Genomic DNA, 144,179 nt, shown 5'->3' with positions numbered 1-144,179 from the left:
GTTTATACATACACTATATTGCCAAAAGTATTTGCCCACTTTTACATGTACATCAATTTTGATGAGATCCAATTCTTAACCTACAAAGTCCAATTTATTGATGGATCCACTGTTGCCAGCAATAGCAACTTTAACTATTCTGTAAACATCTTCCTCAAGGTTTAGGAGAGTGTTCATAGTTAAATGAGAAAACCAGAATTGTAGCCTCTGTTCTGATTCATCCCAAAGATGTTCTAAAAGGTTGAGGTCAGGACTCTGTCCAGGCTAGTCAGGTTTCTCCACACCAAACTTTATACACCTGCAGCCATGGGAGGAATTGGAACACCAGAACTCACTGATATGGTGGTTTGACCCAATACTTTTAGCAATGTAGTGTATTTATGGACTAGAAACATTAGATATATTTAGTTTTCTTGATTTCACACCTTTCTTTCTGCTCTCGGTGGAGGAGGACGCTTTTTCTCTGTCTCCCACCCCCTCCCATATCTGCCCTGCTTCAGCTCTGTGTCTTGTCTTTGGAGCCTCTTTTTGCATATCTTCCAAATTCTTAGTTATGGATTTGGTCAGCTGGTCTCTCAATGCAATTGATCAAATTTTCTCGAGGAGAAGACAGGGTGAAGGAGAGCCCAACTTGTCCGGACTGGACGTTTTTCTCTGGATACACGATGGACTCCTGGCAGAAGTGGAGGATTGTGTGTCTGTTGATAATGTCAGTCGAGGATGTGGAAGATATGTATATAATTGGATGTTTGATATCAGGATTTCTGCTTTTTGGAGTCAGCGGTTACCTGGCATATCGAGAAATTCGGAGAATGTCAGCAGCTGTTCTGGCAATTGTAAGGCTGCCTGGCATGTGTGATGGGATCTTCAGAGCGATCAGCACTCAGACTGAAATGTTACATGAGCTGAATCGCAGACTGGATGTGATCCTTACACAGGATCGCAGGCAAGTTGCGGTTCCTGGACTCTGGGGTGAAATGGGATAAATCTTGGAGAAAGTTATTCACTCGGATCTGGCGAAAACCAGGAATTTGGCTATTTGGATTCACCTTTGAGAAGCACCAGCGAGACTCTCAAGGCTGACGGAAAATTAAAGAGTCAGTCTAACCCAAATAATTATTGTTTTTCTGAATCTGGCTCCCCTGCACGGCCTTGATGGCTGGTTATCTTTAACTTCTCCTGGAAGTTATGTAAACATGACGCTCTGCTCCCTCCCTTCCCTGAGAACATCTGTGGACCTGCTCAGAACTTTGTGGCCGGTTGATGAACATTCCAACGTACCATCAAGGACAATGGCCTCTGTGACAGTGCTTCATGGACTTACTTGCACACACTCACTTACACACACACACACATGCTCAAGATAAACATATGCACCCCCTCACACCACCTTCACCATTCTCCGGCATGATGTTGTTTTGTCAACTTGTTGCTTCTTTGTGCTGAGGTTTTTTTTGCAATCTCAAACTGTATCCTGCTAAGGATAAAGTGTGAAATATGATTTTCTTTCCTCTACTTTCCTAATGTGGCCTCTTTTCTCATCTAACAAGGGCAGCGCCTGTGAGTGGGCAGCAAAGCCTCGGTGACCCGTCCCCCCTTGTCTTGTGTCATGATGTCTGTTTGGATGGGTTGTACTGGAATTCTAATTTCCCCTCGGGGATCAATAAAGTATCTTTGAATTGAATTGTTTGAATTGAATTGAAAATCAATTATGTTGACCTGTTTAACCACAAATAAAGTTAATTTCAAAAACTAGAGTATTTTCAAAACTAATGAAAAAGCACAATTGAAACTGGTCAGAAAGGCTCCCAATATGGTGAGAGCAACACTGAAAGAGCTGTAGTAATTGTTGTTTACTACTTGTTTTCTATGTGTGATAAAAAACACACATAGAAAACGGGTTTCATAAATATGTCATTTTCTTTCAAAGGAAACAACGAAAACACAGCACATCTTCAAATGAACACCATACCCACAGCTGAACATGGTGGTGGCAGCATCATGCCCGGGAGTTACTTTTCTTTAGATGAATTTGCACTTTTGAAAGCGTGGGTGAAACAATGAACAGTTCTAAATACCATTCAGTGTTGACCTTAATCCTTCATGTGTCAGCTAGACATCTGAAGAAGAAGAGGAATGTTATTTTTCAGGAGCACTGTGAGTCCAAGCAGACATCTAAATAAACAAAATACAAAATGCACAAGAGGAACATTAAAGTGTGGGAATGACCTATTCACAGTTTTGAATTAAATGTGACACAAAATCTGTGGGGTCACATGAAGAGGGCTGTGGAGAAGAGATGCCCTCACAGTCTCACAGATTTGAAACCTTTGGCAAGACAGAGTGGGTGGGTAGAGTAGCCAGACATTGTACTCAAGTAATAGTACTACTTTTTTGTAAAAAGCTTACTTAAGCACTGAGTATTTGAGTAGTACGGTTAATCTAAAATAATTAGTGAAAGCTATGTAATCACACAGAAAAAATATTAAATGATGTGCAGGTCCTGATACTCCGAATAATTCAATTACATATCTCAGTTTCCTACAGTATAAAACCTTTCAAACCAATACTTACAGAAAGGTAAGGAAATGTATACATGTTAGAAGAGTGAAAAGTACTTGAAGGGGCAATATCTAATGTTTACTGTATAATCTCTTGACCTCCAAATGGTTCACCTGATAGAAAATAATATTAGAACAATAAAGCTATTTTACAAATTAGAAGTCTCACCAGATACAGAGACGTGTATCTGGACCTTTGTTTTACAGTGAAGAAAGAAAGGTGGACCGAACCAAAACTTTATGTTAGCGCAGGCATTTTTCTGCAGCAGTAAAGTACATCACTCTTTCTGCACCTAACCGAATTACTTACCTGAAACAATTTCAAGATGAATGTAAACATCTCTGGTACTAAAGAAAAATCAGTTGAAGTCCAATTTCAGCTGCCTGCAGCATTCAACCAGTCTAAAACACAGCATCATGTATGGGATGCACGACACAATGGTACTGTCCCAACAGTACGTCTGACCAGAGGAAATTTCCCAACAGCTGGACTTGAATTCAAGTGCATCTGGTACAGTGGACTAAATATCAACCGTGACTTTAAAACTGCAGTATGTACCAAACTTTTGTGTACCGTTACACTGCTACTATTTACTAATTAGAGGACTGCCAGCAACTGTCCACTGTCTCTACATGCTCATCTAGGAGGAGTGAATGCTGCACATCACTGACTCCATGCAATCTGCTGGGTTTCCTTAGACAGAAAAACTTCTGCCCAATTTGAATAATAAAATGAATCTGACTGCACTGTTTGATAGTTAGGATTTATTGGAATGTATGAACCCGACATGAAATCTGTATGATTAGAATGAATTGACTTTGTAAAGTGCCTTGAGACATGTGTTGTGAATTGGCGCCATATGAATAAAATTGAATTGAATTCGGAATGCATTTGGTTGTACCAGTTTTAATTTTAAATATTTTAGTAAATAGGGCTAAATACGAATGTATGCCAAACGTTTCAGGTTTTATTTATCAGATAATTAGAAAATCATTCATAGTTCTTCCACTTCACAAGAAATCCGAATAAAATACATTACAACTACAATTGTGTAGTATGTGACAAAATGTAAATAAGAGTATGAATACTTTTGCAAGGTACTGACACTTACTCCTTTCACTTTAGAGACATGTTAGAGTTGTCCTGCAACTGGGTTTATATCCACAGCTTTAGCAGCTCACAACTGGTTAACTATTATAAAGCTACAGTAAGGTAAGAAATTATTTAATGCAAATCCATTTAAATGAAAGTACAGGTAAAGCAGAAGTGCAAGTGGGTTCAGGTTGGAAAGCTTATGGTGTGCACCTTTCCAACCTAAAAGTGTATGTTATCTCATGTATTCACACCATTTCAGGTCCTCTGACATGCAGCTGTTGAAATCCTAAAAATGCTGTCCAATCCATGTTCACTGCCTCATCTGGCTGTTGACACAGCTCAGGGAATTTCCCTGCATTCTTCATGAATTACATGCTGATGATGGCTGATGTCATGGCTAACCATAATAAATACCTTGTGCCCTGTTTGATCACTTCACTATCTGTAGGAGCCTGATACCAGGAGGAACATCTATGACTTAATGGAAAATATAACCAACAGATGATGAAACACCAGGGCAACTGTGTTTACATGATAATAAACTACTTTGTCATCAGCATAAAGACAAGTGGACATATCCATCAGGAACCCTTTGACCCAAATCATTAATATGGTAATGGTAAAAAAGTGTTTGCTCTGAAACGGAGTCCTGAGGGACACGTTTTGTGACACTCAAGTAATGAGAAGAAAGACCACTGCTTATTACCAGAAATATAACAAGCTAATTAGGACTGGATAGTAAAATACAGTTAAAGTCTACATTTTTGGCTTTTTTTTTCCAGTTTGGCTTACTTTCCACTTCCTGTGAAACTTTTCTTCAAAAAGGACAGCTCATGTTAAGAAATAACCACATTGGACATTTACAACCTAATAATAGAGGAGCAGTGACAACAAAATGTGAGAAAGGTGTAAAATGTGTTGTTGTCTGTTCCTCTTGTTGCCCTCCAGCTCACACTTTATTCATCAGCTGGAAGTTGCATTCAGGGCTAAGATGAAAAATACTGTACCTGTCAGAAAGCAGAAAACATAGTATCATTTAGTTATCTTCATGTATTTAATGAGGATTGGTCTTTTTGGTATTTTTTTCTCACCTTGCACCAACACAGGAACAAGAGGTTGACATGTAGATTTGCACACTGAGCTCTGGAGGTTGCCATGGTGCCAGTATTTACAAGAAGAGGAGTGTTTTTTCTTTTTTTTTTTTTTTTTACTGTAGCGATTGCTTTGCCTCCTTTAGCAGCTTGAGTGAATCAAGCAGTTTTACTTGTGCCTGTTGAATGCATCCCTGGATGTTTACCCACTCCTGAAAATGATTATAATGACAGAGAGACAGAAGAAGAAGTTAAGTTTATTTATATTGCGCTTTTCAGCAACAAGGCACTCAAGGTACTTTACATAAGGAAAAACATTACGATGATACAGAAAATCAAACAGAGGTAATTAAAAAAAACAGAGAATAGAATGATGGATAAGAAAATGAAAATAAAATTTGACTGAAAACTTTACTAATAATATTTAGATAACACAGTCTACAGGCCACTCTAAACAAATACGTTTTTAATCTTGATTTAAAGCAACTTAGGGTTTCGGCGTTTTTACAGTTTTCTGGGAGTTTATTCCAGATTAGTGGAGCATAAGAACTAAAAGCTGCTTCTCCATGTTTAGTTACGGTTTTGTTGTATGCAGAGTAGATTTGAGCGAGATGACCTGAGAGGTCTGGCTGATTGATACACTGACAACAAGTCTGTAATGTATTTTGGTGCTAAGCCATTCAGTGATTTATAGACTAACAGAAGTATTTTAAAGTCTATTCTCTGAGCTACAGGGAGCCAGTGTAGGGACTTTAGAACCGGGGTGATGTGCTCCACTTTCTTAGTTCTAGTGAGGACGCGGGCAGCAGCGTTCTGGATCAACTGCAGCTGTCTGATCGACTTTTTAGGCAGACCTGTGAAGACACTGTTGCAGTAATCAATTCTACTAAAGATGAACGCATGAATTAGTTTTTCAAGGTCCTGCTGAGACATTAGTCCTTTAATCTTAGAGATGTTCTTTAGGTGATAGAAGGCCAACCTAGTTACTACCTTTATGTGCCTCTGAAGGTTCAGGTCTGACTCCATCACTACACCCAGGTTTCGAACCTGACTGGTGGTTTCTAGCTGTATTAACTGAAGCTGTGTGCTAACTTTTAAACACTCTTCCTTTGGTCCAAAGATTATTACTTCAGTTTTGTTTTGATAAGAAAATTTAGGCCCATCCATGCATTGATTTCTTCTAAGCATTTACCCAGCGCTTGAATGGGTTCATGGTCACCTGGTGACATCGTAACGTATAGCTGTGTGTCGTCTGCATAGTTATGATAACTTACGTTGTTGTTTATTAAAATCTGAGTAAGGGGGAGCATGTAGATATTGAATAGGAGGGGCCCTAAGATGGATACTTGGGGAACACCACATGTGATTTTTGTGCTCTCAGATGTAAAGTTACCTACTGACACGAAATAGTTCCTGTCCTTCAAGTAGGATTTAAACCAGTTGAGTGCTGTACCAGAAAGGCCGACCCAGTTTTCCAGGTGCTCTAATAAAATTATCAACAGTTTCGAATGCTGCACGAAGGTCCAATAATACCAGCACCGTGGTTCTTCCAAAGTCTGCATTTATACGGATGTTATTGAAGACCTTGACAAGAGCAGTCTCTGTACTGTTGTGAGCACGGAAGCCTGACTGAAAGACATTGAAGCAGTTGGTCGTTGTTAGGAAGTTGTTTAATTGTTGAAACACAGCTTTTTCAATAATCTTACTGATGAAGGGGAGGTTTAATATAGGCCTGTAGTTCTGTAGTAGCAGCTTGTCCAAGTTGCTCTTTTTCAATAGAGGTTTGATAATAGCTGTTTTTAGGGCCTGGGGGAAAACACCTGACAAAAGGGATGTGTTTATTATTTGAGTTAAATCAGATGTTATTACGGGCAAAGCTTTCTTAAGGAAAGCTGTGGGTAAAAGATCGAGACAGCAGGAAGAAGAGCTTAGTTGGTCTACTCAGTTTATTTGCTGAAATTGGGAAATTGTGTCAAAATCAGTTCTAGTTGGAGACAACATTGTTAGTGGAGTTGATGTGGATGTGCTGACTGCCCCTCTGATCTTTTGGGTTTTTTTCAGTAAAGAATTTAGCAAATTCATTGCAGGCCCTGGTAGAGTGGAGTTCAGATGCTACAGTTACAGGAGGGTTTGTTAGCCTGTCGACCGTTGCAAATAATGCACGAGCATTGTTAATATTTTTGCTGATGATCTCAGAAAAGAAGGATTCCCTTGCATTTTTCAGTTGTAGGTTATATCTGTATAGTCTCTCTTTATAGATAATATAGTGAACCTGGAGTCCAGTCTTTCGCCACCTGCGTTCAGCTTTTCGACACTCCTTTTTTTCACTTCTGACTGGTGGAGCGCTTCTCCATGGAGACATTTTCTTCCCAGAAACGACTTTCACTTTAATTGAATCAATGATGTCCGAGATTTTAGAACGAAAGTTATCTACCAGCTCATCTACAGTGTTACAGGGCAAAGTGGAGGTAGAAGAGTAAATCTGGTTAAAGGTTTCAGCAGCATCGTCCTTAAAGATGCGTTTTCTTATCATGTCTCTTTGGCAAACTGAGTCATTGCAGATGATGTTTCAAAAATAACAGAAAAGTGGTCAGATAGGGCAACATTAGTTACAGACACCTTGGAAATGTTTAGACCCTTAGTGATGATAAAGTCCAAAATATGTCCCTGTTTGTGCGTTTGCTGTTTAAACAATTTGAATCTATCTATCTATCTATCTATCTATCTAATATATATATATATATATATATATATATATATATATATATATATATATATATATTTACACACAGACACACATTCAATGATCAAATTTTACAATTTTGATGTGAAAAAATGATTTGCAAAAGAAATATCAATTTCATATTTTCAATTTCACGTTCCACATTAACCTATTTCCTCTATTTCCTCAGCGTTTCCAACTTAAGAAGACATCCATGTTAATGTTGTGATGGAATGATCAAGCTTCTGTCTCACTGAGTGGATAATCTCCTCATCCCTAAAGATTCTCTCAATTATGAAGTCAGTGTGTGTATGTATCTGTAATAAAATCAGTCTACTGAAGTCTGCTTACAGCCAGTTGGCCTTGAACCTGATAATAGTATTTGTGGCTCTTCTTAAGGCAGGGCTGGCCTTTAAATGTGATCAGGTGTTTAACTTGTACAACATTTTCAATGTCACAACTTTTTACCTCAGCTAACTCAAATGACGGTGTTTCGTTTGGTTTGATAACTTTAGCATCAGGGCTGGCTCCAAGGTGAGGTACATTAGGGTGAAAGTAATAAATACTATTTACTCTTATGTATGTTATGTTAGAAATACATTACAATAGTTGAATAGCTGGGGGCTGATTCATTCACACGGATATTCTTTGTACCTTTGTTCTGACCCTATTTTTTGTCCTTGCCACTGGTTTGCACACTGCCATATCATTAGTAGCCTCTGGTGCAATTCCCTATTATATAGCAATGAATCAAAAATGACTAATTTACAAACTAGTTGATACAAACTGTTAGTCCAACATGACCAAGTAAAACTAATATTAATATCTGACTTGTGTCCTTGGCAGGTGCCAGGTCTGCATTGAACTGGTGCAGGACAGAGTCAATGGCACAGTCAGTTTAAGCCCATAGTACTGTAAGGCAAGGCAAGGCAAGTTTATTAATCTAGTATATTTCAGTAGCAAGACAATTCAAAGTGCTGTACATGAAAAACAGAAAAAGACATAATCATAAAAGAACATAACAGTGGCATAAAGGTAATTAAAAAAAATAATCAGCACAAACAATTAAAGAGAAGAAAAGTTAATAATTAAAATAAGATAATAAAAAAATTAAAAATTAATGATAAAATGATTGATAAGATAGTAGCAGTGAGCAATTTGAAACAGAAGTGCCACCATATGATTGCATAGGCCTTTCCCAGCTGAGTAAGAACATGGCATGCACTTCAGCTCCACAGAAACCTCAGCAGAATCAGATGTGATCTGTTATTAGGGATATAACAAGTGTTATTGCTAACATTATTTTATTCATTTTTTTATTTTATCACACATAATCTGTCAGTCTTTTGTCCTCAAAAAACTACTTTCTGTTTTAAGGATATTTACAAAGAGTTTACCTTGCTACACAAAGTCATTTACATCAGACTGACAAACATACATAACAAGTCTGCAACCACAGCAAAACTAACAAAAAGAAAACTTAAAATTCTAATCATAACGATAGATAAATATTCATCTGGGTAACCTGAAGGTAATGAGATTCCTTGTTTTTCTTTATTGACCTATGACATCGTCCTCTCACTGACACCTCTCCCTAAACTGCAAGACTGTTCCAATACAGTGTTCAGGAAAACATATTACTAATGTTACTGACTTTTATTTTACAAAACTCAGTAAATAACAGAAAGGTGGTTGCAAAAAGATTTATAATCTGTACTATATGAACCTTCAATGAAGAATTTGTAGCCTTTGTAAAGTTTTGAACGTGTAGTCAGTGAAAACTTGTTTGCAAGTCGTTGTATGTCATCAAACCGTATTTGTGGCAGATGTATTAGCAACTGTGTAAACTCCATGTCGGAAGTAAAGATACCCTGCTTCAAGTCAGAACAGAAGTTGTATGATGTCATGTGAAAAGGGCATACAGGTCCTTCTCAAAATATTAGCATATTGTGATAAAGTTCATTATTTTCCATAATGTAATGATGAAAATTTAACATTCATATATTTTAGATTCATTGCTCACTAACTGAAATATTTCAGGTCTTTTATTGTCCTAATACGGATGATTTTGGCATACAGCTCATGAAAACCCAAAATTCCTATCTCACAAAATTAGCATATCATTAAAAGGGTCTCTAAACGAGCTATGAACCTAATCATCTGAATCAACAAGTTAACTCTAAACACCTGCAAAAGATTCCTGAGGCCTTTAAAACTCCCAGCCTGGTTCATCACTCAAAACCCCAATCATGGGTAATACTGCCGACCTGACTGCTGTCCAGAAGGCCACTATTGACACCCTCAAGCAAGAGGGTAAGATACAGAAAGAAATTTCTGAACGAATAGGCTGTTCCCAGAGTGCTGTATCAAGGCACCTCAGTGGGAAGTCTGTGGGAAGGAAAAAGTGTGGCAGAAAACGCTGCACAACGAGAAGAGGTGACCGGACCCTGAGGAAGATTGTGGAGAAGGGCCGATTCCAGACCTTGGGGGACCTGCGGAAGCAGTGGACTGAGTCTGGAGTAGAAACATCCAGAGCCACCGTGCACAGGCGTGTGCAGGAAATGGGCTACAGGTGCCGCATTCCCCAGGTCAAGCCACTTTTGAACCAGAAACAGTGGCAGAAGCGCCTGACCTGGGCTACAGAGAAGCAGCACTGGACTGTTGCTCAGTGGTCCAAAGTACTTTTTTCGGATGAAAGCAAATTCTGCATGTCATTCGGAATTCAAGGTGCCAGAGACTGGAGGAAGACTGGGGAGAAGGAAATGCCAAAATGCCAGAAGTCCAGTGTCAAGTACCCACAGTCAGTGATGGTCTGGGGTGCCGTGTCAGCTGCTGGTGTTGGTCCACTTTGTTTTATCAAGGGCAGGGTCAATGCAGCTAGCTATCAGGAGATTTTGGAGCACTTCATGCTTCCATCTGCTGAAAAGCTTTATGGAGATGAAGATTTCATTTTTCAGCACGACCTGGCACCTGCTCACAGTGCCAAAACCACTGGTAAATGGTTTACTGACCATGGTATCACTGTGCTCAATTGGCCTGCCAACTCTCCTGACCTGACCCCATAGAGAATCTGTGGGATATTGTGAAGAGAGCGTTGAGAGACTCAAGACCCAACACTCTGGATGAGCTAAAGGCCGCTATCGAAGCATCCTGGGCCTCCATAAGACCTCAGCAGTGCCACAGGCTGATTGCCTCCATGCCACGCCGCATGGAAGCAGTCATTTCTGCCAAAGGATTCCCGACCAAGTATTGAGTGCATAATTGTACATGATTATTTGAAGGTTGACGTTTTTTGTACTAAAAACACTTTTCTTTTTTTGGTCGGATTAAATATGCTAATTTTGTGAGATAGAAATGTTGGGTTTTCATGAGCTGTATGCCACAATCATCCGTATTAAGACAATAAAAGACCTGAAATATTTCAGTTAGTGTGCAATGAATCTAAAAAATATGAATGTTAAATTTTCATCATTACATTATGGAAAATAATGAACTTTATCACAATATGCTAATATTTTGAGAAGGACCTGTATTTGGTAGGCTTGCCACTCTTGGAGAGGTTCAACAGTGTTCCATGTTTTCAACATTTGTGAACAATAACTCTTACTGTGTTTCATTTGGAGTCCTGAAGCTATAAAAGAATGCTTTGTATGTCAGGATTGTGGAGTATGGAGGTGCCTCTGTGACTTTTTTCTGTTGCAGGTTTCCACTGCTGAGCTTAATAAGTCAGTCTGCAGCATTCACACTTGCGAGCAATTTCCTCTTCAGCCTGCTGATGTTTTAGACAACTGACTGAAGACCATTCGCTCCGTTTTTGTCTGAGTGATGTGATATATTTATCTCCATAGACATCAGGTGTCTTTAGTCATATCACCCTCCATGATAACCTATCCTATCTGTATACATTACCTGCTTCCATGCTTGTCGTCTGCAGCCCCTCGTTCCTTGTTTGCTATCCACATGCCTACTTTCCTGTGATCTCCTACACCCAAGTCTGGAGACCCTATGGTGCATTCCAGAATTTTCGACGTCTGAGTAGGAAATTTCATCTGGAACGCATCCGAAAGTCGGAATTACAAGTTGGAAAGTCAGGGCAACATAACCATACCTGACTTCCACATTCAAGATGGTTGCTACTTGCAATAATAGTCAGTCAGTCATTTTCTACCGCTTATTCCATAGTGGGTCACAGGGGAGCTGGTGCCTATCTCCAGCAGTCTATGGGCGTGAGGCAGGGTACACCCTGGACAGGTCGCCAGTCTATCGCAGGGCAACACACAAACAACCATGCACAAACTCATTTATACAGCGTTAGATTAACCGATTAACCTAACAGGCATGTCTTTGGACTGTGGGAGGAAGCCAGAGTACCCGGTGAGAACCCACACATGCACGGGGAGAACATGCAAACTCCATGCAGAAAGACCCCCGGCCGGGAATCAAACCCGGGACCTTCTTGCTGCAAGGCAACATTGTTACTAACTGCGCCACCGTGCAGCCCACAAAGTAGTAAAACATTTTTACTTTTTACACGTACTACTTTTTAGTTTTAATAGAACATGTTTTCAATGCTGTTTATGTGCAAGAAATACCACACAGAAAGGTGTTATTTTCATTGTTGTAGGACTGCTGTTACAGTTGCTAGCAATACAAACAAAACAAGCAGTAAACTGGAACACGACAACTCAGAGGTGACGAAACTCTGACTTCCCAGTTCCGACTTCCAAGGGTAATGGAACGCAGCATTAGAACCACCAGTGTTACACCCAATTATTCACCTCCAGAGTCAGCAGAACTCCCCTCAATGCCGTCTATACTACTAAACCAATAACAGGAATCCCATCCTACCAAAATGTAACTTTCCATTTATCAGCCTGTGCAAATTACTCTCTTCCTCAGATGTTACTTGCAATAAACTCTAACCTTATACCTTTTCCAAACATTGTTTCGTGTGTGATCTCTGCTTGTCCCTCAGAAGGTTAAGCTCAAACATGTCATTGTAATCCTTTCCAAACAGTTTTTGGATTTCTCTTGACCAGGGCACGATGTGTTGCATTTTAAGATCTTTTGGCCTACTTCATGTTGTCAGACAAGTTCTATTTAACTGATTTCCTGATTCTACAAGTTTGGCAGAAATCAGGCCAGGGTGTGGCTTGGGAAATAGAACCAGAAAAATTTGTTATCATACTTATTTCATGATGAAACAAATTTACTGTTGGTGCCAAGGCTGGTACAACCAGTTATTAGATTTAGGGGTAATTATTTATTCACACAGAACTAGGTTGGTGTAGATTGGGATATTTTTTCCTTTGGAAAATTCAACTTGTTCTTAACCAGATTACCTTTGTCTTATATTAAAATTGTATTTATCTGAAACATTTAAATGTGATGAAAAGGCAAAACCAGAAGAAATATGTAGGGGCAAATTATTTTTCCATAGAAATGTATTCTCTGACAGTAAATTTAATACTGAAAGAAATACTTTAAAAGAATTTATTTTTGTTCAAATTTAATGAAGCGTTCTCAGTGGTTAAACAAATTATGTGAGAAAATGTATCATTCATGTAGGAGTTAGATGTAATTTGATTCCACACATTTTCTGCACCAGTGTGTGTCTTAGTGTGTACAGGTCCTTCTCAAAATATTAGCATATTGTGATAAAGTTCATTATTTTCCATAATGTCATGATGAAAATTTAACATTCATATATTTTAGATTCATTGCACACTAACTGAAATATTTCAGGTCTTTTATTGTCTTAATACGGATGATTTTGGCATACAGCTCATGAAAACCCAAAATTCCTATCTCACAAAATTAGCATATCATTAAAAGGGTCTCTAAACGAGTTATGAACCTAATCATCTGAATCAACGAGTTAACTCTAAACACCTGCAAAAGATTCCTGAGGCCTTTAAAACTCCCAGCCTGGTTCATCACTCAAAACCCCAATCATGGGTAAGACTGCCGACCTGACTGCTGTCCAGAAGGCCAGTATTGACACCCTCAAGCAAGAGGGTAAGACACAGAAAGAAATTTCTGAACGAATAGGCTGTTCCCAGAGTGCTGTATCAAGGCACCTCAGTGGGAAGTCTGTGGGAAGGAAAAAGTGTGGCAGAAAACGCTGCACAACGAGAAGAGGTGACCGGACCCTGAGGAAGATTGTGGAGAAGGGCCGATTCCAGACCTTGGGGGACCAGCGGAAGCAGTGGACTGAGTCTGGAGTAGAAACATCCAGAGCCACCGTGTACAGGCGTGTGCAGGAAATGGGCTACAGGTGCCACATTCCCCAGGTCAAGCCACTTTTGAACCAGAAACAGCGGCAGAAGCACCTGACCTGGGCTACAGAGAAGCAGCACTGGACTGTTGCTCAGTGGTCCAAAGTACTTTTTTCGGATGAAAGCAAATTCAGCATGTCATTCGGAAATCAAGGTGCCAGAGTCTGGAGGAAGACTGGGGAGAAGGAAATGCCAAAATGCCAGAAGTCCAGTGTCAAGTACCCACAGTCAGTGATGGTCTGGGGTGCCGTGTCAGCTGCTGGTGTTGGTCCACTTTGTTTTATCAAGGGCAGGGTCAATGCAGCTAGCTATCAGGAGATTTTGGAGCACTTCATGCTTCCATCTGCTGAAAAGCTTTATGGAGATGAAGATTTCATTTTTCAGCACGACCTGGCACCTGCTCACAGTGCCAAAACCACTGGTAAATGGTTTACTGACCATGGTATCACTGTGCTCAATTGGCCTGCCAACTCTCCTGACCTGAACCCCATAGAGAATCTGTGGGATATTGTGAAGAGAACGTTGAGAGACTCAAGACCCAACACTCTGGATGAGCTAATGGCCGCTATCGAAGCATCCTGGGCCTCCATAAGACCTCAGCAGTGCCACAGGCTGATTGCCTCCATGCCACGCCGCATTGAAGCAGTCATTTCTGCAAAAGGATTCCCGACCAAGTATTGAGTGCATAACTGTACATGATTATTTGAAGGTTGTCGTTTTTTGTATTAAAAACACTTTTCTTTTATTGGTCGGATGAAATATGCTAATTTTGTGAGATAGGAATTTTGGGTTTTCATGAGCTGTATGCCAAAATTATCCGTATTAAGACAATAAAAGACCTGAAATATTTCAGTTAGTGTGCAATAAATCTAAAATATATGAATGTTAAATTTTCATCAAGACATTATGGAAAATAATGAACTTTATCACAATATGCTAATTTTTTGAGAAGGACCTGTACACACTAAGACACACACTGGTGCAGAAAATGTGTGGAATCAAATTACATTTTGAGAAGGACCTGTATGTGTAAATGAGCATCTTTCCATTTGCTCTGGCTCCTGTTTGTGCTTCTTATCTTCTCATGAACTGATGTGTTTAGTACAAACATAGACACACTGAGGGTTTGGATAGTGGAGAGAGGGGGTTCTGGTTAAGGAAGGGGCTGACTGGTGGCGAGAGAACAAAAAGCCTCTGCAGCTCTGCCAAGTTTCGATCTTACTCACCTTTCACAGATGTGAGCTGCCCTGAGAACAAACAGGCCTCTGTTCTGCTCACGTCAGCAGAGACACAAACTCTGGCTGCCAAGCTCTTATCTGCACTTTGGTCCGATCCGAACCAAGAACGTGATAGAAATCACCCAAAAAATATTCAGAAGGTAAAAAGAGCCTGGGTTACTTGTGCTGTCAGTCTCTTTTCGGCCCCAAATATATTTATAAATGAGAACTATGCTACCAGATCAAATAAAGAAAATTTGTCCTTTGGTTTGCTGTAGTGGCTGTTTTCTCCCATCGAACTCTTGTATTCATTTATTCAGTATGTTTTAGTTTCCACAACACTGCAGTGTTTTAAGGGTAAAGAACTATTACTTCTGTAGTATCAAAAATTGTTGTGGTTAAGGTTTGAAATCTGTCAAATTAATAATAATAGTGTTTCTATGGTTTCTGTGACTTTTTCAGGAACAAGTCAGAGAAAGAGTCTGAGTGACCCGAGTGTTTTAACTCTAGCAGTCCAACCCACCTCCACCTGGTGCTGAAAATGTTCAGTCGGCTGGCTACAGGAAAGGAATTCTCCAAAACAGCCTGAAAGTCTGTGTCTGGGAATTATTTCCCGTGACATTAACTATGAGATTTACCATGTCTGTTGGTCCTAGCAGGCTATGTACTGAAGCAAGACTGATAACCTAGCTAATTAATTATGTACACCCTCTCCACATTTATTAATCACACTGGTATGGATGTGTAAAATATCCTGAAAATAAATGTATTGTTTTACAATAAATAATCTAAGACTATAAAACAAAGTGGTACAGCTCTCTAATAGAAAGTGTCTTTTTTTTTTACCTACCACACCATCCTCCTCACTATGCGTGATGACAAGAACAAAATAGGTCCTCGTCTGGTCTTGACACAATTCAAGTTGTTTAATTCTCAAAATTATTAGTCTACTGAAATGGACACATTTAGGGGAGGAGCTATTTTATTGTAGCAATTTCCTGTATGCATATATGTATGTGTATATGTGTTATTTGAGTGTTCCCTTTATTTTTTTGAATATTGAATGATGGTGGTATATACACTATATATATATATATATATATATATATATATATATATCAGGGGTTCCAATAAATGCGGAATAAAAGTGCTGTAATATTACTTTCTCTGGCTCCCACAGTCATAGAGCCGAACATAATAAAAGCCAATATTTTAGCAAATTAACAGTGTCGCTTTAGAATTAATCTTGACCTCTGCTTTATCTTTCAAAATGAACATTCTGTTGGTTCAGATTATGCGTAACTTGAACTAAATTCGAATAATTGATGTTCAATTAGGATTTCAGTCTTAATCTTCTACAGTCATATTCACACATTTAAGATTAGAAAATTACATCAGACCAGTGAAAAACATTTTTAATACAAAAATGTGGCCCCAAAAAAAGTATGTTTAATACCTGCTTCAAGGTTATTTTCAAAATGTATTTTTAGTCTGACAAACAAGCCTCATTGGAACACATGGTTTAATGTACTGACTGTGTCTGTGTATGTAAATGTTATTTGTTGTGTGTCTATAATGACAGAGATACAGAAACAGTAATATCAGGAGTTGCATTTATGTGTTTCCAATAAAAAAATAATTAGACTATAGTAGATATTTTTTTTCTTTTACATGTTAATTTTAATACCATAACAGTTTGCCTTAAAATGGATTTAACACTGTAGCATACACTGTTTGATTTCCACCTAGGCCACGCTGCCACAGATTCTTTTGAGGTCTTAAAAATTCCGGGTTCAGAATTGAAGAAACTATGACCAAAGTAACGCAACAATGACCTAATAACATCACTTAATCTCACACTACGCAAACCAGTGCCGTCCTTTCTGAATAATTTGACTAATAATTATCTGACCACTTGGGGGCAATCATATAGCATTGAAACCTTTTTGCCATATGGTCAGTTGATTGTTTACTATATAAAAAAATTAAACAAGCAGGTGATGTCATGGAAAGCAGCAAATCCATTAATAAGGCAGCAAAACAATGTGAATTCCACAACACTGATCCCAGCATACACATCCTACTCAAAATGAAAGTGCATCAGAAGCCACACAAGGCAGGACTTGACATTCCACAATACTTCCTTCATGTTCTCACGTTTAGAACCATGCAACATGTGATTTTCAAAACGCCAAAGTACATTGTAAAAACAGAAACGGTTTGGGAGCAGCTTTAAGAAAAATATTTAAACAGCTTGAGATGAGCTGTAAAGAACAACAAATATTTTCTTTGACCTGCTAAACTGTTTCTAATTCAGAGCTCAACAGCTCAGCAACCATAATAAACACATATTAGGCCCTGCAATTGTTTTTAAACTAGATAACCTGATAAATCTTGATTAGTGACATAATGTTTATCACTAACTGAACAGTTTTATTTGTGAAGAAGTTATCCATTACGAGAGCCAAAGGAATACATGTCCTGAATTATGAACTGAAGCAGTACTAACAGGAATGGCCACTACTGCCACCCAGAGGCCAGCATAACATTTGGTTACCATGGAGACCTAAAGCAGGCTGGTGGGCTGAATGGAGGAGTTGGGCTGATTAGATATGACGAGAAAAGATGAAGACAGCCAAGTAGTTTTTGATCTCCTAACACTTGAATGTAGAAACTAAACTCACTGAGATATCCGCACAACAAAATCACAATTTTGTTTGAGTCTATATGTTGATTTTTGTGAAATGACAAATAATTCTATTGAGCTTTGCCTCAAACAATGTCCACCTCAGCTATAACATGAAATCTGAGGCAAAATAAAATGTTGCCTAAAGCTGTTAAACTGACAACGTTGGGTTTCTGAGCCAGACTACTGCTTTCACTGACACAGAAAAAAAGAATCCATCAATTGTCTTTACAGGGTCTTGAGCTAAGCGGGTTATTCAGACACTGACCTTTTCTGCCAATAGTTGCCACAGCAAAACAACAGCTCAAAGATAAAAAAAAAAAAAAAGACTTAAAATAACATAGAGCCTTCTAAGCTGACAGGAATGTCAAAGTTTTAACCTCAGCTACAATCAGTCAAAGTCACATTTGGCTGCTGCTGCCATGAATAGCCACACTGTTCACAGAAAAAATGATAAAGTCTGTTTCTGGTTTCTGAAAATCATAAAACACCTCAACTCTTGTTAAATAATGTGTCATTGTCTACTAACATACAGTTGAAACCAGATGTTTACATACGTTGTGTGAAAATAAATGTTTTATCTATGCATCCCACATTACAGGTCCTTCTCAAAATATTAAAATTGAATCTAAAATATATGAATGTTAAATTTTCATCATTACATTATGGAAAATAATTAAGTTTATCACATTATGCTAATATTTTGAGAAGGACCTGTAAATAAAACTACACCTCTGCTGTTTTAGGTAAGTTAAGACTAACAGAATTGATTATATTTGCTGACATATTTGCTATATTTGCTAATTTGAAAGATTTGCCAAGGTGATAATCTAGAGACTTTCTAATGTTCTGATTACTTAAGTCTCAACATTTGGGTTTAATGGAGGCCTGTGATGTATATTAAGGCAACACCTCAAATACATTGCTTAGTTGTGTGTCATCCCGGGAAATCAAAAGAAATCAGCCAAGATATCGGGAAGAGAATCTCATTCATCCTTAGGGATAATTTGCAGATGCCTCAAGGGGCAATGTTACCATGGTTAAAATTCAGCCATCATACCATTCAGGAAGTAGACAGGTTTCATGGTTCTGTGTTCCAGAGATGAATGTGTTTTGAGCCTAAATGTGCAAATCAACCCCAGAACAACGCAAAACCCTTGTGAAGAGGCTGGCTGGTAATTGGTAAGAAAATTCCATTATATACTTAAAACAAAGAAGAAGCCATTTCCCTAAAGGCAACATAAAAAACAGATTACGCAGAGGGAATTTGTGGACCAAAGTCTTGTAGTCTCATGAAATGAAAATTGAAGTATTTGGCCAGTATGAGCATTATTAGTTTTTATGCAAAATGACAGAAGCATGGAAGCCTGAGAACATTATCCCAAGTTTGATGGGGGAGGCAGCATCCTGTTGTGTGTTTTGCTGCAGGAGGGACTGGTGCACTTCACAGAATTGATGGCAGCACAAGGAAAAACAGTATGACCCTAACCAAACCACCAAATTAGCTGCAAAGCGGCTTTAGGACAACAAAGTCAGAGTTTTAGAGATGCCATCACAAAGTCCCAATCCCATAGAAACATTGTGAGCAAAACTAAAAAGGTGGATGTGACCAGTGCTTGATCCAGTTAAACCAGTTCTGTTTTGAGTGTTGGGCCAAGATTCAATTATTGTGAGAAGCTTATGGAAAAATACCTAATATGTTTGTCTCAAGTCATACAATTTGAAGAGCAATTCTACAAAATACTAAGAAAATGTATTGAAATATCTGAATTTGAACAAAGTTATAAAAACATTCTCAACTAATTATTCTGGCATTTATGAAACATAAATTATTTTAGTAATCCTAACTGACCCAAATCAGAGAAAGTTGAGTCTGATTGAATGTCAATGAGATGATAACAATTATGTGTCATAGTGGCAATTGTATGGCAGTCCGCTTCTGTCAGCCTGCCCCAGGTCAGCTGTGACTACAATGTAGCCTACCACTGTGAATGTGTGTACGAATAGGTGGAAGATTGTTTGTTGCTGTGTAGACTGAAGTTCTAAGCTTCAGCCGTTGGACAGATGACCGCACTTTTAACTTCAGAGTTCTTGTTTTGAGAAAGACAGTGATTTTGTTGTCTGCCTGATTGAAAATTAAAAACGGTTTCAGGACATTTGTTGGATGTAATGTGTTTGGTCAGGTTTTGTTTTTTTAGGATTTTGTGGCATTAGTCGCCCTTATTGATAGTAATCCGACAAGAAATGTGAGGAGAGATCCATGTTTAAAAGGTATGGTTTAAAACAACAGAACCTGATACACACTGACTGGACCCTCTGTGCAACATTATTTTCTAAGCAGGAAAAAAGGTGGATTATTTTCAACCTTTCTCTTTGTATATGAGTCTAATGTGAGATTTGGGGGCATTTATAAGACTTACATTCACACACTTACAAGCTGATGCTTTCACTACATCCTCCGGGAGCAAAAGCCTGAAGCCCAAAGAAGATTTAAGAAGTTAGATCCCTGGGAACGGACATGGGAGACACATTAAACTGTGCGATGACATGTCAACATGTTGTCTGAACAGCCCCCAAGTCCCCGCTCTGTGCAGATTATCGGAGGATTGTTAAAGCTGTGTATCGTTCAGTGAGCGCTGTCACCATTGGGGAGCTCATTACCAGTGCTCCAGGCTACGGTTTGAAGCCCGACAACCCACTCTCTGCTGTAATTAATTCCACTCCTTTTGGCTCCATTCTTTCTCCCCCATTAATCTGTGTGTTTAATTATGGTCTGCTTGCTTTAGCAAAGCAGACAGTGCAAGGCGGAAGGACGGAAAGACAGGAAGAAGAACCTCAAAGTTACAGTAAATTTGATTATTCCTTTGCATTCTGTTAGAAAAGAAACAGGCCACCATTCAGATGTACTTGTAACCAGTGACAATGTATCTCTAGAATGACTTCTAAAGACTGGTGAGGTTTAGCTTTGATGACCATCAATGGGTCAAACAACACAATTCCACTCGGAATAATTAGATCCTGGCCTGGCTTTGCAGCAGCGTTACAAATTTATTACCCGCCGTTCTTCCTACTTTGAACTTGCTTCTTCTTCTTCTGCATTTACAACATAGGCCATATGGGCAGTTGCCGAGGGCAGCAATAGACATGGGGGTGAATAAGCACCAGATAAAAACAACATTACTATCAGTGGCAGCCTGAACATATTTTATTATAGATTTATACATGTGCACTAGAGGGTGACACGGGAGTGGATTTTCTCTCCTGTCCCATCCCGCTCCCACAGAAAAATGTCTTGTCTCATCCCAATCCCAGGCCAGCATAACAAAAAAAATCCTGTCCCGTCCCACTCCTGGTAAATTGACTCCCACTTCCATCCCGCTCCCATTCAGAACGACTCCCACTCCTGTGCCACTCCCATTTTTGTTTTCTTCATTTAGTCTTTTGGCAATTTCTTTCTTTGAAGGACCAGTTAGGTCCCTGTTTTTAGCTGTAGTAAAGGCCAGTTAAAGTAAAAAGAATAATAATGAATAAATAATAAAATATCAAACAAGGAAACAGACCATGCCTATCTTAGTTGAATAAACAAAATGTACATAGTTGTATTTTACTCATTTATCAAGTGATTGTTTCCTTTGAACAATGACATCACTTTTATGTTTCAAGTTGCTGAAACGAAAGAAAAATGCACCTAGTAAGAGAACTGTACTTGGTGAACAAAAGGCCAAAAAGGCATTACCTTCACAATTTAGAAACTGTACCTCAATGGTTCACAGCCCTGGTCCTCAGGGACCCTTCCCTGCAAGTTTTAGATGTGTGTCTGCTCCAGAACACCTGATTCAAATTCTGACATGACCTCCTATACAGGCATCAAGAATGGAGGGTCAAACTGGACAAAATTAATACAATAAAATCATCATTAAATAAATGAATGTTGTGAATGTCCCATAAGCGAAGTAAATGTAACATGAAAGAAATGTAACATTAAATGTGCCATTAAATTAAAGGTACCATTTATTTATTTAATACATCATTAGAAACAATAAATGTACCATTATATCATGAAATGGACTATAATGCAATTAAATGTGCCACTGAATAATTAAGTATAATTTTAAAGATGACATGACGTAATTAGTGGTACACTTAATATTTAATGATGTATTAAATAAATTGTACATTTAATGGTACATTCAATTTTTTTCTGTTTCACAACATATTTATTTAATATCTTCTCCTTGATGAAGCCTTTCTATACGGAGCCCGCGAGGGGACATGGGGGGATTTTGTCTCTTTTATGTCCCCACGCAATAGTCTTTGCGTTATTTCGTAATACTTTGTGGGATAGTTTCCAAACCAGATAACTGCAAAAATGAAACAAACACTACACCCGTTTTGAGATTTATTGAGTTTTATTTTGAAATCAGCATTAAATAAAATTATCTTCAAATCAGACTAAAAGACAGTTTTTATCCACAAGCTGTCAAACAAACTACTGAACAATAATACTGCACAAAACCACATCTGTGACACTTTATTTCCTTATTACTGCTGCATGATGTGTACTTTTTTTTTGTACGCCATTAGTGTTTTTGTTTTTATCGTGATTTGAACGGTTCTTCTTATCCTAAGCATTTTATCGCATTGTTTACTGCGTGTTAACCTGCATATGACAAATAAACCATATCAATGACACATCAGTGCTATTTGTTTTATGAGCAGTTTATCATCTGTGCTGCTGTTACAAAATGCCGAACGCAAAAGTATTGCGTGGGGACGCAAAAGTAATACATTTCACCATGTCCCCTCACGGGCTTCCGTACCTTACCTCTTAAATCTTTAGAGCACATGCAGCAATTTTGTTGGTCAGATGAGACTTGACACATGTTGGTACTTTTGGTTTGATGAATGAAGAGATGCAGGGTTGATTTAATCCAGAATCTGTTTTACAAGTGTCCCTTAATCACTGGTGAACTTGATTACAACTAAACACGTTTTACAAGCAGCAGACTGCGTGTTAACACTGCTACATTCAACTCTCCTGAAGTTCGGTAATATTTACGACTTTCCTGTCAGCTCTATGAGTTTAATAGATAAGTCCTTACTTCTGACTTTACGTTGCTAATCCAATTTTACCACGTCCAGTTCTCCACCTGCGTTTGCTCCCTCCATCCTGAACGCAGGTGGAAAACACCTAGCAGAAGCACTGTTGGCTTGTGGGTCGTGTAGTTCGTTTGACTCGCATTATAGTATAGGCTTCTTGGAAAAAAACTACACAATGGCGGCGTCGATCCAAATTTTTTTTCTTAAAGTTTATAACAAAGTCTCAGTTTTACATTTCCAAAGACAATTGATCCTAGTTTATTTTCCCTCCTATTGGTTAGCTCCCGCTCCCGTCTGCTCCCGTTCATTTTTTATCCTGTACCGTCCCAATCACGTGATCTTTACTGATGTGGTCTCCGTGGGACTCCCGAAAAAATGTCAGCCTCAAATGTGCAGTCAGTGGGGTGTTGGCAACCCATCTGTTGAGTTACCTTCCACTTGCTGCTGAGAATAGGGAGACATGTTTTGTGTGGAACTGCAATGTACATATACTACGCTGGTATTTCAGTTAATTTTCTGCATTAAGTGCTGTATTTGCAGCAGAAGGAGGGGCCACACCCAGGGCACCATTAATTCAATTCAATTCAATTCAAAAATACTTTATTAATCCCAAAGGGAAATTAAATGTGGTTGTAGCTCATATTATGCAGGTTTCTTCAAAGAGTCGTTGTAGATGCTGATGGCTGTGGGCTGTGGGCAGGAAGGATCTCCTGTAGCGCTCCGTCTTACAGCAGATCTGAAGAAGCCTCTGACTGAAGACACTCTGTTGTTGTAGGACAGTCTCATGAAGAGGATGCTCAGGGTTCTCCATAATGTTCTTCATTTTATGAAGAATCCGTCTTTCCACAATGATCTCCAGAGGTTCCAGAGGAGTCCCCAGAACAGAGCCAGCCTTTTTTATCAGCTTGTTGAGCTTTTTTAAGTCCCTGGTTCTGATGCTGCTTCCCCAGCAGATGATGGTAGAAGAGATCACACTTTCCACAACAGACTTATAGAAGATATGCAGCATCTTGCTGCAAACACCAAAGGACCTAAGCTTCCTCAAGAAGTACAGTCTGCTCTGTCCCTTCTTGTAGACGGTTTCACAGTTGCATCTCCACTCTAGTCTGTTGTCCAGGTGAACACCGAGGTATTTATACTCCTCCACCACCTCCACTTCTTCTCCCATGATATAAATAGTTTTTGACTTATTCCTGTTTCTCTTAAAATCTACAATCATCTCCTTTGTTTTAGTCACGTTCAAAATGAGATGATTGTTTCCACACCATGCCACAAAGCGGTCCACCACCTTCCTGTACTCAGCTTCTTGTCCATCTCTGATCCACCGAGTATTTCTGCAGATGACAGAAGTATGTCTTGTACTGGAAGTCTGAGGTGTACAGAGTGAAAAGGAATGGTGAGAGTACCGTCCCCTGTGGTGCTCCTGTGCTGCTGACTACCTGGTTAGACTCATAACCCTTCAGTCTCACAAACTGTGGTCTGTTTGTCAGGTAGTCTTTGATCCAGGAGATTGTTGAGGCCTCCACCTGAGTCTTCTGGAGTTTCTGACAAAGCAAATCAAGTTGGATTGTATTAAATGCACTGGAGAAATCAAAGAACATGATCCTCACAGTGCTGCTGGCTTTGTCCAGATGACAGTGGGTTTGTTGAAGCAGGTGTATGATGGCATCTTCAACTCCAACTCCACAGCGATAAGCAAACTGAAGAGGATCTTGATAGTTCATTGTTTGCTTATTCAGGTGGGCCACAGGAATCTCTCTAGGACCTTCATGATGTGAGATGTCAGGGCAACAGGTCTATAGTCATTGAGGACTGATGGGTGAGTTTTCTTTGGTACCGGAACAAGACAGGAGCTCTTCCACAACACCGGAACCTTCTTCTGGGCCAGGCTAAGGTTGAAGAGGTGCTGCAGAATCCCACAGAGCTGCTCTGCACAGGCCTTCAGGACTCTAGGGCTGACATGATCTGGACCTGCAGCCTTATTCCGATTCAGTCTCTCCAGTTGCATCTTCACTTGACTTCTTGAGACACACAGGTGGAAGGGGGAAGCAAAGGAAGCATCATCATCTTCTGATATGGTTGAAGGCAAACATGTAGAAGCAGAAGGGTCTAGGGCTGAGGTGGAAGATAAAAAATGTGAGGTGTTACTGGACAGCTGTGGGTCCTGTGGGTCAAAGGAGGGTGGAATGTCTGTTTGGCTGTGAGCAGGAGAGGAGGATGTTGAGCTTGTTTCTGAACTGAACCTATTGAAGAATGTGTTCAGTTCATTGGCTCTGTCCAGAACTCCATCGGTCCGATCATCCCACTGCCTGAAGCCCGTGATCTTCTTCATCCCTGTCCACACATCTCTGATATTGTTTTGCTGGAGCTTGCTCTCCAGCTTCTTCTTGTACACCTCCTTGCTGTCTCTTATCTTGACTTTAAGTTGCTTCTGTATAATCCTCAATAATTCTCTGTCTCCCTCTCTGAAGGCTCTTTTTTTCTTGTTAAGCAGGTCCTTCAGGTAACTGGTGATCCAAGGTTTGTTATTGGGGAAGCATCTCACGGTTCTGGTGGGGATGATGTTATCCACACAGAAGTTTATATAGTCGGTTACACACTCAGTCATGGCATTGATGTCCTCTCCATGTGGCTGGCACGGTGCGTCCCAGTCTGTAGCCTCAAAGCAACCTTGCAGGGCTTCTTCAGCTTCCTGTGACCATTTTCTCACAGTCCTCTTTATTACAGGTTGCCTCTGAACAAGGGGCTTATATTTCGAGCAGAGAAAAACAAGATTGTGATCTGATTTGCCTAGAGGAGGTCTTGCTGTAGAGATGTATGAGTCCTTGACATTTGCATAAAACAAATCCAATGTTTTGTTTTCTCTGGTAGAGCAGCTGACAAACTGTTGAAACGTTGGAAGTGTAGCAGAGAGTGAAGCATGGTTAAAATCACCAGAAATTGCCACAAAAGCATTGGGATTTTGTGTCTGTAGCTTAGCAACAACTGAGCTGATGGCATCACATGCAGTGTCAGCAACAGCGGAAGGTGGAACGTAAACCTTTACCAAAATAACACTGGTGAACTTTCTGGGTAAATAATATGGACGAAAACTTACTGCCAACAGTTCAATATCTGGACTGCAGAGTTGACAATTCACAGTAACATGCCCTGGATTACACCATCTGTTGTTCACAAGTACTGCCAGTCCACCTCCTTTACATTTGCCGCTCCTCTTTAAATCTCTGTCTGCTCGTATGGTTAAAAAGCCCGGCAGAGAGACTCTGGAGTCGGGGATATGATCCTGCAGCCATGTCTCAGTAAAACACATGATACTGCATGCCCGATACTCTGGCTGGGTCCTTTGTAGGGCTTGGAGTTCATCCAACTTGTAAATGCTTCTATTTTTGAAAATTTTCTAAATTAAGTAGAAATGGATCATTTCTTTATAGACATACAACAGATATACATGTAAATAAACGCCAAAAGTTTTATTATTTTAGCTTTTGATTCATGTCAACTTGATAAGTGTGAACATTGTGAGTCTCTAGTTAGTTTTCTTTTGGCTAATTTCCATCATTTTCTGCTTTTACATAGAAATTATTCTGCCACTGGATTAAATGGGAATGCTGTATGCCTGTTTTAATGATTGGAAAGGATAAGACTGAAGATGAAGCTTTTTACCATCAATCTTATATGTTGTTCTTTTTAATGCATTTTAAAAGATAATCTGTTTATTCGTCACCTTCTTATTGGTAACATAATGGGATAACAAAGCTTTGGATGAAATAATATAGAACATTACGTTTTGTCCCCATTTAAATTTTGCAGCTGGGAAATCAAATTATTGGAGTGCACCTTTATTGCGTTTGCGTTTATTGCCGTTATCAGAGTTTCTTGGGTTAGTTAAATTAAAACGAAGTTGCCTAATGATTCTACTGTAGAAACTGTAGCTGCTGTCACGCGTGTGAGCGAGCAGGATTCGTCTCCTCGCTCGCTCGCGCTTGAAGAGAAAAACCCTTCTCACTCGCATGCACAGATCGAAATCCTGCTCGTGCTGATTTTTTTTGGCTCGCGGATTTTTGCCAGTGATATGCCACCGTGCTGCAAACTCCTTTATTTTTTAAATCCATAATAACTAAATTATTTGCTATCCAGTAGTCTCTCTGCAGCAGCTGCATGTTTGTCACATCTGTCCACACAAGGAGGCTCTAAAGGTGAGTTTTTACTGTGCCAATAAAATGGCTGAACCTCCAAACTTTTCTAAACGTCTGTAGAGACAGAACACAATGTGAACTGTAACTTCCAAATGGATTCAAAGTTTCTTTTTAATACAGTTTCACCTCGAATGTGACCTTATCCAAGGATGGCATTTTGGAAATCCAAGGCTATCTAATTTTATCTTATAACCTTATTATCATGCTAGTTGTGAAGTCAAGTATATTTGATGTTAAATATAGTTTTCACAGGGAACACAGTGCTTTTCTGCACAATTAAACCTTTAATACACAGCTGTTGCTGGGGGTGTATCATAATGGTTAGAGCCGGCTCTAGGTATGCATATGCTGCCGTGGCTGTTAGGTGGCTTTTTGTTTTTTCCAAAATGTGCTGATATATTTACTTCCTTTCTAAAACATTGTAATGCTGCTGTTGCTTCAATAAATTTGTTTTAAGTTCAACTCAGTTGTATTGCTTATGTTTGTATTTGTCTATCAGTTTTTCTCAACTAACTTTTCTAAAACTTTCACCAATGACTTTCTGGATTCTTGAGTCTATCCTATCATGGTCCCTTTTCTTCCTTTGACATCATCATATTGTGTCTCAGCTGGGGTTTCTGCAGGTCAGCCTTAATATGCTGTTCCAGAATAGGTGAAATGATTGTAAACACTCCACAAGAACAGAGAAATCTGCTCTTTCTCCCCAGAATGACATTATTCTGTTCTTGCAGCTGTGGTTTGGGAGTTCTTGACATTTATTGTTGATGCATATTCTGGGCAGAAGCTTTTTTTAATGTGTTGTGAAGTGGGTTTGCTGCAGTGGGAGACTTATGAAGACTATCTGGGAGGTCCGGTTTTAAGTTTTTGCCGTCCTTGCTGGCAAGTACTTTGTTCTTGCTTCCTCAAGAAAAGAATGACCAGACTTTAATGTTGACAAACTGTGTCAATGCAGACACACTAGGTGAAGTTATTTTAGGAGCAGATCCTGCCATTGTCTAGTTTCACAGTTAGAAGGACACACATGCTGACATTTTGTGCACACATTTAGCAGTGAAATATAGCTAGTTAAAGAAGCATGGGCTTTCTGTTTCCATAATCAGTAGAACAGTAGAATCATATACAGACAACAAGGCCCTGCTATCTAAATGGCACATTACAAACTTTGAATTGTCTGGTTTCACCTTGGTATCAAGCTATACCAAAGTGATAAAAAGTTCCACTAACATTTTCTATTATACACGTCAAATGTGTTAAAGTACTTTCACTGAGATACCCGAGAAGCTCTGGATCATCTGTTGCTGCATACAGGAAAAAAATTACACAAAATGCACTAAATTACACAAATTATTTCAGGTTGCAAAAATAACAGACAGGTATGACATGAAAATTAGAGGAGCACCCCCCACCCCTCCCCATTATTCTCATGTCAACTTTTGTGAAAATATAACACGGTAAACTACTAATGGCATGTCTGATGAGTAGTTGACTGCAGACTGACTACCAGAGCAGATAGCCTAACTACTAACATGCTAATCTTGACTTGTTATACCTACGGTATTTTATAAAGAGCAGAATGACAAAAAGGCATTGTATTTTCTGTCATACATCATTTTAAAATTGTCTAATTTCATTTTAAAATTTTGCTATTTTATTCAAGGTTGTCACCCGCTAGAATCTCTCAGCCCATCCTTAATGTTAGCAACTTTAGCAAAATCTTCAACATTGAAACACAGTCAGCCATAAGTGATACACAAGTTTAACAAAAATGTACCTGAAAATTAGTTCCACAAGTCGTATTGTACACTGAACCCGACTGGGTTCTAGGCTGTTCTGGAACAGGTGGATAGATAGGTTTGGTTTGTCCCCCTGATGATTTGTAAAGCCTGTTGCTAAGCAACAGATAACTGTTTCCAAGATTTTAGTGGGAAACTTTTTGCTTTCACCTGGAACCGTACAAAGTATTGATATACCAGTAGCAAACATTTTGCCTTCTCTTCACCTTCTACAAAGGTTAACATATTTCAACTGATTCTCTCATACTGATGCACGGGTTCTGTAGGTTCACCGAAAAATCATCGGCTGACTGGAATAAGCTGATTTGTACACTTGATCAGTTTTAAATACTAATCTGATGATTGGAACTAAAAATCACATCACAAAAAAAGTGAATGGACCATACAATTAAGGCCAAAACTATTCATACCCCTGACAGATTTGGTCTTGTCAAGACTGGAAATAATATTAATGTTTAGCAGTGGCCCAGACAGATTCCTGACCTGAATCTGAAAAAGAATCCGTGGAGGTAGCTAAACATTAGGGTGATGGGAGGTGGTCTTCCAACCGTAAAGACTTGGAGCTTATCAATAAGGATAAACTGTCAAGATACCAATGGAAACATGTAAAAGGCTGATCAGCACTTTTTTTTAGGGAAATCTGAAAAATGGTTTCAGTAGGCCAAAGTTTTACAAAACTGCTGATCAGGATTTTGGTCACAAAATCTCTAATTGGTGCATCTTGAACTGATAGCTAAATTTTCCTCCTTTAAACTAGTTCTCAGTGAAAGAACAGGCTCCAGTTGGTTCTTTCTTCAGAGGAGCAGTGCCGTTGATAACGTCTAACACAAATGTAATTAGTCATTTTAAACTTTATTTTCAGGCAGTTGAAGTTTAATCTATTAAATGTCCCACATGATCTGGTGAGGGCTGTTTGAAGATAAGCAAGCAGTTTGCTGGAGGTCATGCCTCAGAACCCAACCAACCAGCTTGTTTCTCCTGACCTCCAAGTCTCCACTGCACACGTTCTCAGGCTGTGAATCCTCCATCTGCTTTCTATAAACAAAGCCCTGATAACACATGAAACATGGTGACCCACTGCTTCTGCAGCAGATAAGCTGCCCCTGAGTGTGTGCTTCTCTCCAGTGCATGCACTTAATGCCAAATGGAGCCCACCAATATTTACAAGTTATTTACAGATGCTTCAACACAAAAGTCTGCAGTCACAAAAAAGATTTCTGGTATAGCAATGGTTATGTTACTGAAACACTAAAAAACAGCCAGAAGCTTTGACAGTGTCATTACAACAGTGGTCTCAATATTAGGCATCAGAGAGCTCTCTGGTTTGTGGAAAGCTTCACTGAAAATACATATTATGAGAGTAGAAGGAAAGTGTCATTAAATGTTCGTAGGAAGTAGGAGGAAAACATTTGTTACATTGATAACAACAATGGAAATCAGGGGGAAGATAAATCCTTCTGCTCTGAGAATATATCATATCCATAGGTTGTTGGGTCCCATGGCAGAAAGGAAGGTGGCTAATAGAGCTCAAAACGTTTTACTTTTTATAGACGCCAAGGTACAAAATATAGAGGTACAAGGTACAAATAGATTTGGTTAAAAATGTGCAGCTTGTTTTAAAGCTGAGGAAAGGAACCAACTTACAAAACACACAGATACGTTAGATCAGAAAACTAACTGGGACAGGACTGGTTTTCAAAACCTGTGGGACATTTTTTCACATTTCTATATGTCTTTTGACAATTTTATTTTATTTTATTTTAATAACCACTTGGTCAGCTGTAGTCATTTTAGTTTGTTAAATTTACTGTGCATTTATTCTAAAATTTGAATGCACAATTTTGGGAATTTGTACTTTATGAAGCAGCAATGTGTTTGCTGTCAGTTTACATTTGTTAGTAAAATGCCAATAAAGATCAAGAGAACTCTTTCTTGTGGAAGCTTATGTTATGGGAAGACGTTCTCCATCTTCTAGTAGTAAGGTATCGACAACACAACTTTATTTTTTCCTTTTGTTTGAAAAAACATTCTCTGTCTGGACATTAAAGGCTAAATTCAAGTAAATTCTGAAATTAGTATTCCTTGCCAGGAGGTGGCAATGAAGGCAACATTAACCAAAACAAAAAAACGCATGAAAGAATCTTCCCAACACATGGCAAAGTTTCTTGGCCAGCAAAGTATGATGTCATTGTTTTGTACTATACTGCCAAAAGTACTGGGTCCCACCACCAAATCAATGAGTTCTGGTGTTCCAATCACTGTCATGGCTGCCGGTTTATAAAGTTTGATGTGGAGAAACTTGACTGACCTGCGCAGAGTCCTGACCTCAACCTTCCTAAACACCTGTGGGATGAATCAGAACGGAGGCTGCAATTCTGTTTTTCTGATCCAACTATGAACACACTCCTAAATCATGTGGGAGATGTTTACAGAATAGTTAAAAGTTGCTATTGCTGGCAACGGTGGGTCCATCAACAAACTGGACGTTATAGATTAAGAAAAGGAAGTCATAAAAAATCATGTACATGTAAAATTAGACAAATACTTTTGGCAGTATATTGTATACAACGATGTCAATGATTTTGAAAGTCTAATTTTCACCAAATAAGAGGTGCAAATGCAAGAAAACAGTTTGTTTTACAAAATAACTGTTAATGTGGACAGCAGAGTGACTGCAGGCGTCTGTCAGGGCAGCAGATGCAAAGACTCGAAGAAACTAAACAAACTGATAAAGAAGGTTGGAACTGATTGTACAAAGAATGTTGCACAATTATGGATAATACTTCACACACTGTGCAGAACAGTGATAAACCAGCATCTTTAGATAAAACCTTCTTTAGCACCGCTGCGGTAGTATACTGGCACATAGTATCTTCTCCTTGTAGATGTAAAACGGACCATTTTTGTTCGTTATATTTGGTTGTAATGTTTTACACAGCCACAACAAAGTCTTTTGGAATTAGTAGTCAGAATTCAGTGTCAAGAGAAAGTCTTTGCCCACTTACAGATTTCTTCTGTTTTTGCTATAATTTAGTCACACTTTCAGATCACGAAAGACGTTTTCATATCTCACACAAGATAACCCGAGTAAATACAAAATGCAGTTTTCAGATGACAATTTCATTTCCTACAAGAACTAAACTCTCCACACTAACCTGACCATATGTGAAAAGTAATCACCTATCTTATTAAATCAGGAATTTACTATGATTAGCCACATATTTTTGTTAATTTCACTCACCACATTTAGGCATGATTACTGCCAGACCCGAACAATCAAAACAGCATATAAACAGAACCTGTCTGACAACATGTAGTAGGCTAAAAAATACTCACAAAGCAAGAATAAAAGGCCACTGACATCAGACTGTCTGAAAACATTTTGGTAACTCCTGGGAACTCCAGTGAACCACAGTGAGTGGCTAGCCAACCAAAATGACTCAGAGAGCTCATTGATCATTCATAAAGCACTGCAGACTTTACTGGCCTCAGGAAAGGTCAGAGTTCACGACAATATTTTATCCAATTGTGATTTCCAAGGCTTCTGACCAAAAAGAACACAAAGACATTTGCCAAAAAACATCCTAATGACCCCAAATATGTTTGGTAAAAAGTTCTTAATGAGTGATGATGTGCCCCCCCCAACTTCTTCAAATCAAAACTTTTAATTATATCTTATTATAAAATGAAAGTGGCACAAATACACACAAATACAATTTTGCTGCACAAAGATTTGAGACCAATTTCGTTTGATTTGGAGTAGGTGGGGGTCAATGATCTGTGATCTAATAGGATAATTATCATGTGTGCATAAGTAGAAAACAACAGTGGAACTTCTTGTAAGGTGTGCATCCTGCTACATCTGGCGCCAAGCTAACACAGAATTGCAGAAAAAGAACATCATCAGTACAGTTAAACATGGTGGTGGTAGTTTGATGGTTTGGGGCTTCTTTGTCTCTCAGAACCCGGATTACTTTGCAGGTCTGGTGACCTGGAAAGCTCAAACACATTTAGGTTATGCAAGGTTGTCCACACACCAGCAGGTTCACCTCTGAATGGCTCATAACAAGCACAATAAACATTTCTAGTGGGCTAGTCAAACTCTGGACTTGAATCTGATTGACCTATAAAACAGGCTGTTCATGCTGAAGAACCACCCAATGTAACTGAATTAAAACATTCCTAAGAAGTTCAACAGAAAACCAAAAACCTTAGAAATCTGTAAGGAGGGGAAATACTTTTAAAAGCAACATCTGTTCATTTTCATTGAGCTAAGTCAGCCATTATTTAAACTCCTCTGCATAAAGAGAAGTAATTTAACTGAGATATTTTAATGAATGGATGCTAGCAAAGGTGGTTTCAATGAAACAGAAAAAGTAGACAGAAAACTGTAGAAAGTGTCAAAAAGAATTTTGGAACATGATTTTTAACCAATTTCTCTAAAAGAACACAAAAGAATGTCATGAAAAACAAAACCTTGAGAAAAGTCCTAAACAGGGTCAAACATTTCTGCAAATGCTTAGTGAATAAATTACTTAAAGAACCTTGATCTAACATCCTTCAGTCTAGGATCCCAACAAGACAGAATGGTGCTGAAATATCTGAAAGGACCACAGCAAAAAAAATCCAACCATTGTTTCATGTACATAAAGATACAGCATGATGAGGCTACTGTAACAAGCATCTAAAAAGTATTTCTTTACTTTAAAAAAATGTTTCTACAGTTTGATCCACAGTTCTTAACCAAACCTTTTAAAGTGTTGCTTTACAAAAAGGCTGTGCCATAACTAGAGTAAAAAAATACTTAAATGTGCAAGAACCATGTGTTGTTTGGAGTAAACCTGGAAGCAGTCTCTTTGGGTTCCTTCCTGGGAACAACAAACAGAACATACATCATACAACAGCTGTAGTGGCATTCAGGAGCAGTCAGCTGATGTGCAGCATTTCAAACTAGTGGAGGAAACAAGGCTCCGGAGGAGAGTGAACTGAGGTGGGAAACCGTGGAGCGTAAGGAGGCTTAAACTAAGTTCAGATGGCGTAGTCATCTTGAGCGGCAGGGCTGAAGGCGGAGCTCCGCAGGACGTCCAGGCAGTTGACCAGGATTAGCGTGCCAGTCAGGTGCTTCCAGCGTTTGGTGATGGGGCTCTTCATCTTGTCAAGGCCCATGTGGAGCTCCTGGATCACGTCCCTGTAGCTGTCACCGATCTGAGCGGCCCACGTGACCAGGAAGTCGTACGCTGGCTTCCACATGGCCTGTGGACATGAAAGGCAAATGTTGCATGATCTGCTAACCATGACAACAGCTGACAGTGTTATGATTTGGGGTTGTTTGGTTTTTGGTTGCATGTTTTTCCTCATGTTTCTCACAGTTAAGGTTTTGAATCATGCTTCTCTTTTTTATTTTCCTGGTCATGCTTTAGTTCTTGTCTTCTAGTTCATGTTTTGTCAAGTTATGTTTTTGGATCTGATTATGCTTAAGTTTCATGTTTTTCTAGTTATGTTTCTATTAGTTTGTATCCTTGAATTTTTGTTTTGCTCCAGTCACGTTGTATTCTGTCCTGTCTGTCAATGAACTTTATTCAGTTCACCTGCACTAAGCAAATCAGTCTCCTCTTTTCACCTTGTTCTTGCTCCATATATACACCTCTGTTCTGTTCATTCCTCGAGGAAACATTTCGGATCATATCACTTGGTTTTCTGCCAGTTCTTGTTGTTCGTGCCAAGCCTTTCCATGCCTGTATTTGCCACCACCTTCCGAAGTAAGTTTCATTTATTAAATCAGTTTATTCACCTACCGCCATGCTGCCAGTCCGTCTGCATTCCGGGGACCTCCGCTACACTTCACCTGACAGACAGTTACAAGCAGCATACGTAATCATGCTGCTTGAACATTTTCCACATTTTGTCACTAAATCACAAACCTCCATTTGTTTTATTGGGATTTTAAGCCATAGAAATAAAGCAAGTAAAGTGAATACTTTGTAGAAGCACCTTTCACTACAGTTGCAGCTGCAAGTCTTTTGAGGTTTGTCTCTGCCAGTTTTACATATCAAGACACCGAAAGTTATGCGCATGCCTTTTTGGGATAAAGAGTATCTGAGAACACTGATTCTGAAATTTTGCAGCATATTCTAGATCTAATTTAGGTCTGGACCTTAACTGGGCAAATAAAACAGACAAATATGCTTTGATGTAAACCGTTACGCTGTAGCTCTGGCTGTATTTTTAGGGTCATTGCCTTGCTGGAGGGAGGGGGGATCTTCCATCACAGTGTCAACTTTTCTGCAGCCTCTAACAGCTTTACCACCAGTACCATCCCATATCAAACTCCATCCATCTTCCAATCAACTCTGATAATGGCATTATCACAATGCCATTGATGATGTCTAACCATTGTTTCAGCAGACTAAAATCTTCCCATCTACCCTGCAGCTCCTCCAGAGTTACCATTAGATTCTTGGCTTTTAATTATTAATTATCTCCTCGCCCAGACTCCAATTTAGGTGGGCGATCACATTTTAGGTAACGTGGTGAAAACACAAAACGTTTTGCCGCATTTCTACTGTTGGTTTACAACCAGTGGTGCAGGTTTTCTCTGAAAATGGCACTATTTGAGAACGGGTTCCATGGCGCAACAATTTGAAAAGGTCCTGGTCATGCGTCAACGTTCCTTGCTCATGCGAAGTATAACTGAGATCAGTAGAAATGAATGCGCATGTGCACAGCATAACGGCTGCAGACCAGTTTAAAACCCACAGACCAGTTTAAAACCCACAGAAGACGAAGATGTCAACAATAACAATGGCTGATTAAAGAGTACATATGTGTGCTGTTGACTATTTTGAATCTAATGACGGTGCTCCAACTAAGTGCCCATTTTCTACCCCGTTTTGTAAGCAGGAAATGTTTATGCATGTTGCATTTTAAACATCATACCGCCAACTAGAAGCGTGTGTGGGGAAATTACACCATTTTGATATGTTTAGTGTTGCCATGCGAACGGTGGTTGTAATTAAAATGTCATGTAGACGTGGTAACAAAAATGGAAAAAATTCCTTTTTCATTGAAATAGTTTGGAAAGCCTTGGAAAGTTTGCAGTTGTGCCATGTTCGTTCCATTTTCAGAAGATGGAACAGTGTTTTGTGAGATGGGGAGATGAAGTTTGGGATAATATTCTATGGCCTAACCCTGCATTAAATGTTTCTACCACTTCCTCCCTGACTTGTCTGCTGTGTTCCTCGGTCTTCAGGATGCTGTTTGATCTCTAATGTTCTCTAAAAACCTCTGAGGCCTTAAAAGAACAATTAAATACATTTTCTTAATTAGGAAACTTCTGAAAGCAGCTGCGAAAGCAACTGATGGCACTGGAATTTAGGGGTATCAGAGAAAAGGGGGGTCAATACAAATGCCACACACCACAAATATTTTTCTTTATAAAAATAATAGAAAACCAAGTATTCTTTTTCGCCTCAATTGTGCACTGCTGTGTGCTCGTCTATCACATAAAATCCCAACAAAATCCATAAAAATGTGTGGCTGTAACGTGACATTTTATTTCCCTTTGTGATTAAAAAAGTATTTTTGAATTGAACTGAATGTGGAAAGGTTCAAGGGCTGTGAATAACTACTGTTACAAGGCACTTTATTACAGCATATTAAGACAGATGTACCTCGCTGTCCACCACGCCATTCTTGTCGCGGTGCGGCGCTTCATAAGCATCCATCTGCTGGCGGGAAACCTTGACCAGTCTCTCGGCCAGCTCCCTCCAGCGTCCGGCCACCTCCACGGCGGTGGTCAGGAGGACAAAGTCCATAACAAGTCTGGCCACGAGACCCTGACAGTCCATCTTCAACAGAGCCTACAGAAAAAAACAGAAAGGACAGTACTTTAGAGGCAAATAAAAACTGAATGAAGGTCAAACTGGAAGTAATGGAGGTAGATCAAGTAATTCTGGACAACAACAGGGTCTGAGCTCTCACTGGCAGTCAGAAAACAAGACAGAGGAGGACAGATCTGTTACAAAGATCTGAATACATGTCCACTGACTTGATCCTGGGTTAACACCCACAGCATCACTCCTCAATCCCCCACAATCTCAGCTTTATGAATATTTCAGATAAACACTGCTGCAAATCGAAGTAAAAAAAATGACCTTTCTAGAGGGGAAGGAAACAGTTAATGAAAACTAGCTAAAAAGGTCCAGGAAATGAAAAATTACCCATAGAAAATCCCACCAGGATAATACTCTAGTCACTGCCTTTTGCTTTAATGGCATGCTGCAATGGAAAAATAACGCATTGGCATCAGCCTACAACAAATTTGTGCTGAAGCGTACATAATTTGACTTAGCTTAACCGAGCTGCCGCAAACTGTTCAGGGCATCACATAAAATTCTGCCATATGAGCACGTGGCTCTCACACACCATGTATACACAACATGTGCACAACTCAAATATCACAACAGGGACCCAATGATAACATTTCTTTATCTCAGGCTAAGCTATGCTGTCTGCACTGATGATCAACTAACCTCGGCATGATGCTCTGAAAGCGAAACTGACGGCTTGCCGTACATTCTGATAAATTCAGCTGATGATTATGTTATCTATAAGTGGGTCCTTGAATATGAAAAACATGAAATAAGAAAATGGCATCATGGCAAAAGTAATATACCCTGTCCTGGTGCAGCAGAACATTGAACGCCACACATTTGATCCCAATACACTTTCACTATTCAGAGCAGGAATGCATCAAACGCATCACACATGCCACAGGACTTCAGGTTCTAAAAAATGTCCTTAATTTCTTCATGTTCAGACCCATTTAACACACATTATTCATCTTCATTGTAAGCTAAACAGTGTGACAGTGGCTTCTTTTCCCTTAGCTGAAGTCAGTCATCTAAATAACATATCCATTCTCATGACTGCAGGATAGCTCACTAAAAAAAACGTTGAATCATTCTGATTAGCTGTTTGGATTTGAACCAGTCTGGACTGCACCACGGCCCCACCCCTCGCTGGCCCCTATGACCTAACTGTCTCTTGTCGAATCTGTCCAGATGTTTGCTGATAGTGGGAAAAGTAAAACAAAAACCTGCTTTGCAGACTTAAGCTGTTCGTCTAGCAGGTGACCTGCAAGGCATCACGGTGGATTTGCAAATACAAACGTGGCACATGCAAATGTAGGTGCATTCATGCAGCATCATTACAGACGTTTACAGGTGCTCACACAGTACTGTGCTTTGAGGATGTTTAAGGAACTACTTTCCACTGTTTGGACTGCTTTTCTACATCCACAGACAAAAATTACATAAATACTGCTTTAAGGGAGACAGCCAGAGTTGGCTGGCTGAGGAACCCTTACAGTTCTAACTCTTAAAAAAACAAATACGGTAGTAATAGTTCAACTTTATAAATACCTTGCCTTTGAAATAATCTTTCCCAGCCTGTCGCAAATCCCAACTTCCCTAAAACAATCCTCTTCTCTTAATATTTCCTCTGCCTGCAACACAAACATGTCCGAACAAGCTGGATGCAGTCAGACAGTCGGATGCAGTTTTCAACTCACAGACTCAACAGACCAAAGGTGAGTTTAATCTTCCAATTTGGACCTCGGTTGAATGTGCAGGAATGTGTGGAATGTCAACATATGAAGGAAGGGTTAGGAAGAAGGAAGTGGGGAGGATGGGGGGGCTGGTGTGGGAGCTGGGGAGGGAGTGAGGAATGTTGACACCATGCTCCGGCAGTCTCGCTCATTCTTGAGATGAGACGAAACCAGAGAATGAGATAGTGGCAGCTGTGGTCCAATTGGACAATAATTTGTGCTCAGCAGGAATGTCGAGCTGAGAAATGTCAGAAAGCGAAAATAAAGAGCAGCTCACAAACAAACTAATCAGTTGGCTTAACAGACCACTCAAACAAATCAAATGATTCGATTAATCAAGGAATTATTATTATTTAATAGAGTACTCAATTCCTAAAATGTTTGATAGATGCATCCCTCCTTGTGTTAAAGGAGATTTTTCCCCTCCAAGTGTTTCAACTAACAGTTCTATTGACATTACCATGTTTGTCTTTTGCAGACTAATTTACATATTTAGGCTTGTGCAGATATCTTAAAGCTAAAAATTCGCAGTCGATAATTAAATGTTCTATCCAATATTTAATTTAAAATCATAAAAAATATTTTATTTAGTTTTGGGGGGTGCTTAATAAAACCAAAATCTCCAGCTGTTAAATGAACATTTTCTGTCATATCAGTGCTGCTTTTTTCTTCTTCTCTGGAATAAATGGAGTGCATAAACATCCTCCAAGAGAGGTGAGTTTTAATTTATTTGCTGCGGGTTGTATAACTTCTGTAAACAGAGGGCATCATGGCAGACATCCTAAAAGCATTATAAATCCTCTCCACCACAAAGTGTGTACACAGTCAATGTAGGTAGTTGCTGCGTAAGTCAATTATGTGAGATGTTTCTGATGTGGGTTCAGCATTTTGTTTAATCCTGCAATAAATCAAACTGATTAAAGTTGTTGTACTCTATACTGGAAAATGTCTTGACTAGTTTTCTGAAACATTTGCAAAAATGTCTACATTTTATCAAAATGTCCCAAAACTGTCATCATGTACAGTCACAGGGGAAAGTACACCCTTCTTTGAGCTGTGAGGTTTTACGTGTCGCTTAACGATGACAAACTCAAGTGAAAAAAAAACAACAGATTCCATATTGTCATGATTTATGGAACAAAATCCTGAGAGTGTAATAAAAAAACAAAAACGGTTTGTGAAAATCTAAGTATTCCCTTGATGCTTTCATTGTATTTAACAGGGAAGGTATCAGCGAGTTTCTGCTATTTAAAGGCAGTTGATTGACTGGTCAACATTGAGTGTGATCACTTCTATAGGAGCAGGAGATTTGGTAGTTTACTGATCAGCACCAAACAGCAGGTGGGTCTTAACACAATGCCAAGGCGGAAATATGTCAGAAAAGACTTTAAAAGGCAAATGTGTGCCTATAAATATGGACAGGGTTATAAGTCAGTTATTGTACAGTCACAAATATTATTCACATGGGGAAAACAAACAGACCATGGTCAGTCTTCCCAGGAGTGGATGTTTCAGGATGTTCATCCCCAGGTCAGTCCCTTCAATGTTCAGAGGAATTGTAAAAAACCAAACACTTCCATCTTAGACTCTACAGGCCTCAGTTAAGTTCATAACAATAAAGTTACAAAAAGATTGCACAAGTATGGCGTGTTTGGAAGAGTTGCCAGGAGGAAGCCTCTTCTCTTGAAAATAGCAAGGCAGCATGACTTAGATTTGCAAAGTAGCATCTGAAGGAACCAAAGGACTTCTGGAACAATGTTCTTTGGAGAAAGGAGACCAAAGTAGAGAAGTTTGGCCACAAAGCACAACACCATGTATATTGAATACCAAACAAATTGTATCAACAAAAGCTCCTCATATCAACTTTCAGGCACAATGATGGAGGGGTGATGATCTGGGCTTGTTTTGCAGCCAGAGGACACTGGTGTACCAAAGTATTTCATGGTCAAATGTGGGCCCATCTGTCTGATAGCTGAAGCTTGGCTCCAACTGAGTCATTAACAATACAAGGATCCCAGACACAGCAGCAAAGAATAAAGGTGCTGCAATGGCCCAGTCTAAGCCCAGATCCCAATCTGATTAAAATGCTGTGGACATAAGAGATCTATCTATGCAGAAATGAATGCAAGCAAGCCTCAATTAACTAACACAATGCTGTAAACCAGACGCGAAGACGGGACCAAACATTAGAATTTTGTCAGAGAAAACAGATTTTAGGTTATTGTTGCTTAAGGAGCTTCTACGAGCTACTACATCTTGGACTATACTGTTTTTACACATGTTTTCTATTTAGGGTTTTATCAAGTATGACAGGGACAGTTCATTTTTTATGTCCTAATATGTAAAGCCCTTGACTTGAAAGAGGATATAATTTATTTTTCAAATGAATATATTCTAAAACCTGACAACCTTTTAATCAAATCTGACAACTCAATGGCACCAGTCCTTTTTTTCAGTTTCAACAAGATAAAACAGTGTAGCACCATCTTCCACCTCTTACCAATTTGCTACAAAGGCCATATTGGATTTTATGCAGTCAAACAGCAGCCAAAACAATCTATGCGATGGCTGTGAAACAGGCTGAGCATCTTGATGTCTGTTTTACTGTCTCAGCGTCAAGATGAAAGTGGTTTATACTGCACTCTGTTCTTGTCTAGGTCCATCTTCATGTTCAAAAAACGATCTGTGTAAATTTTTTATGTCAACTAGTAACCAATGAAAGATTCTGTTTGAGACACTAGGTGCTGCAGACAGAACAAAGCAAACATCAAACGCTTGCAAGATTTCACCGCTGTGGTGGAATTAAAACGCTGTGCTGTGATTTTCCAAAATGTCAGCTGGTTCCTGTATTACGGGACTCACTAAGCGTGTGTGAGAGCGTGTTAGTTAAATGCCACAGAGTTTGTTTTCACCAGCTAAGCATCAGTGAAGCTCTGCCAACATATAAATCATCTGCTTGTCGCAGAGTCGAAAATTCCTCCAGACATATATTCAAAAATTACACTGGGGTGGAAATAAACAGAGCTGCCGTCTCAATCACCGGCGTCGCGTGCACACACACACACACACACACACGCGCACACACACACACACAGGCTGTACATTGGTGCTGGAAGAAATCAAAGCGAGCCCTTGCTCTGACCTGCAGAGAGCCTTTTGATAAATAACTTATTTCGTCAGTCTTCTGGTTTCCGTTTCTCCCCTCAGCTACTAAAGTGACACTCAATCTTCTCACTCCAATCTCCTCTTTATTATGTCTCCATTCCATCTTCATTTTCCATCTGACCCTCCTCACCCAACTCTGCCATTTACAGCTTCTAAAGTTCCACCTCAACCCCAATGTGGCTTTGCAGTTGTATTCCTTTCCCACTTCTGCACTTAAACGTTTTTCCTGGTTTCTTTACCATTTGTGAGGAGCAACCTTGAAACCAAAGCGGTGGAAAAATTAAAGATCGAGACTACATGGGAACTCTTCTGGGTCGTCATAAATCAGCCCTGAAACGCCTCCTGTAACGAGCCTGCATCTCCTGGGAGATCGTGATCAGTTATTCAGTCAATTATTCTAAAAGCAGCAGATGGTCCCACCCAGCCGCTGAAGAAAGAGGCGCAGGAAGTGAAGTGGGCCAAAGATCGCTGAGAAGGAAAAATAACAGTTTGTGTACAGAAATAGTAGAACAGCGATCTAATCGCAGATTATGGGACTCCCCAGTCTTCATAGTACTCCTCCTGAAATATGAAGTTATTCTTATTTCTCAGCTCTATCTGATCTCACTGCAAAGTAATTCATAAGGGTCAAAGGCTCTGCTACAGAGCTGAGTGAGAGCTTTAAATGAAAGTCCCCTTTGAGCTCAGAGCGTTAACAAAGGTTGTGGTCACAAGCCTGAGATTTTGGTATTGCTGTCAGCACAACGTCTGTGCAACAACAGGAAAAAGAACAGTCACAAGAAGAGTTGGAGGACGTTTAGATGACTCGACGGTGATTTGTTCACGGCTGACTTGAAAGCTGTAAAATAATTTATTTTATTTCAGCTGAACATGCGGTTAAAGTAGATGCACAAATAAATTAGCTGGTGAGCAGAAACAGACAGTTTGACTGGTGGTCGAACAGTCGGTGAATTAAAAAATCTCTTTTTCCAGTCTGTTAATTCACCATAGAGTTATCAGGCTATGCTAATCACAGAACACTTTCAGTGTGGAAGTTGTTACTGCAGGACGAACACTCAAAGTTAGCTATTTTCAGTGTTCGTCAGGTTTGTAAAAATAAAGCCACAGGAAGAACGGAAGCCTTAAAAAGCCTTTTACCAGCCAAGATGCTACAACACAGGTGATGGTCATCTTTCAGTTTTGAGTTGTGGTTGTTTCCTACTTGACTATTTTATAAAAGAAGAATCTGCCTCAAGATTTGTATTCACCTGGGGGATGTTTCATGGAATCGAAGTAGCAGACTATTGACCTGGAGCAGACTTCAGTAGGTAACAGGAAGGCTGAACATATTACAGCAAATAAGCTCAGTTTAATTAAACATTGAACCTCTATCTGTTATAAACCATGCTGGATGTGAAACTGTAGGTAGGCTTCTGCGAATCTTAGATAATTTAAGGATATGCTTTCTCTAGGGAATACATATAAAGACTACTGTTTACAGTTACTAATGCTAGGTGTGCCAGCTCTGCTAATCGGCAATATCAGATGCAAAGGACACTTCCAAACTCCAGTTCACCATAATTTTCTTTTTTAAATGAGTAAAATCATGTCTTATAGTGACTGCTGTCTTACACACTGAATGTGTTTTCCTAGTTACGGAGGAAAGTCTAGATATAAATATTTTAGTTGTAAAAATGTAATTCCAATCGACACACTTGGTATTGGCAAGTCAAAGCTACACAAAAACAGAGATTGGAAATTGTTTATAATGCATCTCTACCGTTATGGTGTGAATCAATTTCTCAACATCAATATGTGTATGCATTGGCTCTCTTGGGATCCTGAATCATAATAATGCTGCTGTAATTTCAAATGATATGGCATGTGCTCAGGATTTATTAGCTCTCAGCTAACTTACATACTGAAACAGTAAATATGAACATCTATCCATCTGTCCAGTTTTATTTAACCCTTGTGGGCTATTGTCACAAATTCAAACTCCAATGTACCCTTGACCCAGTGCAGGTGGTGGGAGACAGAAGGACGCTGTTGGACAATGTCTCCCACCCCATGGATAAAGCTGTTGTAGAAGAGGAGAGCTCCTTCAGTGAAAGACTGCCGCTTTCACTCCAATTAGCTGTCAGTCAGCTATTTGTAATGACTTGAGCAAAGGACTGCTCTGGGGCTTCTCGCTTCCTTAGCTTTCAAATAACATTAGGGCTCCAACATGTACATTTTACACACTTTTTTTTGTTAAACTCAACATCTAAGTCATTTTAAAAGGTTAACTGTGTGGAATGTGGCCAGTTATTAAATTACTTTTAATTTTAGAATTTCCATTAGCATTTTATTGCACAGCGTATAGATTAGGAGATTTTACATTTAGGAATACACTCCTTACCCCCAGGACCAATTTAGTCCTGTTGACTCCCATTATAACATATTTTATATGCAGCAATCCTCACTGCCCAAGGCTTCTCAAATATTAAAGAACTTTTTCCACAAACACCAAATAAATATAAGACTCTGCCATTAAAATGAAAGGAAAGTAGGTTTCAGATATGATAACCCCAACCAACATGAGCAGCAGAGCTTCAATGCATGTGTTAATAGAGGTTTTGTTCTCTTACCTTGCTAAATGCATGGCATTAAAAAGGCTTAACAACACAAAAATGGTCTGTTTTTTATCAGTTAACGCTGATAAAAAAGTATGTGAATCTTGTGACAGAAATTACATTAAAAAAATTACGTAAAAACAACTTTATACCTTTGGGTAGTTATAGTTTTGTTTAAGTGCCTGACCCACATGCACAATGCTCTCAAGAGACTGGAAAGATTTTATAAGGTTTATTGAACGCAATGAATAAATGGTTGGAGAGATCCGGTCCTGACCTGATTCTTCACAGGGGAAATGGACTGCAGCAACATTGGGAAAGAAAGGAGATGTGAGCGGGGGCAAAATTATCAGAGAATTTAGGAAGGAGACTAATGCAGCCTTACTGATGGCTGCAGATGAAGATGCCAGAGAAATGAGCAGAATCCGAGGGTTAGGTCGAAATGTGTGTGAGATGGAGATGAAGGGCGAAGAAACAGGAGACTACGGAGGATCTTAACTTGAGTGTCAGATGGTGAACAGATTGCACACAGAAGAGGGAAATGAGGACCCTTGAGGTTGCCGGCCGTGAAGATAAATTGGAGTTCTTGTTAGGTGATACAGGGGTTGGACAATGAACCTGGACAATGAACCTGAAACACCTGGTTTTAGACCACAATAATTTATTAGTATGCTGTAGGGCCTCCTTTTGCGGCCAATACAGCGTCAATTCGTCTTGGGAATGACATATACAATCCTGCACAGTGGTCAGAGGGACTTTAAGCCATTCTTCTTGCAGGATAGTGGCCAGGTCACTACATGATACTGGTGGAGGAAAACGTTTCCTGACTCGCTCCTCCAAAACACCCCAAAGTGGCTCAATAATATTTAGATCTGGTGATTGTGCAGGCCATGGGAGATGTTCAACTTCACTTTCATGTTCATCAAACCAATCTTTCACCAGTCTTGCTGTGTGTATTGGTGCGTTGTCATCCTGATACACGGCACCGCCTTCAGGATACAATGTTTGAACCATTGGATGCACATGGTACTCAAGAATGGTTCGGTAGTCCTTGGCAGTGACGCGCCCATCTAGCACAAGTATTGGGCCAAGGGAATGCCATGATATGGCAGCCCAAGCCATCACTGATCCACCCCCATGCTTCACTCTGGGCATGCAACAGTCTGGGTGGTACGCTTCTTTGGGGCTTCTCCACACCGTAACTCTCCCGGATGTGGGGAAAACAGTAAAAGTGGACTCATCAGAGAACAATACATGTTTCACATTGTCCACAGCCCAAGATTTGCGCTCCTTGCACCATTGAAACCAACGTTTGGCATTGGCATGAGTGACCAAAGGTTTGGCTATAGCAGCCCGGCTGTGTATATTGACCCTGTGGAGCTCTCGACGGACAGTTCTGGTGGAAACAAGAGAGTTAAGGTGCACATTTAATTCTGCCGTGATTTGGGCAGCCGTGGTTTTATGTTTTTTGGATACAATCCGGGTTAGCACCCGAACATCCCTTTCAGACAGCTTCCTCTTGCGTCCACAGTTAATCCTGTTGGATGTGGTTCGTCCGTCTTGGTGGTATGCTGAAATTACCCTGGATACCGTGGCTCTTGATAAATCACAAAGACTTGCTGTCTTGGTCACAGATGCGCCAGCAAGACGTGCACCAACAATTTGTCCTCTTTTGAACTCTGGTATGTCACCCATAATGTTGTGTGCATTTCAATATTTTGAGCAAAACTGTGCTCTTACCCTGCTAATTAAACCTTCACACTCTGCTCTTACTGGTGCAATGTGCAATCAATGAAGACTGGCTACCAGGCTGGTCCAATATAGCCATGAAACCTCCCACACTAAAATGACAGGTGTTTCGGTTCCATTGTCCAACCCCTGTAGATAGCTTAAAGCTTGAGGTCCAGGGATACTCCAGTGTAAGCCTTATGTCAGTGGATGTGGTGATGAACAGAGGTGACGGACATGTCAATTTCTTCCGATGGGAACAAGGGGGGTTGATAACCAAGGGAGACTTTGACGGGAGAGTAGCCATTAGCAGATGAGACCTATGAATTATGAGCATACTCAACCCATGGTAGATACTGGCTACAGTCGGACGGGTTGGTGTAAGTGACACATCTGAGGGAAACTTCAAGTTCTTGTCTATGCATTCTGTTTGACAATTAGACTAGGGATAAAAATGTGAGGCTGACCTTAGTATCAAGTGCAGTGCCAAATTGTGGGCCAGGATTGGACAGGATTTCTTGGGGTAAACCATGGAGATGGAAGACATGTTTAATGAAAAGCTGGGCAGTCTGAAAAGACGTAGGCAGTTTCTTGAGAGGTTTTAAGTGACAAGCTTTTAAAAAACAGTCGAGGATGGTGAAGATGATGGCCAAGCCGAGGAATCTTTGTTTGCGTGTTTGTGGAATAGGCCAGTCCAGAACTGTTTTGGTCTTTTCGGGGTCTGTGCAAACCTGTGCACCCACAAAAATCTAGCCGAGAAATGTGACAGATATTTGGTATATTTCACATTTCTCGGCTTTGACGAATAGCCAGTTTTCCATGAGGCACTGCAGTACTTGGCGGACATCTTTCTTGTGGTCAGACAGGTCCTTGGAGTTAATAAGCATGTCATGTAGGTAGACACACACAAAGAAATTGTGATGCGCCACGGCAAAACCAGGAACAAGTCGGCACAGTACAAAGGGAGAAAATGAGGAAAAACCGTACATTTCTGAGAAAATTGTGATTTTCGTTTTATTGCAAAATGTGCAAGTTGAAATTATGAAGTATCCACTCAGTTCTTTAAATGACAGTTTCGGAGGTTTTAAAATGGTAAATTTTATGTTTAAACTCGGCTTGTTTTCAACCTATAACTCAGCCAGCTCGTATTTACATTTTGGGGAGGGGAAAAGCCTCAGCTCATTTCTGTAGCGGCTTTGCTTGGCTCCGCGCTGGCTTTTGTTCTGCTTGTCGACCAATAACCAGCGTGCTTCAAGAAACCTCATGGCTACTTAACAGCTCCTATGAAAAATAATGTGTTTTTTCACGATGGACCAAGCTCAACGTGTTGCAAATGAACTGAATCGTGGCTGTTACAGCGCTTCGCTGTGGGAGAACATGTTCAGCAGTACCTCCGCCGCCAGACTCTCTTCAGATTCTGAATCAGAAGAAGATGAAGCGGAAGATGATAGCGACTGCATTACTTTGGAGAACATTCCTAGTTTGTAGTTGTCTTCAACCCAAGACGAGGATGACGAAGAAAGCATTGGACTGGTGGCTAAGGAGCTAGAACATAAGATATCAGAAGCTAATGCTGTCACAACATTTGAGGAAAACAGAGACAGTGAAATGGAGAAAATGTGTAACTTTGACTGTAAATGCTATGGAAGGAGAAAGGAGAACTCTTCACTAGGGACACAGTCCTGTAGCCGCAAACTTTCACCAGAGATAATGTACAACATACGGATGGATTCTTTAGCAGCAGAAAGGGAGTGGCAGGACATGAGAATAATCGGACATCTTGAAGCAAACCGCCGTACAGGAGAAACTTCAGCAATGACCACATCCACAGAGAAGACACCAAGGAAAAGAAAACACGCCAGGACAACTTATTCCATCGGAGGCATCGAAGTCTGCCGGAATATCTTTCAGTTTCTCATGGGGTGAGTTTATAACTTTTTTAAAAACTATTATGATGCATCATACTGTAAATAAATCATGTACTGAAGCGGACAAATCACATAAACCTGACCAGTCAAATATTAAGCTCGACTTGAGTGGGGGTTTGTGTTTGTATTTTTAATTTAAGCTTGAGCTAGCGTAGCTACACAAGGTTAGCATCTACTGTATCCCATTCACAATGTGAAAATCGACTTGAGTGGGAGGGGGGGGGGGGTTTAATCAAAGTTTGAGGTGTAAAAAAAAACCAAAAACAAGTTGTCATACCAATTTTGTCAACACTCGTCGATGTAAACCATAAACTGAATATTTCCTTTGTTTCCCCTGCTCAGAATCTGTAAAGCCATGTTGACTGACATCATCAGACACTTTGATGAGAACGTTGCAAGACCCCGCTTGAGGAAAAAGAGCCAACGGCCACAGGATCTCCATTTTAAGAAGTGCAAACCTTCCAGAGGAGAAGAAGACTGCAGCATTCAAGAAGCAACAGGATCATCTTCAGCTTGTTCAAAAAGCGAGGGCCGTCTACGAGATGACTGCTGCCTGCAAAAAGACCTGCGACGACTATCAGTTGTCCATCGGCCCCTCCCCACCTTCAAGTAAGAAGATCGGGGTGCACTACAGCTTTGACTTTGCACAGTAGGTATTTGTTCCACATTGCATTTTTTTTTCTTATAAAGAATAAACATAAGACTGCTTTAACGATACACAGCTTTTGTTTAATCTAATCCCTATTTTTAATTGTCTTTTGTGTGCTTTTATTAACAGCTTTGATGCAAAAGGACCTGGTGTGATCCTAGCTAGGACTCACAGCAACACAGAGCCTGTTAGCTTTCAGGTGCTGTGTGACCCGGACGTTCTACCCCCTGTCGTCTATGTTCCTGCCCTGCCTGCACCTGGACTGGCCACGGACAGGCAGACTTATCTTTATTCAAAGATCAGGTCCTTCTGTTCCGATGAAGCGAAGGACATTACGTGCCCAGCACCACAAAGCACAACGCAGAATAGCACACAGAAGAGGATGATGGTGTGACACTGACATTGACGTTATGGCAATTTGTAATGTGTAAAGTTGTAGATAAAAATCACATGACCATAACAATCCCTGACCATCAGCACCGGTTCCCCCCAAGGCTGTGTTCTCTCTCCTCTGCTCTTCTCCCTGTACACCAACAGCTGCACCTCCAGTCACCAGTCTGTCAAGCTTCTGAAGTTTGCGGACGACACCACCCTGATCAGACTCATCTCTGATGGTGACGAGTCTGCGTACAGATGGGAGGTGGACCATCTGTTGGACTGGTGCAGCCAGAACAACCTTGAGCTCAACGCTCTAAAGACAGTGGAGATGGTTGTGGACTTCAGGCAGAACCCAGCCCCACCTGCCCCCATCACCCTCTGTGACTCCACAATTGACACTGTGGAATATTTCCGCTTCCTGGGAACCATCATCTCCCAGGATCTCAAGTGGGAGCCAAACATCAGCTCCCTCATCAAGAAAGCCCAGCAGAGGATATTCTTCCTGCGGCAGCTGAAGAAATTCAACCTGCCAAAGACTATGATGGTGCACTTCTACACAGCCATCATTGAGTCCATCCTCACCTCCTCCATCACCATCTGGTACGCCGCTGCTACAGCCAAGGATAAGGGCAGGCTGCAGCGTGTCATTCGGTCTGCTGAGAAGGTGATTGGCTGCAGTCTACTGTCGCTCCAGGAACTGTACACCTCCAGGACCCTGAAGCGGGCCGGGAAGATTCTGGCTGATCCCTCCCACCCCGGTCACAGACTCTTTGAAACTCTCCCCTCTGGCAGGAGGCTGCGGTCCATCCGGACCAAAACCTCACGCCACAAGAACAGTTTTTTCCCATCTGCCACCAGCCTGGTTAACAAAGCCCGGAAACCACCTTGACATCCCCCCCCCCCCCCCCCCCTTTTTTTTTTTGCTGACAGGACACCTGTAACTTGTAACTCTATGTGTTACATTAACGCTCAGCTTGGACTCCTGCTTTACTTGCACAATGATCACCTGCACTGTTGTATTGCTCTTGCATCTTATACTGCTCTATACTTACTCTCACTCACTTAAAACTGTGCACATATATTTATATTATATTGTAGATATGTTTATACTGTTTAATTTGTACTGTATTGCACCAACTACGCCAAAACAAATTCCTTGTATGTCCAAAAACGTACTTGGCAATAAAGCTTTTCTGATTCTGATTTGTGACATGATCAAAGTCAAGTTATTGCCCATTTCTCTTCTTGGGTCCATTAAAGTCTAGAGGTTTGCAGACATAAAATTTTATGGGTGCAGATTAAGTAGCTGCAGCACCAGCCTCTTCTAGATTAACACATATTCAAAAGGTGTAAGCTATTACCCCATAGCTCTATTCATACCTGCACACATAAAATGAAGACTGATAAACAATATTTCTGCATGCTACAATAATCTTTGGACATTTCATATTACATATTAAGAAGAACATATCCATATTACTCTGATATTTTGCCAATTGTCGTGAGATAGGATTTCAAACTCTGCCTGAGGCAGAACATTTAATAGACTAGAACTTTAAGTGAGACTTATCTAAAAACAAGAGGAAACCAAACCAATCACCAGAATGCAGAGATTAGGATGCAGTCATGATGCAATTTGCAGACATAAATAATTTAATAATAAATGTATTGCAGTGCTGTAAATTATCTTTACATAGAAAAATACTATGAGTTAAGTGACAGAAGTCTGTTGCAGTCAATTGGAGCTTCTGTTGACAAACAGTTGGGGGAGGTGGGCTATTCAAAGTTATTCAAATTAGCAGCTTTTGTCACCGCCCTTCTTTCAGGCAGAGAAAACAATGAATCTTTCAGTGCTGATTTCTCAGAAAAGTAGTCTGGCGAGTGCAGACATTCAGATGGTCATATCTTCTTCAATTCTTTTTCAATTTCCACAAGTTTGACATCATTGGAAAGCTTGACTCCACTCTTTCAGGATCTGTAAATAACTCAAAACGACTCCGGTAGACTTGTTCCTGGTTTTGCCACGGCCAGTCACAATTAATAAAGTCACTGAAAACATCATTCACGAGGACCTGGAATATAGCAGGGGCGTTAGTGAGTCCAACGGGCATGACAAGGTATTTAAAGTCTCCCAGCTGTCTTCCACTCATCCCTCTGGCATATGTGAATCAAATTGTAGGTATTGCACAGATCCAATTTGGTAAAGACAGTGGCTCCTTGGAGAGGTTCAAGGGCATATGCTATGAGAAGAAGAGGGTATTTATTTTTTATTGTGATCTGGTTTAGGCCTTGATAGTCAATGCAGGGTCTAAGGGATCCATCATTTTTGGAGACGTACAAGAACCCTGCTTCTAGGGGAGAAGAAGAGTGTCGGATTATGCCTGCAGCAAGGGATTCGTTGATGTATTGCTCCACGGAGTTGCGTTCTGGTCCGGAGATATTGTATAAATGGCTAGATGGTAGAGGAGCTCCAGGAAGGAGATCAATGGCGGAGTCATATGGTCTGTTTGGTGATAGTGAGAGGGCCTTGTGTTTACTGAATACCTGGCTGAGATGTAAATATTCCTCTTGGACCTTATGGTGCGTTCAGACCAAACGCGATTTGAGCATCAAAAAGGTGTCCAACGCCTCAAGTTGGACACTTGTGCACTTTGAAATCATACGCTCTAGACGCACCTCAAAAATGTTCTAGACGCGTCTGAGCAATGTGTGGACAGACGCGTGTTGGGAGGAGCTACCCTTGGTTATTCTACTTTGCCGGTCTCTTGGGTACAATGGCAGATGCAATCGAGAGAATGACTTGGCTTTATTTTCTCAATAATGACAGGATGGGCATAAACCGCGACAATAATACCCCTTTTCCACTAACTTCTTTAAGGCGCTGCGGCTCTGCTCCACTTGGTTGGGTGTTGCAGGAGAAGCAGCAAGGAGAGACACTACGGTTTGGACTGGTAAAGCTATAGAGTTTACCTGCAGAAGTTCCAATTGTATGAGGGAGTTTTTGTCTCAGCCATGGCAATAATAAGGACATGGACTTTAAAGTGCATAACTGCGGACTTTTGACTGCGGTAAAGTTAGTTTTAGATTGGATATTCATGCTCTGTGGATACAGCAGCACTTCCTCCCGTTTGATCCGATGTAGACAGTCTGATTGCCCTCTGCCTGCTCCCTTCTCCTGCAGACGCTGGTTTGCGCTTAAGGACCGTCAATAAATGTCAGAACCAAACATGGTCATGGTGGTATTGTTTTGTGTGTTTTGAGGGAAATGTTTGTGCGTCTGAACTAGGGATGCTCCGATCAGGCTTTTTGCTGCCGATTCCGATACCGATCACCCATGAGTTCCGATCATTGCCGATCACCGATCACATGTATTGGCAGTAAATTTTTCAATTTAGCTATAAGGGCTACTGGCTACATGATGTGGAAAAAAGGAACCATAGAATCACCTTAATTTAGATGAAAAATGTGTTTTTACTTACTTTTTCAAAATAAAAAATGCAAAAAACTTGTAGGCACAATGCAGCAAATATTTAGCGAAAAGGACAACTGAAAACCTGCTATCAGTAATGCAATCTTTAACAGAGTTAAGTCATTAAGCCTCTTGGCGAATAATGCAGTAAAAATAAATCTCACATTGCCTTAATCAAATTATGTCAAATAAAAAAGGAATTGTTCAAAGGCAAGTGCAGGTTGCATTCAAATAACTGTCATAAGTGCATGAGCAAACTGTTGTGGATTGTCAGAAAAAAAACTACATGTTTACCTTTCTTATAATTTACTAAACAAATCAATACTATGGGTCTGTTGCTTCATATATAAAATAAAATAGCCCATTTGCTACTCAAACAACATTCACATGGTCTTAAAGATCTTGAAACAGAAAAACAGCACAAGTGAAATTAAAGTGCATTTGCTTTGAACAGGCAAAATGTTGAACAGCATTTTCACATGCTAAATGCCTATTACTTATTGGTAAGCATTGTGGGAAGGTTCTTTTTAATAAAGAGAAGCATCTCAGCTTTTTCAGTCATGAGTCTATTCCTGTGTTCGTCCACAATGTTGGATGCAGCACTGAATAAGCGCTCACTCTCCACACTTGTGCATGGTGCAGACAGGTAAGCTCTTGCTACTTTAGCAAGGTCTGGAAAACGTTCCTTATTAGTTTTCCAGTATTCCAATGATGATGCACTCCGAGAGATGGGTGGCTCTGAGAGGTAGATTATCATCTCTGATGGCGTTGGACTGTCGGTGTGAGCCTGCTGCGGGGTTTCTTCTGCCAGGATCTCACCGAATATTGAAGACAAAGATCCTGGTCGTGGCACTTTCTCTGCTGGCTCCCCTGTGCTGTTAGCTTCATGTTCTTGGTTTGGATCCCTCTGAGCGGCTTCTGTCATCAGACCAAGAAGCAGTCTGTGTGTTTTGGTCTTAAGTCCTTCAGAATAAAATCTGTCTTTGTACCTTTAGGGGAGGGGGTCACATTAATTTTCAGGCCAGTTGAGAATACAAAATGTAACTATGTTGCTTTTATAATTTCTATAATGCTTTTTTTAATCCATCATTATTTTGATGATGATTAGCTCACCTTGGGTCTATGACTGTTGCCAAACTGTAGAGGGGCTCTTCTTCAATGTCAGCAAATCGTTTGGTGACAGCTTCCAGCAACGTGTCCTTAGTTGTCTTCACACCATGATCTGCTGCAGTCTCTTTGGTCAGAATACGCTTTAAAACCATCACAGAGGGTATGACATCAGCAGCAGATGCAGTTGATGAGCATATTTCCTTAGTCAGCTCTTCAAAAGGTTCCAGCAGTGTTGTCATGTTTTCAATCAATTCCCACTGAGAAGATGTAAAGGTTGCAGGTAGCTCAAAGTCAGCAGCGTAAACGCCCAATACTCGTTTTTGCTCAAGGAGACTGTGGAGCATATAATAAGTGCTATTCCACCTAGTGCTGACATCTTGTTGCAGTCTTTTGGAGGGCTGGCCAAGTTGTTTCTGTACACTCTGAAGTCTTGCATACGCTAATGGGGAGTGCCTGAAGTGCCCCACAATGCGTCTCCCTTTGGCAATAATGTAACTTACACTGCGCTGTGACAGCACTGCCTCATGGATGGCCAGCTGCAGGGTGTGTGCCATACACCCCAAACTTGGTAAACCAGCATCTGTCATAGCTTTCACCATGTTTCTGGCATTATCTCTCAGTATCACGTGTATCTTGTCTTTTGGAATATGCCATGTTTGAAACATTTTCTCAAATGTGGCAGCTAAAGCTACGGCAGTATGGGAACCAGAAAACTCCTGGGCATGCAGAACAGCTTTATGAAGTTGAAAATCCGAATCAATCCAGTGAGCTGTTAAACTTAGCATCGACACAGGACTGACGTCCGAGCTCCATATATCACTCGTGAAACTTAAAGAGGATGAGACGCCTTCTTTAAGGAGATGTTGGATGTGAGAGTACACTGTCTGGTGGAGCTCGGGCAGGGCTACATCTGTGAAGTACTTACGTCCCGGTAGCACGTAGTGGGGCTCCAAGTGTGAGAGCAGTCGGCGGAACCCAGCGTCTTCCACCACGGAGAAAGGCTGGTCATCTAGCCCGATGAATTCAATTATTTTTCGAGTTATTTCCTTAGCCTTCTGACTGCCACGCTCATACGAGCGAGTGTTGGCAATGGTGGGCTGCGTTAACTGCCGTCTGACTGCTCCGGTTGTCTTCTTTTCATTCTCTGCAGTGAGCCTCAAAAACTCAACATACTCCGCCAAGTGCTTGTTCTTTAAATGTCGTATTAAATTTGTTGTGTTGAAGCATTTTGACGTGCTTCCCCCTCGAGGTATTTTACCATTGCATGTGTTGCAGGACGCAAACTTTACATCACTCTCACAGACCGTATAAAAGCTCCAAACAGCAGACATGTTTGTTCAGGATTTGCCGCCGCGCGCTTGCGCAGTTTGTAGGACATTGGGAGCTACACTACACTGCAAAGTATGAGGTACATGTGATCGGGTTCTGTAATCGGCAATGAAAGGCACTGATCGGCACACGTCGATTACATACTTTTTAACGGAAATCGGCAGATAATGATCGGTGGCCGATCGATCGGAACACCACTGGTCTGAACAGCTGATTTTGTGTGTGATGAACTGGTTTAGGATGTTAATAGATACAGTGCTCCACCTGCGTGTAATTCAGAAAGCTGATGTGTCCTTTTTCTTTTTCAGCCCTCAGGCATGGTTTATGATTAGTGAATAGTAAAATGGTCCTTCCATCCCAGGATAAAATATGTCACTATGTTACAAAGCTGAGCTTCTCTGATTGGTTGACGTGGCACGTCAACCTCTCGACACCCCGAGACCCGTGTCCACCATAGACTTTGCATGAAAACCAGATGCCCCTGATACTCAAATCGTAATTGGTCTGAACGCACCATTAGAGAAGTTGGGAGGTTCCCCCTCCTCTATGCTCACTGAAGGTGATTGGTGTGGGACAGCAGACTGCAAGCAGGAGGATAGACTGGGGACCAGGACTCCCCATGGGTTTGAGTCCAGTTTAAATGAAGGTTGTGTTTGGCAAACCAGTTGAAACCCAGCACTATAGTGGAAAGAGAGCTGGGAAAAACAAAGAATGAGGACTAACTTTAAGGGCTTGTTATGATGAGTGATCTGAGGAAGAAAGCCTCCACCCAGAGCTGTGACCTTGAGTGGAGAAGGGAAGATTTCAGTTTCAATCTTGCATTTTTCTAGTAGAGTCTGGTCGATTAGACTTTGCTCACAGCCAGAATCGATGAGCGCACATAGACCTAAGGAATCATTGTTAAACAACAGAGTACCTCGCAAGGTGAATCAGGGAGATGATGCAGAGGTAGGTTGGTCTGTCCATCTTATCGTATCTATGGGCAGACCCTCTCTTTTAGCCGTAGAGGACAGGAGAAAATGAAATGTCCTGCATCCCTGCAGTAAATGCACAGGTTACCCCGAACTCTCTGACGCTCCTCGGGTGTCAATCGGGTTTCACCAACCTGCATGGGTCCGGTCGAGGGGACCTAGCGGGAGGAGAGGGAGAAGAGCTGGAAGAAGAGGGTATCGTTTTTTTTTTAATCTTCTGCTCTCGGTGTGGTCAGAAGCTTTTCCACTCTCTCCTTGATCCTCCCCCATTTTTTGCCCTGCTTCAGCTTTTTGTTTGTTTTTTTAGAGCCTCTGTTCACATATCCTCCTAATTTGTTCATTATGGATTTGGTCAGCTGGTCTCTCAACGCAATCGATCAAATTTTCTCGACGGGAAGACAGGGTAAAGGGGAACACTCTTGTCCAGACGGGACGTTCTTCTCCGGATATGCAATGGATTTCTGGCAGCAGTGGAAGATTGTGTGCCTGACAACAATGTCAGTTGAGGACGTGGAAGATTTGTACATAATTGGATTTCTGATTTCTGCTTTTTGGAGAAGCAGCAAGGAGAGACACCACGGTTTGGACTGGTAAAGCTATAGAGTTTACCTGCAGAAGTTCCAATTGTATGAGGAAGTTTTTGTCTCAGCCATGGCAATAATAAGGACATGGACTTTAAAGTGCATAACTGCGGACTTTTGACTGCGGTAAAGTTAGTTTTAGATTGGACATTTGTGCTCCGCGGAGACTTCCTCCCGTTTGATCCGAGGTAGACAGTCTGATTGTGGAGAACCTAGGCACTCCAAAAGATAGACACACACAGAACACAAACCCCTGGATTCCTGACAGTAGGTCTGTAGTTGTTTAATTTAGTGTAGGTATTTCACTCAAATCAAAATACCTGTACTTTGTCCAGTGTGGACTAATTATAAAACAAAACAAAACACAATTTTGGATGTATTGTGGAGTTTCTCTCATCCACACATGGTCAATATTTACACATATAGGCTTCAATAAATGTATGCTAATATTTGGCTAAATGCCTTTTGCAAGTTGAAGACATCACAAATTTGTATCCACCAACAAGCTTCTGCCATATTTTTGGTTGGTTTGACCACATTTGGCAGAATTGGTACATCTCAGTTAAATGTATTGGTTTCCTGATCCAGACTCTGCTTTTACGGTGAGTTCTTAAATGTCCAGTATAGTTGAGGTTAGGACCTTTCTAAAACCTTAATGTTAGCATTTTGTATCTTTTTTAAAATACTGTTTTGATATCTGTCAAAACTTCTTGTAGAAGCATCCAATTGTTTTACATCTTCAAGAACAACATGGGGCCCACCAAGCCTCAAGCCTATCATGAACTGAAAATTTGCAGCTGCCCACATCGACAGGACAAATGTCTTTTTGGTGATGTGAGAAAAGATTGAGCTGTTTGGCTACAATAAACAAGAAGTATGTTTGGAAGAGTAACTGTGAGAAATCAAACCTAAGACACTGTCCCAACTGTCAAGTACTGGTCTTCAAATAGATAAAGTAGACTTCAATATATTTGGCATTTAGGCTTTCCCTGACCTCTAATATATTGAAAAATTAGGGAATGATCTGTGCCAGCAATACAACCAATTTAAACAAATGCTACCAATTCTGGCAGTTTAATAGGATTCTTGTCTAATCTGGAAAAATAGCCTACTGTTGTATAAAAAGACAATTTGCCTAGCTAGAACAGCTTATTTCTCATCATTAATAGAAGAGAACAAGAATAATCCCAGGTTTCTCTAGTACAGTTGATAAACTTACACAGAGTCATAGCTCTGTTGAGTCATCCATTCCCTTAACTCTCAGCAGTCATGACTTAATGGGAGTCTAAATAAAATTGATTCTATTAAAAAACAGAATCAATGGCATACTCCCGAAGATGATTACTTCATCCTCAGCAAGCGAGACAACATTGGAAGTAACTGTAGAACTTGATCTGTGTTTAGACTGTTTTGATCATGTGGAGCTTCCTGAGTTATCAAAAATATTAGCTTCATCTAAACCTTCAACTTGTATGTTAGACCCAATCCTAACCAAATTATTTAAGGAAGTGTTCCCTCTGATTACCAGCTCCATTCTAGATTTGATTAACCTATCTTTAGTAAATGGATATATACCACAGGCTTTTAAGGTAGCTGTAATTAAACCTTTACTTAAGAAGCCTTCGCTTGACCAAAATACAGACCTATATCCAATCTTCCATTTTTATCTAAAAGTCTTGAGAAAAAAGTTGCTAATCAAATGTGTGAACATTTACAGAGCAATGATTTGTTTGAAAAGTTTCAGTCAGGTTTTAGAGCTCATCATAGCACTGAAACAGCTCTGCTGAAAGTCACTAATGATATTCTCCTAGCCTCAGATAATGAATGGACTTGTGTCTGTTCTTGTTCTGTTAGCTCTAAAAGAATCTGTTAGAGTGCTGCATTTGATACAGTCAATCACAATATTCTCTTAGAAAGGCTGGAACATGCTGTAGGGATCAGAGGAAAAGTGCTAGGCTGGTTTAAATCTTATTTGTCTGACAGATTTCAGTTTGATCATGCAGATGATAAATCACCTTCAAACTCCAGGGTTAATTGTGGAGTACCACAGGGTTTAGTACTTGGGTCAATTCTCTTCACTATATATATATATATATATATATATATATATATATATATATATATATATATATATATATATATATATATATATATATGTATGCTTCCAGTAGGTAAAATTAGGTAAAATTATCAGGCAGCATGGGATACATTTTCACTGTTACGCTGATGATACTCAGCTTTACTTATCCATAAATCCTGATGAGCCCAACCAGTTAGATAGACTACAAGCATGTCTTGAAGACATAAAAACTTGCATGACTGTAAATTTTCTGCTTGTAAATTCAGACAAGACAGAAGTTGTCATCTTTGGACCAGAGTCTTTGAAACAGAAACTGTTTAGTCAATTACTTAACCTGGATGGCATTAAATTGACCTCCGGTAATAAAGTAAAAAAACTTGGTGTTATTTTTGACCAGGGCATGTCATTTAAATCCTATATTAAACAGGTTCCTAGGATTTCCTTCTTTCACCTCCGGAACATTGCCAAAATTAGAAATATCCTATTCAGGATTGACGCTGAAAAACTAGTCTATGCATTGGTTACTCCAAGGCTGGACTATCGTAATTCTTTACTATCAGGATGTCCACAAAATGCAGTTAAAAGCCTTCAGCTGATTCAAAATGCTGCAGCAAGAGTTCTGATGAAAATTAAAAAGAGAGATCATATTTCTCCTACTTTAGCTTCCTTTCATTGGCTGCCTGTTAAATCCAGAATATAATTTAAAATTCTCCTCCTCACATATAAAGCCCTTAACAATCAAGCTCCATCATACATCAGAGATCTGATTGTTCCATGTATTCCTAACAGAGCACTTTGTTCTCAGACTGCAGATTTACTGGTGGTTCCTAGAGTCTCTAGAAATAAAATGGGAGGCAGATCTGTTAGTTATCAGGCTCCTCTCCTGTGGAACCAGCTCCCGTTTTAGTCCGTGAGGCAGACACCCTGTCTACTGTTAAGGCTTGGCTTAAAAATGTCCTTTTTGATAAAGCTTATAGTTAGAGTGGCTTAGGTCATCCTGAGCTATCTGTGTAGTTATGCTGCTATAGGCTTAGGCTGCTGGAGGACATAATTACCACTTTCACTCTCTCTGCTACATTCTCATACTACTCTCCATTTTTGCATTATTTGCTGTTATTTCAGCTTTTAACTTTATGTTCTCTCTCTTTCTCTTCCTAGAAGTTACACCTGGCCTGACTCTGTATCTACCTGTGAACCCTCCATGGAGGGTGGCATCGTCCAAGCTTCTGCTGCTGCCAACATCTTAATGTTCACCTTCTACCGATGATAAACTTGGCCCTGTCTTTCAGTGTTTAACCCTATTTTTCTCCTAGACATAGCTGACTGGGCTTTTACTTTGACTAACTGTATGTGCTCTCTTTCATACTCTAAACTTGAAAACTGGTAATTTTCCTTCCCATAGAAAGTGCTCCTGGATCAGTGCTTCTGTGTTCTTTTTCTGTCTCTGCTCTGTTATCTCAAACCCCTTTTTTGTATTCAAGCTTATAGGATTGTTTCTGAATTGTGCACCAAATTCTTTTTAAAATTTCTTGAAGATCTTTGTTGTTCTGTCATTCCACCTTGAAAAAGGAACAGAACCAAATTTTATATCACAGGATTCATGGCCATGATGGATGTATGTAAACTTACAACTGGCACTGTATATTGTATTGATATGCTATATTATTTTACTAGTAGCAGTGATGCTTGTTCATGCTATTCATTACATTTTTCCATTTTTGTTTTGAATTTGTGTCTTAATACTGTAATACTTGGGAACTGAGCTTATTATACTGTCAGAACCTCATGCTGGCCCATTGTTACTTCCAGTTGACAGTTCAACAGTGCAACCTAAACAAAAAAGGTTTCAGTTTAATGAGTCACTAAAAACTTGTTTACGGTGCCATTACGCCAATACTGGTTATTTGGGGGTAAGGCTTTTAACAGTAGCCTTTCAAAGCGTGCCCAAGTTAGCACATCCACCCCTAACGAGGCTCCGGTTGGACGTTAAAAGGCAATCATTGGAAGTTGTCTGAAAGATTCCACCTGCCACACAGAATGTGATATTTGGATTGGTTATCTGGGATCTGGCTCACGAAGGATTAATGGAAGGACAATGAGGCTGGATGGACCACAGGCGCCTGCAGGTCCACAACTGGAACTTGTGTTTAGTTTCTGAACAATGAGGCAGGAAACATCTGCAGGCGGGATACATGACCTGGATGCTCACCATCATCCTCTGACAACAACAACAAACACTGCTTCACTAAGCATCCGGCTTTTCTGCAGATCCTCCCCGGTAAATATCTGATTAAAGCATGATTTGCACAGCCATTACTACCAGGGAATTCTTGGAGTGGAAACATGACAGAGATTTGCCAGATTAAACCTACTGAGACTCTTGCAGAGACTTGTTGAAATTTGGGCTCGAAGTCAAAAGCTTGATGAACAGCTGCCTGGATAGCACCGGGATCACTCAAACGCTACTTCAAAGAACTAAATTCTTCCATTTTGCTCACCAGAAGCTTTACATAATATCTGAAAATGTGCAATTTTGCTGACACAATTACCCTTTGTTAAAATCAAATGCAACTCCATTTTTGTGGGGATTTCACAAATAAATCCTTAACGAATAAGCCTTTATGATGGGGCTTTTACCCTATGCTAATGGATTATAAACTGCTTCTGAAAAGAAAAATGGCATTCTCAGTATTATAGTAATTGGATTCTGTGATGCAAATCTAGTTTTCAATAAAAATATAAACTCTGACTCGCTGGCAGCAAATCCTGCTGAAATGTGAGAAACCACTCTACTGATTTCACTAATTTTACCCTTCATTCACCTCCTATCTATAAACTTTATGTAAATAAATTCATCATGGCTGTGTAATTAAACCCTAAAACATTTGGAAATAGAAAATTCTTGAAGCCAGACGATGCAACACTAAAACACAAAGGCTGCAGTTTGTTTTGTTCTTCTAAGCTGTTTCACATTCATTCTTTCTGTTTCAGTAATGGCTGGGAGAGGCATAAAGGCACACGCCACAGGATGGTGAAGACGATGATGAGTCTGAACCTTGGTTTCTGAGATTCACAGTGAGAACTGGCCTGCTCCTGCCTGCTGCTGAAGGCAAACACCCCCCCCCCCCCCACCCCCAACACAGCTGGGACTGTTGTTTGCCAGTCATATTTAAGCAAGAATAATCATCAAATAATCATCAAGTGCTCTCAAGCAGAATCAAGTTTTTAAAAAGACCAAACCTTTTGGAATAAACACCACACAATCCAGTTATTCTAGTTTATTTGATTATTGATAAAGAATTTTCTAAAAAGATAGGTATGAATAGTAAAATTAATCCTCATACTACCATTGAGTAGAAAAGATTTGTGAGCGTGTTTTTTGTTTTGATTTTTAAACAGTTTTCCCCTGTCAAAAATACAGTAAAACGTAATAACTGTCTCATACTGAAAAGTGAAATTTTCTTTAATAAAAAGGGATGAAGCAGTTACTCACTGCATGCTATTTTTTGCACAGCCTTGAAAATCAAAAGTACTTCTTGTGGCCTTTATGTAATTCTGGTGACACTGAGATTATCACAGATTTAAGATGCTCTGATTAGATATTCTTTTTATGTACCATAATGTACCATAGTAAACAGGAATGAAATTGATCATAAATTCTTAGTAGAGATTAACAGATTAAATTAGGTGTCGACTGGATTTGATCAGCTTGATTGGCCTGGCCAGCCAGTCAGAAACTCTAACCCCAACACTCTTTAGTGTGGAAGTTGTTATTGAAGGAAGAATTGTCAATGTTTATTTTCACTAGGAAGCCAAAAGGTGTCAGTCAGTCATTTTCTACCGCTTATTCCATAGTGGGTCGCGGGGGAGCTGTTGCCTATCTCCAGCAGTCTATGGGCGGGAGGCGGGGTACACCCTGGACAGGTCGCCAGTCCATCGCAGGCCAAAAGGTGTGAGAAGCTAAAAGAAGCCAGTATTTTTTATAAGGAGGCTGTTTATTCAGGCGGCTACAACAGAGAGCTCAATAATGGTTAACCCAGATTTTATTTTCCATTATCACAAGGCGGAGACAACACTTTTAGGATCTAAACCTTGTGCATACATGCAAAAGGTATGAATGCATTTGCAGAGCCCTGTACATCACTCATAAATGTTATTTAAGTAAATTGTTGGACACATGCAGCTTTATTAACTGTTACATTTGTTGTCCATTTTGGTCGCACATTTTGACATGCGCAGCTCAACAGATATCGCAGCTCTGACGTCACCAGGATTATAAATCAGCCAAAAAAAAAAGTTTTGTGGCAGTTTTCCACGTGTCTCACGGGACGACGCAACTGAGGCATATATCTGGAAACAAAAGCTTGCAGGCAAACTTTTTCTCCACACGGCCATTCCTGGAAGAGCTTGAAAGCTGGATATCTGTCTGATACAAGAAGGTCTGAAGATTTATACACCGATCGAAGACCACGCCAAAACTCCGGCGCAGGTGAAAACCCACAGAGGGTTTATTTCCAAGGAGATGAGTTTCATCCTCGTTGATTCAGTCGACTAAACGGTTCTTCATATTTTCCCCTCCTGGAGGGATGAGAAGCTTACCGTCACGGACGCATGATCCCCCTCCTCTTTCATTTTTCTTCAGACCTGATCCATCGTCCAATAGGGAAGAGAAGAAATCAACGTCAGCGTAATTTCGTTCTTTTCATATTTAAAGGTAATTTAAAGGTCTGGGCAGGATGAAGCATAGTTAAGGTGATTTAGAATCACCAGTAGTTAATCTCAGGTATTAACTTTTTGCATGCAATACTGATTGAAGTGTTTTATGCTGAGTGGTGTTCAGCGCCGCTGAATCATGCATGTTCATGTTTTGTCCGGCTGATCCCAAATCAGCCAGGAGTTAGAAGTTGGACTTTTAAAGTTTTCATTCAAAGCAACTGCGGGCTGGGCCTCGCCTGACCATTCCTTTGTTCCAGTTTTATTACTGGAGCTTTTTCCACTGAGTTCCCGCCTCAGAGTTTTATGAATCTTTGTTTGAGATTTGGGGCAATCAGCTGCACAGCTAAAGGGGCGTGGCCCCACCGTTTTAACAGCTGATTGCTGCAATCGAGATATCAACACAACAGGAGGACTTCTCTTCCATTTAATCTAAATTACACATTTTGTCCATAAAACTGCTGGTGTGATCTTCATAGACACTCAATGTGCATACTATTATTGTTAGGTAGTCATTTTTATCCCCATTATGTAGAAAGGTGCTTGTTAGGTGATGGTTTTTGGGCCAGAATAATGGTATATCAGAATTATTTGGCTTCAATAAATCTTCATATATATAATTAAGAGAAGCATTTATTTCATGCAAGAGTTATTTATCGGTCAAAACAAGGTTGAAGTTCCCCCACCTTCAGTGAAGTGGTTGAATAAACAGTTGGTGGTTTTGGTTAATAATTTATCAATTATTAATGATGAATAGCTAATTGTAATTATTAAAGAGCTTTGAGCCCATAATCACAACACCAGAGGACATCTCTGATTTATATTCGTGAGTAATGATTTTAGGTTAAGAAAGAATTTTTTTTTCAAATTATGATTTTAAATTATAATTCTTGATAAATATTAATTGATCAATAATCATAATTCTTACACATTTGTTTTCTGAGTGGGTTGTTTATCTAATTGATCGAACTGTTAAACTCTGTTGAGTAAATACATTTCCCAGCGTGTGCACGCAGCACTGATGTTCCTTTTTATTTCACAGAAAATCAAAGCCGACCAGAATTGGTTCAGACACCACAACACAAAGCCAGCTCCTTGGTGCAGTCACGCTGCTTTTGATCAGGCTCTCTTTCTTCTACAAATAGACTTCCTATCAGTGCCAACACACTCACAGGCAAACTGTGAGAGTCTATCCTCACTGTAAGAGATACCCATTCATTTTAAGGGAGAAGACGATTCCATTCGACAGCATTTAAATCTTCCCTATTTAAACTGCAGCCCACACATGCATTGGAACCCACCTCTCTGGAGGACCAGAACTTCTTTAACCTTTTCAGGTAACAGAATAGATTTCAGATTAAACAAAAAACCTTTGTGATTTTTAAATGGCCGGACTGCTTCATGATGAAAATGTAATGCAGACAGAAGTATAATTAGAACAGCCTTACTGTTTAACTTCCATAGAGGGCATATTTTTATCTACCACCTTCTATTATGTTCTTCATGCCACAGTTTCTCTGTCTATAAATGGCTCTAACTAGTGTTTACAACCTTGGGTAAATTACAGTGTTCCTGTTCTGTGTAACTTCAGCTTTAGTACAAATCTGACCGCTGTCAGAGAGTCTCTGCAGGATTATATACGGACAGTGAAACAATGCGTGCACGCTGTGACAAACAAGTTTAACGCTGTCCAGAAAGGTTGCTCGTTTACAGTCTTAGAGTGGAAAAAACTAAATAAAAAAAAAATAGTTTCACAGAGACAATCATGAAACGTATTTGTTCCCTAACAGATTTTAATATCAAACGAAGTTGACCTTAATAAACACATAAAGCAGTTTGCAAATGATTGTTTCATTAATTAAGGTTGAAAAAAAGCTGTCCACACCAACCTGGTTCTATGCGAAAAAACAATGGTCCTTCTTGTTAAAGAAATTAACTATTAATAACCACATATTGTATTTGCAAATAGGTCTGATTATTGCCAGATCTGTAGAATCACTGCATAACACCTTTCAGACAACATGAAGTAGGCTCAAAGATGTCAGAAAGCAAAATATTGTGCCTTAAAGAAATTTGAGAACAGATGAGAAATAAAGTCAAAGGCTCACAGTAGTTTCTAAGGTTTCGGGACTCCAGTGAACCACAGGGAGAACCACTATCCTCAAGAGGAAAAAGCTTGGAACACTACTGAATCTTCGCAGGACAGGCTGGTCTTCTAAAATTACTAAAAGAGTGCACTGACAACTCATATTGGAGGTGATGAACAAGCCCAGAAGAATATGAAAGCACTGTAAACCAAACTTGCCTCAGTTAAAGTCAGTGTTTATGCTTCAACAAGAAGAAACTAAAATAAAATAATCTGTTGACTGAAATGTCTAAAGTAGAACCTTCTGATGTATGCTACAACTGGTGTAAAACTAACAGGGGATTACTAAAAAGAACATACTACTGACAGCCAAACATGGTGGTGGTAGTGTGATGGTCTGTGGCTGATTCGCTGCTTCAGGACCTGAACAACTGGCCATAATTTAAACCTTGTATTCTGCTCTCTATCATGTTTAGATCCAATGCACCGGCAGGTCCACCTCTGAACGACTACAAACATTTTGGAGTGGCCTAGTCAAAGTCTGGAATCAAATCTGACTGAGATGGTGTAGCATGAGTTTAAAACAAGCTCAGAAACCCCTGTTGTGGCTGGATAAAAACAATTCTGCAATGAAGGGAAGTGAAACAAAAAATCACAAACAGAAGAAATCTGTAAGGGAGTATGCAGCATCTCAGAGATCAATGCAAAAACCAGCAAGTCCATCTCTGGGTGTCTGAAAAAAAATTAATAACAGTTTTTTCGAAGGCCTCGTCTATTATCCGAATCAATTAAGATTAAGATGTTGTGGGATTACCTTGAACAGGATGTTTATGAGCTAAACCCTCCAATGTGGCTACATCAAAATTATTGTGATGTAAAATACATATTGCCATTTATCACAAATGCTTGATGGCAGTTGTTGCAGCTAAGGGTGGCACAAAACAGTTATTAAGTTTAGGGAGCAATTATTTTTCCACATAGAGACAGCTTCTTTCATTCAATGAATGAAATTATTCATTTGCAAATATTGATTTGTATTAATTCAGTCTATCTTTGATATGAATTTGTTTGTTGATCTGACACATTTAGGTTTGACAAAAAACAGAAACAGAAGAAAACATTGGTGGGTGTTGAGGGGGTTCACAACACTGTAAACATAAGGTCAGGTTATCATCGGAACAATTATCGAGGAAGCCATCTGTGGAGGAGAATCGCCGGCCCCTTGGGGCTGTACTGAAAAATCCACATTTTCCTGCCAAAGGAAGCTGGGTTGTTAACACCTGCTTAAAGCATTTAAAAAGACAAAAAGCACTGGCTACAAACACGATGCGTCAAAGGCTGCATATACCAGCCAATACTGTCTCTGAGATTCAAAGTACTAGAACGTAATGCTATTTACTTCTGCTGTTTCACTGGCTAGTTTTACTCCCCTCCTGGGTTGATTTGTGTGTCTGTAAAGATAAACTGGATTTATCAGATCAGCATAATATATGGAAACTGCACACTGTGAAACTCCAGCAACAGACACTGGTAGGGGGTGAACAAAGCCCTCTGCTGCTTTCCACAGCTCCTTGGGTCCCTATTAGAACTTGGTGCCTACACAGCAGTTATCGACTGCACTCCCAGCGGAATTAGCAGAACTAGATCACTGCCTGAAGCTTGAGGCCTTAAGCAGCTGCATGGAGATTATAAACCTAAGGAAAGGAGAGATTGTTCTCTGATAGAAATCTTTCAGACATATGGCCGTTTAATTGGACACATGAAGGATAAAACGTATCCAACTGAGACGCAAAGCTTAGAACAAAAGGAAGCAATTAGCATTTCCTGTTTTTTTTTGGAGTACTAAGCTACTGCCACAGAGGAGCGAGTCAAAGCTGTAACTTACAGTCAGGAGTTCTTTCTGGAAGGACTTCCTCTCTTTGCTCTCTGCATTGTTGCAGTCTTCCTTTAGCCTCTCCAGGACCGACGCCACCCTCTCTGGCTCGCTGTCCAGCTCTGTGCGGCAAAAATGTGTCAGGGGCAAGTTGACGTATCCGAGAGCGTCCGCAAACACTCGCCAGTTGCCAATGTTCTCCATCAGTATTGTTCTTACAGAAGCGTAGATGTACGTGAGGAACTTGCAGGGTTTCAGTATTTGCTCCAGTAACGATGAGGTTGTAAGGTCAGGCCCACTGAAGTAAATGGGCTTTACTTTGCCAACAACTAGAATGTTTTTAGCATGAACGAGCCCTATTTTCCCTTGATAATACCCAATGTACCACTCTTTTGTCCACAACTGGCCCTTCAGCTTGATCTTCTCCTCACTCAAGATAGCTACAAAGTCTCCTTTTTTGTACTCAAGCAAGTACTGGTTTTTCATTTGCCTGATTACCGTTTTGATTAATTTACCAAATTTTAGGTTGTTTATCTTCCTGTCCTGGAAAACAGGGTATTTGGTCGCAACAGCGAGAGGAGACAAAACTATTTTCCCCACTTCCTTCTTTTTTAGGAATCGCCGCTGCACTGATGTCTTTGGGCCTGCTTTTGGTGGTGGTGTTGGTGTTTGGACACAAAACTGAGCCAATATACAATCTTGGTCATCTTTGACCTGAATTCTTAGGGTGAAATCTGAAACATCTTCATCATTCCGTGTTGAAATCATATAAACCAGCCTGCTAACTTTGCCTAATTTAACCTGGAAACCCCGGACTGCTCTTGCCTGCTCACTGGCTTTTACTTCATAGTTAGCCATGTTGGAGTAAACCCCAACATGGAGGTCTTGAGGTTTTGACAAGACAAACTGGTGTTTACCCCAAAGCTGCAGGACAACTGGTGGTGCAGACTGTGCCTGTTTACCGACTTCGCTCACCAACAAGGTCTTTGGAGCACATTCATGGCCGAACATGGCCACCACAGTTTTGAAGGATGGGTGGATGTGTTTTGGACCATAAACTCCTATGGTGACCTTTTTAACCACATGCTCCCACACTGTGGATTCAGCAAGTAAAGACTGGGCCTGGGCAACTACACATATGTACATGCATGGCTCAAGATTATCCAGGCCCACCTGAACAGTGTCCCCATACATGTATGTTTGAGGGATGGGGGTGTAAGGCCCCTCTTTACAATCACTCCTCACACATAAGACTTCCGTAGTCTGTCTGCTCTCCATTTTCACAACGATGGACACTTTCATCTCCAGGGTGATGGCGGTTTTAGTCTCCATGTTGCTGAGCTTGATTTCCACCACAGGGCTGACAGTGGTGCAGCGGTCACTGTTAAGCTCTAGTGGTGGGTCGAGCAGAGCTTTCATGGAGATTTGTTGCGTGTCCCCTGGTGCCACGTGACCCTCGGGTACAAGGATGCTAATGTTGGTGTCCGGAAGCTGCACTGCACCTCCTGAGCTGTCCAAACGGCAGACAATGTTTGTTTCCACTGGCTGAGTTTGACCCCAGCCTGGGTTCTGACCCAGTGAATCCAGGTCATGGCAGGACCTGGCCAACTTGCGATGGGTGAGCCAAGCTGTACGGAAGTCCTCCCTGCTCTGGAACTGCTCAGGTGCTGGTGCTTTGAGACCTCCGAAGAAACCATTGGAGGCTTGAGGAGTGTCTGTTTGAGCCTGAAGGATAGACAGTTCAGACAGACTGTAGGAACGCTTGCTTCTAAAAAACGGGTTGTCTCTCTGAAATGTTTGCCCCACACCCACAGTGGGACTAAGAGGGTTCAAGTTGAAAACACTGCTGCTAAAACCATGGTCTCCAGTGTTTCTGGTAGAATTGGGGCCAGACGAAGAGAGTGTATCAAACAGAAGAAGGTCAACTGATTTCTCTTTCATTGTCTGATCAAATGAACTCTGAGGACCTCCGTTTAGAAAAGGGTTTGTCGAGGACGGGGTCGTTGCAAAAGGATTTCCATTTTGAAAAGTGGTCGGTTTAAGAATCATTCCTGTCCACTCTCCTAACAGGTCCATTTCTTTGGCTCCCTCCTCATTACTGTCTCCCACCATATCGATCATCCCGCTGTCGCTGAAGGATGAGTCTCTGTAGTTGATGGGTTCCACATAAGCTGCAGGGATGTAACCCATCTCTGTGTTGTTGTGGGCATACCACCACTCTCCACCCGATGAGTCAAGAACATAGAGATGGTCGCCTTTAGAGAATTTGAGAGTGGTGAAACTGGATGGGCAGTAGTCCTTTATGGCAATGACTTCCCTGGCAGCACCAAAGGAAGCAGTGGTATCCAATCGCAAGGTACTGGGAGAAGGCACTGAAATAGACAGCAAAAGAAGATATACTGTTATCTTTTTCCAAACTGTTGTAATGTATAAAATTAGTAAATAAAATATTAAACTTTGTCACATAGAGAGGTTTGAAAAAGTATTCATGCCCCTTGAACTTTTCACATTTTGTCATGTTACAACCACAAACTTCAATGTATTTAATTGGGAAGGTGCCATGTATTTGTATTCAGCCCCGTCAGTGAATACTTTGTAGAACCAACTTATACTGCAGTTACAGCAGCAAGTCTTTTGGAGTATGTCTCTACCAGGTGTGCATCTTCAGAGAGTAAAATGTTTGCCCTTTCTTGTTCATGCTCAGTCTGACTGGATGGAGAGCATCTGTAAACATCAATTCTTACTAAGCATTCTCAATTGGATTTAGGTCTGGACTTGGAATGGGACATTCTAACACATGGATATTGATTATTTGATTAAACCATTCTATAGTAGCTCTGGTTGTATGTTTAAAGCTGTTGTTCTGCTGGGAGGTGAATCTCTCATCAGTCTCAATTATTTTGCTGCCTCTATCAAGTTTTTGTCGGGGAATGCCCTGTATGTAGCTCCATTCCGTCCTTGCTGAAGAAAACATGCCCAGAGCATGATGCTCCCACCACCATGTTTCATCCCCGGAAATGATGTTTTGAAGGTAATGTGAAATTTTTATTTTCTTCCACAAAAAGTGTTTTGCCAGAAAAGTATCTTCTATGTTCGTCACGTCCCCAAAATTGGGACATCTCATGGCTTTCTTTTAACAATGGTTTTCCTCCAATCTGTATTCCACCAAGTCGAGATTTCTGTAGTGAATCACTACAAGCTGCCCTATTGACAGATTCTCCCATCTGAGTTGTTAGGTTCAGATTTACATTGGCCTCCTGGATGCTTCTCTGATTAATTGGTTCCTTTACAGCCTGTCAGTTCAAAGCCTACCATCTTGTTTTTGTAGGTTTTAAGGTGTACCACAGTCTTAATTTTTGGATGGATTAAACAGGGCTCTGTAAGATTTCCAAAGCTAGTAATATTGCTTTATAACCTAACCCCCTTTTAAACTTCTCCACAACTTTCTCCCTCACCTGTCTGCTGTTTTCTTGGTATTCATGATGCTGTTTGTTCTCTAATGTTCTCTCTGAGGCCTTCACAGAAAAACTGGATTCATACTGAGAATAAACTTCATACAGCAGGACTAAAATTGCAAATTAAGTGATTTCTGAGGGCAGTTGTTTGCATAACATTTTACACAGGGGTAACAAAGTAAAGGGGGCTGAACACATGTTTAACATACTTTGTAAATTTTTATTTGCAAAACGTTTGCCCTACTTGGTGTATGTTAGAGAAAAAAAATCCCACTGAAATAGATTTAAGTTTTAAATTGTATTATGACAAAATGTGAAATAGTTAAATTGGGATATGCACATTTGCTAGGCACTGTACACCTAAACTATTTTTTTAAACTATTTATATTTGAACAGGTGGAATATCAAAGCCATCAGTGTTCATCCTTACTGTACCATTAATACTCACTTAAATGAAACTTTACAGAGCATATTAATGCATGTCATGGTTTTAATACCATAGTTTTAAAAAAATAAAATAAAAATTTTTTGTGCAACTCTGAAGTTTAATTTAAATAAATTAAAAAGTGAAACAACGTCCTCTCTTGTTGAATGCTGACCTTTGACCTCAGTCAGACTGGCCTCTGACACGCCCTCACTGAGATCGATGAGCGTCCCCTCCGATTTGCAGCGGGGGAGAGAAGTGTTGTTGTTGGTGGAGGCTCTGATCCGATGGGCAGCCATAATGGGGCCCTTCACCGTGCACAATGCTGGAACTTCAACAGCTCTGGTGCACTTTTTATCCTCAGGGGTGAAGGATGTTAGCAGCTGCCCAGGCTCACTGAAAAACACAAATCATGGCAGTAACACAGAGTTCAAAATATTAGCTATTTACATTACCATTGAGTTTATGGGTTGAAAGTAAGTACTGATGTTTTTTAATATTTTCTTGGGACAGCACTGCGTATATGTTAGTGTTTTCAAGAGTGTGATTAAAGAATTTTATGAACACATGATGCTCTTTGAGGAGTTCTGATGTATGTGTATAGAACTGGGCTAAGTAAACAGTAAATAGAGTATAAAAATACTGAGCATTTGAACATATGAGGGATTTTAGATGTGTGGTTTTTGTTAAGGGTTGTTTATTTGCTCAGATAAACTTATTTTTTAATTAATATGTAATCCATATGGTGGTGATAGTATCAACATTAACAATTCACACAAGAACCACACATTGTAATCATTGCCTTTTTCAGCACTCATAAAGCGAGTCTGGACAAAGTATGACTGACTTTAAACACCCCTTAAAAGTTGTTTTTTTCCCCCATCCTAATAATGATAAACGATCTCTAACACAGTGTAGCCATCTTCTGATGCCTACCCCCAGGAGGATAACGTACCCTGTCAAAAAGATTAAATCACATCAAACTGGTTACTTGAATGTGACAGGGTCACTGTACTCCAATAGCTTCCATAGAGACCAGATCCCAATTTGACAGCAAACACGATGAGGTGGAACATGACATTTGCACTGTGAAAGTTCAGCCAACAATTCAGCAATAACTGAGTGAAGCTTCCATGTCAATATGGACCAAAACCTCTGAGGAATTTTCTGATATCATGTTGAATCTATGCCACAAAGAATTAAGGAAGTTCTGAAGGACAGCGGGGATCCAGCTCAGTGCTAGCAAGGTGTATCGATTAAAGTGGCCCCTGTTAAATAAATGTTATAGACAACATTAATATGACTTTCATATTTTGTTATATTATTTTAGGAATAATTGTGAATCTTCTATTTCAAATAAAAGCAATGGGAAAACCTTCTTCTACCCCATGCCTAACATCTAAATCTAATAATAAGTGGATTGTGAGAGGCTCTGGATCATCTCCAGGTCTTCCACTCCTCCATAGCAACATCGGGCACTGAATATTTCAACCAGTTGAAGTAAAGAAAGCTTACATGATAAAAAAAAAGGGCAGAATAAAACTGTAAAAGCAGATCTGGGTCAGTGGAACACAGCAGTCTGAGAGATACCAGAGTTTGCACTTTAATTCATAATTGATAACACTGTCAAACCAAGGGCAGCACAATGCTCACAGTGGAGGACAGCGCAGCAGAAGCAAAATCAGCCAGGAGAGTTCCATTCAGGTTGGTGATTTTACATCCCAAGGCCTTTTTTTCTCCTGCTTATTCACATATGTCAGGATCTGCCATTTTAGACTTTGTTTTGGTTTTGTGTTTGTTTACTTTTCAGTTAGGTGTTTCTATTCCTTTGGGTTTAGTAGTTATGTTTGTTTATTCCTTCTGTTTCCTGATAGTTTTGGTCTCTCTCCTGTCCCTTAGTTTTAGTAGTTCTTTCTCCCCTCGCCCATAGTTCCCTTGGTGGTTGCTTTCTCATTTGTTACTTAGAATGGTTTTCTCCTCTGATTATTATTATTATTACAGTTCTCTTTGCTTCTTTGGGTTTTCTAGTTTAGTTTCTTGCTTAGTGTTTCTGTGCTTCTTTACTGGTAGGTTATTTGTTCTTGCTGCACTCTTCTAGTTTATTAGTTCCCTTTCCCCTTTGGCCTAAGACCCCTTTTTGTTGTTATTTACCCAGTTGCTTGTTTCCCTTATGATTAGTTGTTCTTTCCCAGCCTAGCTCTTTAGTATAGTTCTTCATGTCCCTGCTTTGTCTAGTTAGTGTTTCTTCCGGATTTAGTTTTGTATTTTATGTTAGGGATTTTATTTATATAGGTTTCCTTAGGTCTGTTTTCCATTAGTCTAGATTTCCCCTCCTGTCGCTGCATTCTCTAGCTCCCGTTCCCATAGTAACTAATTCCCTCATTTCCCTTCACCTGGCCTGCGCACCTACAATCATTCACTCTGATTACCTGCCTCTCTCTCTTGCCCATTGTCTCATCATCCACTTCCCCTGTATTTATATTCACCTGTTCCCAGTGTTCCCTGTCGCCAAGTCTGCAATGTTCCCTATTCTCAGCCAGTGTATCTCCTGCAATGTATCTGCTTTCCAGCCAGTACTGCTCCAGCTCATTCCAGTGTCTCATGCTAAGTTACCATCTCCTGTAAGTTATCCTCATTCTCCATTAAACCATGACCTCTGCTACAATATGGCTGCCTAGGGTCTCTCTGTATCCTGGTCCGACCTCAATACCAACCATGACAACATCAGACTTTGAATAGACAGCCCAATTTCATTGTAAATGTTGAGTGTCGCCTTGAGTCGAGACGCGCCTGTCCATGATTTTTTTTTGTAGTTGAATAAAACCTTTAAAGTGCTGTAAGTCTCATGATACCATCTGAATCACTTTTTTCCACTGCAGAAAAAGAGAACAATGCGATGCTGTAGTCACGTTACCGTTGGTGACGCCGTTCCCACTGCTGTAAATAAAACACAGAAGAGCTGCCTCATATAGCGGGGGCAATGAGGGTAAAACAAACAGCAGCTCAGCGCTGGTTTCTCCTTTTATAATTTGCTTCAACCTGCAAAACAAGAATTCATTGTGTTGCAACTTCCCTTTAATTTTTGTTGGCATTTACTTTAGCTCTGCATCTCACATATCCACATAAACCTCCCATTACCAGAACCAGAGATGTTTTTGGCACACAAGATCTGTCCTGTCAGCTACATTACAGCACATGTCTGTTTAAACTGCTGGAGAGACCCTAAATAACAACACTGTTACACAAAGTATCTTGTGATGATTATAAGTTGGCAGAGAAACATGTAGTACTTTTTTTTTTGGATTTTTGATTGTTTCATGTTCTTTTTTACTCCTCCTAGTGAGTTTCCTTTCAGGCAGGAGACAATCTGTTCTCAGGTGAGACGTTTAGTGGACAGGTGCTCTGACCCTGCAGCAGGGTGTATCTACAATCTAATCTGATGAATGCGCAAAAAAGACAATATCAATGTTTTGCATTTAATGAAAAGCTTCTACCTGCATTCTAGATTGAATTGCACTACTATGCACCAACATACAAATGTGAGTCTGATCGGTCAAAAAAAGAAAAAAAACCTTTGGGTCTCTATTGTTTCTGCAGTGAAAGTAAAACAAATCTCAGCTTATGTGTGTCTGGCACAGCCTGAAGACAATGTGAGAGAGGCAGTAATGTTTTTTGGATTTCTAGAAGTCTATAAGAAGAATATGTTAATAAGACAACTATTTAGAGCTTTACAATATATTGTATCATAATCATTGTTGCAATGTAAATTTTAATGTGGGATTTGTTTTTTTGCAAATTGTAAATGCAAAGCACTGCTTAGATGCAATATCAGGTAGCTTATAATAGTTCAGGCGCCATGCATTCAAACTCAGCTTGACAATAACATAATTGCCCAGCTAAATGACATTTTCACTGCCAAGATGCAAAGTTTCAAGGGAACTGTGAAGATGCAAAACAGTAGTGATGTAAATATTAGTGTGGCCATATAGTATTAGTAATTACAGTATTATAAATACAGTAGTATTTTTAATTACAATACATTACATTAATATCGCAACTCCATATTTTTTATAATAACGTGCAGCCCCAAAATCTGTCCTTTGTGGAAGAGTGGCAAGAAAGCAGGTGTTAAAAGAAGGGCAAAAAAAAGAAGTTCCCTTTGCTGTTTGATACAAGGTATTTAGACACAGCAAATATGTTGCAGAAGGTGATGTGTTCAGATGAAACTAAAATTGAACTTGCAAGGCGCTATTTGTGGTACTCACACCGCTCGTCACCCTGTACACAGTACTTCCACTGTAAAGCAAGGTGGTGGCAGTATCATTCTGTGGGGATGCTTTACTATGCCAGTTTCATGAATGCTTCTGTGAGTTAATGAAAATCGGTGAGAAGCCTTGTGACTGAGCCTGGCAGACATTTCAGTGCCAATGTGTGCAAAGATAGAGACTCACACATAAGACTTGCAGATTTCTTTTTTCCTCTGGGTGGTTAAATTAAAAACAAAAACAATATTTAAAACCATAAAACCAATTTATTTTCCACTTTTGTGATGATATATCACATAAAATCCCAATAAAATAAATAGTATTACTGTAACTTAATAAAATGTCGAAAAAGTGAAGGAGGACTGAATACTTTTGCATGACACAGTATGTAAAGCTAACACAGGGGACTGCTGTGTCACTGTTACCTCTATCCAAATGTTCTGCTCATCTGAAGGTGAGGGGAGGTGGGGGTTGTAAGGGGGTGAGGAGAGGTCAGATGTAAACTCTGGGTGGTCTGCAGTAGCAGATATCCAAACCTTAACCTGACCACCCTGCTCAGTTTAATGATCCCTCAGAACAATGGTGGGTGTGCTCCTTCTGGCATGTAAACTAGAGAAAGCACAACAAGAAAACTGTGAGGCAAATCACCATGTGTTGCCTGGTAATAAGGTACTGGGAGAGGCCATAATGAGGCTCAGCATGCTTCTCAGCTGAAGGCATGTCAGAAGCTCTCCCTCCTGACTTTGCTAATAACATTTCTGCTGAGTTTAATCATTCTGCCATCACCACAGACTTTCATAAGCCATGGAATTTATAGTTAGCACAGTTTAAAGTCATATCAGAGGACTGTAACCGGAAGACTGGCTCTGGATTCCTCAAAAGCATGACAACACAGACATAAGAGGACTACAGACAAAGCAACCACAGATGATCATAATTGTCTGCAGCATTAGACTTTGTCAAGATCCAGAAGCTTCTCTACTAAGATTTCTAAGATACAGTAAGGTAGAAATGACTTGAGTCCAACCAACATACAGTAAACAGTAAATTTCTACAAATGGTTTTCAGAAATAGTTTTTCCTAGACTGCTCTGAAAATGATGGGGTCCAGACTGATGTTTTTTCTGTACAGCATTTTTCCATCAATGCTTTAACTACACAGCCTGTGTGTTAAGGATCACTGATAATGCCAAAAATAAAGCAGCTGCCAAACAGACACTTTGCAGATTGTGTTGTTATTTTATTAAAATCTGAAGGTACTTTTGGCATGTCTAATTTCTTTCTATTTTGGCAAGATGCCCAACATTGCTGAGTGAAATGTAACCCTAGACCATAACTGAGACTATTGTGTTGTAGGAATGTTATTTGCAGAATGTTGTTCAGTTTTAAAACCAGAATTTCTAAATGAAATCAAGTGAAATTAAAACAATGAGACCCGTTTCTTTTCATTTTTAGTCCAATTCTTCTTGTATTCAAGTAAACTATATTGACAAAAGTATTCGGTCATCAGCATTCACACATATAAGAATATATCTGAGTGACATCCTATTCTTATTCTATAGGGTTTTATAAAATGTCCACCCACACTTTGAAGCGATAACAGCTTCAGCTCTTCTTGGAAGTCTTTCCACCAGGGAAGTTTTGATCTTTTTTCCCAAAGTGCATTTGTGGGGTCAGACGCTGATGTTGAAGCCTGGCTCTCAATCTCCGCTCTCATTCATCCCAAATGTGTTTTGTCAGGTTGAAGTCAGGACTCTGTGCAGATCCTCCACAACAAACTCATTCCTAAAATTGTTCTTACAAAGTTGGGAGCAATAAATTGTTCAAAATTGTCTTGGTTAGCTAAAGCATTAAGAGTTTCATTGGAACTAAAGGGCCGTGCCCTACTCCTGAAAGAAAAGCTCCACACCATAATTCGCTCTCCAGCAAACTTTACACTTGGTAAGATCTAATCTAGTGGAAATCACTAGATTCTCTTGTTTCCTTGAATTAAAGCTGTTGTGAGACTGTTTCTCATCTATTGCCATGTTAAAAATATTTTATGTGGGTCTAAACATAGACAATCCAAGCACATTTTGTCGAACATTCACTCTTGTAACATACAGTCTAGACTTTTGTTACTTTTTCCCTTCATCTTATTTATTTATTTTTTTTGATATAGATTGTCCGACCGATTGGGGATGACAGTTTAATATTCTACACATGGACAGTCTATGACTGTCACAAAATGGCCAAATGCTTACTAGCTAAATTATTCAGAAAGTTGGTCTGCTGTCAGTTAGAGGTGTTTTCAGCATTTGTCATGTCGAGGTGAGTTAATCATCATTGGAGCAGACAGAAGTCTGCATAGCTCTGCATGAAACTAAGTAATTTTGTAACAGGGCCATTACTGCGACATTGGATCTTACAGAACGTACATACAATATGTAGCAGAGGTGCATGTTTGTGTTTCTGAAAAGCAATGATTATGCCATAAAGGTTTTCCACACGTCTAAGAAAATCTGTGGCCGCTTGGCTTAGCTGAATATGAAATTACGTATGCTACAGTAACAGATGTGCAAGGTGATGCTGGAACGTCATTTATCTCTACTGTATCCCAAGGCTGACAGACAGCAGTATGGTATTAGAATGGTTTAGTGTTAAAGGTCACCCTTTCCTGAGATCTTTCCTGATGAGACTTAAGCACATTATAAATGTCCTAACCACAGGGCCGCACACATCTGTCTTTCTTTATGTCTGTTAAGGTCCATCACCTTTTTGGTGCAAAATACTGGTTCTATAACCAGAACATTTATACATTTAGTATGTTTCTTGTAAAAGAAATCCTCTTTTTAGAAAATCTGAACAAATCATGTGCTTTGTAGGACTTTGCTCAGATGTGTGTTTGCATAGAATAAAATATTAAATTAATTAACTGAAATACAGGCAAAGTCCAATAAATACTTTCAAACTTCCTGGAGAACTGTTACTCAACACACTAAACAAAAACAGATTTTTGAAAGCAAATATTTGTTGACTTAAGAATTTTGCTTGTTCAAAGATTAATGAGTTGTGAAATCATACTCTGCCCTGCTCCAATCTGTTACTTGATTCTGACTTCATTAGCTTGTGCAGGCTGAATACCTTACTTACCTGAGGTCTGCTTTCATTATCACTAACTGGCTTCTAACCTAGCTGTCAAATGGCAATTACTCAAGCTGTCAAACAGCTAATAACTGAATTTAGTCTGATTAACAAAAACATCTAAGGATGTATTCATCTGACGGGATGTGTTATTCATTTATTTATTGCTTATCACACTGAAAAGAAATATCCTGAATACTTGAAATTACATCAAAATATGTTTCAGGTTATTCTTGGAACCGAAGTAAAAAGATATCAGTCTTTCTCAATTAATTTTAAAGTAGTGTTTGGTCTATGATAAGATTGCGTAATAATGCTGATTTTGTTGTTTTTGGTTATGATCTGATTGATCGAGGAATGCAGACTGGTTATTCAGTGATGTGGTAGGTGTCACTGTTATGTTCATGGTTGAATGTGGCCTATGAAAGATTGGGAGAGACCAGCATATGATTTCTAATTTGGCTTCCTTCAACTTGTTTGTATTGTACAGTGTCTGCAATGGACAAGCAACCTATAGTAACCTTGTTTTCAAAGGAAGCTGTGATTTGATCCAAATAAAGGCAAAAATAAATTTATGCTGACAGAGACTAACAGTATAGATCCACTGGAAAGTGACTGGTGAGCTATACGTTTGTGACTTGTGACCACCTGGAAATTCAAAATCTAACCTTTTCCATTTTCAGTGGTCACACAACACCAAACTAAGTGTGAGGTTTACCTTAACACTCTTTAGTGTGGATGCTGTAACTGAATGCAAGGAACTCAAAGTTGGCTATTTTCAATGTCAGTGAGGTGTTTAAAATGAAGTCAGAAGATGCTCAAATCTTTTGAGATTTCAGCTCTGTGGTCCACGGCAAGTGGTGCAAGCCTTTTGAAAATCTCCAGGTTTACAGTACTTCTCAAAATATTAGCATATTGTGATAAAGTTCATTATTTTCCATAATGTCATGATGAAAATTTAACATTCATATATTTTAGATTCATTGCACACTAACTGAAATATTTCAGGTCTTTTATTGTCTTAATACGGATGATTTTGGCATACAGCTCATGAAAACCCAAAATTCCTATCTCACAAAATTAGCATATCATTAAAAGGGTCTCTAAACGAGCTATGAACCTAATCATCTGAATCAACGAGTTAACTCTAAACACCTGCAAAAGATTCCTGAGGCCTTTAAAACTCCCAGCCTGGTTCATCACTCAAAACCCCAATCATGGGTAAGACTGCCGACCTGACTGCTGTCCAGAAGGCCACTATTGACACCCTCAAGCAAGAGGGTAAGACACAGAAAGAAATTTCTGAACGAATAGGCTGTTCCCAGAGTGCTGTATCAAGGCACCTCAGTGGGAAGTCTTTGGGAAGGAAAAAGTGTGGCAGAAAACGCTGCACAACGAGAAGAGGTGACCGGACCCTGAGGAAGATTGTGGAGAAGGGCCGATTCCAGACCTTGGAGGACCTGCGGAAGCAGTGGACTGAGTCTGGAGTAGAAACATCCAGAGCCACTGTGCACAGGCGTGGACTGTTGCTCAGTGGTCCAAAGTACTTTTTCCGGATGAAAGCAAATTCTGCATGTCATTCAGAAATCAAGGTGCCAGAGTCTGGAGGAAGACTGGGGAGAAGGAAATGCCAAAATGCCAGAAGTCCAGTGTCAAGTACCCACAGTCAGTGATGGTCTGGGGTGCCGTGTCAGCTGCTGGTGTTGGTCCACTGTGTTTTATCAAGGGCAGGGTCAATGCAGCTAGCTATCAGGAGATTTTGGAGCACTTCATGCTTCCATCTGCTGAAAAGCTTTATGGAGATGAAGATTTCATTTTTCAGCACGACCTGGCACCTGCTCACAGTGCCAAAACCACTGGTAAATGGTTTACTGACCATGGTATCACTGTGCTCAATTGGCCTGCCAACTCTCCTGACCTGAACCCCATAGAGAATCTGTGGGATATTGTGAGGAGAACGTTGAGAGACTCAAGACCCAACACTCTGGATGAGCTAAAGGCCGCTATCGAAGCATCCTGGGCCTCCATAAGACCTCAGCAGTGCCACAGGCTGATTGCCTCCATGCCACGCCGCATTGAAGCAGTCATTTCTGCAAAAGGATTCCCGACCAAGTATTGAGTGCATAACTGTACATGATTATTTGAAGGTTGACGTTTTTTGTATTAAAAACACTTTTCTTTTATTGGTTGGATGAAATATGCTAATTTTGTGAGATAGGAATTTTGGGTTTTCATGAGCTGTATGCCACAATCATCTGTATTAAGACAATAAAAGACCTGAAATATTTCAGTTAGTGTGCAATGAATCTAAAATATATGAATGTTAAATTTTCATCATTACATTATAGAAAATAATTAACTTTATCACAATATGCTAATTGTTTGAGAAGGACCTGTATTGTTTAGTTCTGATTATTATGAAATTAAATCAACCTTGATGTGAGACAATTTCCACTTTAACAAGGTGGAATCTTGACAGTCTTCACAGAAGCAAGGGCCTGGTTTTAGTGCAACCACACTACCACATATTTCTACATCTGGTGCTGAAGGCATGATAATGGAAACCAAATAGTAAGTCTGCCTGGTTTTCCCTTTAGAAATGAACACAGACAAAGAGCTTTATTTAAAGATTAACAATGAAAACTAAGCATCACACAAGTCAAACCAGGGTGTGTGAACCATGTTTGCAGCACGGCTCATAAAATATCCTCTCAGTGGTGAGAAATGCTGGTTTTTATTTTAACTGATGTACTCACGTGCCGCTGTGGTGGCTCTTTGGCTGAGGAAAAACACACTAAGGCTACATCAGTTCAGAGAGCTTTCTAACTTTGAACCAATGCTGGTCAGACCTCAAACATCTGGTCCATAAGGGGTAACTGACAGAACCAGTTCTGAACGAAAGACAGTACAGGGAAGACAATTTGGAATATTTTTGTACTTTGGACAGCACAGATAATGACAAGAAAGCTGTCAAATAACCAGAGGTAGTGTAAATTTACCTGAACTTAAAATCTTTCTTCACAGACTTATTTCTGTGTCCTGCTGCTTGGCCTCATCCACAGAGCTGCAGCACACGTTAGCACAATCGTTTTACTATTCCCGTGAGACATTAGACCATAGTGGATGCAGACAACCCACTCTGACAACCTAAAACTCTGGTGCTCTCACATTAAATGTTGCATTTAAAGCAGTATTCTTAGGCTTTTGTATACAATCAATCATTGACGAGTAACCAGTTGTTGGTGTGGAAAGCAGTTCAGCAGCACAGTTCCACTACTGAATGTAGTTGTTGTAGTGAAGTAGCTTATTCAATATAGGGTTAGTTTTATTTTCAGCATCATTTGTTTTTTTCTGAGATTTGGAGGTTTTTAAAATAGTTTTAATCGTAATTGCAATACCGCAGAATATCATAATCACAATGTAAACCCCATTTGTCCATGCCTACCCAGGACCCGTTAAAAACTGCTCAGAAACAACATCAAAGGACCCAGCACTAACACCAGTTTCCTAAATGTCTGAATCCCGATCTGATTAGATTTCAGTGGGGCGAGCTGGTACAAGTCCAACAACAGCCACACCTCCACATTTCCTAAAGTGTCTGCAGCCAACCTCCCAGTTCCACTGCAGAGAAACTCTCAATCACTCTCTACAATGAGACAAACAATCAAATCAACCCCCCTCCCCCTCCCCCCACAAATCAAACGTTAAGTTATTAAGCATGCATTAAGACTGTGGATGAATTACCTGTACTCAAGAAAAGAGACGCAACAGTTATACTGCAGTAAAGTTGTAGCTGACATTGCTTTACATGGTTTTATGTCTAATTATCCCTAAAATAAAATGGTGACAGCAGAAACAGACACAATATCAGTTTTAGACTTTAATCTAGTACGCTTTGTGTTACAATAAGGACTCCTGCCTAGAAAGACATCTTGATGTTCAGCAAATAACTTGGGGCATTATCGCCAACAATGTTAGCAATCTAGTTTCACCAGATATGAGTGATATAAAAGACAATAGCTAATGAAAGCAATGATTGTAAACACTTTGTTACCTTGAAAAATTATTCAAATATTTAATATTAATATATTTTATCCATCCTTAGTAGCATTACGGTTGAATTATGTTAACAACTAGAGCAAATGTTTCACCTATCACATGTTTTAGATAATCTAAAGTTAGTGGAAAACAATCCTGTTAAGGATTTAAGGGGCTTTTTTTTTTCCAGTTTTCACTTTCAAACTAAGGTGATACTAATTCCAAAAAGCAGTTAAGTATGCCTTTCTGTGTTTTTGTTAATAGAAAAATGGTTGTTTGAAGGAGAACACACATCGGACGTGCGTGGTATGTCTCGTCAATTAATGCGCCTCAATTGGTACTTTTAACACACAATAAACATGTTGCAGTAAAGTGCGATGATACTGGAGAGATTATTAGACTCCAGCCTTGGATAGTTTTATCAGATTACAAAAAAGTTTCAAAGGATCACTGAGCAGCGCACCTTGAAGTGTTGGCCCCTGACCAGATGCTGGTGGTGTGAATTGTTTGATACAAAATAACAGGTATTTTTTGATGCATGTCAGACCCTGCTGATGTACAGTTTACCCTTTAATCTCAAACTGTGCTTGAGATTAAAGGGCAATAAACATCTTTCTGGCTTGACCAGTCTTGGTACTGTAAAGCCCCGTGCTCACAGGTAAGAGCCAGGCGACTCAGAACTCTTTTAAATGCTTTATTAAAAGGCTTTTTGGAACAAAAGCTGCTATTAAAGCCAAAGCTCAAGCTTTTTTTTTACTGCCAAACAATCCTTAATGCAGACCCACTCTCAAAGTCCAACCTCCACACTGCGTCTGCGCCAATGTAACACACCTTAGGTACAGAACAATTAAGGTATATATGAACAGTAACACACAGCAAATTTAGTACTTTAGATTTTGACATAGTCATAGAATTAAGAGCAATGTAACAATTCACCAACATGTTTGCCAACGACATGATGCTAACTTTATCATCATAAGCAGCTAACGGTTAGCCAGTCACGGTATTTTCAAACAGCTGACAAATCATTTTAATCTTGTTCACTTTAAGATCAGCAACAGAAGCTGACTTTATTAAATCTGAGAGCAAACCCCAAGAATGAAGGTCTTCATGTGATAGCCCAAATGACAAATTGCTTTGTTTATTTATGTTGTACTGGCTTGATGTTGCACCATCCTGAATATACCTACAGGTCTGTCCATCATCTGCAGCAAGAACAGGAAGAAAAAATGAGAGAGCTGCTGCTGTGTTATTTGCTCAATCAGGCCAATAAAATTCTCCCATGGTAGACTAAAGCTATGAATAAAAAATTTAAATCACGTTTGACATTCTCCAACCTCTGGTCTCATTTCCCGTCTGGGCCGTGTTAGATTGGGATTGTCAGCTGGCAGAAGGAGCAGCACCAAGTTAACCTCAGTGATGCACTGTAAACTGATTTCCTCGCTTCAATTCACCAGAGCAGTCATAGGAGAATGTCCCAGCTTTCAGCAAGCACAAAAAAATCACTGCACTTTTCCTTCATGGTCCCAGCAGAGGAAGTGTTCGGTGAAGCTACCATCCATGACCCTCCTTCTTTTCAGCAGTTCACTTCCTGTAGGGTGGATGTCCCAGGAGAAGCTCGAAGCCTGGTGGCAAATTATTTTTAATACAGATTCAGAAGAAAGCATAATACTGACAGTGTGCTCATCAATAGGTTAAAAAAATAAATCACATGTTAAAGACCTGCATAAGTATCTCAAGGTAGTGAAGTTGGAGAAACAACATGTCTCTATGCATGAAATGAAGAGATCTCTGCAGAGTGTAACTGGTCAGCATTAAGCAAACTGATCTGCATGAAAACAACAGCAGCAGGATGTGAGTTTACTGAAGATTGTAGAGGAGTAAGTGTGGGGACTCAAATAAATAAAGCAAGTCGATCCATTTTCACAAGATCATTATACTTTGAGAATCTTACATTGTCCCATGCCTATTGGTACCTTCGTTTTGCCCTACAGATGTAAATGATGTAATACTGCTAAAATGTAGGGTCTAAGTTTACTTTACTGTAAAGCTGCTGAGATACAATGCATTGATTTTATGAACTTCAATGAAGTATCATACAGAGAATCGATCTGGGCAGTTGCCCACTGTTAAAAAGTCACATTGTTATCAGGGACAGAAAATTCAGATCAGGACATTCCTAGAACTAATACTGTAAACATACAATGTCCACAATGCATGTTTCACTGTTATTATGTTAAACTTATAGCAAATATACTAAGCCCCTGGGACATTAAAAAACAACTATTGTGAGATTAGGTTTGTTACAGTAGCTCCAGCGAGGTAGAAGGAGTAAGTGGTGAAATAAATAGACTAGAACATCAACATGTATGTACACAAAATATGTCTAAGTATGTAATTAGTATTTTACAACAATGCACAGTTGTAGATGTATGGAAAGTTTTAATGCACTAATATGTTCTCCCACATCGCCCACATCTATCACTGTATGACTTAGGGCTCCACAATATATCACAAATATCTCACGATCGTAATATCAGTGTATGCAGCATTCATATCCCAAAGGACTGTCTGGAGTGCAGTAACTGTTGGCTAATATATAAGTGTTATGAACTAGCATTTTACCTGCTAATGTAATATGTAGCCAGTTGGTCCCACAGCAGCAGATACTCACACTAGACACTAATGACATCACCCAAAAGACTAAAGGTAACAGTGATGAAAGCACAGATGAGTAAGAGGAAAGAAGAAAATAGGTACATATTGCACTTGATATTATCGCAAAATGTACCAACATTATCGTCATCGTATTATTTTCTAATATCTAAATCTCAGATTGACTTCCAGATAACTAATGTCCATGTGCAAAACAATAGTCAACTTTTACAGATCACATAGGTTGCAAACAAATTACTTAACATTTTGTATTTAAATGTTTGTGCCTGTTCCAAATATTTGGACAACAGGTGAGTTTCAAATCTCAAATAACAATAACCACTGAAACATAGAAAAAAGTACAAAAAAGTAGTAGATGAACTTCCTTAGTGTCTCTGGTAGTGTTTCCGGTGGAGATCATAGTTTGCAGCTAGGATTCTCCCTGGTCTGTAGATACATGCTGTTGGACATTTTTCTTTCTTTTTTCCAGTCTTGCTTGTGGGGTTCAGGACATGTATCCCTGGCCTACTGCTTTATCTTTGTTTATGCCTCTATACTGTCCTTTAACCAGCACCCCCCTCCCAAACTGCACTTCCTGACTCTGATTTAGGTGAAAGTGCTTTCTGCAGACATGGAGTACATGCTGGGGAAATGAATTGAAGCAAAGATTAATGCAGTTTGCTGGTTTTCTAAAATAACTTTAAACAAATTAGTATTAATGAAACAAGACTAGTTTTCTTGTATTATATTTGGACTGGGTTGGATCATTTGGATTAGATTATGATCCACCAACCTTGACAGCATTATTGAATTGGGCCAAATGAAACGATTAGCTTATATATATATACTTTTTTTTTCCCATAAATTATCCTATTTATGCTCAAGTGATGCTTTGTAAATGGTTGGGATAGCATGGAGATAAGCATCATATAGTTTAATGCAATGACATGTTTTACCAGCTTATGAGTATATATTAGAAATTAGATCTAGCTACATATTTTGTGCCACTCATTAAATTTCTGTTCATGATATTTTTCCTCACACATCATAAATTGATACGGAACCTTCCAACCTGTACACCTTGTTCAGTTTGGACTACGTACTTAAACAAGGGAACATACTATGTGTTTTTGTACAAAGCAGAAGATTGCAGTAGATGACAGCAATGAACCCACAAGGTCAAAGACAATCCAATGTTCTGCCCACAGCACTAAAAGCATCCCTATGACCAAAGAACTGGCTCCATATTAACCCTGAGAGCAAGCTAAGCCTCTGCTCAGAGTTTAAAGACAAGTGTTCCTTAACAGGAAGTGGCTGGGGAGGAAATGCCTTTGTGATGAGAGGCTGCTAGATCTCTGCTGACTCTCCCTGCCTGCTTGATTTCCTTTAAAGCACCACATCTAACATTTTGTTCTTGCATGCTTAGTCATAGTCAAGAAAGAGACTTCAAACAGAGCAACATAAAGGATGGGTGAAGTGACAACGTATGAGTACTCTTTCTCATTCTTAAAGAAACCCAATAAAGCAAATTTATTAATTTGCTTTGGGACTACATGCATTTAATCTGATCCAGGATCTGCACATTAGTGGGAGCTGCTGGATCCGGTGAGAGACACAATGAGTCTGTCGCTGAGTAAACACTGTCGAGGCCTCGAGTGTCCGAAAACAAAGAGGAATCCAAAATCATGCGTACGGTGCAAACAAACGTCAAAGTGGAAATCTGTCTACAAATCTGCAGAGTCACCCTTTAAAACACAACAAAATGGTAAATGGATTGAATAATAGAGCATTATTCTAGTCATTCTGACCAGTCAAAGCGCATTACACTACAGCCACATTCACCTGATTGCACTCGCAACCTCAACACATTTATACACCCATACAGGGAAGGGCAGGCAATGGCGCTTGCCTTGCCCAGGGGCACATGGACATCTGGCACGAGGAAGAAAGAATCAAACCCACAACTTTTGAATTGCAGAACTTCCCACTACACCACAACATAGCTGCAGAAAACGATCCATTGTCTTGTAATCAGTATGTCTAAAGTAAACGTGAAACAAGCTTAATTTTAGTCCTGCTTAAACCAGAATGACTGGCAGGTACAATACAGTGTATCAGCTGTTTGAAAAAGTCAGTTGCACAATGGCTAACTTAAGTTGACCAAATGGAAAAAATCTGAAGTATTTAAAATCCTTTAAAGCCGTATGTTAGCCAGACACTGGAACCTGCGTGTGCTCAGGTGAACTCACCTGGAGGGAATGCTTTACAGTTTTGAACAGAAATTGAGTCAAATAGTGAACAGTGGAAAACTGCATAGGATGCACACCAGATGGAGTATGTATGATTTACATAATAACATGTTTATAATAAGTATGTACACCATACAAGCGCAACAGAGATGGGGGGTAACTTCTCATAAACGTTTTAGCAGCAACTGGTTGCAATGTGTTGCTGCTACCACAAGGTGGCACTAATGGACCAGCTGCTTTATCGAACGCTTCCATGAATAAAGTAAACCACAGAGCTACATATATGGAATTGTCCAATGGTCTCTCCTTATGCTTTTGATAACTGTTGTCGTTTCTCTCAGTCTCTTGAAAGGAGCTGAGAGCAATAAACCGATTTTGCAGTGGAGCCACAGGTTTGCTGCGTTGGTTGAAGTCAGCAGATCTGCCTCCTCTATAAAGCCCAGCAGCACTTCTCCAGGTATGCTGCAGAAGAGCTTGTTGGCCAGGAGAGATGACAGTACTTACTTTCTTGCACTGTCAGGCACATACATAAGAATAACTGATGAAAGAAGTCAGATGAAAATTTTTAAAAAGAGCACAGCCAAAGATCGTTTTAGTCATAAATTTTTTTCTAAACCGAAATGCACCCACAGAGGGGAGGAGGCAGCAGATCAGCTTCAGACGGTCAAACTGACTGTAAGATGAGTTTATCCCAATGTACATGAACGTTCTACTGCTTTCTTGACTAGAAACAATTTGCTATTTGATTCTGGACTTTTTATTGATACTACTGGCCTGGATGAGAAGCAGGGGAATTGTTTGCTTTTACTTGATGGTGCAGTTGTATTCTCATTTGGTAGAGAGGTAAGGTTATCTAGATGTTTTATCTGGACCTTTTCTGAAATCTTCCATGTCAAACTCGGAGGGCTCCACTTTCACAAAAAATCATTTCTACTTACAGCAGAAACCAGCACACTAGCTCAACACTGTGTAAAGTAGGAACAAACTGTTCCTTACATTGCTTTAACAACTTCTGTTAAATATATGAAGCCATTTGAAGGCAATAGGAAACTGTTAATAAAGTTACCTGAGGGAAGGCGAAGCTAATAGGAACATTAGTTCATTAATCATCATCTTATTGGAAACCAATCTTAGCAACTGTCCAGCACTACTTAATATTTTGTTAAAAATAAAGCCAGAAGTCATTGATTAGAATGGTCAAACACTGTAAACAGTGAAGAATCCTTAACAGAGTTGCATCAAGTCATGCGCAGAGAAATCAGCTGGTTACCAGAACTGATCCATTTTCAGCTTGACTAGCAGTTACAGTGATTGGTTGGTTGGAGTCCTAAAAATATCAATTTATTTCTGATCAATGAACCAGTATGTCCAAGTTAACCAAACTCTCAGACACAAATTCTTGCCGTACATCAACCATCCCCCTACCTTCCGACCCCCTGCCTGTACTAAAGATCTCAGAGGAAAATGTCAATAGGCTCTTTCAGCGCCTGAAAACAAGGAAGGCCTAAAGACCTGATAATGTCTCCCTATCATGCCTGAGAGCCTGCGCCGAGCAACTGGCACCCATCTTCACTGAGATCTTCAACAAGTCACTGGAGCTGTATGAGGTTCAAACGCTCCATCATCCCAGTACCCAAGAAACCCACCATCACAGGGTTAAATGATTACAGGCCTGTCACCCGGACATTTGTGGTCACGAAATCATTTGAGTGACTGGTGTTGAAGCACCTGAAGGACATCACAGGCCCCCTTTTGGATCCCCTGCGGTTTGCCTACCTGGCAAACAGGTCGGCAGATGATGCAGTCAACTTGGGACTACACGTCCTGCAACAACTTGACCACCAAGGGATATACGCCAGGATCCTGTTGGTGGAATTCAGCTCAGCCTTCAACACTATTTAACCTAGACATCCTCGACCAGAAGCTCACCCAGCTCAAAGTCCCAGCCTCAACCTGTCATTGGATCATCAGCTTCCTGAACCAGCAGCAGCAGGTGAGGCTGGGGACCATCTTCTCCCACACAAGAACCCTCAGCACCGGTGCACCCCAGGGGTGTGTTCTCTCCCCACTCCTCTTCTCCCTCTACACAAATGACAGGTTTGTGTTCTGTGTGTGTCTGTCTATTGGAGTCCCTAGGTTCTCCACTGGAGGGTGCACTTCCACCTGTGCAGGGAGCGCTGGAGGCCTGAGAGCTGCAAGTATGCTACTGCACACCTGTTAGGAATCAAGCTCGTTTGGAGTAGTATATAAAGAGCTGGCTGCCAGTCCTTTGACGTTTGACTGTTAACCTACAGTGGTAACCCAAGCCTACTGAGTCTCCTGTTTTCTTATGTATCAGCTTATGTATGTATCAGTGAGTCTGCTAACTCCGGGCTCATACAGGAGAACCCCTGGACCTCAAGACCCTAGCCATCTACTTCCTCGCAAGATCTTCTGGATAATCTCATCCACAGTTGGCAACCTCAAGGCTCCTTATTTTGCTCTACATTGTGCAATCTGTTCACCCTCCAACGCCCAAGTCAAGATCCTGCTCATTGTCCTGGCATCATCTTCTGCAGCCACCAGTAAGTCAGCATTTATCTTCCTTCCTCATTTCTCTGATCATTTTGCTCCCACTCACATCTCATCTCTTCCCCAGTGACGCTACAGTCAATTTCCCTAGTGAAGAACCCGATCAGGATCAAGATCTCATGTTATAACCATTTATTTATTTTAATAAACCTTTTAAACTCTCCCCTCCTTGAACCGCCACCTTAACGTGATGGAGGGGTTTGAGTGCTCGAATGATCCTAGAGACTATGTTGTCTGGGGCTTAAATGCCCCTGGTAGGGTCTCCCATGGTAAACAGGTTCTAGGTGACGGGTCAGACAAAAAGCGGTTCAAGAACCCCTAACTACAACTACAAAATCGGGGCACGTGATGTCGCCCGGTACGGTGGAGCCGGGGTCCAACCCTGGAGCCAGGCCTGGGGTCGGGACTCGTCGGAGAGCGCCTGGTAGCTGGGTTGCTCCTCGCGGGACCCGGCCGGGCCAAGCCCGAACGAGAGACGCGAGGCAATCCCCCAGTGGGCCCACCACCTGCAGGGGGAACCGTGAGGGAAAGAGGAATGGGCGGCGGACAAAGGTGGAGACCTCGGCGGCCCGATCCCCGGATGCTTAGGCTGGCTCTAGGGACGTGGAATGTCACCTCACTGGGGGGGAAGGAGCCTGAGCTTGTGCGGGAGGTCGAGAGATATTGACTAGAAATAGTCGGGCTTGCCTCCACGCACTGCGTGGGCTCTGGGACCCATCTCCTCGAGAGGGGTTGGACTCTCTTCTACTCTGGAGTGGCCTGCGATGAGAGGCAGCGGGCTGGCGTGGGTTTGCTTGTCGCCCCCCAGCTTAGCCATCTCGTGTTGGGGTTTACCCCAGTGGATGAGAGGGTCGCATCCCTGCGCCTTCGGGTTGGGGAGAGTTCTCTGACTATCATTTCAGCCTACGGGCCGAGTGGTAGTGCGGAGTACCCGGCCTTCTTGGCGTCCCTGTCGTGGGTGCTGGATAGTGCCCCTCCAGGGGACTCCATTATTCTGCTGGGGGACTTCAACGCCCACGTGGGGAACGACTCCGAGCGGTGTTTTGTTATTGGACTTCTGTGCTAGTCACGGATTGTCCATAATGAACACCATGTTCAAACATAAGGGTGTTCATCAGTGCACTTGGAACCAGGATACCCTAGGCAGGAGGTCAATGATCGACTTTGTTGTCGTATCATCAGACCTTCGGCCGCATGTTTTGGACACTCGGGTGAAGAGAGGGGCTGAGCTGTCCACTGATCACCACCTGGTGGTGAGTTGGATCCGCTGGGGGAGGAGAAAGCCGGACAGACTTGGCAGGCCCAAGCGCATAGTGAGGGTCTGCAGGGAACGTCTGGCGGACCCCTTGGCCAGGGATGTATTCAACTCTCACCTCCGGGAGAGCTTTGACCAGATTCCGAGGGATGTGGGAGACATAGAGTCCGAGTGGACCATGTTCTCCGCATCTATTGTCGATGCTGCCGCCCGTAGCTGCGGCCGTAAGGTCTGCGGTGCCTGTCGCGACGGCAATCCCCGAACCCGGTGGTGGACACCGGCAGTAAGGGACACTGTCAAGCTGAAGAAGGAGTCCTATCGGCTGTGGTTGGCTTGTGGGACTCCTGAGTACCTCAAGTCTTTGGATGTTGTGGGGCTGTCATGGTTGACACGCCTCTTCAACATTGCGTGGCAGACGGGGACAGTGCCTTTGGATTGGCAGACTGGGGTGGTGGTCCCCCTACATAAGAAGGGTGACCGGAGGGTGTGTTCCAACTACAGGGGGATCACACTCCTCAGCCTCCCTGGTAAGGCCTACGCCAGGGTATTGGAGAGGAGAGTCCGGCCGATAGTCAAACCCCGGCTTCAGGAGGAGCAGTGTGGTTTTCGTCCCGGCCGTGGAACACAGGACCAGCTCTATACCCTCTACAGGGTACTCGAGGGTTCATGGGAGTTTGCCCAACCGGTCCACATGTGTTTTGTGGACCTGGAGAAAGCATTCGACTGTGTCCCTCGTGATGCCCTGTGGGGGGTGCTCCAGGAGTATGGAATCGGGGGCCCTTTACTAGGGGCCATCCGATCTCTGTACAAGCAGAGGAGTTTGGTTCGCATTGCCGGCATTAAGTCGGACCTGTTCCCGGTGCATGTTGGACTACGGCAGGGCTGCCCTTTGTCACCGGTCCTCTTCATAACTTTTATGGACAGGATTTCTAGGCGCAGCCAAGGGCCGGAGGGGCTCTGGTTTGGGGACAAGAGGATTTCGTCTCTTCTTTTTGCAGATGACGTGGTCCTGCTGGCCCCCTCTAGCCAAGACCTACAGCATGCACTGGGGCAGTTCGCAGCCGAGTGTGAAGCGACTGGGATGAAGATCAGCTCCTCCAAGTCCGAGGCCATGGATCTCGACCGCAAAAGGGTGGCTTGTCCTCTTCAGGTTGGAGGGGAGTTCTTGCCTCAAGTGGAGGAGTTTAAGTATCTCGGGGTCTTGTTCACGAGTGAGGGAATGGAGCGGGAGATCGACAGACGGATCGGTGCGGCTGCCACAGTAATGGGGGCGCTGTGCCGATCCGTTGTGTTGAAGAGAAAGCTGAGCCGAAAAGCGAAGCTCTCGATTTACCGGTCGGTCTATGTTCCTACCTTCACCTATGGCCATGAACTTTGGGTCATGACCGAAAGAACGAGATCCCGGATACAAGCGGCGGAAATGAGCTTCCTCCGTAGGGTGGCCGGGCACTCCCTTAGTGATAGGATGAGGAGCTCGGCCATCCGGGAGGGGCTCGGAGTAGAGCTGCTACTCCTCCACATCGAGAGGAGCCAGTTGAGGTGGCTCGGGCATCTATACCGGATGCCTCCTGGACGCCTTCCTCGGGAGGTGTTCCAGGCACGTCCCACCGGAAGGAGGCCCAAGGGACGGCCCAGGACACGCTGGAGGGACTATGTCTCTCGGCTGGCCTGGGAACACCTTGGGCTCCCCCCGGAGGAGCTGGAGGAGGTGTCTGGGGAGAGGGACGTCTGGGCGTCTCTGCTGAGTCTGCTGCCCCCGCGACCTGGTCCCGGATAAAGCGGAAGACGACAAAGATGAAGACTTTTAAACTCTTTCCGGTCTCTTTAAAGTGTTGTGCATATGGGTCAGGCAATTAACAAAAACCATAACAGAACAATAATCTGACAATCTCATCCAATGTCCAAGGTATTATTGGTGGTGCTGGCGGAGGATTGATTATGCTAGCAACTTGCGGTTTGATAGCCACAGCAATGGCAAAGCAGTTTGATTTGGCAGTTACCAGTTTAATTAAACTCCTTTTTTTCTGCTATAATAATTACACACCCATGCCCTTTCAAAGCTCGGACACGCCTGCACATGCCTACATGTTGCACTGACTATCCTACTCCTTTTAATGAGACGAAGCTTAAGCTGTGGCCTCAGCTGATTACCCGTGGACGAAGAATGAAAATAAATGTGGCTGAAGTATCTACATTACATTCAAAGCCCGGGGGTGAGGAAAATTCCTTCCCACTGCTTGGGCTACATTTGTTGGGAACTATTGCTGCATAAATAAACACAATAAGCTTCTGAAAAGAATTCAATTCTTTTGCTGAAAGCAGATCAGGTATGATTTTAGTTTTCAGAAATAAGTATTTACATTTGTCTATGATCTTTAAGTCATCCCCCAGTCTTTGAAAGAAGAAGGTACTGATATGACATTTAAGATCAATTATTCACCCCATTTAAGATAAAGTTCATGCTTTTACCTGTGTTTGCTCTGCTGGTGTGTTTACACGTAAAACTGCCGGTCTAGAAGTTACTAACAGTAATGTATCATAGTGACCTAGGAAGGTGGATACATAAATTTAACATAGAAAACCTGTGTCAAAGGTTTCCCTGTTTCTCCCTCAGACCCCTATATTACTGAAAACTCCTAAGCATGTTCCAACTTCTTTAATAACCAAAGACTAGTTGCCATAGTAATGATAAGCTTCCATGTCTGTAGGGGAAAAATCAGCTTACAATCAGCTTAATGAACAGTTGATGTAACAAAGGAAGCTCACTATAGTAATACCAAGTTTTTGACAAGGTCTTCCAGACACAAGCCTTAGAGCTTCACGTACTCAGTAAACAGCACTCTGTGTATCAATTTTGTTGTCAACATTTGTCTATAAAACATATAGAAAGCATGAGAAAGGAGTAGCAATGGAAATATACTGACATGGTGTTATAGGTTGTTTTTCTTTGCAGTTACATTCTAAGGTAGATCTAGAGGAAAGCGTTTAGTCATTCCAACACAACACATAACTACACAGTAAGAACCGGCTGAATGTTTCTGATAAACAGGAAAACTACTGCTACTAATTAGCTTACTCTTCAGGGTGAAAGTTCTTCAAAACAGGAAAAGGAAACAGGAATTAGATAATGACTGGCAATTTTTTAACACTGTAAGGTAACAACAGAAAACTGAAAACACTTGACAAGGACACAAGCAAATATTAAAATGACCGTTTTTTTGTTTTTTTTTCCTGCCATGCAATTGTTCCATTACCTTCAGCCCACAGAACTAAACATGGCAATTTTTCTTTGGCTGATTTTAAGAATTTAGCTACAACTTCTTTAGCTTCTTCTTCTTTAGCCTTTTTTGCAATCTCAAGCAGAATTATTTTGCGTAACTTCTGTCAGTGGTGCTGCAGCCATCACTCAACCTTTAAATCTGCAATATAAACACAACAAGGTGAAATTGGCTGTGGAAAAAAAAAGAAGAATGTGAGGAATGCAAATCCCCAAATGCGATCTTAAGAATATAAAAACCCTGAAAACTTAATCATTCTGGTGACAACAAAAAGCAGGTTAGGGATCAGGTTCAACAGCCACTCTGAAATTCAGTAGACTGCTTTTAGCGTTGTCAGTCTCATCACAACCACAAAGACAATAGCTACAAAGTCAACCAAAGACACGTGCAACACAACCCTTAACTATACCCCAGCCCAACACAGAGCAGCCTAAACTTCACTTTCTGTACTCTCCTCCAGAGCATGACTCCACACTCTGAAGCCCTGCAGGTAACAAGATATGAAGCTTGTATCTTAATTAGAGAAGATACCAATAGATGAGTGAAGCTTGATTCTTCTTTACCACCAAGAGTGTGAAAGGAAGGTAAGGCTTGTACGTTGCCCTTTTCCAGTGCTATTAAAGTAAACAGGGGGTTTTACTGTCAGCATTTCCATATCCAGAATGTAAAATGACAAAGGTTGAAAGCCCAATTTAATAAAATGAGTTCAGTCTTCCTAATATCTACTGAAGTCAACTCCAAGTCCATTAGTTTTATTGTATTTCAACAAAACTTCCCTAAGGCAAGTGCAAATTGACGTACTGTGGCAGATGGCTCCTATTGGTCCCTGAAAAAGTCTGGCATAAAATGACCAAATGAGTAAAATTAGCAAGGGAGATAAATGACCAGTCTAAAAGAATAACAGGCATGTTTGGTATAAAATCCTCACTATACAGTTTTGGTTCTTCTTCTGACCTTAATAACCCCTCACTGATAATATCAAAAGCTAATCTTTAGTATTATTCACACAGTAACAACTTCCACACTGAAAGTTGTTGTAGCTAAAGTGCCCCTGTGGCACTTTGGCATGGTACATTCACTGACTGAGAAAAAAATGAGAATGCTGAGTTTCTACCCGGCTCGTCACTAGTCGCAAAATGTTCAGGTATATTTTTAGCAAATATGGAAGACCATTGCTTTCAGACATCCTCCTCTGGTCACCCCTCCCCCAAAACAATGCAACTCCATCCATCGATAGCACCTAATCCTTGGCAGGGTTGGAGCTGGGGGCTGGGGCTTATCTCTACCATTCAATGGGCAAGCTACTTCCTGGTTAGGTCACTTTTCCATCTCAAGACTAACAAACATATAGAAGACAAACAATCATTTACTCTGAAAGTTTTATTTAATCTTGAATTTCCGTAACCCACATTTTGTTCAACTGTGGGAGGAAACTGGAATACATGGAGAAAGCCTAAACTTGCATGGAGAAGAACATGCAAAATTGGCTGGCATTTAAACCCCCAAGAAAATAATTACTCTGCTGTGATACCACCATGATATAAGGCCTGGTTTGAGATATGCTGTTTGGAAACATCTAGTTAATTGTTCGTTCACCAAGAGCTCGGTCTGTCTCCTGAAGGTGGAAGTTATCATATTTTGGTTCTGACATCGTAGTATATTTTGGAAAAATGGGCCTTACACTGTAACAAATGCTAGAAGACAAACACACTATATTCTAAGCCAATCCTAGCAATCTTGTATAACATAAATTTTGAATACAGAAAAAAATGAAATACACCAAAAACAATTCCCAACAAGCACGCCACTTCCTCTAGTTGTATTACAACAAAACATCCCAGGGGTTGTTTGTTTTCAAAAGTGATTTTTCATACAATAGCTGGCAAAAGTATTCCTATTGCTTCAACTTTTCCACATTTTTGTCACATTGCAACCACAAGCTTCAACCGTACAAGACCGTACTTTATTGCGATTTCATCTAAGAGAAAAACAAAGTACAGAATAATATTGAAATGGAAGAAAAAATGATACATGGTTTTAAAATGTTTTATACATTATCTGCTAAATCTAGCATGAACTTATTTTTAGCCCACCTACTCTGATAACCCTGACCCATGAATAAAATCCAGTGGCATTTAAATACATGCCACTTTAGGAGTCACTTAAATACACACTGTGAAACATGGTGGTGGAGACACCATGCTGTGGAGATGCACCAGGGACAGGGAGACTGGGATGGGAAGACGGATAGAGCCAAGTCAGAGATTCTGCAAGTTTTAAAAAGACTTTTCAAAACATCTACAGTCCAAATTTACAGCCTAAATCAATTATAAAAAATAACTTAATGAATTACGTCATTAACTTCTATTTACATTTGTTGATTTAAGCAAGTTCAATAAAACATTGTCTACTGTGACCGACTGTCGTCTTAGTCATATGTTAGGAGAATTACACCTAAGCTGCCTGATTTCATAACAGTTACTAGCGCACTATTAAAATCACTGTTTATAAGCTGAGACTTGTTAAATATACACTTTTAAATGAACACAGATTTAAGACTTAATTAATAAATACCACTTGAGATCTGTTTGGTGTACGTAAGATTTCGTGAGGCCTAAAATTAAGATTATTAAGCTCAAGACGTTTTATGACTTTTTAACATGTTTAGTGCAGCTAAAATCAGGGAAATCTTGGAAGAAAATCTGTTGAAAGCTAAAAAAGACTAATTCTATTCACAAGCTGCTCTCTAGGTACATCTCATTCAAACTGACAACAATTTCAGGCATCTTTTTCAGTAAATGTTAATTGGGAGCGTAAATGGAAAACCACCACCTGCGGACATGTTTCAGGTAGCCACTGTAGGTCAATAGCCCTCCCCCCTGCACACACACACACACACACACATAAAAAGATACAACACCATCTACCCGTTTTCTATTTACCCCTTATGTCATTTCATTGTTCCTATCTGTGGTTGAAATGTTGCCAAAGCAATAATCCGTGAAAGTATTTCATTCTTTGCTCTGTTTCATCAGCTTTCAGATAGCTCTTAGAACTGTGCAGATCAAAACAGCCAAGAGATCTCTTTTCAACTCCCTTTCTTTATCAGTGCTCTTCTCTTTTAGGTGAGGGTGGACCAAAAACTCTGCACACTCTGTTCAATGAAATCCTGTAGCCAAAAGGCACCATGCTAAAAATAAACCCACATTTCTGACAGGGAGATGCAAATCAAACTGATGTTTCCTTCCTAACAGCAGGTAGCACCAGCAGTGAACAGTCAACTGATGTCTATAGCATGAACGACTGGTGGAGGCGGGTAGGGGGAAAGACAGCGCTCCATGATGACTCACTCTTATTATTAATGTGCCGGGGACGATGACCCTGGGCTGAGGGTGTTTGGAGGGATGGGTGGCAGCCACCAGCTGCCTGTCTGATGCCGACACCGGCTGTGCCCTCGCTGTCGTGACTCGTGCTGTAATCAGTTAGAACCAGGTGACACGCGTGTTCATCCCTGGAGGGGAGGAGGCCGCTTTATCTGGAATCACATGCTCACATTCACACAAAGACGTCCATTCAAGCCCAGCTAAAACACAAGATCGGACCTTCGATGAGAGAAGGGTGATAAAATGTCCTGTTCTAGACAAACAGATTCTCACAAGCCAGCGGTTGCAGTTCAGTCCTGGCAGCGACGTGCACTGCTCAAATTTACATTGCAATCAAGAGTGGAAATGTTGTTGGGGAGCTCATTGAGAGGTTCCTGGAAATGTCTGCTGACAGGAGCAGAGACTGGGCTTAGACAGAACCACCAATACAAGCAACAACGTCTGAACAGATACAACATAATCCCCACAAAAACTGATCTCAAGCAACTTAGTTGGCAGTATAAGAAACGGATTCTTTCATTTATTACTAGAGATGCTTGTAATATGTGCAGAAGGATATTTTTTGTATTATATGATGAAGTCTTTTATAATAAACTTTCAATGATTCTTAACATGTTTGTGAAATACCTGATCCCACGTGATCCCACTTACAGTGTGTCACAAAATACTTTTACGGAGCAAACACAACTTATTACTGATACAAATCTGAAAAGTGCGGCGTACAATTGTTTTCATGTAATATTACTCCGATACTTCTGTAAACCCTGGCGGTGGCACCATCATCATGTGGGTTGCTTTTCTTCAGCAGGGAGGGGGAGGCTGGTCAAAGCTGATAGTAAGATGTCTGGAGCTAATTTCAGGGCAAAGCAGGAAGAAAACATGTTAGAGGCTGCAGAAGGCTTGAACTGGGGCTGTGGGTAACCTTCTCTTAACATGCAACCAGAGCTATAGTCAAGTCAAGTCAAGTTTATTTATATAGTGCTTTTCAGCAACAAGGCACTTAAAACGCTGTACACAAGGAAAAACATATCTCTCCTTTCTCTCTGTCTTTCCACAATCTTCTCTGCTAAAGACACTCTTAGGCTCACTAAAGGTTCTCCTCACTACTTTTAACATATTCTCACCTTAGAAGCTCTCTTAAGGCCTAAGATGCTTCATGAATCTTATCTAACCAAATAGTCTAAGAAAAATTGAGAAACTCTGAGATTTTTCTTAGAGTGACATCACTAGGAGCTACTTTTAGTCTTAGGATTCTTTGTGAATACGGACCCTGATTTACATCCAACTGAGAATCTGGTGTTCAAAAGGTATCAAAGGAGACGGACTGAGCTTTAGCTATTTTACAAAGAAGAAGGGAGAGCATTTTCAGTCTCTAAATGTATCAACCTGGTAGAGATATAGAATAGAGATATATCCGAAAGACTTGCAACTGCCATAGAAATTGCAGTGACTTGTGGCTTTACAAAGGACTGAGTTGGAAGGGGCGGTGGGGGGGGGGGGGGGGGTGTTAATACAGATGCATGACACACTTACGGACATGTATCATTGTATCATTCTCCTTCCACTTCATAATTATTACCCACTCTGTGTTTGCCTTTCATAATATCCCAATAAAATACATGAAGTTTGTGGTTGTAACATGACAAAATGTGAAAAAGCCCAAGCGGTGGGCTCAGAGCAGAGACAGGAGAGACAGGAGTCACCATCAGTTTAACACTGTTGATTTTGCTGAGTTCATTCTATTTGACGATCATTCAAAAATAAATATTGCACTGTAATCAAAACACTTCAAGCTGAAATGAAAAGTGCCTGCAGAAACATAACGACTCTCAGCAAAAATGAAAGAGGCTGCTCAACCCAAAGCCAATCACACAACAGGTGTGGTCACACAGGCAGCAAATAGAGCAACACATTTATATAGTGATGTGTACTCACCACATGTAAGCATTAGAACGTGTTTGGCTCACAGAATTGCGCACTGACAGGCATGTCACCATGAATGAATATCAACACGTATCAGTTCAGCTTAACATTAGCTGCTCGGTCAGGTCTCCTCTGTAGTTAAGCTGTTTCCACCTATATTTTTTACTGTCTTTCTAAATGATTTATATATTACCTACTAGTATGTACAGTCCTAATTCCAAATTGCCCCAACAAAACAACTTCAGGTCACTAATAGTCAGATGACATGACAAGTTAAAGAATGGTTTCCATTCTAGATATTCTATTCCATTCTAGCCTGAATAGGTAGCACTGTTTTAAGACCTCCACAACAGGAAGTTACAGAGACATTTATCAACCACATTTCCATCAACGTAACAACAGCTAAAAACAAGGGGATGATGTATTTATTCGTTTTTGAAAGTTTTTTTAAGTAGCAGAGGAACTAAACTAGTTCCATTTGTATATCGGAAGGCATCAGTTTTTCTCCATAAAGAGAAGTGCTGGAAAAAGCTAGTAACACAGGTCTGTTCAAATATGAGGCTTTACATTAGGCTAATGCTAGCTGGAAGTTAAATTGAGCTGGAAAAACGACAAGCACCAATATCCACTGTTTCCTTTTTCTTCATCATTGCACAGTAAAGCACCAACAACAAAACCAAAACAAGCAAAGGTAGTCCACATCGTAGGCCATTCAAAACATTTTGAGACTGCCCCCTAGTGTCAGGGTAATGTGTTTGTAATGTAGGATAAAGCACTAACACAACGAACAGCAGACAACTGTTATGCGTAAACGTATCATTGGCTTTAATGTTTGGTTAAAGAAAGGTACTTCTGTCTGTCTGTCTGGTGGGCGAGAAAAGCAGCAGTTCTGGAGTATTTTCAACATGGTGAGCTGATCGTTTCTTGTAGCTGAAGGACGTTGAAAGTTTTACAACATTTTTGCAGCAACTCTGTAATGTTTTGAAATTTCTTTTAGTCAGTCAGTCATTTTCTACCGCTTATTCCATGGTGGGTCGCGGGGAAGCTGGTGCCCATCTCCAGCAGTCTACGGGCGAGAGGCAGGGTACACCCTGGACAGGTTGCCAGTCCATTGCAGGGCAACACACAAACAACCATGCACACACTCATTCATACACCTAAGGGCAATTTAGAGAGACCAATTAACCTAACAGGCATGTCTTTGGACTGTGGAAGAAAGCCGGAGTACCCAGAAAGACCCCGGCTGGGAATCAAACCCAGGATCTTCTTGCTGCAAGGCAACAGTGCTACCAACTGCGCCACAGTGTAGTTTCAAAATTTATTTTATATTTTTAAAAATATATTTTTTACATCTGTCAATGATTATAAATCAAGTGAAATCTGTTTTGTAAAGTGCTAGGCTAAAGCACTATCCAGATGCTCTCATCAAGATAATGAGCATTTGAATGAGCTTTAAAGGGCTTCTCCAAATTATTATTTTCACCACAAAACAAAGATGAATAAATAGGAGCAAATAAGATGAACAAATATCTGAAACTTGCTTGAGTTTGAACAAAGATAAGTATGTGAAAAATGGATTTATAATTGCATTTTCAGCCGAAAGGTGAAAACGGTTATCCTATCCTTACCTTGTAGGGACACTGAGGTTGCGAGAGAACTAAAGCTAGTACACTGAGATGTATGTAGATTTTTTCAATACCAACCACAAAAAATGTATTCCTTATATTGCTTGTTTACATGTTGCAAACTAGCCAAAATGTTGTGCTGCCAAGCTTTTTGGGAACATAGTGTGAAAATCATAGTGTGAATATACACTAACCAATGAGTATCTGTCACATCTTCTGGTGCCGAAGCAGTAGCCCTCCTCTTCTAGAGTTGATTCTGGTTTTAGCTCAGAGATGTGCCACAAGACCAACTTACGCCGACAAACATACTCACAAGCATACATACAAACATACATGCGTATATGCAGAGGTAGGCAATCCGTCCTGTCATGCTCTGAATGAATATTAGGTAGGAAGGCACAAAGGGAGACTCTATGCTGTTTGTTTACATAAGCATGTCAGTAAAAATGACTAGTTAAAATAATAATAAAGCAAGATCTCATTACATCTCACATCAAATGACTACGAAAGATAACAGAATTACTGAAAAGTTTGGTTTTTTTACCTTACAGCCACTGAATTTGTTATGTATGGAGGGATTTTGTTCCTCATGCACAAAACAAACTGACTAAAGTTTTGTACAATTTTGCACAGAGGTAAACGTTGACTTTACATAAATTATTTAGTGATAGAGTGAAAAACTAAAATAGCTTTAAGAAACTTGAAATATTAAACTAAAGCCTGTGAGGATATAGAATAGGGCTGGGGGCTTTTGGGGGTCTGTGTAAATCTGGGTTCTAAAAACTGAGCAGGTTGCAGATATGGACGATGAGGAAGATGGTGATGACGTCAAATCGTCACTTAAAATTGGTCTTATGTTTCTCTGGATGTCATGGCAACCCTCCACAGCCCTACTTGAGCTAAGGACAGACCATTAGCATATAGAGACCATCAGGCTGTGACACCTCTACTGACGTTTATTACAGCTAAACGGGGCTTAAGTCGCTTTACAAGCGGGTTTGAATTTAAGGATGGATTAAAAGCGACTAAACGCGACACATGAGCCGCCGCTTTCGAGCAAAACAAGACCGTTATTGTAGTTTTACAGCGGCTGGGATCCAGTCAACATTCGGAGAGGCTACAGCGGTTCAACTCAGAGACAGACGGACGTAAAAATAAGCCGTATAAAGCTTCAGTGTGACACTGTGAGTACAGTGAGGAGTTGAGAAGACTAAAAAAATGTCCAACAGATTTCGGTTCACTGTCGTTTTTTCCCCACGCAGCCGAGAAACACGCTCTACTTGCGCTGCCTTTCCCACAGTGAAAAGTTACAGTCGCTCCCAGGTAGAGTAACATTCTCCTCTCCGTGGAAAAGAAAGCCTTTCCAACAAATATAGAGGAAGATGAGGAATTCCAAAAGCGGAAATCTTACCTGCCTGAGAGGAGTTCTTGTTTTTATTTCCCATGACAAAAAGAAAAGCGGTAACAGCCGAGCAGTCGCAGTCCTCTTCGAGCTTTCCCGGTGGCTACGCTGGATGTGTGTGTGTGAGAAAGAGGGCGTGTGTGTGTGTGTGTATGTTGCTCCTGGAGGAAAGCAGCCGAGCTCCGGCTGATGTCACCGGGGCAGGGAGGGGCCTCACCAGGACATATTTCCATAAAGACATGATGTCACGCTGTCGCTCCTGGACAATTACTCCTATAAATTGTTAATTTATTTATAATTTGTAACATTTTAAACAAAGTTTTATATATAAAATGTCCCTTTTAACACAGTTGTTTAGGCTACAAGCTCCTAGCGTGTAGAATGGCAATTAAATCTGTAACCTGATGCACATAATCATGTAAAACTCCAATGTATTTTATTGGAGATAATTATTTATAGTATGTGATAGAACAACATAAGTTGTGAAGTAGAAGGAAAGTTCTACGTTGCTTTCTAAACTTTTAGTTTTTACCCTATATCCCTGACAGAATTGTGATTCAAATTATTTTCATTCCACCAACAATTTTGCCTCTCATTGGAAATGTCTCTTAAAAAAAATGAAAAAATCTGTGTAAAAGTAGCATTAATTTACAATTTGTTTAAAAAATGGCTTTCCAAAAATTATTGTACACTTCTTTATTAGCATTACATCAAACAAAGCCTTATAATTGCAGAGAGGCTTTCTCCATGTCTCCTCTGGTATTCTGATGATGAGCTCCAGATGTTTGACGTTGTAAGGCCTCATTGCCATCACCCTACATTTTAGCTCCCATCGCAGATTCTCTATAAGATTTAAATCAGGACTCTGGCTGGGCAACTCAAAAATGTAAATATTATTTACAACCAGGAAATATATGCTGGTCAAATTATAATATTACAAAATCTGCCAGGGGTATGATTAATTTTGGGTTTAGCTGTAGCCCTGAAGCATTAATATTATCAACAAAACATGCCTCATACTCCTTTTGCGAGAGGGAGGAAAAGACCAAATTCTGTGAATAGTTCTCTAAAATATCTCTGATGTTCATTTGTAGAAAAAACAAAAATGAAAAAACAGCTTATGATTAGCTCAACAATCAGTTGCAGTAGGCTAGTGTCACATGGTGGACTTATAAGAGGAAGTATCATTATTGTTAATTATGCAGCCTGTCTACATAAGTTGTTGTTTGAGACAAATACAATTCAATCTTCATTGAATACAGTTATAACATTTGTTTTAAGTGCATTTCTGTTATTATATTTTAAGTCTCACCACATTGAATTTTTTCGTTCAAACAACATTTACCTGCAAAAAAAAAACAACCTAAAAACAATGTTTTAGCAAAAAGATGAACTAGTACACATTTTCTTGGCTGTTCAACTTAATCATAAAAGTATATCGCATACCAGTGATGTATAAATGTCAATGTTAGTGTCCTAAACATGCTCATTTGAAGTATATTCAACATAACAATACTCCACAAACATATCTAACAAAAATAAAACTGAAAAATATGTATTTACTGATAAAGTATTTATAGGTTTCGTCTTTTAACTCCCTTCAAGGCCATAATGCAGTTTATTATGACAGCTATTCACAGTCTGCAGTTTAAAGGTTCAGAGTGGTGAAGGTAGTGCCATCTAGATGTACTCTGCATGTTGCAATCAAGTACCTTTTAGTTTAAAAAGTAAATAGTCTCAAAGAGATGGGATAAAAATGCAATGTTATTGATCTGTATAACATATTAAACAAAAGCGTAAAATCAAAATATATCGCCTCACTGCAATTTTGCAATCCCTTCCTTCTCTTCCCAAAATTCAGCAAAAGTAAGAAATTATGGTTTTATTTTCCAAATTCTCTACGAAGAGAAAAGAGACAAAAGGCCACCAAAACCTTGGTAAGTTCTCAGTCATGATTTATGAAGTTACTTGACTCCAGTCAAATATGTTTTCTATCAAATGTGCGAGAAATGTCACAGTCATTCCAGAAGAGTATTCCTTAGTTTGTATAGTCTATAGGTGGCAGTCCTGGTCCTCAAGAGCACATCCGTCAATTGGTGACTAGCAAACTTCTGTAGAATCTGTGGGATATTGTGAAGAGAACGTTGAGAGACTCAAGACCCAACACTCTGGATGAGCTAAAGGCCGCTATCGAAGCATCCTGGGCCTCCATAAGACCTCAGCAGTGCCACAGGCTGATTGCCTCCATGCCACGCCGCATTGAAGCAGTCATTTCTGCAAAAGGATTCCCGACCAAGTATTGAGTGCATAACTGTACATGATTATTTGAAGGTTGACGTTTTTTGTATTAAAAACACTTTTCTTTCATTGGTCGGATGAAATATGCTAATTTTGTGAGATAGGAATTTTGGGTTTTCATGAGCTGTATGCCAAAATCATCCGTATTAAGACAATAAAAGCCCTAAAATATTTCAGTTAGTGTGCAATGAATCTAAAATATATGAATATTAAATTTTCACCATGACATTATGGAAAATAATTAACTTTATCACAATATGCTAATATTTTGAGAAGGACCTGTATAAGTTCAGTCCATTTATCATGGGACCAGGCAACACTTTTTTGATCAGTTCTTTTGAGCTATGCAACTGTTACGTTAGTTTCCTAGCTGACAGGATTGGGATCTAGTGTGGTCTGCTGCTGTAGCCCATGGGCTTCAAGGTTTGATGCATTGTACATTCAGAGATGGTATTACTCTTACGTTGGTTTTAATGAGTGGGCATTTAAGCGACTTTTCATCATTTCAAGCCAGTCTGCTCATTCTCCACTGGTTTTAATGAGACAATTTCAACCACATTGTTGCCACTGACTGGAGAGTTTCTCTTTTTGGACCATTTTCAGTAAACCTGAGGGATTGTTGTACATGAAACTCCCAGTAGATTAGCAGTTTTTGAAATACACAGACCAACCTGTCTGGCACCAACAGTCATGCCACAATGAGAGTCACTAAAATACTCCTTCTTCCCCATTTTGATGTTTTGTTTGAACTTCATCAAGTTTTGTGCCACCATATCAAGTTATCTAAATATAGTGAGTTATTTGTGTTAACACGCCATTGAACTAATATATCTATTAAAGAAGTCGGTGCATGTATGTTGATTTAGGGATTTTGTCATGTAAAAAGTAAGAAAAAAATATATATTCATTTAAAGATTTACAGAATCACTGTTTTCATTAGCATTTAAATACAATAAAATAGAGTTTTGATTTGCACTTTGAAAAGCTTGCCTGTAAAACTAGACTACATTACAGTCACAATAGAGCTGCCAGCCAATATACACTGTATAATCACTCACAACACCTGATAAATTGTTTTATGTTTCAGCCAGTGCCAGTCTCAGAATACCCAAAAGAAAAGCTGTGCCAAAAGTAAGCCACCAGAATCAACATTTCTTCATTTATATTCTGTTCTTGTCATTGTCTTTGTGAAACAAAGCCACTTTTGTAATATTCACAGAGCAGTGAGAACATTCTTAGAGATATTAGATTCGTATCTGGAACATCAGCAAGGAGGTGTCTCTCCCTATTTAAATTAACTCTATTTTTTAACAAAATGTTTTTTGCTGCAACCCCTGTGAGGATTTGCAGAAGGTGAAACTTTACAAAGCCTTGATTTCAACATCATTGATCTAGATTGCCATTTTATAAAGTAACAGAAACAGATTAAACCAAGGAAAACTCTCTAAGACCTCCAGCATGAGAGCCCATTTTAAAGGCTAATTGTTTTCTCACAAAATGTTTATTAGACTACAGAACACTTAGTGAGGTTAACTGACAGATAAAACCATTTACGGGTAAGATAGTGTTAGGTATTATTTAGTCAACTCAGAGGTAAGAACGATACAGAGTCAGTTTTACTTGTGACAAGGGTAGCCCACTTTGCAGTGCAACTACAAAGTTTTGACACCCTATCTCTTTATTTATATGCACAGTTCAACAGACAGTTCAGACAGGGTGTACAGGTCCTTCTCAAAATATTAGCATATTGTGATAAAGTTCATTATTTTCCATAATGTCATGATGAAAATTTAACATTCATATATTTTAGATTCATTGCACACTAACTGAAATATTTCAAGTCTTTTATTGTCTTAATACGGATGATTGTGGCATACAGCTCATGAAAACCCAAGATTCCTATCTCACAAAATTAGCATATTTCATCCGACCAATAAAAGAAAAGTGTTTTTAATACAAAAAACGTCAACCTTCAAATAATCATGTACAGTTATGCACTCAATACTTGGTCGGGAATCCTTTTGCAGAAATGACTGCTTCAATGCGGCGTGGCATGGAGGCAATCAGCCTGTGGCACTGCTGAGGTCTTATGGAGGCCCAGGATGCTTCGATAGCGGCCTTTAGCTCATCCAGAGTGTTGGGTCTTGAGTCTCTCAACGTTCTCTTCACAATATCCCACAGATTCTCTATGGGGTTCAGGTCAGGAGAGTTGGCAGGCCAATTGAGCACAGTGATACCATGGTCAGTAAACCATTTACCAGTGGTTTTGGCACTGTGAGCAGGTGCCAGGTCGTGCTGAAAAATGACATTTTCATCTCCATAAAGCTTTTCAGCAGATGGAAGCATGAAGTGCTCCAAAATCTCCTGATAGCTAGCTGCATTGACCCTGCCCTTGATAAAACACAGTGGACCAACACCAGCAGCTGACACGGCACCCCAGACCATCACTGACTGTGGGTACTTGACACTGGACGTCTGGCATTTTGGCATTTCCTTCTCCCCAGTCTTCCTCCAGACTCTGGCACCTTGATTTCCGAATGACATGCAGAATTTGCTTTCATCTGAAAAAAAGTACTTTGGACCACTGAGCAACAGTCCAGTGCTGCTTCTCTGTAGCCCAGGTCAGGCTCTTCTGCCGCTGTTTCTGGTTCTAAAGTGGCTTGACCTGGGGAACGCGGCACCTGTAGCCCATTTCCTGCACACGCCTGTGCACGGTGGCTCTGGATGTTTCTACTCCAGACTCAGTCCACTGCTTCCGCAGGTCCCCCAAGGTCTGGAATCGGCCCTTCTCCACAATCTTTCTCAGGGTCCGGTCACCTCTTCTCGTTGTGCAGCGTTTTCTGCCACACTTTTTCCTTCCCACAGACTTCCCACTAAGGTGCCTTGATACAGCACTCTGGGAACAGCCTATTCGTTCAGAAATTTCTTTCTGTGTCTTACCCTCTTGCTTGAGGGTGTCAATAGTGGCCTTCTGGACAGCAGTCAGGTCGGCAGTCTTACCCATGATTGGGGTTTTGAGTGATGAACCAGGCTGGGAGTTTTAAAGGCCTCAGGAATCTTTTGCAGGTGTTTAGAGTTAACTCGTTGATTCAGATGATTAGGTTCACAGCTCGTTTAGAGACCCTTTTAATGATATGCTAATTTTGTGAGATAGGAATTTTGGGTTTTCATGAGCTGTATGCCAAAATCATCCGTATTAAGACAATAAAAGACCTGAAATATTTCAGTTAGTGTGCAATGAATCTAAAATATATGAATGTTAAATTTTCATCATGACATTATGGAAAATAATGAACTTTATCACAATATGCTAATATTTTGAGAAGTACCTGTATGTGTGTGTGTGTGGCTGGTAGGAGGCTGGTTTTCTTGGGAAATAGATAACGGTGATTTCACACACAGGAGGGAGGACTGCACTCAGAGACAAGCTGCATACCAAAGAGCAGACTGCAGGTGCATTACAGCACAAAGTTTTAACATGAGTGATAATAAGTCCTCGCACCATCCAACAGATACTGAAAGTTGTTTTGGTTTTGGCTGAGCTGTGCCCATTCTTCATGTGTATACTCAGGATTTCTCAAGATTTCCCAGTTTCTGTATTCTAAACTGACTCCTTTCTCTGCCTAACTGTTTGGGAGGGACAGGCAGTCTGTTAAGGCAGACGGCTGCTGAGAATTGGCGCTCTCTAAAGTCGGCACCCAGCAAACAATATTTGTTTCAGCAATACCTCTATTATTTTTAAATGACAAAATAAAATTGTTCCCAAGGTGTTCATTACCTATCAAATGTAGAGTTTAAGGTGTGACTGATGCTGTGAGTATTGTCAGCCTTGAAATATCTGTAAACTCTCTCAAAAAATGACAAATGTTTTAAAATTCTTCAACTTAGTAAAAGTATTGCCTTAGAAGTGTAAATATACTCACAAGTAAAGTTGATACATTAAAAGCCTGATTTTATTTCCAATAAAAAGCTTACATACAGAAATCATGGGAACACATGTCATATTAATGAACAATTTGATAACTTTGCAGTTGGATGATTATAAACCACACAACTGCAATGATCTTTTAAAGAAGCGATTTGGATTTATCTAATCCACATGGGGTTCAAGTTATACATAATATTGTAAGTATAAGGCCAATATAGGCTTAGAACAAAAGGACATTTGTGCTTGGTTGATTTTTTTCCCTTGTAATAATACTTTTGGACAATAAATCAATGGAACCGTTGGAAAACCTGTTTATTTCCCTTTAAAAGTTGTCACATTTGTAAGAAAAATGCATTGTCATTGGTAAAATATGGCTGCACTCTCAGTGCAAAGAGATATTAAGATGAGAGTCTGGAATCAGTTGTAATCCCATATTTCCATTCTTATGGACCAAAATCTATCTCCTGAGATGTCCTCACTCACCTCCACACAGCAAGGTTTATCAGAGACTACCTGCAAAATTTGGGAGTGGAGAAGATGGAATGGTCTGTCTGCAGTCCTGACCTCCGCCGCATCGATCACTTGTGGGATCAGTTTTCTGTTTGTGCCAGAGTGACCAACACAACAACACTGGCTAACATACTGGTAGAGGAATGGGTGCCATCCCACAGCAGTGTGTGACCAAGCTGGTCACCAGCAAAAAGAGAAATTGTTGTGATTGAGTTCACCTGTCCCACATATTACTGAGCCCCCTCTTTGTGTTCATTCAAACTTCAATTATCCATTAAAAACATAGAACAAGAGTCAATAGCAGAATAAGCTGTTTGACATTGGCAAAGAGAATTTGGCAAGTTTTTCACACTTGACTTTAAGTTTAATCTTTGTCTTGTCTAAACATTAAATGATTTGCCTTGGTTAATCAGCATCCTTTCAAATTATGCTGATGTAAAAGTTCCTTCACTGTGGAAAGTGACACTGGTGTTCCATCAGTTTCTAGTTCAGGGCATCGTCCTGAATTCTTCCTAAACATTCTAACCAATGTATCTGTCTCCGAATGTGACAGTTTGGATTTTCTTCAATTTTCTTGAGAAAGTGGCAATGCATCCAAACTTTTTCTACTTTAAACATCAATGTTTTGAACCGGCTCTCTTGGAATCTGAAGATGTTTAGAAATGACTCTTAAGGACTTTGCCAACTTGCCAACAAAACTATAAGTATCCTTCTTAGATCTTTACTGACTTGTCTAGGACTTTCCCTTGTCATAAATATTTCAGTGTGTGCTATCAAACAAATCCCTTTATAATGTAAAAGAGAAACTAACAGTTAATCATGATCACTTACTGGAAGTTAACAAATATTAACCAAAGAAAGGAAGGCCTTAGTATGAGGGTTGGGAAGTTTTGAAAGTGTCACAACTTCTATACAGAAGTAACCTCACCATTGGCACATTTGCCATGCTGTTGTTAACACCAGAGGTCATTTAAAAGAAAGTAAATTCTAAGCAAGAAAATATCAAATACCTGATAATTCTAGTAGTTGTGATTTTTATACATTTTTGTGCAGATCAGAGAAAATCAACAATAAATTTACGCTTGTGCATTCATCTTTGAGGTTTAAGGTTATATTATCATTCCACCACAAATTATTTTAAATCACAACTAAAAGCTCAAATGATATGCGTGGTGACAAAAAAATATCTGATCATAACTTTAAGTAAAAGTGTATCTGCAATAACAGCAAAATGCAGTTAAATTATAAAATACAAGACAAGTGGATTGACGGACAGAACTTGGTATCATCGTATCATTTAATGTATAACACAGATGTAACATACAGTAATAGAGTTAAGGTAATCATATATTTTGTGATTTTTTTGTTGTTTATTTGAACTTGAGCTAAAATAAAATTAATAAATTACAAGAAAATAGGACCTGTATTCTTTTAAAACATTTTGCTCCAAAAATTCTTGCCATATTTGTTTTATTTTCATATTTGAAACAAATTTTAGATGTCTGTCAGTATGTTTAGAGTAGGACAAAAATGCACACAGGAACTTGTGATGTGTATGGTAGAGGTTTACTAATTAAAACTGAAAACTTACAGAACTTACACAGTAAAAACAGGGCATGGAGCACCGCAGAGTACCGGGAGGAACCAGTAATGAACAGCGACAACTAGAGAGCTTATATACAGAGGGAAGTGTGGAGAATGGAAACAGAGGAAGGGTGAATAATTAACACACAGGGAACTAAACTAGACATAAAGGAAACTACAGACAAAGAGAGAAAATATACTAAGGCTGATCTTGAGGATTAACTAAAATACACAAAGAACAGAATACAAGAAATAAGTGAGAAACTAAATCCAAAGGACTGCACTAACCATTTCGAAACAATTATTAAAAACCCAGAAATGACCAAAACGCAAATGAAAACCAAGAGTTAAACACCCAGGAAACAGAACAGTACCAAAGTCAAATACACCCTGATTGGTCTTTCAAAAACTTAGTAAAATTTCCAGAAACATCATAAGGATTTAGTGCTACTATCATAAAACCATGTTGAATATTTGCAGCTTTCACTGTATCACCACAGTGCAAACACGCTGTCAGTTTGTTTAGACTATCTGCTGATACAAATGGGGTGTTATCTTTTACACTAAAAGTACGCTGATGGGAAAATATGCAGTGATATCAGGAATGTTCTGTAACACCAATAATTTAGACACACTGTTGCTTTCATTAAATAAGGCAGCAGTTTAGCCTCGACCCAGCTGTGACTCTGCAGGCCATGTCAGCTCCAGCTGGACTTCAGAGAGAAATGCTGTAAATAGCAGAACAAAGGAAGAAACAGTAGCCACCGAGTTGCTATTAACGTCAGTCAGTCAGTCAGTCATTTTCTACCGCTTATTCCATCGTGGGTCGCGGGGGAGCTGGTGCCTATCTCCAGCAGTCAATGGGCAAAAATGTAATCGCTTTATTAGCCTGAACTTCCCACAAAGGCTTATTTTTTGGGAAGTCAGTTGTGTGTGCCTACATAGTGCTTTTACCAGTAAAGAGTATTAAAAAATCCTCTTTATTCACTCTAATCTGTAATCTCAGTTATCAGGTGAGGCCTCGGTTTAGGGACATCAACATAGGTATCTGCAGGGAATTCTTCACTTTTCTTCTAATTAGTATTTTAAAAGTGAAGAATATAGTATTAGTGTGCATTTCAAAAGTATTCGCACCCCTTCACGTTTTTTCATGCTACATCTACAAACTTTAACGTGTTTAATTAGGATTTTATTTGATTAACCAATAAAACGTTGTGCATAATTGTGATGTAGAAGAAAACTGACACAATATTTTCAAAATAAAAGCCATCTTAAATCTGATACCGCTAAATTAAATCAAAGAAGTCACCTAATCAGTAAATAGAGTCAAATTGTGTGTCAGAGGTTTGTTAGAAAACACCAGAGAACAAACAGCATCATGAAGACAAAGGAACACGGCAAACAGGTCAAGGAGAAAGTTGTGGAGAAGTTTAAAGTAGAGTTAGGGTGGAAAATAATATTTAAAGCTTCAACCATTTCACTTGGGATTATTCATCAGAGAAGTAGAGAAGGAGCTGCAAGATCTACTTCTCTGGTGGGGAAATATCCTGATAAGGGAACAGAAATGTTTTACTCCAAAAATGTGTCTTTTATGTGATAGTGGCAAAGAAAAATAACACTGATGAAAGAAAATCCATGTGGAAGTATGTGGCTGGCTTAAATGAGGCCAGATCTAACGTTTTAGACACAAATGCAAAAGACTAAATGTGGCTGAATACTAACACTGCACATCATCCTGAACACACCATTCCTAGCGTGAAACATGGTGTTGGCAGCATCATGTTGTAGGGATGTTTTTCTTCAGCAGGGGCAGAGAAGCTGGTCATAGTTGATGGGAACATGGAGCTAGGGGCAAATATAAAGCATTTCATGTGTTGGAATGGCCCAGTCAAAGTCCAGACCTAAATCCAATAAAGAATCTGGGGTAAGACTTGAAAATTGAAGCTTATAGATGCTCTTGTGACCAATGTGACCGAGCTAAAGCAGAATTAAAGAAAATTACCTGTGCTAAGCTGGTAGAGACATACATAAAAAGACTTGTAGATGTAATTGCAGCAAAAGGGGCTTCTACAAAGCATAGACTACATATTGGTACACGCCACACTTTTCAGATTCTTATTTGTAAACATTTTGAAAACAATGTTTCATTTCCATTCCACTTCACAATTATGCACTGTGGTGTGTTGTCATAGAATGTCCCAATTAAACACATTGTGACAAAATGTGAAAATGTTCAAAGGGTGTAAATACTTTAGCATGGGACTTTACCTAGCAGTGCTGTACAGCCGGGATTAAATTTACGCACTTTGCTAATTTATATTATTTTTACCCTCCTCCAGCTCCAGTGCAAATAAATATTCTTGATCAAAGTGATGAGAGAACTCCTGCAGTCATAACACTGTAGTTAGGAGGTTGTGTAAAAACTTTAATGGAGAAAGGGCCTCTTTGACAAAACTTTCCTTCACAGCAGCAAGTGCAGGCAGAACTTCAGCATGAAAGGAAATACGCTAAAAACAGTATCAATTATTTAAGAAGCGATTCCTCTGCAATCACTCGCACTGGAAGAGTAGAAAATGTGTAAAAACACTTGGGGATTCCTGATTGCTCACAGATTGCCAAGCAGCATGCTGGTAGATTAACAACCAGAAAAACATGCTGCCCTATAATCAACCTTCATCTTCTCTTGAATTAAGCTCATTAGAAGGTCACTGTAGCTTATAACAATAACCAGTTTCTAAAGAAAACAGTTGTAAAGCTTGAAGATTTTGTTTTATGAGGGCAAAAAACATAAGATGAGACATATCATCCACTCCTGCGGTTGTGAGATCTGTCTAAAGGAAGAAGATCTATAGTAACTTGAGTGAACTGACCTGAGTTTCCACATAAAGTTTATTGATGTGACCTTAAAATATCTTTTTCATCACATTTAAAGAAGCAAGCTATTCAGCTTGTCACCATAAAATAATCTTTATAATATAATTTCACAATCTTTCTGTTCAAGTTAAAGCCTGCATGTGTATGCTTTTTGACAGTGAGAGGCAGCTGGAGTACCCATTGTATGCACAGGGAGAACACGCTAACTCCCCACAGAAAGGCTCAGATGAGATTTGAACTCAGGACCTTCTTGCAGTAAGTCAGACGTTTTAACAACATGTGCGTCGTGCAGTCCAGAATACATTCGAAAAAGCTTTAATAGAACTTTTGAATTCACTATTTAAGGCTCACTAATTCAACAACAATTTCCATCATACATAGTTGCAGGAGAAAGAGTAGCTGTAAATAAGGAAAACAATTATTGACTATTTATTTGATTTTGATCATACTGATCCAACAATCATATGTGTGTCTGAGTCTCTTTAGGTGTTTGTTTAGCTGTAAGAAAATACATTTGCTTTCATTTACCCTGCCAGCATGATACTAGTTACATATCTGGATCTCCCAGGCAGGGCTGGAGGAAAAGGCCACACATGAGGTACTGTGACTCCACAACCTAATTTTTCCTAAGCAGTAAGAGCCCATGAATCACATTTCATGAGCATCTCTCCAGTACATTTACTGATCCATGAATTTAATTTCATCCTAAGTGCATCTTTAACATAATCATAGCTGACTTGTAGCTCCTGCAGTAAATAAAAGACCAACGGCCATGTGGTTGTACATTGATCTTGAGCTGGTTGCAGCTCTCTCTGTTTATTCAGAATTTTACATGTTTAAATGTACAGAATAGTTATTTTCTGGCGCTGCTACCACAAGAGGAAGTTCATTTCAATCCTGTAAGACTCACAAATGGAAAACACAAAGAGAGGCAATTAGAAGTTTATTTTTATATACATTTCTTTGTCGTTCAGACCCCGGGGGAAGACCTGAATGCTGCGAATGATTAGGGCTTGAATGAGTATTTTTAGGATTAAATTAAAGATGTCTTCCCCCCGGGATCCGACCGGTGGTGGAGTAGAGGCCTGAAGGATCGGGTTGTTGTGAGTCCAGAAGGAGGAGATGGGGAGGAGGTGGGTCAAAGCTCAGCGGAAGAGCGAGAGAATCTTGCTGATGAGGATTTTTAAAGCGAAGCCTTGGATATGATTGGCTGAAGAGAAGGTGCGGACTTGACGATGATTGGATGGGCGGAGACGCATGGAGGAGCCATTGGACCGGCTGAGGTAGGAGGGAGTCTTCCGGATTGAATTTTCGTCAAAACATCATTATTCCATGTAAAGGGTACTTTTCATGAGGACAGACCAGTTTTGTTTTCTTGTCTCTTTCAGTTCAGTTCCCATAAAGGACTGGAATTTTTGTATATGAGGTTCTGTTGAGAAGTTAGAAGCAAGTATTAACTTACATGCAGCAGTTTTTATTTTGTACAAATGCAGATTAGTTGTTTCAAGTGTTAAACTAGTGGCTCATCAGATGTGGGGTAAAGAGCAAAGAGGATTTCTGTGATCTTAAACTTCAATATTTAACGTTTATAGTTAATGAAAATAAAGTCCACTGGTCTTGGGCCTTATAGTGCCGTGAAAAAGTATTTTCCCATATAGGTTTCTTATGTTTTTGTTTTCTTCAGTGTTTCAATCTTTCTCTGTGTAAAAAAGTAATTCCCCTCCTTGTTTGATCATAAATTAACTGTGCTCAGGTAAGCTCTGAATTCATGATTCATCAATAAAACAGAGACTGGACAAAAATGGTGCAAAACTAACAGCATTTCAGAAAAGAACATCACACTGACATTCAAAGATGTTGGTGGTAGTCCTATAATCTGGGGCTACTTTGCTGTTTCAGGACCTAGATGACTTGTCATAATTAATGAAACAATGTGAGAATGTCTCGCCCCTGGTTTGGGACTTTAAGTTCAATCTCATTTGGGTTCTGCAGCAGAGCAATGACTCAAAGCAGGCGAGCAAGTCCACCTCTTGGTGTTTCAAAAAAAAAAAGTCAAAACATAGATTTTTGAGTGGCCTTGTCAAATTCTAGTGGTTTGACCTTAAATAGGCTTTTTATGCTCTTGAACCCTTCAATGTTGCTGAATTAAAACAATTCTGTAGAGAAAAGTGGGTCAGATTCTCCCCCGGTGATCTAAAAGATTCATTGTCAGTCAGTGAAAACTCTTGAGCTGCCTGTTGCCACCGGTGGTGGCACAGGCAGTTGGATTCGGTGGCAAATACCTTTTTTTTCTTTTCATAAATAAAATCATTTGAAATGTCTATTTGTAATTGACTCAGGTAACCTTTGTCTAAAAATAGGAAAAACGTTAACAATGACCATCCCATGTAAAACACATTGAACAATAAAGATTTTAAATCCACTCTCCTCAGCTTTTTCTCTGATTAGCCATCAGCTTTAGACTGGGGTAAAAAAATAATCTGTGTAAATACAACACAATTGTGCTAAGAATCTAATCTTCTGCAGTATAAGCCAATTATGAACTTATAATGTCTCAACAGAATGCTACTTTAAAACAATCTAATTCTAAGATCTCTTTAAAGTGAAACAGCAACATCAACAAACCCAAATCTAACTGAAGCTCATAAAATATTTCCATTCATATTTGTGTTAATATTATTATTTCATACCAGCCTTAATCTACACCAAAGAGAAATAACTGAAACCAATAACAAAAATCCAATACAGCATTCCTGTTTGTTCTGGGTGGGTCTAAGCTTACTTTCTTTTCACTAGGTCCTTGTCCACAAGTTCTTAAAATTGTGAAGATGAACTGTACAAACAGATTTTCTCATAATAGCATGATGTAAAGAACACCACTTACTAGCAGAATAAAAAAGAGACAAGATCAAATCTTTTTCAATTCTACTTGACTGCAGTTTATGCAGTCTAGAAGAAAAACAAAATGCCATTTGGACCTTAAATATACTAATCTAAAAAGCTCAGATTCTAAAAGGAACCCAATATATGAAACACTGTTTTGTAAATGCATAAAAAAGTTTAGTTAGCAGTTTAGTTCATAAATGACAGGAACAAAGAATACACACATAATACTAATTAGTTGAAAAATCAACAGTGAATAAACACGTATGAAGACTTAAATAAATCCACAAAGTTAAGTGTAATAAAACAGATTGACACAGTTGAATTCAGTTTTTTTATTAAGCAACAAGTGTTGTCTGAAAGCACATTAAAAATGCTATCAATATTATACACTTAAATATAAAGTCACTTTCATCCAATCATATAGACCGATTCAAGGGGGGAAAGGATTGGACACACTTACTGAATTGGCAATGGTTTGTAGAAAAGCCTTTGTGAGAAACAACTTTAGCAAGCTTCCATCCAGCCTTAAGTTCTGGGGGCCTCTTCCTTGCACTCTTGTCTTCCGTTCCTAATATGGACTTTCAGTTAGGTTTAAGTCCAGTAGTTGACTGGAGCATTCACAAGGCCAGATCTATTTTCTTTCTCTGAAACTATGAAGAGTTTCCTTGGTTGTGCAATTGTGGTCATTGCCTGGCATACAAATCTACTCTTAGTTCATCTTCAGTGTTTTGGTAGATGGCAGCAGATTCTTATCAATCTTTGGAACATTTCTCCTGTAAAGTCTGTCAGTACTGAGTGTTGAAAAAAACAGTCCCTTAGTTTTATTCAGTTTTGGTCCAGTATTTCATCAGCTTGGCTAACACTTTAACAAGTTGAAACATGCTTTTTTTCTGCAGTAAGGTTTTGCACAGTGAATGTGGACAGCGGTCAAGTTAAGTGCATTATTTATTCTTTACATGAGAAAACTGTTGTGAGGACCATCTGGTCATGACTGATTTACAGTGCAGTGATGTTCTTTCCACTTCTATATAGCCTCAATAGACCTCTCTGGAACACTAAATAAATGTTTGGAAAATGTCATCAATTTCATCAGTATGTTTTGCAATAAAATCGGCAAAGGTCTTGAGAAATCTATTTGATTTTACCTATCATAACATGCCTTTTGTGTGAGATCTTGGTAATGAGAAACATTTTGATAGGCCATCAATCAGAACAAAACCAGTCAATAATATTTAGCACTGATAGAGTGCAGGATTCCTTTCTGAATGCTGACTTATGAGTTATTTTCTATGTTTTCTATGTATTTGCACAGCTGTTTCTTCTTGTGTTCACCTCTTATTCCAACGTGTCAATACATTTTATTACATAAAACTTCATATTTTCGGCCTATGTGTTTTGATTTTAGGCTCCTTAGAAATATATTTACTGAGAAAAACGTTGGCATGTTTGATTCTTACTTTCCTAGCTAAATTAATTTGCAGCAAACTATACACGTATACATGTGTAGATTTAGATAGGTGTCATTCGTGCAACACATCATCAGTTAAGAGCTGCATTCACCACATGGTTGGCCTCATCTTATAAATAGTCAGGATTCAGCTTTAGCTCTATTCACTTTTTTATGAACCATGTTGTCTGAGTTACAGTAGATGACATGAGGGATTCCTCTATGTCTTACATTGTCAAAAAGGTCAACAACTGCACTCAGCACATTCACTCCGCTGCCACATCTTATCAGTCTCGAGGGCCACCAGCAGAAAATTATAACCCCACACTATTACCATGACCTGCACTGCAAAAACTGCGCTTGTTTTAGCATAGCGTTGTAGTTATGCATGAAGTAATGCTGACGCCTCGGATTTATCTGCCTTCCAAAGAACTGCTTACAACACTCAACTGTAACACATCAAATAATGAGCGCACATGCAGCTGCTGCACTTGTGAAAGGTGCTGATAAGAGTCAGGGTTTGTTATTTAAAAAAACAGGTAAGCAGATGAAGAAAGCAACCTAACCTGTAGGCAAATCTGTCTTAGACTTTTATTTATATAGCGCCAATTCACAACACGTCATCTCAAGGCATTTTACAAAGTCAATTCAATCTAATCATACAGATTTCAAGTCAGGTACATACATTCCAATTAATCCTAACTATCAAACAGTTCAGTCAGATTCAGTTTATTATTCAAATTGGATAAAAAGTTTTTCTATCTCAGGAAACCCAGCAAATTGCATCGAGTCAGTGACTTGTAGCAGTCACTCAGTGGACAGTCACTGGCGTTGACTTTGCAGCAATCCCTCATCCTGAGCATGCATGTAGCGAGAGTGGAGAGGAAAACTCCCTTCTAACAGGAAGAAACCTCCAGCAGAACCAGGTTCAGTGTGAGCGGCCATCTGCCACGACCGACTGCGGGTTAGAGAGAACAGAGCAGAGATACAAAAAGAACAAAGAACCACTGATCCAGGAGTCCTTTCTATGGGAAAGAAAAGTGAAACATTAATGATTATAGCTTCTTTAGAGGCTTCATCTAGAAGAGAAAGAGAGCTAAGCAGATGAAACCTGAGCCAGTTTTCAGGTTTAGTTTATGAAAGAGTGCACATAGTTAATCACAGTAGAAGCTCAGCCAGTAGCTATGTCTAGGAGAGAACGGGTTAAACACTGAAAGACAGGGCCAAGTGTATCATCTGTATAAGGTGAGCAAGTTGTTGGCAGCAGCAGCTTGGCCAATATCCCCCTCCAGGAAGGTGCCACAGCTAAACACAGGACCAGGCCAGGTGTAGCTTCTAGAAAGAGAAAAAAACAGAGAGAGAACATAAAGTTAAAAGCTAAATTAACAGAAAAAATAGCACAAAATTGGAGAGAAGTATGAGAATGTAGCAGAGAGACTGAAAGTGGTCCTTATGTCCTCCAGCAGCCTAAGCCTATAGCAGCATAACTACAGAGATAGCTCAGGATAACCTAAGCCACTCTAACTATAAGCTTTATCAAAAAGGACATTTTTAAGCCTAGCCTTAACAGTAGACAGGGTGTCTGCCTCACGGACTAAAACGGGAGCTGGTTCCACAGGAGAGGAGCCTGATAACTAACAGATCTGCCTCCCATTTTATTTCTAGAGACTCTAGGAACCACCAGTAAACCTGCAGTCTGAGAACGAAGTGCTCTGTTAGGAACATATGGAACAATCAGATATCTGATGTATGATGGAGCTTGATTGTTAAGGGCTTTATATGTGAGGAGGATAATTTTAAATTATATTCTGGATTTAACAGGCAGCCAATGAAAGGAAGCTAAAGTAGGAGAAATATGATCTCTCTTTTTAATTTTCATCAGAACTCTTGCTGCAGCATTTTGAATCAGCTGAAGGCTTTTAACTGCATTTTGTGGACATCCTGATAGTAAGGAATTACAATAGTCCAGCCTTGAAGTAACAATTGCATGGACTAGTTATTCAGCATCACTCCTGGATAGGATATTTCTAATTTTGGCAATGTTCTGGAGGTGAAAGAAGGAAATCCTAGAAACCTTTTTTATATGGGATGTCCTGGTCAAAAATAACACCAAGGTTTTTTTTTTTACTTTATTACCAGAGGTCAATTTAATGCTGCCACATTAATTGATTGATGAAGCAGTTTCTTTTTCAAAGATTCCGATCCAAAGACGACTTGTCTGAATGTAGAAGTCGAAATTTAATAGTTATCTAACATTAATATCTTTAATAGTTATCTTTTTATGTCTTCAAGACATGCCTGTAGTCTATCTAACTGGTTGGGCTCATCAGGATTTATAGATAAATATAATCAAAATAACATCGAAAATGTATCCCATGCTTCCTGATAATTGTACCTATTGGAAGCATATATATAGTAAAGAGAATTGGCCCAAGTACTGAACCCTGTGGTACTCCACAATTAACCCTGGAGTTTAAAGATGATTTATCATTTACATGAACAGACTGGAATCTGTCAGACAAATAAGATTTAAACCAGCCTAGCACTGTTCCCTTGATCCCTACAGAATATTCCAGCCTTTCTAAGACAATATTGTGATTGACTGTATCAAATGCAGCACTGAGATCTAACAGAACCAGTACAGACACAAGTCCATTTTCTGAGGCCATAAGAATATCATTAGTGACTTTCAGCAGAGCTGTTTCAGTGCTATGATGAGCTCTGAAACCTGACTGAAACTCTTGAAACAGGTCATTGCTGCATAAATGCTTACACATTTGATTAGCAACTATATTCTCAAGAATTTTAGATAAGATCGGAAGATTGGATATAGGTCTGTAATTTATTAAATCATCTTGATAAAGCGAAGGCTTCTTAAGTAAAGGTTTAATTACAGCTACCTTAAAAGCTTGTGGTACATATCCATTTAGTAAGGATAGATTAATCATATCTAAAATGGGGCTGGTAATCAGAGGGAACACTTCCTTAAATAATTTTGGTTGGGATTGGGTCTAACATACAAGTTGAAGGTTTAGATGAAGCTAATATTTTTGATAACTCAGGAAGCTCCACAGGATCAAAACAGTCCAAACACAGATCAGGTTCTACAGTTAATTCCAATGTTGTCATGCTTGCTAAGATGAGGTTATCATGTTCGGAGGTATGCCAGTGATTTTATTTTTAATAGAATCAATTTTATTTAAAAAGAATCCCATAAAGTCATGACTACTGAGAGCTGAGGGAATGGATGACTCAACAGAGCTATGACTATGTTTACATTTAGCATACTAAACGTAAACATACGTTTAGCGTACTAAAGAGAAACCTAGGATTATCCTTGTTCTTACCTATTAATGATTAAATAAGCTGTTCTAGCTTGGCAAAGTGTCTTTATTTTTCCAGATTAAGTAGGAGTCCTCTAGGTGTGTAGAGCGCCATTTTCTCTCCAATTTTCTAACATTGTGCTTTAAAGTACGCAGCTCTGAATCAAACCAAGGAGCCTGCCTCCTATGAATAATTATCTTCTTTGTCTAACACTATCAATAAAAGAATCAATTTGTGAATGGGAAGAAACACATTTATTGCCATCATCTGTGTTTTCAGTGATTACGGGGAAATTTAAAATGCAGCAAATTCTTTAAAGGTTCTTACAGCAATGTCTGATAATGATCTTGTATAATGAAAATGTCTTTCAGGAGTGGAAAACTCAGTAAAATTAAACTCAAAGGTTACTAAAAAATGGTCGGACAGGACAGGTTTATGAGAAAATATTGTTATTACTTTACTCAATACCATATGTCAGGACAAGGTCCAGAGAATGAAGATAAAGGTGGGTAGGCTAATGTTTTGAGCAAAGCCAATTGAGTGTAAGATAGCATTAAAGGCTTTATTTAGGCTATCACTTTCAGTGTCAACATGAATGTTAAAATCCCCCACTATAATAACATTATCTGTATTTAACACAAAATCAGATAAGAAGTCTGAGAACTGATCTAAAAGGGTCTGGTGGACGGCACAAAACAACAAACCGAAGTGGTTTTAGTGCTTTGCAATTTGAATGAGGAAAACTAAGGATTAAATATTCAAAATAGTTTTAGCTATTAATTGGTCAGGTACTAATCGACAAATGGGACGGAAAGATTGTTGCTACTCCTCCTCCTCGCCCAGTATTTCGATGTTTGTGAAAATGTAAATAATTAGAAGAAGTTAACTCATTTATTGTAACATAATCCTCTTGCTGCAGGCAGGTTTCTGTGAGACAAAATAAATCAACCTGATTGCCACAAATAAAGTCATTAACTAACAAAGTCTTTGAAGAGAGAGATATTTTGTTCAATAAGGCACATCTAATTGTTTTATTTTTCTGTCTGACTTTTATTTATTTTTATGAGATATTCATGGATTCCTCCTATTAGCTTGTTTTTTTGATTTATTCAATTTTGGCTGTGGGCAAGACACTGTCTTAATAGGGTAATGGGTAAGTAACAGTACAGAAGCTGAAGAAAGGAGTGTTAAACTACAACCCTGCTTCCTGGTCTGAACCCTGGGTTGTCAGAATTTTGGAGAACTGATAAATTCAGCCAAATTCCTAGAAAGAAGAGCTGCTCCATCTGAAGTGGGATGGAGCCCATCTCTTCGGATCATACTAGGTTTTCCCCAAAATGTTCACCAATTATCAATGTAAAATGACAGAATGTGTCAAACACGTTGTCACTGGTCAGATCAGAGAGGGGACCAGAGAAAATTAGAGTCCGACACTGTTTTGGCAAATTTACACACCAAAGCAACACTAGCTTTGGTGACCCAATTTTCATCTACAAGTTGATGGTATAGAACCCGATTAAAATATTCAATCTTTAGATTGTTAAATTACAAATATTGAAAAATCTTAACCAAATAAAAACACATGGTCAATATTCAACTATCACTAATCTACAGGGGTTGGACAAAGTAACTGAAACACCTGGTTTTAGACCACAATAATTTATTAGTATGGTGTAGGGCCTCCTTTTGTGGCCAATACAGCGTCAGTTCGTCTTGGGAATGATATATACAAGTCCTGCACAGTGGTCAGAGGGATTTTAAGCCATTCTTCTTGCAGGTTAGGGGCCAGGTCACTACGTGATACTGGTGGAGGAAAACGTTTCTTGACTCGCTCCTCCAAAACACCCCAAAGTGGCTCAATAATATTTAGATCTGGTGATTGTGCAGGCCATGGAAGATGTTCAACTTCACTTTCATGTTCATCAAACCAATCTTTCACCAGTCTTGCTGTGTGTATTGGTGCATTGTCATCCTGATACACGGCACCGCCTTCAGGATACAATGTTTGAACCATTGGATGCACATGGTCCTCAAGAATGGTTCGGTAGTCCTTGGCAGTGACGCGCCCATCTAGCACAAGTATTGGGCCAAGGGAATGCCATGATATGGTAGCCCAAACCATCACTGATCCACCCCCATGCTTCACTCTGGGCATGCAACAGTCTGGGTGGTACGCTTCTTTGGGGCTTCTCCACACCGTAACTCTCCCGGATGTGGGGAAAACAGTAAAGGTGGACTCATCAGAGAACAATACATGTTTCACATTGTCCACAGCCCAAGATTTGCGCTCCTTGCACCATTGAAACCAACGTTTGGCATTGGCATGAGTGACCAAAGGTTTGACTATAGCAGCCCAGCCGTGTATATAGACCCTGTGGAGCTCCCGACGGACAGTTCTGGTGGAAACAGGAGAGTTGAGGTGCACATTTAATTGTGCCGTGATTTGGGCAGCCGTGATTTTATGTTTTTTGGATACAATCCGGGTTAGCACCCGAACATCCCTTTCAGACAGCTTCTTCTTGCGTCCACAGTTAATCCTGTTGGATGTGGTTCGTCCTTCTTGGTGGTATGCTGACATTACCCTGGATACCGTGGCTCTTGATACATCACAAAGACTTGCTGTCTTGGTCACAGATGCGCCAGCAAGACGTGCACCAACAATTTGACCTCTTTTGAACTCTGGTATGTCACCCATAATGTTGTGTGCATTTCAATATTTTGAGCAAAACTGTGCTCTTACCCTGCTAATTGAACCTTCACACTCTGCTCTTACTGGTGCAATGTGCAATCAATGAAGACTGGCTACCAGGCTGATCCAATTTAGCCATGAAACCTCCCACACTAAAATGACAGGTGTTTCAGTTTCATTGTCCAATCCCTGTACATATGATCCCAAGTTTGAATAGTTAGTAACCATGGATTTCATGGATTTATAGAGCTACCTGTAGGATGTAACATAACTCAATTCTGGTGGTATATTCAAAGTATGAACTGTCCTGTTAGAGAAACCTGACTGCCTTTATTCAGTGGAGGAAGGGAATGACCAGGCAACATTTGATTCACTAGTAATAATACAATAATTGAATCATGTTTTCCCTAAATGATAAATATTTTTCATTAAAACTCTGTAAGCATGGTATGGGTTGGACCAGAGGTGGGCAAACCTTTTTGTCTCGTGGGCCACAATGGGTTTTAAAATTTGACGGAGGGGCCGGGCCAGGAGCAGATCGAAGCAGTATTTATGTGAACTATTATGAATAACATTTAAATCCATAACATAAAAGGTTTTGGCCTTTAATAGACAGTAAATCATAGATATGCAATGCTTATTGTTCAAATTATTTTCCAAATGCATTTTTTCACAACACAGTAGAGAAAATCATGTTCAGTTTCAGTGGGAACAGTGTTGTTGGTCTCCCTTTTTTGCCAGTGCATTGAAGTCTGGTGTTAGCTTTGTTGTGACAATTCTCAGGATATACCTGAGCTGTTGGTCCGTTAACTTGGATCTGTGACATGCTTTGTTGATGTTTATGATGCTGAACGTCTGCTCACACACGTAGGTCAAGCCAATCACCACTAGCATCTTTTTTGCCATCCTCCGCAACTCTGGAAACGTGGTTTTGTGAAGCATTAAAGTCATTCAGTTTAAGAAAGTTGAACTTCTCCTTTAAGACAGAGTTAGACTGCAGCTCCTGTTTCAGGATCTTGTGAAAAGGGACAGGATACCAGCTGAATTTTTTCCAAATCAGAGAACCAACAGCAGAATTCTCCATGTAGGTCGTTAAGTGATTTGCTGTATTTCTTCACGTTTTGGGTGGCCTCTTCCTGCATGGCTAATCTGGGGAAATAAGCAAAAGATTTGTTTGAAATTTGTCCGGAGAATAAGATCAGTTAGGATTTGAAGGCTCTTACATTTGTGTACAAATGTGTACATGTTGTGCACAACCTTATTTTTCCCCTGTAGCTTCAAGTTCAGCTCATTCATGTGTGAAAATATGTCCACAGCAAACGCAATGTCTCAAAGCCAGTTCTTGTCCTTCAGCTCAGGATTTCCCCTTTAACTCCAAAAATATACTAATTTCCTCTTTTTGCTCTCACACACGTTGAAACACTTTGCCCAAACTTAACCAGCGGACACGAGAATGGTAAAGCAAGTCCTGGTGATCAGTATTGGTTTCCTCCAGGAGCGTAACAAACTGATGATGCTGAAGTCCCCTTGCTTGTATGAAGTTAACAAGTTTTATGACTGGATTAGTGACATGACTAAGCTGCAATACAGATTTACACAGTGATTCCTGATGGATGATGCAGTGAAGGAAAATAACATCCTGCTCAGGGTTTTCCTCTTTTACTTTATCCTGGATTCTTTCCGACATTTTTTCCAGTAAAATTTGAAAATCCATCCGTGGTAACATTGACAAGTTTACTTCAAGGTTGCGTCATTCTTTCATTGACCACTGACCACAGGTAATATAAGTCCTCTCTCCATGTTTGTCCTGTCAGGGACTCCATGGTCAAAAACTCTTCCATTATCTCAAAAATAAGGAGCTGAGTAGTGTCCTTTATGTTGTCCCTTTCACTCAGTGCCAGTGAATATAACTGAAAGAACTCCCCATTTTTGTTTAATTTGCTGGCTATATCTTCATCAATCAGCTTCACACGGCGGGTCACTGTCCTGCATGATAAACTCATTTTTTCAAACTTTTCTTTGCTCTCTGGACATAAGAGACCTGCTGTCTTTACCATGTATTCTTTCAAATATGCGGCTTTGGAGAAAGCCCTTCTAGCCTTTGTTGATTTGAATGCCAGCCAAAAACTTGCCTTGGTACTTGACTCCTGTGTCGCAGCTTGTCGTTAAAAAAGATTTTGCTGAGTCTGTAAATTAGCAGTCAACCTCTGAGCAGTAGCCACCCGTTCTTGCCTTGACTGCTTGCTAGCATAGGTGGCATGCTTCATAGCAAAGTGACGGCTGATATTGTATTCTTTGAAAACTGCAACCGTTTCTTGGCAAATCAGACATGCAGCCGTTGATTGGACTTCAGTGAAAAAGTATTTTGTTTTCCACTCCTTATTAAACACTCGGCACCCACTGTCCACTTTTCTTTTATTTGGTCCGCCCATTTTTATAGAAGAGTTCAATCGGGAAAGTGTGTGAAGAAGAGAGTTTATACACGCAACAAAGGTCAATGTGTGTGGAGTGTGCCATCTATTGGGGAAATGCAGGCATTGCAGTGAAAGTGCAAAATAAATTAGGTTTAATAATATAATTTAGACAAGTTTGGTGGGCCGGATTGAAAATCCAAAACGGGCCATATATGGCCCGCGGGCCATAGTTTGCCCATGCCTGGGTTAGACTTTTCATCCACTAATTTAAAGCTTGTTTATGAAGTCTTTCTATTGGATGTAATGTAGTCTCTCATGTTTGTGTCCAACTGGCCTTACAGTAATTCATGTGACAGAATCATGACCTTCGCTACCCTGAAGACCGAGTAGCTAAATTATTTCATGTGTCTAAAATTCATCAAATCAGGTTTAATTCTTTTGGAAACTTTTTTAAACTTCAGAAGTATGTTGTAAACCCACGATTACACCAGAATATTCATTATGTACTTCTGACAGTCTTGTCCCAGCCACTATAACACCTGGATCAGTTTCCCTACTTCCAGACCTTGAAAAGAACATAAGTACAGTTTTATCAACAAAACAATGTAGACATGAATTACATAATGTGACATCGATCTTAACTTTTACAGCTTCATCCACACCTTGAGTGTTTGTTGCATGTGAATATACTACTGTGTCATCTGCATACATCTGACATGTACCATGAGGTAGATAAACTTATATATTTTGTTATCAATATACAAAATAAAAAACTGAGAGTGAAAAAAGTGGAAAACAGTTATACAATTGTTAATCTTCCCAGTAGATATCCCTACAAATTCACTTGAAGGCAAGAACGTGCAGTGAAAATTGAAACCAAAAACAGCATATCAGTACAAACACCTTATTATACCTGCTGTCAGGCACAGTGGTTGTGATGTTTTGAAGTCAATGAATTAACCTCTGTTTACCAAAGGATTTCAAATTCAAAGGAGGTCATCTGACCAACAGCTCAAGCTTCACCCAAAGTAAGTCAGCAACACAACAATGATCCTAAAGCATAACAAAAAATCTACAGCCAAACTGATAAAAAAAGAAAAGAATCAGTATTTTGCAATGGTCTAGTCAAATTAACAGGACTTTGGAAGCACTGTGTCTGTCTCCACACCTCAGTGAACTAAAACAAATTATTAAGCAGAGACAGAAACAATTCCTTCACATTAATGAGAGACTGACAAAGTCATACAGAAATAGACCAGCTTCATATTATTGTTTTTCTAAAAGCTGCTGAATCATGGGTTGAACTTAGGCGTTTTAATTACAGCATTGAATTCAGTTCAGTTCAGTCCATTAACATAGCACCAATTCAGAACAGCTGTCATCTTAAGGTGCTTTTCAAGAAAAACTTGTCCAATTTATGACCAATTTTTAAGAAATACAAATGAAATCAGATTCACATAAATACAATCCATTCATATAGACAGATTAGATTCACACACAGTTCAGTCTGATTCTACTGTAATCCTAGTTTTTCAAACCAAACATTTTTTTCCATCTTTAAATTCTGTGAGTACAACATTTTTGACCAGCCAAATAGACTATCAGACAGAGTCACTAACTGTTGACCCAAAGGTAATGTGCTGAGGGCACAGATAGCCTCATGCAATGATTTTGATTTCCAACCTGACCTTTGCTATTTGTAAATCTCGTTCTTTACCTCAGCTTTACGGATGTTTCTCTACAGATTCTTTCGACTAAGGTGTGAAAAATAATGATGCCTGTATTTTAGAACAAATGTTCTGCTTCATTGCTCAGCAAAGTTCTATATTCACTCCTTGTATCAAACAGAAAACTCCCACTGCTTAAAAGCATAAACCTAAAGGGGAAGCAAACATTTTGCTTGCTTGACATCCAGTTCACATTATCATGTCTCTGCACAGGGAGAGCTCTTCTCAAGAAACAGGAGGATGCCTCATTATGACTGTATTTGTTTTCTCTTCTTTACTGTTAACTCTTACTTTTCTCTGTTGTTTGTCTTCTGTTCTAGAATCTTGAGGATAAGAAATGTTTGGATGCATTTCAATATTTGTACATATAATGATGTGAACCCCCAGGTGTCTGACCTTTCACACACTTTCTTCTTTCATTTTTTTGACCGAAGCTTTTGTAAAGGCCTTCAGTGTAATGGGGTTCTTGGTATAGAACCCAATTGCAGACAGGAGGGTAGCAGCAGGACGGGTATTTGAAGAATTTAATGTATTTGATGGTATAAAAGTAACAAAAACTTACAGCAAGGCATGGGATATCAGGACATGGCATGAGGGGATCAGAACATGTGGCATGGCAAACAAACAGAAGAATCCAGCAGAGAACAATGACAAACAGAGGGCTTAGGTAACAGGGACATTGGTGAACTGAATGAGCTTAGATTGCATAGTGATATGGCAAGGGTGGAAGATGAATTACTAAGAGTGGAGCTTAATAGAAATGATGGAATAGACAAATAGAGATCTAAGAAAATCATCAAAATATAAACACAAACAAAAACCAAAACCCAAACACTTCACAATCGTGGCATTCACTGTGACTATGGATTGAGCTGAGTTCTTATTTTATCCCATAGATGATGCTTGTATGTGTTAGGGTCTGGGAGACTCTGTCTCCTTTTTTTGTGCTTGCTGCATCCCCTGTTCCCCTTTAGATGGCGCCTGAGGACGGGTACTGGAGGAGTGACAGGTGTCGCCCATTAAGTCTCATCTCCTGAGCAGTTTAAGAGGAGCCTGCTGTCAGTACTTTGACGCCTGAGTGTTAACCAACGTGGTAAAACTCTAGCCCTCTGAGAAACTTGTAGACTTACTCAAGAAGATACTGTCAAAATAAGGTGAGATCTTTCCATGTAATCCATGCAACATTCATTAACTGCTCACAGTTAAATCCATAAAAACTACAATAAATATCATTTTGTGTAATCCATGCAATAATTATTAAAATACACAGATGAAGCAGTAGAGAGTGAAACAAGCATATTCTCATATTCTAGAACTGACGGGCCTGTGTGGAGCCACATATTTCCTGCCATATATTATCTGTCTTATCTTTTGCAAAAATATAAACAAGTGTATCCAAAGAATTGATGTATGATGATTTTACATTCTTTCACATGTATTAAATGAAATTAGTAATCTTTGATTATCAAGTTAAAAGATATATGATTGAAATGTGGTTAAGAACTGAGAGTTAAAGTAAAAAACATTAAGGGTTGACATTCTCAATCAGCTATATATGAAAGTGATATAACGTTAATCATTTGTGAAGCATGAATAAAAAGAATGAAGTAATGGTTTTAAACTGTAAATGAAGTGAACGCTGTAACTAAACGTTTGAGCAGCACTGATGTAAGAAATAAAGCCTCTGTTTAAGAGTAAGTGTAATGTTGAATGAGACAGGAATAGAGCAGATGTTCAGGAATTGGGGAAGTGAGAGCTGCAGCTTACAGCACAAGGCTGATGATTGAGGCGGGGGCGCAGGTCAAAGAAGAGGCCAGCAGACAGCTCAGGACTGAGGTGATGATGGCATGTCTGATATGGACACGACTCGGGAAATTCCAGAAAAAGAAGATCACCTTATGTCACGGGTGACCAATGGGACAGCCATGGCAACAACCACTGGCCAATGAGCACAAAGAGTTTGGTGGAAATGCTCTATAAAATGGGCAAGAGTAGAGGAACTAGTTGGTTGTTTCCTCGCAGAAGACCAGTGAACAAGATCGGAGAGATGCTATAGATGAATCAGAGGACCAGAGACACAGCCCAGCTGATCGACTGCATTAAAAAGAGGATCAACTTGTTTGCCCTAGAAGGACGGTGCCTCAAGATTAAGAATCTGATTTCATCTAAAGCCTTTTTATCCAGACAACAGAAGTGAACTTGATCGGTGAACAGCTGATTGCTCTAAGTTTCAGGTTTCTGGAAGTCCTGAATCAACTTCATTTATGTCCCCGGGTTTCCTTCAACTCTTCAGCCTCTGGAAACTACTGTCTTCGGAGACACATGACAACAAAGTTCCTGTTTAACCATCGAAGCCTGGAGCCTTAGTGCCTGCCACTTAAAGGAAGAAAATTGAAGATTTATCGTATTCCCTTCAAGAAACCACTCGTTGTTACCAGAACAATCTTCTCCATCAGGTGCATGGATGAGCCTCCGTCTTCAAAGCCTCTCCAGCCTCATTAGTTTAGGAATCAGGGAAAGACAGGTTGAATTGATTGATTTATTTCTATTATTGAAATTATTATGTGTTGCCGAATTGAAGCTGTTACTGACCCCTGCATAAGCGTTACTAATTAAAGAAAGTATATAAAATTCTAGTTAAATCCTGGACATTCAATTAATTGAGTAACCTTATTTTTGGTTTTTCATTGATGGTAAAAAGTATTGTTGCCTGGTTCTAATAAATTTTAGGGGGTTTTTATAGGTTGCCTTAGCCAAGTTTGTTAAAACAGCGCCCTTGGGGCTCGTGCCGAACCACTAAAATGAACCTAGCCCATATACCATGAGCCAGTTGTAAAATTAGGGGATGAGCAGCTGTGAACAAAAGTGACTGTTGAACGTGTGGATGACTGCGATATGCTACTCAGTCGTCCAGACCTCCAGTTGAAGATGGGCGAGACTTTTGTATGAAGGCTGTCAGAGGCTAGGCGAGTCATTTCCCGACACCAGCTTAAACAGAACTTTCAGTAAACCTGCTTAGTAAGATCTTTCAGGTTTAGGGAAGTCCGGACCCGTTGGATGGAGAGCTGGATTGAGCAATCCCTTTAGACTTGGGAAGTAGGAGGGAGGGGTTAGCTCATCAGACAACAAAAATACTTACCCTTGTTTTGTGCTCCTCCTGAGATTGCTTGTGTGCACTGGATTCTCCTCCAGTTCACCATCTGATCCCAACACTCCTTCCCTGATAGTGACACCCTCTCGGACAAGACTCCAGCTGACAGTATCCTGGCTTGTCTTACTCTTGGGGCTAGCAGCGAACCTTGCTCACCCTCCACCGTTCTTGCCATCAACTTCCATTCTGTGCTCCTCTGTTGCCCTCCTGGAATCCATTCACCTCCAGCAAAGCGGTTGGCAGTTCTGGAACAAGATCAAACCCATCAAACTCTCCATTTCCAGACCCACATCGTTTTCCCCCTGGCGGTAATCCTCTCAATCAACAGTAAGCTCAATATTTAGCAATATCTTAACAGAAATTCTCAGACTCATTCTAACTACCCTGTTGTCCTCCCCGCACAGTTAATGAGTTCCCGGTTCCAGATTCCAGCAAACAAATTCTCACAATAAATCTGTTAAATCTTCTTCTGCTTCCTGCATGTGGGTCAAAGCAGCAGTGAAACCTATGACAAGATGACCCTGAAATAGGCTAAAAAACATTAAATACAACTACCGTATTTTCCACACTATAGGGTGCACTGGATTATAAGGTGCACTGTCAATGAATGTTTTATTTTCGAACTTTTTTCATATATTAAGCACACTGGAGTATAAGGCGCATTAAGTAAAACAAAACAGTCACATAAGTCAGTCAAACTTTATTAAACATGTTCAGAATAACTCTTAACATTGTTCAAACGTTAATGAGCGTATTCACAATAAGTCCCAACCTTGTTCAGTTGTAACATCTAAAAAAAACACAGTCTAATACCGCTAAATTAAACGTTAGCGTATTCCCAATAACTCTCAAAATTGTTCAGTTATAACATGTAAAATACAACACAATACACTCACTTTTTGAGCTCATTCCGCAACCACATATCCCTCAAATTCTTCATCTTCATTGTCTGAGTTTAACAGTTGGGCAATTTATGGCATCCAGCATGCCCAAATCCTTCGCGTCATTATCCGAGTCAGTGTCTTTGACGTGAATTTGTCTCAGCCACTCACTCATCGTCCATGTTGGTGATGTGCTCTGGCTGGATCGTCTTTTCAGTGATCTTGTTTTTGCAGTGTGCGCGGAACGTGGCCAGCCTTTCTTCATAATCTTTTGGTAGTTGCTGCGAGATGGTAGTTCATGTGCGAATGGAGAGATTACGTCTTTTCATAAAACGAAAACACCAAGAAGGACTGCCTCGAAAGTCACTGAAATTCATGTCCGGTGCTAACGCTGTTGAATTCTCTCGCAGCTTCTCTATTCCCATGTTCTGCTATGTGACTGACAGCCTTGAGTTTGAAGTCTGCGTCGTAAGCGTGTCTCTTGACAGGTGCCATTTTGAGGTCCTTGTACACACAATGTAATATTATGGTGAAGCACAGTATGTATTAATCCGCCACACCCCTGACTATGGTAGCCATAATGCTGCAAGCATTCGTAGTTAATCAAAGTCATACTAAAACATTTTGACAGAGCGCCGTGTACCATCACAAAATCGTAAGCACAACCAGAATTAATCCCTATATAAGGCGCTCCGGATTAAATGGCACGCTGTTATTTTTTGAGAAAATTAAAGGATTTTAAGTGTGCCTTATAGTCTGGAAAATACAGTACCCAGCAAACATGAAAGAATAAAGGAAATTAAAGAACTAACTTTACAAATGAAACAAAAGGGGAGCAAATAAAATGACTGATACTCAAAACTAATAAAATTATGCAATGATATGACAACTCAGTGTGGATATTAATGTTTGAGAACCAGGGTTTACTTTGAGGAATCTAGAGTCCATCCTATACTTTGCATTGCATCTGATGATGCAAGGCTTGTTTGGCTATGGAAACCCATTCCATGAAGTTTTCTATGCAGCGTTTCTGAGCCAATCTGAAGGCCACATGAAGTTTGGAGGTCTTACTCTGCAAAAAGTTGGCAACCTCTGTGCACTGTGTGTTGCAGCATCTGCTGACCCCGCTCTGTGATTTTACATTGCCTACCACTTTTTGGTTGAGTTCCTGTCATTCCTAAGTGCTTCCCCTTTGCTACATTATAATTTCACAACTGAACTTCTTGTGCAGGTGGCATCCTCTCATGGTACCACACTGGAATTTATTGAACTCCTGACAGCAACCCATTCTATTACAAAGGTTAGTAGATTATGTCTGCATGCCTAGGTACTGGATTTCATTTACCTGTGAGCATGGAAGTGATTGGAACACGTAAATTTAGTGAATACTTTTGGGACTATAGAGTATTTTAACAACAGAGGTTTTTTTTTTTCAAGGGTCATTGTTATCAGTTTAAACTGAAGGGTTTGAAAAAATAATACACTCAATTTTGGCCTTGAATGTGCAACTTGCCACAAGCACATCTCCCAAACTCTGACTCAGGATCAGAACTTGATGGGCAGCTTCAGTTGCTAGTTTTATATTTATTTATATTGTTTGTTTTCCTTGTTTATTTTGATTTTTTAAATAAATTGTGATTACTAATAAGTTACTTCTAGTATTTGTTCAAAACCAATGGATGCATCAATCAGATCTTTTATAAATTTATAAATATCTTCACTGCTTGTTTAAATTGTGTAATGGTATGGAGAATTTAGTCTTCAGACACATTTTTAATAGATTTTTAATAGATTTGAGAATAATTAAATATCTCATGGGATTGATCATGTTTTGGTACAAATATAATTAACTTATCCTCTGTCATTCATCACATACATATTGATAAGATTCTGACATGAAATGCAATAACATGAAAGGATAAGCACTTAAAACTGCTAGAAAAAACAAGACAAAAGTATAACATTTTGTGATATGATGCAGCAGTGACATATTTTCCAGCTAATGCAACACGACAGCACAAGGCCTATGGAGCAGCGGCTACCATATTTAAAATCCTCTTGAGACACAATTAATAAGTAGCAGTATCCTCAGGTGACATTTTACTAAATAAAGGCAAAAAACTCAGAGAAGAGGGGGTTTCGATTTATAAAAGAAAATCCAAACATAAATTGTTTAATGCTTCATTCACCTTTAAGGTTCTTATTTTCTTAAATCAAGACATTTCAAGACAATCTACACTATTGGCACAGGTAGGCACAGGCCAGTGACTTGTATGAACGTAAACCAAGGAATTAAAAGGTGATATTCTTCAAAACAACTTAAATTCCTGTCAATCATACATGAGTTGTTTCAAGCTGTGTTTAGCAGAAAGTAGTATGCTTTATACTGGGTAGGGTACCCCTACTCTCTCTGCTGCAGTACTAGTCAGCTGGCTGAAAGAAGATTACTACACTTTCCCCTGGCTTACAACAAAGACACACTCTACTGTTTGAAAAAAATAAAAAAACAGAGTCATGGTGTAGCAACTAAACAAGTATTTCAAAGGTTTGGTTGTCCAGCTGCTTTTCTCCATAGCAGCTGACCACAAGTTGCCTACCTGAGCTAAAAGCTTGACTTGAAGACAAGTTAATGTCAGCTTTCCTCCTGACTACCAGTAGTTCAAAATATTTTCTTTGTGAAGGACATTTGTAAAACTACATATCTCCCACACAAAACATACCACTGAATTAGTTCCTTTTGTTATCTACAGAGGACTTTTAGGACTTTTCATTTATACCAAATGTGAAGGGGTGAGGCTTTGGTACGTTTCCGTTCATTCATGAATATGGCATACGTCTGTGCAAGCGTATTTTATAGTAGGAGAAAAAGAAAGGGCATAAAACTTTTTATTAAATAAATGTGGGTGTAACATTTTGAGATGTTTTATATGAGTCTCTTAACAACAAATTAAAAAACAATTTTCTGAATACTTTTAACTGTATTTTAGAATAGTATTTAAGTGTTTAAAATCTGTCCTCTGTAGTGGACATTTGTAGTCATTTCCTCCATTTTGTTCTGTTTTTCAAATGACAAAAAGAGGAGTCATTCTCAAAAGCAGATGCTATTTTACAGCAAATTTTTGATGGAAACTCAGATATTGAGTTGTCTGATGAAGAAGCTCAAGATGCAGTGTTTGAGGTAGAAGCAGGGGTGTCATACCCAGCCAGTGACTGAGTTTGGGTTTGTGTTTTTGTTTTTTATACCTGGTCTGGATCTTTGTTAACCCTTAGTTCTGTGTCTTGTCTTGTTAATTGGTTTCACTTCCTCTGTCTCCCAGTAGTGTCACCCACACCTGTTCTGTGTTTTCCTTGATTACCTGGTATTGTTGTTCATTGGTTCTCACTGCATTTCCTGTTTGTATTTAAGTTCCTTAGATGCCTTAGTTTCCTGCTGGATCCTTGAGTTGTGTTTGAGTGTGTGTTTGTTGTTTACGTCATTGAAATCCTTGTCGTTGATACCCTGTGTTGCACCTGGTTATGCCTGGTTACTCTCAGTTCTGGTCTGGCTCTATTCCTGGATACTCCTGGTTTACCTGCCTGCCTTTGTGAGTGTGGAATTATTAAATTCAACTTACCTTCATTGATTGTGCTCCTGGTCTCTTCTCTGCACTTTGGTCCTACCACAAACCCAACAATATGACACAAGGATCCAGCCTACAGGACCAAGCGAGAAGACTTGAGAAGGAGTTCAAAAGAGGTTAAGTAATAGCCAGGTTATTTTCACACCTTGCGACCTCTCCCAGCTCACCATGGCAGAGATAAGAGGTGGTCAACAGCCTGAAGGACTGGTTGGAGGAATGGAGCAGCTTTTTCCCCCACTGCCAGCTGATCCACCTCTCCATCGAGGCCGAGCGTCAGAAAGCTCTGGAGGAAATCATTGCTTCCATGCGGAGGCTTCCTGCTCCCTCCTTCGCTCGCCTCTCCACTTAGGGTCGGAACGACACTTCAGCTCCTGGCTTCCATGAAGGTCGGCGCGGCGCCGCAGCTCTGCCCTCCGTGACGCAATTACCCCCGCTACCTGATCCTGATCCCGTTCTGGGTACTGTTTTGGAGGGGTCCGAGGACGAACCGCCAAGACTGGAGGGACTATGTCTCTAGGCTGGCCTGGGACTGCCTTGGGCTCCCGCACAGGAGCTGGAGGAGGTGTCTGGAGAGAGGGAAATCTGGTCATCTCTACTAAGTCTGCTGCCCCCACGACCCGGTCCTGGATAAAGCGGAGAGTAAGTTTGGCTTTTCTCCTAAGATTTTAATTGGTGTGTAGGCATTTTTGCAACATGGATTGAATGAAATTGAGCAAATCTTGTTTGTAATCGATGGCCCACATTTGTAGGACTATTTGTAGTATGGTATCCTATAGAAAATGTTTATTCTGAAAGAAAACCAAAGGTTTTCTGACAAATCTGGTGTGGTGTACTTATTTATGGTGAGCACTGTATGTTTACTTGAAAACTTCTTTAATTTATTTAGTGGGTGTTTACACGACATATTTTTGCTAGTCTATGTATTCCAATTAAAATAACAATAAATAAATATTATATATAACATAACTCCTATAATCAATATGTTCTATTATTTCAGCTGCAGTCGGAAAACTTTTGTTCCTTTTGTTTTAATTAAAAGCAATTAGATCATGTCATTTTGTTTGAAAATGTTTAATGTGTAAATACCAGGACAATAGAAAGCTGTGGTATTTTTATTTATGGATATCATACATGTGTATGTGCAACCTAAAAACAGGTGGTACATAGGAGCAAATTAATCTTATGTGGGCTTTTCTGGGTTTTTCTAACTGTGGTTGTTTCAGTTATGTGTGCCAATAGTTTCCAGGGTAAATATTTGATTTGTGAAGTGGGTCTTGATTTAGTATTGATCTCTCAAAGTCATCTGTCAACATATAATGCTGCATTCCATGTGAACACAGAAGTAGAACTTTATTTCTAGGAAGCACCAGGGTTTGGGAGAGACAAAGTGGGATGTGCCAAATTGTCGTGAGAGTGCCACATGAGCAAACATTCAAGATGGCGTTTATAAAAAAAAAACTCTCCAGCTCAGATAAAATAAGCCCACTAAACCAAGCCGAATATCATATGCAAATAAAAATATTAATCATTGCCTAATCAACAAAAACCTGGACAAGGAAACTGTTGATAGTCTGCAGAGCTACACTGACGAGTCTTTTCAGAGTTGTAATGGGCAAACCACACAAATTGTCGGTCACTCCAACATCAAAGTGGACCCGGTATGAATGCTCCACCAGTACCACCACCTCACCAAATAACAACTTCACAGATATTTTGAACCAGAAGCTGACCAGCCTTGATCAGAATCAGAATCAGAATCAGCTTTATTGCCAGGTTCGTACATACAAACAAGGAATTTTCCTCTGGTACACTTTGCTCTTTTGTTCTGTGTTTGCATTACAGAATATACAAATTTACAATTTACAATTTACAATGTACAATATACAATGTACAATGCAATATTCTGCATTACAGAATATACAAACTTACAATTTACAATGTACAATATACACATATCTAATAAAAAAGGTGCATTTGCAACATCTGTATGCCGTTGTTTTGTACTCTATTGAATGTTCAACACAGAAACAGCCTGGGGGAAGAAACTGTCTTTGTGGCGGCTGGTTTTAGTAAACAGTGCTCTGTAGCGGCGGCCTGAAGGTAAAACTCTAAACAGTTTATGTGCAGGGTGTGTGGGGTCTGCAGAGATTTTGGCAGCTCTTTTCCTGACCCTTGACCTGTATAAGTCCTGGATGGAGGGAAGGTCAGCCCTGATTATTCTCTCTGCAGTCCTGATTATTCGTTGCAGTCTGGACCTGTCTTGTTTTGTGGATGAGCCAAACCACACTGAGATGGATGAAGACAGGACAGACTGAATGATGGCAGTGTAGAAGATCACCAGCAGCTCCTGTGGAAGGTTGAACTTCTTGAGTTGCCTCAGGAACTACAGTCTTTGCTGGGCCTTCTTCCGAACAGTGTCTATGTGTGAAGACCATTTCAGGTCCTCAGAGATGGTGGTTCCTAAGAACCTGAAGTGGTCCACGGCCGATACAATGTTGTTGAGGATGGTGAGGGGGGTGTATGGGGGTGGTGTTCTCCGAAAGTCCACCACCATTTTCACAGTCTTGAGTGGGTTCAGTTCAAGGTAGTTCTGACCGCACCAGTGTACCAGCCAATCCACCTGCTGTCTGTATGCAGACTCATCACCGTCCTGGATCAGTCCAATGACAGTGGTGTCGTCTGCAAACTTAAGGAGTTTCACAGACGAGTCCGATGAGGTGCAGTCATTTGTGTACAGAGAGAAGAGGAGTGGGGATAGAACACACCCCTGGGGGGCACCAGTACTTATTGATTTGGATCGGGAGAAGATGCTCCCCAGTCTCACCTGCTGCTGTCGGTCCGTCAGGAAGTTGTTGATCCACTGACAGGTGGAGGCTGGGACGTTGAGCTCGGTGAGCTTCTGGTGGAGGATGTCTGGTATGATGGTGTTGAAGGCCGAGCTGAAGTCTACAAACAGGATCCTGGCGTACGTCCCTGGATGGTCGAGGTGTTGCAGGATGAAGTGTAGACCTAAGTTAACAGCATCATCTGCTGACCTGTTTGCTCGGTAAGCAAATTGCAGGGGGTCCAGCAGGGGGTCTGTGATGTCTTTCAGGTGCTTCAACACCAGCCGTTCAAAGGATTTCATGACCACAGATGTCAGGGCTACAGGCCTGTAGTCATTTAATCCTACGATGGTGGGTTTCTTGGGCACCGGGATGATGGTGGATCGTTTGAGGCAGGAGGGGACCTCACATTTCTCCAGTGACTTGTTGAAGATCCTTGTGAAGATCGGAGCAAGTTGATGTGCACAGGCTTTCAGACATGATGGGGAGACGTTATCAGGTCCTCCAGCTTTCTTTGTTTTCATGCGCTGAAAGAGCCTGTTTACCTCTTCCTCGGAGATCTTTAGTGCTGGCGGAGGATCTGATGGTGGGGGGTTGGTTGTTTTATGGGAGGAATTTGTTCCTGAATGGGATGTAGAGGGGATGATTTGAGGTGTGAATGGCTTCTTGTCATGTCTGCAGTAGAAGCCATTCAGACGGTTGGCCAGGAGACGACTCTGTTCAGGATGGGTGGAGGGGCTCTTGTAGGCAGTCAGGTTTCACAGACCAGTCCATACAGCCGAAGTGTCACCAGTAGAAAGGTTGTTCTTAAGCTTCTCACTGTAGCTTATCTTAGCTGCTTTGATCTCTTTTGTTAGTTTGTTCCTGGCCTGCCTGTATTGTGCCCAATCTCCACTGCTGTGAGCTTCTTCCCTTTCCCTGCGCAGATTCCTGAGGTGTGGAGTAAACCATGGTTTATTGTTCCCAAAGGTGCAGAAGGTCTTGGTCTACACACACATGTCCTCACAGAAACTGATGTATGATGTCATGTAGAATATAAACTATTTATGTGTGTAATATTAACTATCTCTGTGTGTAACTGGCATGTGTACATAGAGCATAGGGGGGGTCAAGCTTAGGGAGTGAAGTAGAGAGTCCAAAGTCATAAATTAGTGAAGGACAAGGAATCACTGATGGGGCAGAAGAAGACAGGGGAGAACAGCGCACAGAGAGGGCAAGGTCATAAATCGGGGAAGGAGACAAGGCTAGAGACAAGGCAGGATAAGTTTGTTATAAGAGAAAAACCAGAAGTACTCCTTATTTGGATATGAGGTTATATGGTTGCTGGGGAGATATCCACAGATAGAATGATTGTGTATGTGTACTGCATAGCAGCGAGGGGTATATAAAGGTATTTGTGGCCCCTCCAAAACGGACAACACACAGACGTTTCTAGGTACCAGTGTAAGTGTGTGTCCCCTCTCTGAATTCAGATTGTTTTTTTATAAACTTGTGGAAGCGTACAACTGATCTCTGACTGAGGATTGTCCTTTGGGTGCCAAATAAGAGTCGATGAGAGATGAGGAGTAATGTAAGCAGACGTCGTTCTACAACACCACAGGGTCGACCCAAAACCAAAATGGTAAGGAGATCTATATTTATTCTCCTTTTGCCTGCTAATAGTGTAGGTGGTGTTGTGGAATAGATATCTGTTTTCTCTTAAATTTACAGTCTTGATCAGTTTTGGGTAAAATATTTGTTGGTTGAAATAATGGCTTACGGTAAAGAAATGATATATAGCGTAAAAATATTTGTTGATTGAGACAAGATACATTTTAGCCGAGATACTTGAATGTTGAGGCTGTAACATACTTTTCACCGAAGATACTTAAATGGTGACGGTGTTGAAGCAAATAAGTTCCGGATTTGGCAATCCAAACTCAATCCTGACGAGGACTGGGGTGTTTAGGCTGGGGTTAGTAATATAAGAGTTAACTGACGGCCAGTAAAGTTTTCCTACCTCAACAGTCACCACATCAGTTAGTTGGTTTAGGTCAGTGGCTGAGGTTTCAAAAACAGTCCAGTCTGTGCATTCATAGCAGGCCTGTAGCATCTGCTTTGATTCCACCCAGAGCAGACCTGGTAACAGCATGATATGAGTCCTTTAAAGCTGTGTAACAATGGTCCAGTGTGTTTTTGTCTCTGGTGGGACACTTAATATGCTGTCTGTATTTGGGGAGTTCATTGGAGAGGTTTGCTCTGTTAAAATCTCCCAGTATTATGATGAAAGAGTCCGTGTATTTTTTCTCCACGTCTGTAATCAGCTCAACAAGATGTTTTTCCGCGGCAGAAGTGCAGCCATGCGGTGGAAAATTTGAGCCGATTATTATAAACGAGGAAAACTCTCTCGGTGAATAAAACGGTTTACAGTTTATGGAAAATGACTCCAGATCAGGACTACATGTTTTTCCAGCACTTTTACGTCTCTGCAACAACCTTCATTTATATAAAAGCAGATTCCGCCTCCTCGCTTCTTCCCCAATACCTCCGCTCTGCGATCCGCTCTGAGCAGCTGGAAGTCTGGCAACAGCAGTCCGCGGTCCGGGATGTTTTCATTCAGCCATGTCTCGGTGAAGCAGAGAACCGCTGATCCGCGGAGGTCCGTGTTTTTACCGGTGAGAAGAAACAGCTTGTCCATCTTATTGTTGAGAGAGCGGACATTTGCCAGATGGATTGACGGCAGTGGTGTGCGAAGTCCTCTTTTGCGGAGCTTTACCAGCGCGCCAGCACGGTTTACCCTCCGCCGTTTTCGGCGCAGGATCCCGTATAGAGCTGCAGCTCCGCTCACCAGGAGCTCAGTGAACCTCGGATCGATGAAAGATGGTGAAAAAAACCCAAGAGAGGACTCTCTGATGTTGAGAAGTTCCTCTCTACTGAATGAGACCACAGGATTGTGGCTCGAAAAACAGAAAGACACACAAAATACAAAAACAAAGAGAAAGCGAAGCTCCGAGGATGCCATCGTCGGCAATTGCTTTATGCCAGGCATAAGGCAATTGCTAGAATGCAGCCAGGAACACTGGTGACACTAGTAGCTGAGAACAAGACTCTGAGAGAAAGTGTGCAAAAACTCACCGAAGGGATGACACAGTTCTCCAGGGACACCAGGAAAATGAAGGAGACCATACTAGATATTCAAGCGAGAAGCATGCAGGACAACCTTGTTTTCTCTGGCCTTCCTGAGCACACAGAAAAACACACAGAGGCCACTGTGAGTCCACTGTGTGAGATTTCCTCCACCAAGAGCTCAAGATCCCGAGCAATGTCGTCAAGGCCATCACATTCCACTGTGTGCATTGTCTGGGAACAAAGCAGCTGGACAGCCCCGGCCTAGACCCATTGAAGCAAAGTTCGAACATTTCAAAAAGAAAGAACAAGTGAAGTGCTGCGGTAAGGAAGTGTGTGGTACAACTACAGTGGGGACAACCAATTTCCAAAGGACATCCTTCACCGCCGACAAGCTGTTTTTCCTGTGAGGAAGAAGCTCATCATGGAGGGAGCCCAAGCTGTAGTCACGGTTGACAGGCTTTATGTAAATGGACTGCACTCCATCGCTTTACTGAATACAACAGCAGGTAGGATTAAACAGTAAACACCGATTAGATGATAGGTAAAGTTTATTGGCATTTAATAATTTAAGAGTTGATATTCAACTAATTGTGATGTTGATGTAAACATCTCACCAGACACCTATTTTTTTTTCTTTCACTTCCTCACATCCTCACAATCTCTCCCTCTTTCTTTATCATACACACAGGAAAACAACCCACAAACACACACACACACACGCGCGCACACCAACACACAATTACTCAAAAGGCTGAAAACCATACAAGTGCAGGTTACTATAACATCAATGTGGCCAGCCTACTCTGATGCTTTGTTACCAAAGATGTACCTGCTGTACCGGCCAAACATCTCTACATTTTGTTTTTATGTAACTGCAATGTAGCAGCGACAACCAAAACGTAGCACACTATCATATAAAGCCACTTCTCTCACCTCAGATTTAATGTAGTGGTGTTGTTTAAACCAGTATGATGCCTCTAAACAGCAAAAGTGCTGCTATTCAGTTGTTGTTCAGTTTGGGGGAGCAAGAGCAATAATCCGTTCACCTTTCAAGTGAACACTTGACTCGCTGCTGCTCTACAGCTTCCCTTGTGATGTGAATTTTAATGCGTTGCAGGTCCCAGGGTGCCCGACTTGTGTCATAGCAACATTCAACAAGCTGAGAAAATAACAAAGTACTTCTGGAGGAGAACACTTTAATGAGGATGTGATGGATTTGCTGAAATACTTCATCATCTCCCAGAGAGAGATTCCACTCTGCAAGCCTTTATAATATGTGTTTAGTATGGTTATAGATGACAGCTAACTGCAGCTTCTTGATGAAGCTTCACCTTGGTGAAAATCACATCCAACCTAATAATTGGTTTTCTATCTAAAGTCAGATGATTTTCACATTATTTTTTATATTAAAATATTCTAGAATTGAGGCACTCAAGGTGGCAGCATGTTAAAGCAGCTCTGTTACTTTCCATTCTGACATATTCTTTTTAAGAACTCAAAATATTATCAATTATCCTTTGCAGTATGGGATGCTGTGCAGCTGGAAGGATTTTTGGTAATCCATTTTTACTTCTGTACATTTGTTATGATGCATAACCATGGCAACAAGGTGTTTTTTGTTTTGTTTTTTACAACCAGGAGCAGCTGCTTTATATCTTTAAAGCTCAAATAATACTTCATCTACAACTCCAAATCGCTGATGAGTTGAAAAGGAGGCGCCATGGATGCAGAACAGAAGCAAAGTGAAAAGAAAGAAGGAGGAAGTTCATAACATCTCTTCCATTGATTATGATGGGCAATGTGAGATCGCTGGGAAAATTTTTTGGATGAACCCCAAGCCCTACAAAGGACCCACTCAGAGTATTGTGAATGCAGTATTGCATGTTCACTGAGACATGACTGCAGGATCATATCCCTGACTCCAGTGTCTCCCTGCCAGGCTTTCTGACCATACGAGCAGATAGAGATTGAGGGGACATATCATGGTTTTAAATCCTTCCTTTTTATTCAGTTGTGGTCGATATAAAGCGGAATTGCAAAGCTTTGGTCTGAATTCCTTGTTATTGTAGCTCCACAGGCCCCTCTTCTACCCCTGTTCTGCATCTGAGAGCAACTTGTTTTGATGCCGTCGCTTTAAATGGTAGTTGAAGCCCTTCACACTCCGCCCCCTTCGAGGTCAAAGAGAGCTCCACTTTAACCCATTGGGCTATTTTTCATAACAAAATAAAAATGGCAAAAACAATGCTAAACAGTTTATGTAGTTTATG

General features: G+C 40.2%; 1 protein-coding gene and 2 long non-coding RNA genes across 3 annotated transcripts; all 3 read right to left on the bottom strand.

Moving 5' to 3' along the window:
- Nucleotides 1–3,459: 3,459 nt before the first annotated feature.
- Nucleotides 3,460–22,811, bottom strand: LOC124871099. Its single transcript, XR_007038946.1, has 3 exons — nt 22,754–22,811; nt 4,749–4,960; nt 3,460–4,664 (listed from the first exon to the last, which is right to left on the bottom strand). It is a non-coding gene; the product is annotated as an uncharacterized LOC124871099 (long non-coding RNA).
- Nucleotides 22,812–27,854: 5,043 nt separating this feature from the next.
- Nucleotides 27,855–102,984, bottom strand: LOC124871098 (SH3 domain-binding protein 4). The gene is made up of 5 exons (XM_047370102.1): nt 102,656–102,984; nt 71,056–71,276; nt 67,014–69,373; nt 36,411–36,599; nt 27,855–33,993 (listed from the first exon to the last, which is right to left on the bottom strand). Exons 2-5 carry the CDS (start codon nt 71,177–71,179, stop codon nt 33,769–33,771), a joined length of 2,898 nt encoding a protein of 965 aa, XP_047226058.1. The 5' UTR covers nt 71,180–71,276; nt 102,656–102,984; the 3' UTR covers nt 27,855–33,768.
- Nucleotides 102,985–124,775: 21,791 nt separating this feature from the next.
- Nucleotides 124,776–131,713, bottom strand: LOC124870803. The gene is made up of 2 exons (XR_007038894.1): nt 131,467–131,713; nt 124,776–125,335 (listed from the first exon to the last, which is right to left on the bottom strand). It is a non-coding gene; the product is annotated as an uncharacterized LOC124870803 (long non-coding RNA).
- Nucleotides 131,714–144,179: the final 12,466 nt, after the last annotated feature.

This window comes from Girardinichthys multiradiatus, chromosome 7 (assembly GCF_021462225.1).
Source record: "Girardinichthys multiradiatus isolate DD_20200921_A chromosome 7, DD_fGirMul_XY1, whole genome shotgun sequence".
In the NCBI taxonomy this organism is placed as follows: domain Eukaryota; kingdom Metazoa; phylum Chordata; class Actinopteri; order Cyprinodontiformes; family Goodeidae; genus Girardinichthys; species Girardinichthys multiradiatus.
The sequence above is the reverse complement of the archived record's forward strand: the minus strand, read 5'-3'. Positions and strand labels throughout refer to the sequence as shown.

Excerpts from the sequence above, each read along its gene's own strand:
- LOC124871098 (XM_047370102.1), bottom strand. The coding sequence starts at position 71,179 with ATGGCTGCCCATCGGATCAGAGCCTCCACCAACAACAACACTTCTCTC. Across the intron at positions 69,374-71,055 it reads CAGTCTGACTGAGGTCAAAG|TGCCTTCTCCCAGTACCTTG; the intron begins GTCAGCATTCAA and ends TGTCTATTTCAG. Across the intron at positions 36,600-67,013 it reads TCCAGAAAGAACTCCTGACT|GCTCTGTTGAAGATGGACTG; the intron begins GTAAGTTACAGC and ends TTTTTTCTGTAG.